Genomic DNA, 144,179 nt, shown 5'->3' on the forward strand with positions numbered 1-144,179 from the left:
AAGACATCTGGGACTTACACTGTTCAACACCTTACTAGAAGTACCAGATGTTAACTGGTCAAACCATTGTTATGAGGGAGCTATGGAAATGGTATTTTAGGAGGATTGTTCATCTTTCAAATATTAGAATTAGATAATACTACAGTGAAATCTACAGTTGGAGGCGGTAAAGAGCAGATTAAAAACACAGCTAAGTACGTACGACTGAACCACGTTCTCTGTTTTTGTCTTACAGCAAATGCAGAAACAAAAGTAAATATGGTAACACAAGTGATGCAGGTGAGCTGATTAAAATGTGGATCTTCTCCTTCAGTCTCATGACACAGTCACTGACACCATGAAGAGAATTAAGGAGTGCCAACCCTTACTATCTTTGTGTAAAAGATTTTGGGGGAACCAATTTCCTTGAACTTCAGACAAGCTGCCTAACTCTGAAAAGGCTGAAGCAGTCATTCAAGCACCTTTGACAGAGGATAAAAATGAGTATATTCAAAGGCAATTACCCATTTTCAAAACTAGGTATGCAATGCTGTTGTTTCACAATCAGTTTAAACCAGATTAAACTGATGGGGCTGCAGAAAGAATCAGCCCCATAGTTCTTCTGCAGTTCTATTTCTCCCTTGTGTCAGCACAAACATTTACCTTCCAGTTAAAACTAAACAGTTGGGGTTTTTTGCCATGTTAGTTCTAAGCAAGATAATTTCGCTGACCCATTTTGCTCTGCAGCAGTACGAAACTTCCCCAGGAGGGGGAAGATGGCAGGGAGGTGAAAGGGGAGTGATAGGAACAGTTCTCTTGGCATCCGTGCCAGATGTTGCCGCTGCGAACTGATTGTGAAATTACAGCATAAGATGCAATAGGTTGCCTGCCTCTATTGATTACAGATGGCACCTCACTGACTGGCCTGAGCTAGAGGGGAGTAGAAACCACCCTAAAGATGCCTGTATAGAGTAGCTGAAAAGACTTGCTTGAAAACATTACATTTTTTGTATAAAAAGAGATTTCTTAATAAAAAGGAGAGAATTTTTTTTTTTTTTTTTTTTTTTTTCCCATCTTAGAACACTTCTAAACATGCTCGATACACAAACCTAGAGAGGGTAGTATTTTAATAGACATCAATAGAACAAAAAGTATTCATTGTCAGAATACTAAATGGATACATACTGTACTTAGATTTTACTTTTAATTATGCACTAGGGAACTAAATACACAGTCTAAGTCATATAGAAATATGGGAGAACTAGACTCACAATATATCTTGTCTACAGTTTCTAACAAAGGCTTGAGTCCTTTGGGATTCATATGGATTGATAAAAAAAATTAAAAAGGAAAAAAGTAATAAACTGTAATGGAAACCATGTTTCTGTTCTGTTGCCAGAAGGGATTATAATATTCTGAGTACTATATACCTCTCAGAATGAAAAGCGGACACAAAAAAAGGGGGAAGAAGCAATATGGGGGAAGGGAGGAAAACAAACTTACATTTGTTTTTGTATCTTACAATGTTAATGATTTGAAGGGGATCATTTGTTATGACAAATAGATCTTTCATCTTTTAGCCCACCAAAGAGTGAAAACCTCAGAATACTGTCATAGTATTTTTAGAAAAGGAAGGGGTAGAGGGGAATCTCCTAACAGATTAAAAACTTCCACTTAGTTTGGAAATAAGACATTTAGATGCATTTTCCAGAGACAGAGGATGGTGTTTGGGAGACTGATTTGCTTCTCTGCCCTCTAAAGTCTTTGCAATAATTTTTTTCTGCCCATGACAAATACTCCTAAGCACAGTAGAGCTGATCCAGTTCCAGGGACAGAATTCCTCCACCGTTTAAGGGACCGATGACCAAGTTATGCAGGAGTCTCTGGCTTCAGCAGTCTGTTGTGTTGCTGCATTTTATTATTATTTGTGGTGGGTAATTTAGCTACAAGTTAAGGGCTGCATCTGCTATGAGAAAGATTGGTTCCATGGATGGAGTTATGGTTTCCATGGAAATTTACCTTCAACATGTCAGAACACTAGTGAAATTCAAAGTCTACCACACATGTAAAACTCAAAACTTTCTGAGGTTGACCTTCCCTCATATCTTAAATCAAATTTGTCTGGAAGTGATCGATAAAGCCAAGCAATGAGTTTGGCTAGCAGAAAGGTACTGAAAGATATAATAATACAGATAGCCCTGTTCTGTTTTAGATTAAAATTTAATTTTTAGATTATCCTAAATCATGAGCTTCAGGCAGTAGTCAAATATGAGTTGGTTGAACTATCTTGGATAAGATCTGAATTAATTTGTCTTTTTAGTCCGTTTGCTCAATGCTATCATAGGTCCGTTCTTGGTTGTAGGTATGAACATTACTCATGGCCTCTGAAACATACCACTTCCAACCAGTATCAGCAGCTAGGTCTAGTCAAATATTCAAGATTTTTTTCAGAGAAATATTTTCTTCAAAACATGTTTGGAAATTGTGATTCTCAGGGAATAATGGCCTTGGCTCAGCTTTTGGTCTTGTGGCTATGACTGGAGAAAGCCAAAATCCCAAATTTGAATGAGATTCTTCTAATTTGACCTCTCAGTGGAGAAAACAGACCTCATGTATCCAAATTCTAGTAATTTCAATGACTATAATCTGCTTGATTTCAACTATTTTTAAATCTAACTTGATTTAGATTTTGGTTTTCATCTTGCAATAGAAACACCTACCTTCTACTTTCATGAGATTTCTGATCGTATTTAAGCAAAGACTTCTCCAATTTACTTTTCCAATTAATGGGAAAATAGCTATTGTCTGAATAAGAAAATGATTCTTCTGCACTCCATGGGATTGTCTCATATCTTTCTTAATATTAAAGTCCACTTATTTTTGTCTCAAAGAGCTTATAAGTACACAGCTCAGAAGAAGTCACTCTACTTAGAGTCTTCTTATAACCCACTTACAGTCTACTTATATAGACTACAGTCTATATATGCATTCCATTCTCTTTTACCTAAATCAAAAATATTTTTCATCTAAGCCTTGATGAAAATAAACAAATATTTGGAATTTATTGCAACTGAAAACTGAATACCTCTTACATGATTATATCTAAAAACTATTATTCCTTAGTTTCACAAACTTTATAACATTGAGAATCTCAGCTTTTGCCCATAAATTTTTAATTGTTTTGTGCCATTCCTCAGCCTCTTCCAATATGACTGAAAAGATCATTTTTGCTACTTTCCACATCCCCCATGCCCTGGACAATTTTCATTAAACAGGATAGATACTAGCACTGTTTTCAACTGCAGTTGGACATCATGCTCTCTACATAATTACCAGAACATAAAGGATATCAAATCAGCGAAAAGTCATATTTGATGAGCTGTGATTATTATGATTATATAAATAAGAAATGGTGGAGAAATGCTGAGATATGCCCTTTTTTAAAAAGTAGCTGGAATAAAGACCAGAAAAAGAGACAACGTGCATATAACCTCTGAAGTGTGATACTTTGGTTAAAAGTATCTTATCCACAAGAGGAAGAAAACAACTATTATCATGGTAAGATAAGTTATTATTCAGTGGGAAATGATGTCATTTAATGTAATTTTTCATATCTAAACTGTACTGAACAACAGAAGCTTTGGGGGGAAAAAAAAACAACAAACCCTAAGAAAGATTTTGTGTGGTCTTTGGCATAAACCCAACACAAAATCTGGAGCAAATTATGGTTGATATAAACAGTAGAGTCTGAGGTTTGACTGACATCATTTATGGAATTTTAATTAATAGAGAGACTGGTGATGCTGTCCGACTACAGGACTGAAGTAGAAAATTAGGAGTTTGGAAATACATTGTATACAACTCCATTTTATGTAATCTATATTGAATGCTCTCTCTTTCCTTTATATGTCAAAATAAAACTATAAAAATAAGGTTTGGTTGCCTCTTGATAGTTTTCCTTCTCACAGAGATGCTTTGGCTTCCTGAACATTTATTTAGAATCCAACGTGTTTAACACACCAAAAAATTTAATGTCAATATTTTAAAAATGTTGAAATATCTAATCTTTATAGAAGAATTTTGATTATTATTCTAAATTGATCTAACAGCATTTCTTTTACCCTACAGACATCTTTAAACTTATAGGGATTTTCATTGTTTGGAAGACATTAAAATAGCCTCTGGCACTTTGAAAAGCAGGTGGAAAATAATTCAAAAAGCCAGATCCTACTCTCGTTTATGTTAATGTGAATTGAACTTACAATGAAACAACTGAGAAGGAAAAAAAAAAAAAAAACAAAACCAAAAACAAAACCCAAGGAATAAAATAAAATAACAGCATAAGATCAAGTAACTGATAAGATCAAATACCATTGATTTTTTTTCTTTTTTTCTTTCTAAACTGTGAATGTTCAGTCTGCAGCTACTCAGTCAGTAGCATCTGAGCCCCTCAAATAGAAATGGAGCCTGATACTGAAATGTATTTGTCCTGAAGAGCAGTGCTATCTCCTTTTCAAAGGCAGGAAACTACATGGTGTTGTGTCTTCTCAAGTTTAAACAGTAAATTTGAGGTTGAGGCTGCGCCTGGATACAAACTGAGGTCTTCTGAGCTCGTCCTTAGCAAGGTGTCAGCTCGACAGAAAAGATGGTCTGTCCTTCCATCAGTCAAGCTGGTTTCTGGCAACAGGGGATCTACCCTTACTTACACTTCTTCAGGAAATGCACACACTTATTCTTGAGAAGACTGTAAATTACATCCATCCACCTGTGAGTAAGCCAGAAATGTAGTTTATTTCTTGTCTTTCATTACAGTTAATCTGCTGCTATTTATGTTATAAAAACCTAGTGTGCCTTATTTGCTTTTCAGATAATTCTCCAATGCCAAATTAATGGCAGTGGAAAACAATAGACAAATTAACTTTCTGTTCTGTCTTGTAAATCTGTGAACTGTAGGGCAAAGAATTCAAGATCTATAATGGTGTATGCATTCCCTAAAGTAAAAGAAGATGGGGATGTAGTTTGGATCAAAATTAGTTAACTAGCTTGAATTAGTTAAGTAGCTTGATCTTAGTTTAGTAATTAGCCTGAATGGTTAGCTGGTGCAAGAAAATTAAGGACAAAATTAAGTGACAAAAGCCATAAAACAAAGTAGAAATTGGTGCAGAAAAAAATTCAGTACCCAGATCACAGGAACTGAGATGGGGAAGAAGGTCACGTCACATCTTTAAGATAAAAAATAAAGAAGAAAGAATTATAAATAAAAAGTATGTGGGAATTTCCTAGATGAAAATTGAAAGGCAGAAACATAAAATATACAATGAATGGATGCAATCAGGGAAAATAAACAAAAGGCTTGAGTCAAGTGGAAATAGCACCCTGAAATTAGAGCCATGTGTGACAAAATGATGGAATAAATATAAGTTAAAGAAAAACTGTTTTTAAGATATTACCTATATGGGAAACTGAGTCTTATTGCTAAGAAAAAAGGGCAGAGAAGAGTGAAGCAGAAGCACAAGGAAGGATGAATATAGAAATTAAAGGGCAAAAGTACTGCTTTTGGTCAGTTTGTATCAACATGCGGTGTTGAATTGCAATGGAATAAAACAGCATACTTGTCACTATCATATGCAACCCGTTTATCAGCATAAAAGAATAAAATATTCAAAGGCACACAGCCTGAATATAGACACAAATAGAGTCAAAACCCAGCAATAATAGAATTATGGACAGGAAAAAACACATTTACATCTTTTCAGTATCCATTCCGCCTCTTAGTGCCAATTACAAGGAAAATAAGTGGAGAAGAGGGGCTTCTTGAACTTAGGTGGCATGTAGTTTTTTGGAAATAGCATGTTTTCATCTACTCCTACCTAGTAAGCAGGACAGCTGAAGCATCATTTGAAATATGTAAGTGACCAAAAGATGGGTGAATGTGGCATTTGGTGAAGGGGAACTAAAATAAACAAATTTAATAATTATAAATAAGCATATAAGAAAGAACCTGGAGCAAATAAGCAAAAACTTGCAACTACAAGTAATGAAAACCATGGAACTTATCAGAGTTTCCCCACTGATTCTAGATGTCATCAGTATTTAGCTCGAAAAGTCCCCTTTTCCATAAGAGACAAAGTTAAATATGAAAAGATTTTTGGACAGCTGAGCTAGGTAAAAGTAATGGAAAATGCCACGCTAGAATAGAAATGGACAAGTACAAGATTAAGCGGCTTGATTAAACACAGCTATGATAACTTAAATACAGAACAAATAACAGCAAAGAGTACCCAGTTCTTTTAAAGCCAGATGAGGAAGGTACAGACTGTTACAAAATATGAAACAGTGCTATATTATGCACATAAACGGCATTCACAATCCACAGGACAGAGAGCAGAAGGAGATGCTAAAACAGGCAAAGGAGCATACTGAGAGTTCAGATAGACATCTTGAAATGAACTATGCTAGAAACAATGAAAATACGTCAAGTCTGGTTTGTTTTCCTTCTTCAACATGATGGCAAAATGAAAAGCTTACATTTTCAGAGAGTGGAAAGAGCAATAGAGATTATTAAGATGATAATGTCTCTTAAAAAATCTTTACTGCAACTTCCACTTCTAAAGATGCTCGCTTCTCTTTTATAGGTAGTACATATATTATGTAAATAAATGTTTGAAACTGGATGTTCAGAGGACACAAGTGCCTTAAAAGACAAGATGTCACTCACATTCGTATAATTGCTTTATCTCTGCCACAGATACTTAGCATCTGGTTTTGATAACACATGTGAAGCTATGTGGGAGCTTTGGCTCAGCTCATTAGCAGCCAAGAAATCAATGGACCACAGAGAAAACTATGTTTTCCAGAGGCAGAAGAGAATCAGGCACATGAAAATAAACTAATGCATAAGCTGCTAGGAAAACTCCCAGTGTCACCACTCTATGCTCATAGCTGCACTGCTTATCAATGTAATAATGATGTATCAGTGTGTTAATGGGAACAAAACGTAGGCAACAGGGACTCCTGTGCCTTGTCAGATTCCCTATATAAACTCAGCCTTTGGGCTGAACTAGGACAACAGTAATGACTATACAAGTTTTAACCTATCTCTGCATTTGATCCCAGCACATATTTATTGTGTCCGTTCTATGCAGTAGGAAGTACTGGCTGACACACAATAGGCATTTTCCAGTTTACAGGTAGAGAAACAAGACCTGATTTTAAAATTAGTTTAATGCATATACTTTTATTTCACGCAGAAAGAACTTGCAGCATTACAACCATGCTGTTCCTGGGCCAAAGCTGGAAGCACATTTGCAGATAATATCATGTGAGTGGCATTACAAGCTCGCAGAGGGAAAAGAGGTAGTAGATGAAAGTTACAGTATTACTTCCTGTCAGCCCTGGCTAGAGATCTACATCACATTAAGTGTCCTAATCAGGCTGAAGCAAATTTCAATGCAGTATGTTCCATGTATTCTTGGCCTTTTACAATAACAGGCAAAGTAGACACTTGTTGAAATACTGTTAGGTCTATACATATTTCTTGCTCAATTGTTCGTGACCTGTTGCAAATCCTCTCTTTTGTGTCTTGAAATGCATATTTTTAATGATGAATTTTTGTAATTTAAAATCACTGGACAGTCATTTTCACACTTGAAATGAACGTTAATACCATGGGAACAAAGATGTTTGTACAAAAGTATAATTTTCAATACTTAACTATTTATTTTTACAGTATTAAGCTAAAAGTATCATGCAACGATACTTTTTAATTTACACATGCCACCTCTTTCTTTTAGGCAAACTTTAAAATTACCTTGATTTTTTTTAGAGTACAATTTAGTGATTACCATCCATGCCACATTCAACCAATGTGGATAAAGCATTCTGTAGATTTTCTGCATCTAGAACCGTAACAAGTCCAGAGTGAATAAGAACATCTGCCTGGCAAAGCCACCCAGTGATGCAGAGGGAAGAACTAGATCCAGACTGTTTTTGAGGAGGTGATGTGTGTGCCTTCACACCGGCACCAGAAAACTTTTCAAGTTGGAGGTGAGCTAAGGAGCTCAAAAATGGATGCAGTAGATATGAAATAAGAAGAAATTGCTCTGGATTATTTTTTATGACCATAAATATGTTTCATCATTATGCAAGGCTAAATTCCCTCACCTCAGTATTGTACATTTTCAGCTCACATAATTCCACAAAGAATGACATGAAACTGAGGTGCTTAACTTAAACTACTTTGTGCCAAAATCTTCCAAGATTAACTTCTGTACAGAGCAATCAACACAGCTGTATTTTACCATTAACTGGCAAAAAGAGAGTACAGGCGTGGACATAGATGCAAAAATAGGAGTGCTCCTAGCTCTAATAGAAACAGTGTGGGCTATATAGAGGACAAACACATGGCCTGAGAAACAGGCAGGGCTGCTGAACACTTTCATGCTAGATAGCCGGTTTGTTTTTTCTTTCCTGACATATAGTTCTGTGATTAGTGCATAACCTTAGCAAGTGTACAGTTCTTCTACATAATCTTCCAGAACATTGCTATTTGGGCTATTTACTGTAGGTATGGAAAGCCATGTTTCATCACTTGGCTTCTACAAAACCCCACCAGGCCTGCATAATCCATGACCTACCATGTGACTAGAATTCATGGTGCACATTTTGATGGATATTATAAAATTTATCAAAAATTGTGGGATCTAATTACTTGTAGAAAATGTGCATCTTTCACAAGTGTACTGAAACCAGAAAAACAACAAACTCTTATATTACTTTATCTAAAGAGACCTTCTCTCATTTTATATAATTTCTGTATTCAGAGGTATTAGTATATTAACACATTATTCAATCCCACTTGGAGATTTTCAACATACCTAATAATATTCTGGGAATTTTTTTAATCTCAGTATAGTTAGTAGTGGAAATTTGATAACTGGAAAATTCTCTATTAGAGCTTTATGAGGTCTGAAGATTTTTCATAGCTTTTTGTAGTTATTTGCAGTTCTAATGACTTAAAGCCAGTTAAGACACTGCATTAAGCATCTAAGACCAATTCTTTCAACTGTTGAACCTCAAAGACATTTCAAATACACAATTTTGTATGCCTAAATGAAAACTTTTTTTCCTGAACTTTCTTCTTGACAATCGATGTATTTATCCTCGCAGGTTCCTCTGAGACTGGCAAATGCTACACTTTCCCATTTTACAGATGAGGAAATGCAGCATAAAGATCAAATGCCTTGTCCACGATCAGACAGACAGTCTATGGTGAAACTATGAACTCAAAATCCCAGGATACCACTGTAGTCATTGGACTACTCTTCAATTTTTACAGAACTACCCTCTCTGTCAAATATCAGCTTTAAACTTGTTGACTTTTGAAATTACTTGTCGCTTGAAAAATGACAACGATGTGTGAAATGCTTTACAATATTGGTAAAATTGGGTATTATTCAATTTTCATCAGAGTGAAATGAAAGCCCTGAAATATGAAAATGACAGCATTTCCCTCTAGTGGCTTTCCCAATATTTCATAATGTCAGTAAGACCAATTTTTTTTTTCTTTTAGCTTTTACTTTTGGCCTATTCTTTCCATACAGATTTTTTTTCTCTCATCGAGTAACTCAGTTTTTAAATTTCTTCCAAATAAATCTTACTTCTTTCACTGTTACTTTACACAAAAATATGAAGACAAAAAAGGAAGAAAAATTTTATAAATTCTTTTTTAACTCAAACACATTTGAGTAAATTCATTCCCATCCCATATACAGTTTAAAAAAACAAAAAAAAACAAACCAAAACAAAAAAAAACAAAAAACAAACCAAAACACTAGAACAACAACACGCTGAGGATAGAACTCTAGCAACATTTCTTTCTATTCCTCTATTTGTTTCTTCCTTCCTCAGTTCATTGCTAATCACTATACAAAGGCATGTGATCATTCTTAAAGCACCCTAACTTTGAGAGGAAAAAAAAAAAAATCATTGTAAGTAATTAAGAAAATCAGCCTTCTTCAGGTACCTAAAGTTGTAAAAACAAACCAAAAGAAATGAAGAATGTAAATCCATATGTGTTGATAATGTAGGTCTTCATCTTTTGCTTTATGAAATAAGAAATATAGTAGTGAAAATGTAAAGTTATTGTTTCTAAAACAGAGCAGTTTTGGTTTATAAGGTTAAAAGGGAAAAAAAGGCTTTACAATTACATTATACTGAAAGCTTGGTTGTTAGTTGTTAGTTGTTGCTGGGGGTTTTGTTGTTTTGTTTGGGGTTGTTTGAGTTTTTGGGGTGTGGTTTTTGTGTGTGTGTGTGTGTGTGCGTGCTTTGGTGTTTGGGGTTTGTTTGTTTGTTTGTTTGTTTGTTTGTTGGAATTTTTTTAGTGTTATTTAGATATTCCAAAAGAACTCAAAATGGATTGCTTCTCTAGTGTTATGAAATTGGTAAGCATCAACAGATAAAGATGATAACAACCAATTCTTCCAGGAACTTCCTCCACCTTTGTTACTGTTAAATCAACACATTCCAAACTGATGAGATTATTTCCCTCTGAATCCATAACACTGTTTTCTGATGCAGATCAACCACCTACCAATGCTTTTTCCCTCTTGTTTTTCAGTACAGAGAGGAGAGCTGGACTGAATTAACAATAACTTTATGCCTCAACGGATTCTGCATACCAGTCTATTGTAATGTAAGTATTTCTCCTTCATGCTATTTATTCCATATAGAGTGTGCTGTTAGAGATAAAGAGCTTTATTATGGCACTGAGCTTGGTTAGGTTTAGGGATCAGCCTGGACAGGGTTGACAGGAATATCAGCAGCTTCGGAAGCATAAGATAAACAGTCAAATTTTTTTCTAGAAAGCCTCTAAGCAATTATGGTTACTGTGTATAGCCTTTATTAATACCTTTTCTACAGAGACCACACATATATTTGGCACATTGCAGAGTGTGTAGGGGGAAGGGAGTCCAGCCTTTTTAGAATATATGTAGCTTTCTACTTTAGCTTTTTAGAGTTATAAAGTGCAGGAAGAAAGGAATCAATGACAAAAACAAAGATAGGAAATGATTCTACGGGAATCATCCACAGGAATCACCTGATAATGACCATCCGTATTCAAGTTTAGCTGACTGGTGGGATGAGAATCTGGTGGTATTTTAATGTTATTTCTTAACACTGGTATTGTCAGGAATATTAAAACATCTGTCACTGATTTCATGTAGCACTCAAGGTAACTCTGGGAAAAATCAGATACAGGGATCAAATGAATAATTGATATTGGTTTAGCACAGAGAACAATCCCAGCAGTTGACTGTTGAACAAGTTCAATTTATCTATAGCTCCCTGTACCTTGTAATACAAACTGGTAACCAAGATTTGTTCAAATCAGATCTCACTGAAAAAGACACCTGGCAAATGACTGAAATGAGCCATACTCATTACAAATCAAAGTTACATAGAATGTTTATGGAAAGCAGTGTTTTAAAGACAACAAGGTAGCTTTCTGTGCTTTGTCATCTAGATAAAACCCTTTCTAATATGTTATGGATAACGGCAACTAGATTATTTTAATGACCGTCTCTCTAGAGTTTACGTTCTTTTGCAAAACCAGCTCTAATTTTGATTAAGACAAAGCTATTATTCTAGATGGCCCAAAACATTTAAGGTGATATAAGAGAAAAAAACTTGGAACCATCATTAATTCTGACATCCGATTGCATTACAATTTATTCCTTACTTTCTAGCCTTGAATGATTTATAATTTTGTTCTCCTATCTAAAGAGGGAATACATAATTCTTTTTGAGGCTCTGTTCTTTCAATTAGCCTTTGGTGATAGTTTCAAATTTAAAAGGTGTTTGTTCATTTTCAGAGAAATTGCTCCTGCTGCTTAAAGAAAAACGGAGAAAGAAAGGATGCGATGAGGGTGCCTGCAGCTATTGCAGCCTCCTGTTGGCTTGTTTGACAAGATCTTACTGGTGCAGATGGGAAATAGGCTATTGCAGAGATGGATATTAGTACAAGAACCAGAGAAGAAATACATCTCATACTGAGCCTGATCAAAGATCAAGAGTATAGGTATGAAACAAGAATAGCCTTTAAAAATAATCATGCCAGTCTGGTTCTTACAAAACACACAGAAAAAAAGAAAGACATCTCACACTGGGCCTGATCTAAGATAAAGAATGTAAATATAAAGCAAGAATTGCCTTTAAAAAGCTATGTGTACCAAGACAGTCTGGTCCTTACAAAACCAAAAAACATTGGAAATTGATTTTTTTTTTTTAAATCCAAATGAAACTAAAACTTCAAGATATTAATGAAATAAGTCTGGAGAATCTTCAAGCTGCAGAAAGAACTGGCAAATTAAATTACAAGTAGAATAAAGTTTCATGGTTCATGCCACATGTCATTAAGAGGCTGGTGGTGCAATGCGTACTTAAACAACACTAAGAAGCTGTACAAGATGAAAATCACTGCCTGCATAACAATGGCCAACTCCTGCTAAAACTCCTTTGAGGGTAATTGACAATTATCTAAATAAAAAAAGTTGAAAGAATTTATAATAAATGAAGTCATGCTGTCAATATTTTAAAAAGTGAAAAGTATTCTGAAGATTCCTAGGGGCAGGATGACACTAACGGTTGGCTGTCATTTCTGCTAAACCCTGTTGGAGAACACAGGTAATGCTAAGCATCAAAGGAGTTTCTAACCAGAAGAGCTATCTTTTTTAATGACTCAGTTTCTTAGCAATTAAAATATATTTTCTGATATTCTATTTTCTGGGCAATGTGGTTGAACTTTGTGGGTAATTTTAGACAAGCTTCTGATAGACAAATATTATTGTTTCCATAGACAGCTGTTATATATATTGGATCCTTTTAGTGATCCTCACCACAGATACCAGCATCTGTACTTAAATGAGGAATAAATTCCTTCTTACATCTAGCCTTCTACAGAGACCTGTGTCTACTGAAGTCTTCTCAATGACCTATATTTTATAGTGGTATAACTTAGAAACAATTAGTTAACATCATTTGAACCTGCCATTTTTTATTCTCAGAGCTAGAGGACCTATTTGTAGAAGAGATGCAAATAATCACAAATCTCTGTAAAACATAGGAGTAAATATGTGTTTCCCATTCCTTTTGGGAGGGCTATCTTTATGGCATGAAATACAACTCCTTCTTCTATCTCATTTTGTCAAGTTGTTTTGGGTCAGGGCTTGTACTGCATCAGAAAACAGCATGATGGAGAAGAGGGAGAGAAACAGACATGAAATAAAGTTTTCATGTGGCGTCTCCTTGATGCATTTATGCAAGTGAATAAATGAAATATTTGCAAACTGGTGATTCATGAGCACTTTTGAAGTAAGAAAACTCTTTATAAAGTAATTTGTTGCACTGCACTTTCTTATTCCAGAAAGTCAACTTTCTTAAGATCTGTATCTTGGTCTTCATTTCCTTCTATACTAGTGTGGTAAAAATATTTTTTTTATCAGCTCTTAGAGAGAAAGAAAAAAGGAGATCTTAAAAATTTCAGTAGGTTCACAGAGAAAAGGAGAAGCTGAAAGTCTTTTTACACTAACGAAACTCAGGGAGTTCAGGTCAGTGCAGAAAGCAGTTTGGAATGGGAATTGAAATAGTTTTGAAGAAAGTCCTATCCTTCTTTCTTTTAAAGGTGTTATTGTTACTATATTTGGTCTGAAATACATTGATCAGATGCTTGTTAGTCTATGAGTTGTTTGGTGAGTGACAGCAAGCTCTTTTCAAAGTGCATTGTCTTTCCTGAGAGTACATAGATTATTTTTTAACCTCTCTCTTTCCTGTTTTCCTGTCATTTGCTTAATAAACGTTGAAGCAGTACTTATGATCTGTAGTCTGTACCACTAACTTCTTTACCAAAGTGAACAGTCTTTTCTTTTACTGAATTATTTTAGAATGGAGCAGTTTAGGCCTATGCGAGAATTTCTAAAGGGGACGGGCAGACCCATTATCTTCAGGAATTTCCAAAATTCTTTTCAACCAGCTGCTTTCTCAGTAGATGAGAGAAGCTGGGTTTTGGCAAGAATGTCAGGTATTTTCTATAACTGATATGAAGACCCTTTCTCTAGTAAATTTGTAAGATGTGTAAATCTGGAATTATTAAACAACCCTTCGTTTTGTCCTACAGATATTATTTCCATTCTTTCAATTCTTTCAATTTCTTTTAATTAAAATTTGAGAATTTCCCATGGACAATGCCAACTAGCAAGGCATTAAATATCCTTAGGAAACAGCGTGAAAAGAAAGACTCCAAGATTTACTTCTGTCTTTTAATAACAGTGGTGAGTAAGGATCTGGTTTTATTTCTGGAAACAGCACAGAAAGATACAGGGATAGCTAAGCAATGCTGAGAGCTATGCTAACTTGAATTGCCTTGCTTTTATCAGTGGATAAAAGTGTACATGAAAATGGTAATTTCAAATCAGAGAAATCTGCATTTCTGTTTCCCAGTGTTGATATTTGATTCTAGTTTTAATATTTAATTATTTCTTAATATTTAATAATTATGGTCACTGTTCAAGGACACTCTATTGTCCATAATTCACTTCATTTTGATGATTATTCCTCTAGTGGTCTTCAGAATTTGAAAATCACAGCAATTACCATACTAACAATTTAAAGATTTCAAATTTAAATAGAGTTATGAGAGAAGTATTTGAAACTTGTTGCTTAATGGTAATGGATTCAGAGCTAATATTAGATTAAGTAAGCATAGTGAACACTTTTCCATCTGGTAATGCAAAAAGTGTTAGTATTTTTTCAATAACAGGTAAAATAGCTTCTATAGCTATATTTATATGTACCAGAGTTCAAGGAAGTACGAATCTCTGTACACACTGTACCAGTAGTTCAGGGCAACTGACTATGGAAAGATGCATTAACTTCTGGAAGATTTTTTTGCCAGAAATGTTGAATATTAATTAAGAGAAAAATACAGTGCTAGAGGCAGTGAAAGGATAGCCATTTAGTTATTGTTCATCATGGTCTTTCTGAAAGTGAGGTGTGAAGATTTACTATCTGGCAGGAGAACTGCAGCTGCTAAGAAGCCACGCTGTGGAAGTTTGCAGAAAGAGACCGAAGCTCCAGCACTTTGCCTGCAATCAGAGAGCCCAGATCAAAGACCTTGAGAGAACAAGAAAAGAATTGGTTCTGTGCTGCCAATAAGGTGGGCCAGACAGGAACGACAGTAGGCAACTGACAGTGCCTGTCTGAAATGAAGTGGTAGGTTTATAACTACCTTAGTAAAAAATCTAAACAGAAATAAAGAAATGTAAATGTTCCCATAACAGGAGGAAGGTTACATTTACCCTTGTTGTTTGTTTACAAATAACTCTGACTCGTGCTTCATATGCTCCTTTTCTGTCTTCCTTTCAACACTGAATATTTACTGAGCCTCCCCATCTGCAAATCTGTATCATTTTGAAATACTTTCATTCAGTTTTTGTTTGTGTTAGAATTTGGTTAGAACCACTGAATGAACTCATTCAACTTTTGTCTTTCAAAAATTTGATGCAGTTCTAAAACAATACCAGAATCTGCAATGGTCTTGTCCTTGATTTTCCTAGTGTGGTGGGTTGACCCTGGCTGAGGGCCAGGTGCCCACCAGAGCCACTCTATCACTCCCCTCCTTCATTAGACAGGGGAGAAAAGGTACAATGAAAACAAAAAACTTGTGGGTCGAGATAAGGACAGGGAGAGATCATTCTCTAATTATCATCACGAGCAAAACAGACCGAACTTAGAGAGGGAATTCATCTTATTTATTACTAAGCAAAACAGAGTAGAGGAATGAGAAATAAAACCAAATCTTAAAACACCTCCCCCCACCCCTCCCATCTTCCCGGGCTCAACTTCACTCCCGGCTTCAACCTCCGCCCCCCGCAGCGGCACAGGGGGACGGGGAGTGGGGGTTACGGTCAGTTCCTCACGCGGTGTTTCTGCCGCTTCTTCCTCCTCAGGGGGAGGACTCATTGTTCCCCCGCTCCAGCGTGGGGTCCCTCTCACGGGAGACAGTCCTTCACGACCTTCTCCAACATGAGTCTCCTCCACGGGGTACAGACCTTCAGGAGCAAACTGCTCCAGCGTGGGTCCCCCGCGGGGTCACAAGTCCTGTCAGCAAACCTGCTCTGGCGTGGGCTCCTCTCTCCACGGATCCACAGGTCCTGCCAGGAGCTTGCTCCAGCGTGGGCTTCCCACGGGGCCACAGCCTCCTTCAGGTGTCTCCACCTGCTCCGGCGTGGGGTCCTCCACGGGCTGCAGGTGGAATCGCTACACCCCCTCATCCTCCCTCCATGGGCTGCAGGGGGACAGCCTGCTTCACCGTGGTCTTCACCACGGGCTGCAGGGGGATCTTGCTCCGGCGCCTGGAGCACCTCCTCCCCCTCCTTCTTCACTGACCTTGGTGTCTGCAGATGTTCTTACATCTTCTCACTCCTCTCTCTGGCTGCAAAAGCGCTCTCTAACTGTTTTTGTCTTTCTTAAATATGTTATCACAGAGGCGCTGATTGGCTTGGCCTTGGCCAGCGGCGGGTCCGTCTTGGAGCTGGCTGGCATTGGCTCTATCAGACACAGGGGAAGCTTCTAGCAGCTTCTCACAGAAGCCACCCCTGTAGCCCCCCGCTACCAAAACCTTGCCACGCAAAACCAACACCCCTAGTATCTAAGAAACGAAAATTTAGGCAAAACAAAATCACTTGGTGGGACCTAAACAATTCATCAATTTCTTTGTAATTCCAAAGAAGCACAGGAGGGAAACAATAACAAGGGAATAAAATGCAGCATCTAAGTGATGGGGGCCAGGGGAGGGGGCATGAGGAAATGGGGGAAACCAATTAAGAAAAAAGCTAGTGGTTTTCTCTTTAAGAATAAATTTATGCATGCCCAAACACACACTCACAAAACCACAAAATATTTGAGGAAAAGAGGACAAAAGTAATTTTTTAATTTTGCCTATTTCCAACAGAGAAGAGACAGAAATGTCAGGAATTAAAAAAACAACCAACCAAAAAAAACCAAAAACAACACTTAATTTGCCCCCAAATGAAGAAAACCAAATCAAACCAAACCAAACCAAACCAAAACAAAGAAATAAGAATCATAGAATCATAGAATGGGTTGGGTTGGAAGGGACCTCAAAGATCATCTAGTTCCAACCCACCTGCCATGGGCAGGGACACCCTCCACTAGACCAGGTTGCCCAAAGCCCTATCCAACCTGGTCTTAAACACTTCCAGGGAGGGGGCATCCACAACCTCCCTGGGCAACCTGTTCCAGTGCCTCACCTCTCTAACAGGAAAGCATTTCTTTCTAACATCTGATCTAAATCGACCATCCTTCAGCTTGAACCCATTACCCCTTGTCCTGTCACTACACTCCCTGATAAACAGTCCCTCACCATCTTTCCTGTAGGCCCCTTCAGGTACTGGTAAGCCGCAATTAGATCTCTCTGTAGCCTTCTTTTCTCCAGGCTGAACAATCCCAACTCTCTCAGCCTGTCCTCATAGGAGAGGTGCTCCAGCCCTCTGATCAGCTTTGTGGCCCTCCTCTGGACTCTCTCCAACAGCTCACTGTCTCTCCTGTACTGGGGCCCCCAGAGCTGGACGCAGTACTCCAGGTGGGGTCTCACAAGAGCGGAGTAGAGGGCCAGGATCACCTCCCTCGACCTGCTGGTCATGCTTCTTTTGATGCAGCCCAGGACACGGTTGGCTTTCTGGGCTGCAAGCGCACACTGCCGGCTCATGTTGAGCTTCTCATCAATCAATACCCCCAAGCCCTTCTCCTCGGGGCTGCTTTCAATCCATTCCTCACCCAGCCTATAGTCGTGCTTGGGATTGCGCCGACCCACGTGCAGGACCTTTCACTTGACCTTGTTGAACTAAATAAGAGCTTGTGCAACCTTTCGCTTTAGCCAGATGAACTATATTTAGCTAGTCCAAAAGAAAGTTTCTTTTTTTTTTTTTTTTTTCCTGGATAGAAGCAAATGTCAGACTGGTGTGTGTTGGTAGAGCAAAATGCAGCTGAGGCACGGTTAAGGGGCTTTATTGTCCTGCAATTGGTAAACCAAAACCAAAACCAAAACCAAAACCAAAAACAAAAAAGAAGGAGCTCTCAGTTTTCATTAGGATTTCCAATTGTTCAGCAGTCAAAAAGAAAAAGAGCTTGGTACTTGGCCTTCACACCTGTATTGCTGGGAGCTTCTGGTTCAGCATTCTCAGTGTAATGCCAGTGGCTGAAGAGCAACATAAGCACAGCTGTGTGTACGTGAATGTGAGAGCCAAGTTGATTCCACTGTTAGCTCATTGACATTAAATCATTTTAGACACTAGTACATTTTGAAATTATTCATTTAAATTGTGATAGATTGCTCAGTTTATATCCAGGGAAGCGATAAAGAGGAAGCCTACATTCACCTCTCGGTAATGCAGACGCTCCCAATATTGTGCCTCAATGATAATAGGAATACTATCTTTTATGGCTTTTTTGATACTTAAAGACCATTAGAGCTCGACAGCATGCTATGCACTGGTAAACATTGTTTGACTGATGAGTCCACTTTTTTGAGAGAGTGACTGTAGTACTATGAAATCAGGTAATAAGGAGTTCAGGCACTACAGGTTTGCACTTAACTGCAGTTTATTATATTCTAGGAGTGATTCAATAGAGTTGAAAAGATACCGTATAATTCAAGTGCTTCCCTTTCAGCACACAGTCACTGCTACAAACAGCATCTTTTTGCAGAGATAAAAAAATGAGAATTTGGAAGAGACCTTTGGAGGTCAGGTAGTCAGACCTCCTACTCAAACTAGTGCTAGCTTCAAATTTAGACCACCTTGCTCAGGTTCTCCAGCCAAATTTTGCGGATCTCCAAGGAGGAAGATTTCATAATTCCTCTGGACTACCCTTTCCAGTGCTTAACCACTCTCATTGTAAAGATTTTTATTCTTACGTTCAAAAGATTTTCATCTGACTAAAGGATAATCAAATTAAACAGAAATACTCAGTGAGAGTCAGAGGAACAATGACAGGGTGGGAATAACCCCTGGGTCTTACAGCCCACCAAAGCTGGCTTTAGCTGTCTGGGAATGAGAAATCCTCTGCCTCCAGATATCCACCAGATTCAGCTACATGTAAGTTTCCATTATTGTAACTGATGACAGTTTCCTCTTGTCCTTTCACTGTGCACCTCTCTTGTCCTGTCACTTCCCAGGAAAATGTTTCTTCCTTTCCTTCTTTACAACTTCTCTGTAGTATTGTTGTCTTCTCCTGCTTAAACAAATCCAGTACACTTAGCTCCTAAACATGGTAATGATCCTCCACTTGATTGTCTCTAGTTTGACAATATTTCTGTTGTACTTGGGGAAGGCCCTCTTGCATGCTGAATAGCGGGGAACAGGCACTTCCCTCAACTTAGTAAAATTCTGCAAACACAGTTCCGTGTGCCGTTAGCAAGTGTGTACTGCTGGCTTTTGCTCAGCTTGCTGTTCACCAGGACTCCTTGACCCTTTTCTGCAGAGCAGTTCCCTGTCCAACCGTTCTCCAGCCTGTACTCACGCTGGGAGCCATTCTGTCCCAGGTGTAGGGCTTTGCATCTGATTAACTTCATGCTCAATGGAAGACTAAGCAGAAGCACCAGTGTGGAAGGCAATCAGCAAGCCTTTTAGGACAGCAGCTGTCATTGTCAGATGACTGTCCCTAGCTTCTATAACAGAAGAGTGTACTTGACTACAATTACTTGTGGTTTCCTCTCCTGTGGCACCAGGGCTGATTCATGAGATAGGTGTGGCTCTCCCAGACACTTGCCCTGCCAGAACTTGATCTGTCACTCATGTTGCCAGAGCCCTATAATTTTCCCACATCTGTAGGTGGAGAAACAGTCTTCCAGTAGCCAGAAGCTACCATCTTTCAGCTTCCACCATTGAGGAAATCCACCTATCTTGACTGCAGCTTCTGGTAGTCCCTGTTCTTGTGGGTGGTGGAGCTTGGATTCCTCCTCTCCCTCTGCCGCTCCGAGTCTTTGCAAAAAAACTTTTGATCTTCCATTCATTCCCCTTATGCTATGCAGTGTGCTCACCACATCCCCCACCTGGTAACTCAGTGATTCAACTGCAGCACACACCTACCGCTGATGAGGCTGTCATCGCCACCAGCTACAGCCTCAGGGAAGAGCTGTGAAATCAAATTGCTACTGAGTAATCAAATAGTCACTGCTTAACTAGGGTCTCTTCCCACCAATGTAACCTTCCAACTCTTAAGTAGCTTTTGTGGGTTTTTTTCCCCAAGTATAGTGAGATGCACCACATATAGGACACTCTAGCATATAAATGCATCATTAAACTGAGTAGAGATATTCCTAGCTGTTTCCAAACACATACACAGAGAGTGAATATTTCCCTTCCACACATGCCGGCTTCTGGGGTTTGGATTTTAGTGTGTCTCTGTACAGTGTCTAGCCCTCTCATGCTTCTGTCTTAGATCTGAACTTCAAGGTGTGAAGCATGTGTTTCTGAGTGCTGCTAATTGCTGCCTTTTAACACTGATACATGACATCATCATCATTTAAAAATATGGTGGAGAATAAGTAACAGAATCTGTAGATGATAACAAGCCAGCTTTAACATTTAGCTGATGAGTCTTTGAGTATGTTTCCCATCAGGGTAAGTCTCTAAACGAAGATCTGCACGATGTCATTTCTGGTGAAGGAAAAGGCAGCAGCTGCATTTAATTAAAAATTCATAATAGCTTTGATTGTAAACATTCTCTATTTTACTTGGTTGTATCTTTTGCCCCCAGGGCACTTGACCAAATCTGAATTTGTTTGGAAAGACTGAATGCAAATTGTCCAACCATTTTTACACATGATGAGGATTAAAAATATATCATTTTTTGTTATAAAAATATTAGTCTATTATAAAAATATTTTCTTGAACAGCTATATAGCTGGGAAAGCTGTTAATAGAAAGTTGAGATTTTATTTGGCATCTGAGCAGTCTATGTTGAGGACACATGGCTGTCTCTGTTCCAATATTAATTACCCTGAATTAGGACTGAAAAAATGAGGTCTGCATGTAAACATCCATTCCTCACAAAAAATTTATTCCACATTTATAAAGTTTTACCTAAAGACTGGTTGTGTTTTATATCCAGGTATAAATTAGCTTGAAAAGTGGAAGTTATACAGAGAGTAGGCTGGGCTGAATAAATGCTAGTTGCTTGGGATAAGGAGACCCTGAGAAACAGGAAAGTTTGGTGGATATAAACTACGTGACATTCCATCCTTACAGTCACAAAAAGCTAAAAACAATCTTGTTGATAATTTAGTTATGTAAACAGATTGTAAAACTCAATATGCGGTTCAATTAAGTACTCAACAGTCAGAAATTGTCCTTGTTAACAATGTACATGCTATCTGTAAAGAAGTCTTCTATGCTCCTCTTGATCCCAAAGAGAGGACCCAGCACACGGTCTTTCCATCTTTTTTTATGGCTTATTCTATCACTAGGTGAAATATCATTATCTTTGCAAACACCCACCCTCTCCAATAAAATGAAGACGCTTCTCCGAAAAGAAGGATATTTGATATTCATCGTGATTTTTAATGTCCTTCTATCTAAAATTTACTTAATCCACCATAATAAGGCAGAAATAAACATGAGGAAAAAAAAAAAGAATTTTATGCCTCGTGTTATGAGTTTGTATTTTTCATCCATTTTATATCTTCTCTTCACCATCCTCCATCTTCTGAGTCCCCTCCTTCTTGGTCTTTGCTCAATAACGTTCCAGCCTATACGATGGAAGTCTCTCTTGAACAGAATGTGCAATAAAGGTGTAATAAATTTACATTAACAAAACCCAGTAAATCAGAGGCGACAAGTCAAGGTCCAGAACTTGGAGATGAGTGTTTACTGTACGTACCCTTGCACAGTGTGGATGTAACACTCAGCAACACTTAAAAGAAATCATTTCTCATTCAAAATTCATTATATTGTAACTGCAGATTTAGTAACATACTGGCAGTTTCTATTGATTAACCCAGGGATATTGTGGAAACTTGAAGCATACTGAAAGTGCTTTTAAAAGGAGATACTGATTTTATCTGGGAAGAATGGTACACAAGCCTGCTAAAATGAGGTGAGCAGTGTAATTCTTTTAGAGTAGTAAGAGATGACTAGCTGTAAGTTTTTGTATTGTACATGCTCTTCTATGAAAATTGTTTATATTTCAAAACCAACCATTTAACTCCCTTATGGCAGGTTAGGATAATAAAAATTGGTTTTTGCATTGATGGAGGCAAAAAAAGAGAAAGAGTAGACATACATGCTTTTGATTGAACAACTAGAACTTGAGGAGAGCCCCATAAATTCAGGAGAAAGACAACTTGTGATTATAGCACATTGTCAAGCATATACTGCTTATGATTCATCTTGAATTTGCCTCATACTTACTAATTTCTGAGTCTTTAAAATATATGGATTCAAGTAAATATGTGGTGACTTATTGCACTTCCAGGAACATGTATGTTGTTGCATTACTGCATTTGATAGCTTGCAAAATAATCTGATATTTGGAGAGAAATTCTGTTATGATTCTACCATAGGAATTCTCTAAAGAAATTTTTTATGATATGAGGGTGTTAAGACACTGGAACAAGTTGTCCAGAGAAGTTGTGGATGCCCCATCATTGGAAGTGTTCAAGGCCAGGTTGGATAGGGCTTTGAGGAACCTGATGTACTGAAAGATGTCCCTGCTTATGGCAGGGAGGTTGGCCTAGATGATCTTTGATGGTCTTTTCCAATGCAAACCATTCTAGGATTTTGATTCTATTTTGCAACTTGCTTTAGAAATTATTTTTTTCTATCTCATTATCTGGTTTGTTTCAGTAATAGATTTTTTCAGTAATAGATTTTCTTGAAACTACTTAAACCCAAGAAACTTGAGAATCATTTTATGGAATAAGGACTTGAGCCATCACGATGATGATTTATCTTCATGTAATATATTGCAATATCCATCTCTGCTTTTGTTATGAAGCTGAAGTTTCCATAAATTATGAGAAATGGTCTCATTTCAGTTACTGAGAATATGCTAATGAAATTCAGCAGGTGAAAATTTATACCAACATTGGGCATGTTCAAATGGACCACTGTCTTTAGCAATGTTATTTGTGTCACTAGTGAAATCACTATATGAGTAAAGTCTTTCCTATATATTTTTCATATATGCATATATAGAGATAGATTTATGTATATAAATATACCCACAAAGAAGAAAAAATCCCCCTTCAAATCAAGGTCAATCTCTATAGACAAATTACCTCATATCATAAAAGAATCTTCAGTTATTTGCATTTACAGTGTTTAAAAAATTTAACATGAATTTTCTTTTTTTAAATAAACATGTCCTTGAAAGTTAAAGATGAGGACTTAATTTTTTGGCCTGTCTGGTTTTCTTTAACTAGTTTCCTCCCTCCACCTATTGTCTTCTTAATGTCATTTCACAATTTCATGCCTCTGGAATGTCAGCAAGAGTAATAAAACAGCAATTTAAGAACATGTTAAAAGCCAGTCTAAATGGCACCAGTCTTCTGAAGCTATTAAATACAGAACTCACAGCAAGTCCTCATTTTAGACAGCTCTGAAACGTCCATGCTTAAGAAGAATTTTGTTTTGGCTCAGGGGATAATCTGTAAAATGAGGGGCCAATTCAGAGCTCACAGATTAATATCTTCTCATAGCAGATTACAGAGTTCATTTTTTTATGTTCTTTTAAAGAATGCTCTCCCCTTTACTACTCTTCCTCTCCACCCTGATATTTTATAGCACAGCTGTTGGATGTATTTTATAATTTAAAAGTAAATATTATTACTGAAGAAGGAGAAATCTCACATGGTTCAGAGTCCTGGCATAACATGCAAAGGTACATGTTCTGATTTCAGTTTTTGGATCTGCCTAACTGGTTTCCCAGCCTTGGAAGACTGATATTTTTTTATTTTATTTTATTTTTAGTATCTGGAAGGAGGAGTGAAATGATAAGAAGAAAAAAACAAGAGAAGGAAGGTTATAATTAGGAACTTTCATTACTGAGAATCAGGTGAGGCAAAAAATTAGTCAAGAAATAAAGTTGTTAATGTGTCTCACTCCTCCCTCCACTTTGAGGCTTTCAGCTGACTAAGATTACTAAAAAATCTTTCTTTTCTGAATAATTTGGTGAAATATTATTTCTCTGAATAAAGGAAAAGCCATCCCTGAAAATAGATAGTCTATCATAATTTTTTATTTTTTTTATTTTTTTTTTATTTTTTTTTTTTTGGTGGTTACATCTGTAAAATCATTGACATTTACACTAGAGTGTGCTGAAAGAAACCAGCTCCTGAGAAAGGATTGTAGCTTTAATTCGGGAAGCCTTTTGCATCATAGCCATATTGTACTCCAGGAGAAGAACATAACACTTTTTATCTCACCACATTAGGTCACCAGTCATACACAGCACCTGTTTTGTACACCCAGCCTAGCCTGTGTAACATTGTTTGTCCAAAGCTCGGTGTCTCTATCCTTGTTTCATAAACACATGGCTCTGGGTCAGCATCTGGATCAGTGGGGTAGAAGCCAAGGCATGGACGTGACATTAATGCAGCTGTAGTGTGGTCAGGTGAGGACTGAGAGAGAACCCCAGCTTAAACAAAGCTTCCAAGCAAAACAGAAGGGAGACCCATCTTCCAGCTCTTTCCTGACAATGGCTCTTCCCACCAGCTGTTCTTGTGCAGCCAGCTTTACTCCTAAAAAGGAGGAGGAAAGTGTGCTTCATGCCCTGACAGCTGTATTGAGCTAGATAAGCATTACACCCTCATCAGGTCCTCTTTCCAGCATGCCAGCAACTGTCAGTGGAAAGGAGAAACATGCTTCCTCATCTTTTGACTACCACTAGCTACCTAAGTCCTGTATCTGTCCTCTTCAAACGGGTAGCTCATCTCCCTTTTCTACACAGGAATAAGATATCACTAGTAAAATGATACCTATCATCAGCATTATGTCACCAAATGTCTCAGAACTATCCCCAGAAGTGAAAGAATAAGGATTTGCATGACACTTTTTGCGTAACCCATTGCTTCTCTCCCCTTACACTTGCCTCTCTTCTTCAACTGTCTCCCTTTCAGAGCTTGTCCTGTGATGCAAAATCCACTGCAAATGGCAGTCTCAAGTACCATCTCTCTATCAGAAGCTAAGTATATTGGCAAAAACCTATAGAAAATGTCTTGTACTAGTGGACATACTATAATCAGAGTGCCTATCAACACTAACTCCTCTTATCTGGAACTGAATGAGATTATCCATCTCCTCTCCTGAGCAGATTTAACAGTACCTATCTTGGCAGACAGGGAAGCTGTGAAAGGTGTCGGTGTAATGTTGTCCCACAGGGAAGCATCCAGCAGTCATGTGCTGTTTCGTTTTGTTTCCTTTCTTTCTCTTTCTTCCCTGGATGATCAACTGCTCAATACAATTATTTTTTCCCTCTGCCAAATCTTTTTGAAAGAGGACATTATATCAACAAGGAAACTTCCTAGAATAGAGTTGAAATGTTGAGTAGATTTTCAAGGGCTGAAAAGATGGAGCAATGCAGATGAAAAAGGAGGAAGAGCAGGAGCAGTAAAGCTATTTTGTGCATTGGCTTGCTTATACTTTTTAACCAAGTCTTTCACTGGAAAAGCTACCATTAAACTCCAAGGTCATATTGGGAAACCGAACGACAATTCCAACAGAGTAATTTTTTCCAAAAAGATCCATTGTGTTCCATTCACAGTATGTGTGACACTTGAAATTTCTGCTACAGCAGTTGGTCTAATTAAGCAGCAACTACTTTCATGGTTGGATATGGATACCTGGAAAGGCCTTCACTCCTCAACAGGTAAGTAGAAAGACCCATATTTTTTTTTCTGTGTTTGATGGTTATGCAGAGTCTACAGGTCTTTATTAAGTACAGCTGCAAGCCAGCTTGCGTTGCTGGCCATTGCTGCTTCCCAACAGCACAGGATCTTCCCTGTGTACAACTCTGACTTCAGAGGACAGGCTGTGCCACTTTTGAAATTTGTTCCTTGTCCCCAAATCTACATCTGATGATGTCATTCACAGCCAGAAATGTCTCCTGGCTCCCTGTATCAGCTCACAGTATTAGACAGCACACAGCACAACCATGAACAAACCACCTGGCACTCAGGTTTTTGCAGTCCCTTGAAGTCTGATCTGGTCCAATTTCTCTTTTCCTGTCTCAGTGGCCTAGATACTGAAAATTTGGCTATGACTGATAAATCTGGAATATTGGCACTGACCATAAAAGCTAGTAAAACAGCAAAGCTGGCTGATTGCTTTCCTTCTATATATTTTATACATGATATTATTTATAATTGTGATATGTATAACAAACAGCCCTTGAAGCCTGGTTTCTCTCGATGACATAGAAATGGGCAGCTTTTAGTCTAAGTTTAAACTGGCACTGACTGCTGCTATAACCTTTTTGGAACCCTATGAGCCCAGAAAGTTTCAACAGTACCTTATTAATCCTCTCTGAGCTCCTGCCAGGGTGGCACAGCAAAGTGCTAAAATTGTTTGGTATTTTCTCATATGAAGTTTTATGTACAGAGATGAAGATAGGTAAAGCGTGTATGTGTTGATTTGTAGCTGACAGAAAGTTCCAAAGGAAAGATACAGGAAAAGTCAGTGGGAACCAGACCTGGCAGAGTTCCATCTGTATTGCATGGAAGAGGATGATCCAAGCATGCAGTAGATTTCTGTTATATCACAGGATGGCAACACCAGATGAAGCTGAGGGCACACCAACATGTAGACATTATGGTGAGTGATGCAATAGTATTCCAGGGCACCATTATAATATTATTTTTGTCTTCAGAAAAGTCATGAAGTAAGAGAACATCTAATGACTTTTCAAAGCATGCTATTTCTGGAGAGCATTTCTAAAGTGGATTTCAATTTATAATCCTGATTTCTGAAGAGAGAAACCTTCAGAACTTAAGTTTGGTGAAGACTTACAACTGAGAAGCTGGTAGGATTCTCTTTGCAGGTACTTTCTACAGCATCTTGACTGAGTTGCAACATTGTATGTATATAGGGGGTTCAGCTTTCAATGATAGGAGAAAATTTGACTTAATTCTTTTTTCCCGAGGAAATTTAATTTCCTAACTTATTTACTAAGTTTCATTTAAAAAAAAAAAAAAACCTAAAACTGTAAATACTTATACTTCTGCATTACTTTCCGTTTATTGACTCATTTCATCCAGTAGTTTCAATACATTTTACATATTCAAAGCTTTGGACTTGCATATGCAGGAGACAACCAACTAGACTGATTGACAGGAGTGTTAAAATAAACAATAGACATGTTTGTAAGAATGTTTTTTTAAATAGATCCCCACTAATAAAGGCAATTTTTACTCTGTTGTATTAATTGTTTTTGTGACACTGAAATGTATGAGTTTGAATAAATCTTATTCTGCAAGTCATGAAATTTTAATGAAGCTAAATATAAAAGAAATTATATAAACCACATATAAATTCTTTTAGGACAACTATGAAAGGAAGGTCTTATTTGATTATGTAAAAAAAAAAAAAAAAAAAGATTCTTCATTTGAGTTTAATTTGCAATTGTATTTCCTTTTCCTCTTCTGTTTTTTACATTTCTGCTGTCCTTGTCTGTAGATGGACTTTTATAAGACTTTCAACTGACTGCCAAAGTCAATAAGCCACTCTTCATTTCAAATATAATTCTCCATTCTCCAGTCCAGGGGGTTAGAAATAAGTGACAATGTACGTTTTGACCTGTAACTGATAATTTTGTATAAAGGCTCAATGACATTAATAAACTATTTACCTTTCTCCTACAGTCTGTCTTATTTTCCTGAGTAGATCAATAGCCAAACCTACATATCTGTAGCAACACGAGTTTTGTCCTGTCCTAAACATATGACATGCTTTAATGTCATATCCTGTGAAATGCATGCAGTGGTAATGCCTATGGAGGGTGGAAAGGAAGCAGAAAAGGAAAATGTACTCAAGTATAGCTTAGTAGCTTATATGTTCGGCCAAGTTATCTTATAGCAAAGAAAGGATTAATCAATCGATTACAAATATCCTGTACCCTATGGTTTCTTCCTTCTAGCATTAGTTTCTCATCTCTCTCATTTTAGTGGGGACACCAGGAACACTGTATTTAGTATTACATTTAGCTTCTCCTTCAGGATAGTTTGCCGTACACAGCTTTGATAAAACGTTGCCCTCCATCATGTTAGTATTTTAAGTTCCTCTGTAGTTTATTTATTCAGTAGAAATACAGTGTCTGGATTTTTGTCATACATGGAGGTGGTATTTTTCTATTGATTGCCTCCTGCCTCCAATTCTATTCTTTGCAAGTTTTCTCACAGGGAACATGCAAATGTCACACATCTAATTTCTGAGCATAATACTAATTATGTTGCTCAGCTGATACATTCTTTTTAGCAAGACAACCTTTTAAAGACTCTTACATTACCTTTAGTCAGGTACACCAGGTTTTCACTCTATGTATCAGCCCTCCAATTTGCAGCATACATTCACCTATCTATGGGAATCATATCAGACCAACCTGTGACTGACTTGATGGACTCTTAAAATCTGCAGCTGTAAAGTGATAGCTGTGTATGAATTTCCCTTTAAAATGGAAAAAAAATAAATGTGGAAGAAGATATGTCTCTAAAGTAATTGTTAGCAAATGGTACATTGTTCCACAATCACTACTTTTTGCAGAAGAATATAAACATATTTTAGTAAACAAGGATAATTCCTTTAAATCAGTGTCTCTTACAGATCCAAGAGTTAAAAAGTCTGAAGCAAGTCCAAGTTCATGGAGAGGTTTCAACAAGTAAAGATTGCTAGACATGCACGACATGTAATCACCCCTTACACCCACAACTATAACCTCAAAAGAAAGCCTTGTCAGAAACCAGTAATAGTAACTGCCTATGTGAATATTTTCACTGCTTAAAGTCTGCCACTTATTCCGTTGTACCACACTGGTTGCATGCCTGACATCACATTAAACTCAGCTAAGCATAACATGCAAAGGAAAAGTGACCCTGAAGGGTCTTTTTCAAGCACCCCTTCCTTCCCTGCTCCATTTTAATGTGGCTGCCACATGGTTGAAGGGCCATTTTAAGCCCATGTGTTTGTCTACTCCCGCTGTAAATGTTTCACTTCTCCCAGGAAGATAAAAGGACTCTCCCCTTATATTAACTGCAAAATTACCCTTTTTTGTCCATAAATGTGAAGGGGGGATGGCAGTATAGACACAGCACTTGGACGGACTGCTGAACGCCAGTCTGCACTACAGGCGTGTAGCATTGGGCATGCTCACCAAAAACATCACAACAGAAGAAGAAAAAGAAAGAACAGCAGTGCAGCTAAAATGGGATAGATGCAAAAACTGGCAGTAAAATGGCTAAATTGTGAAAAAAAACAGCAGACCTAAGAAAGTTACAGATTCCGGGAAGGCATATATAAGATATGTCAGATGACTAAAAGCAATGGCAATACCCATCTTAGAGAATGAAGACAGCAACAATCCAAATGAGATAGAATCTTTTTTGTTGTTGTTGGTTTTTGGTGGCAGCATGGGGCAAAATCACACAGAAAAGTATTGTTCAATGAGTAATATCACTATTTCCTATCAGTCTGAAGTGGCATTGATAAAGTACTGAGGTTCCAAAATCAGTGGGGAAAAAGAAAACAAGTTTCAAAAAAATTTCTTCTTTCCATTGAGCTTGGATATATTTGAAGAAGAGTTTTTTATGAAGTAATAAAAGCATACAAGCTACGTATAAGATATCTGCAGAAATGTTATGCTGTATTGTAAGAATACATGGAAAACAAAATATTATCTCAAACAAAATATAAGAAAAGGGATTAAGGAATTGCCATCTTTTAATTATTTGCTTAAATTTGAATGCTTATGAACTATGTAATAGGATGGAAGAGTTTAATTACCTAGTTTATAAAAACAACATCATTGACATTTTAATTGCAATGACAGTTCTAGAAAATATTTTGTTAACTTACATTGACAAATACATGACAAAATGAAGTTGTTATACTGGCAAAAAGGACAACATAATGTGTTGAAATGTAGCAGTAGTGAATCAGACTATTACGTATCTAGGAAACAGATCAGAACCAACAGCACTATCAAGAATGGAGTTAAAAGATGTATCTTCAGGACAAACACAGATATTGTTAAAAGTATACAGTTTTTATGGATCACAAACCTTACACATCACTGCTAAGTGAAAATTCATGAAGGTAACATTACTATTGTGAATTAGAAACAGTAGTATTAAAGGCAAAAGATATAAGTGTGGAGGAACTAAAATAACTGTTTGAGACGTGTCAAGTATAAAGTCAAATAACTACAAGATAAACAAAAAGAATGAGAGCCATATAGGAAATTGCAGTACAGCATTGCCTACAACAGAAAGTATTACAGTCCTGGGCCACAGATGAAGGCCGGACTAAGAAAATATGAAAGTCAAACAGCAAGCTCAGTCAATCTCTTTCTGAACACAGGTATATGCTGAAAGACACTTGAGAAACAATTGGTATACGTTAAATATGTATGGCATTGAAAAAAAGTCACTTTTTGCTGAAATGTCTTGTGTAATAATTTGAAGTTTTTGTTTTATGGAAAAAGTGAATAAATGTTCTTTTTTTTTTTTTTTTTTTTCCCAGAAAATTCATGGTTTTAAGGCTTTGCTATGTTCCTCTGCCATTTCTTTGAGACTAAAAAGTCCTACCCATTTTGTTTATTCTTCAGTCATCCCATTGCTCTTTTTTGAAGTTATTCTAGTTTTGTTTTTCTAAAATGTTTTCAATACAACTGCACACAATATTCAATATAGATGTTATAGAGTCCTACAATAATACTCTATAGTTTGATTTCACTTCAGTTCTAATGTATCTCAACTTTTTATTTTACCTTCCTGTTTTGACTTATGCAAAAAATTGCCTACGATAATTTTAATATTATTTTTTCTGAATAAATAATTTAGATTTCTGTAAGAATATATTTTACTACATGTATATTATTTTGTGTTTATCAACATTGACTGTGATAAAATGAGTTCCACTTAAAAATGAGAGAACATTCTGGAACTGGTAGTCAACTACATTGTTAGCTATCCTGAATAATTTCTAATTTTTAATGAGTAGCAAACCTTGTCATTTCACTATGTATCTCTTATTTCATATAGTTTATAAGTTGAATAACACAGGTTATTACAGCCTACATTGACCACCTTCCCATGTTAAACCCAAGCACTTGTATCTACTGTTTGTTTAGATCTTTTAGGTAGGTAAGTCCAAGAAGACATATGTTCTATTTCATGACATCTCCATTTCTTGAAGAGCCTTTTAACACAGCCCTTTGCAATACATTTAAAGAAAAATTCACGAAAAAAACAACCAACCAACCAACCACAACAGCAACAACAGCCCCACAATTATGCCTACACTTTAGATTTCCTAATATGTCATCTGGAGTACTATGTCCAGTTTGGGATACCATGGTTAAAGGCTAAATGAAAAGACACTAAAACCACAAAATAATTATCAAAAAACCCCTTGAATTGCTCTTGCTAAATTAAAGAAGAAGGATTAAGAAGTGTAGTGACAGGACAAGGGGTAATGGGTTTAAGCTGAAGGAGGGTCGATTTAGATTAGATGTTAGAAAGAAATTCTTTACTGTTAGAGTGGTGAGGCACTGGAACAGGTTGCCCAGGGAGGTTGTGGATGCCCCCTCCCTGGAAGTGTTTAAGACCAGGTTGGATGAGGCTTTGGGCAATGTGGTCTAGTGGAGGGTGTCCCTGCCCGTGGCAGGGGGGTTGGAACTAGATGATCTTTAAGGTCCCTTCCAACCCAAACCATTCTATGATTCTATGATTCTATGAAGAAGGGAACTATAGCAGTCTTCAGTCGCTTGAGAAGGCTGACAGAAAAGATCTGTTACCCAAGCCCTGTCACACAGAATAAGCAGTAGAAGATTTAAAACTGAAAGTAGGAAGAAGTAGGTTCATGTATGTGATATAGGTGTCAAGGTATTGGCAGTGGTGCAGCTACAGGATGGCTTCCATGAGAAGAGTCCAAGGACTACCTCATGACAGACACTGCTGGTTCCAAATGGCTCCAATGACCCACCGTGGGACATCATCAGCCAAGCTGGCGGTGCCTCTGGGAAAGCATATTTAAGAAAAAGAGAAATGCTGGACAGGCAGAGGAAGAGGAGGTGGCAGAAAAGAGTGAGAAAAAGCAGAGGGAACACTAAGGTCAGAAGAAGTGCTACATAACAGGGAAGATATTTTCAAAGGGTCTGCAGCCCACGGAGGACCCATGCCACAGCAGAGAAGAGTGAGAAGGAAGGAGAGGCAGAGAGAAACCAGTGTCCTGACCCCAAGCCCCACACCATTTGTTGCCGCACTGAAGGGACTGAGAGAAAGCTGTGGTGATAAGAGGGCAGGAGGAGAGGTGACTGGAGTGAAGTTGAGCCTGGAAAAAGGGGAAGAAAGGTGTTTTCCATAAGTGTATAAATGTTTGTTTCTATTTTGGTTTTGTTTTCTAATACTCAATCAGTATATATATATTATATGTAATTTTTTATATATATATATATATATTTTAAAAAAAGTTAACTTCCCCAAGTCAAGTCTGTTTTGCCTGGGACAAGAATGTTAAGCAGTCTCCTTGTCTTTATCTTGACTTTAACTGTCTTTGTCTTTCACTCTTGCTTTTCTCTCCTCCACATCCTGTGGGGGTGTGGGGAAGAAGGAAGCGAGTGGCAGAGTGAGTGCTTGGGTCCCAGCCGGGACAAAACATCACAATTAGCTTTTCTAAAGATAGGGATGCTAAGACATAAGAAGAATATGAAATCTTCAGGAATACCATCATTTTCCATTTGGGTAGGCAAATCTTATTTCTCATGTAGCAAACAAATTGTGTCAGTCCAATTAAATAGAATATTTCATGGGAGATATTGTATGTCTTTGTTTTAAGAAGTCCTATGATTTTTGTTACTTGGGTTTCTTTAGCATTATTTGCCTTTGGAGCTGTCTGAGATCTCAGCTGATCAACAACAAAGGGAGTCAGGAATTTATAATTTTCCATATAAGTCGTCACTTGCTTTTCAACAGAGAACCTGTTAATGGAAAGTTTAGTAAAAAGGATGTTAGATATATTAGAAGTGGTAGCCCTGTGAGCCAATACACATCAGGCATCGCTGGGAAGGAAGGATGAGGTCAAATAAGGACAGCAGATCTTAAAAAGGAGATGATCAACATCGAATTGATCATCACTGTTACTCGAAGGCCATTTCCCTGTTATTTCTCTTACTGTTCAAGCATGCCTTCTCTCTCTTCTGTGTTCAGTTCAGTATCTTTTTCCTTAGACACTTTTTCTTCCATTCTCTCCTAAAAAAACCCTCCTTTTAGTGATGTAGAATGCCAAACTCAAAGTAAATAGCTCCAGTTTATACAGACTTGAGTCCTTCCATCCCCCGCAGCCTTGAGGAAGGTTAATGGGAGTTACCTGAATTCTCCATGTCCCAGTCAATTATCAAAACATGGAATTACCTGAACATGCAAATACAGTTTTTTTCCAGGGATGCCTGAACAAGAGAAATATGCAGACACAAATCAAAGGGCTATCTACCCCTTTTGGAGCACTACTCTCCTCAAAGCTGTTTTCCAATTTTTACTGAAATCTTTTAAATGCTGATGTGTATCTCAGAGAAAATTTCTATTTAAAAAAAAAAAAAATCTGAATGATAACACAATTTAACATTAGCATATCTACACTGAACAGCCTTCATAAGTATGAAATACTTGTCCTAAGAAAGCTCTACCAGAATTTTTGAATAAATCTAATTTTAAAAATGCTTTAAACCATTCAGGATGCATTACCTAGCAGTTTTAGTTAGTATATTAGCAAGGACTGAATAGTAAAATAAAATTGTATACTTTTGAAAAGTCAGAAATGCTTGGCATAGATTCTTTTGGGGAAAAAAAAAATCTGATTCTTTACTTTAGCTGCCCTGATTTTTTTTTAACAGAATTTCCTCAAATTCCAGCTCTTACCTTCTCTGCATAAAAAATATCTGGGGTTTTTTTCAGCTGGCAAAGCTACTATGCATCACAATGAGGAAATCCAGTATGAATCAGTACTGGAGAACCCAAAGCAAGACCTGATTCCTTTCAAACCTCTGTGAGCATATAGGAGAAGATGACTGCCAGATTTTAGGAGAAAGAAGGATGGACACTCAATCTAGTGTCCATTGATTGACAAGCCTTTCTTTCTTTTCCAATTTAGCAAGTAACTTGCATAAATTATTTGTTTTAATGATGAGAGTACTTCTTAATGAAATCAATGACCACTTGAAAGATAAACATATGTTTGAGCATCTTGCTACATTGAGGCTGAAGTGGGAATACACGCCTGTGTGAAGGCCCTCCAATTACAAGAGGAAAAAAAGTACAAATTGGAGTTACCAGTAGCCTTAATGCCTTCTGTCCCTAAGGATTTAGCCAGCCAAAGCAGTAATTTAGATATCTAAATCATAAAATGTAATCTAGTAATATATATCCAGCTTCTGTTCAAGCCTCAGAGCTCCTAAACTCCCCAGGAAACATCCTGGCTGACTGCTTCTGCACATTCTTAGCATCCGGCACAGCTCACTGGGTACTTCTCATATCATCAGTTTCAGCAGCTTGGTATACCTAAATCTAACCTGTATTTGGAAATTCCTTTTCTTCGTTTGTCTTCCCCAGTTAAGGTGCACTCACACGTGCCTATGATTCATAACAAAATACTGTTGCAGCTGTAGTCTGTGTGGCTGTGTATGTGTGTGTGGTGGCTGGGGGGGTGGGGGGTGAGGAGGAAGAGGAGAGCCTTCTCTTCACCTACCCAACCTGTTCAGAAAGATACACAAAAACTAACAAAACGCGAAAGGGGAAAAAAAGGGAATGTGGCCCTGTTCCACTGCTTTGGAAGAAAGTGAGCTTGGGTTGTGTCGTGGGAACATCACAACCTTGCCTTGATCGAGAGCTGAGTAGCTGCACGCCATGAGCCATGACTGACAGACAGGATGGTGCAAGTAACAGGTTTGATTGGCAGCCTGTGCAGAGATCCGGCTATAAACTGCCCAGTAACTGGGAGGAACACTGCTAGGCAGATATCTGCCACGGTGCAGGAACAGAGGATGTGTGCGTGCCAAGCTACTGCACAGACCTGGTCTGACTCTCACGTCTCCCAGGCTGGTCTGTGCCGATGCACTGGAGCAGTAACTGTGTGTGTGAGAGTGAGTGAGAGAGCGAGAGAGAGACACCCCTTGCTTGATCCACTTAATGGTGGATAAATGGTGGTGAGCAGTGCCGTGCCATTTGATGTTCCTTCCCTTTGATGACAAGCTCTAGTCCCTGCTCTTGGCACTCGTCTTTGCAGCGGGTCTTATCCACTGCTGAACAGAGGCACACATTTCCCTCCATGTGTGACCTTGCTGATTGTCAGCTGCTGCACCATCAGATGCTATTTAAAAAAAAAAAAATAGGAACCAGACCTTTTTCTTTCCCACCTGAGACATTTGTCTTTGAAGCCGATGATCTATTTTCTTAGCTATTGGCTCTAATTGCATGCTGTCTGATATGTCATCATCCGTTTTGCAATACTATGCATTCTAGATTGAAAACAAATCATCCTGTGTAATTTAATACACTGGTTTACATGTATATTGTTGGTCACTGCTCCAGAAATGTGTCCTTCTTATATCTTATTTGCTTTCTTCAAAGTAACTTCAATTTTGGCTGAATTCTTCAGAGACATTTTGAGGGCAATATTTCTTGAATGTGTTTTGGGGTCATTATGCTGCAGCACTTTCCTATTTAGCAGCAACTCATTTTATTACTTGATCTAGACAAGTTATTTTTCTTGAATCTTTACTGAGCTGCATTTAGCATCAACAAAACAAAAGCAGTAGTTCTGTGGCGGTGGTCCAGCACAGGCCCTCATGGCAAACCACTGTAGACCAATACGGACCATTTAAGGACTCCTGCTCTTAGATAATTGCAACAGGCACATGTCAGCTCTCCAGCAGTCCTTTAGTTTTTAATACTGTATGCACGTGCCTCAGCTGTTCAAATCTCCAGCCTTTATCTGAAAGCAGAGCCAGGAGGATCCCACTCTTCTGGATCTACACACTATATGACCAAATTTGAATAAACCCCCTTCTTTCATGTTTCATGTTGTCTGTTTCTGAATCTGATTTTTATTTTCCTCCAAACATTTAAAAATCCTCTTAATGACTGTATGTGACCTGCTTATCCTCCTATTTACTGGTTTCATGGTATATTACTGTAAAAGTACATTTATATTTCTCTCAGTAACAATCGTTAGCCTGAAAAAACTTCCAAAATTTAATTATTTTTTAAGTAGATATGTCTCACTTACTACTTACAGTGTTTTTAACCATATATATTTTAAGGTACCTTAAATTATTTAATCACTGCTCTTTCACAAAAGTATTTCCTTGTCCTGTTTATTATATGGTACCACTAACTGCTTACAGAAAATACTGTAAATTGGTAAGGGTAGAAAGGAGTAGAGGTATGCATAATATTTAAAGAATAAACAAAGTCTTTGACCAGAAGAAGTTATAGCCTAAGTTATATCGAATAACAGATATGCAATATGGAATATTCACATGTATGCATAGTTCTTAGCTCCTTTATTTTCTACTTGGTATAAAGATATCCGATGCAAATTCTTTCACTTTTTATTGTGCTAATTTCACTACTGTAGTTGAATTACTCCTCATTTATACTGTCATGTGGAAACATGATCAGTCACAAGAATTTTAATAGTTGAATTTTGGTTATTAAGAGGCAGGAGAGAAAATAAACAGAAGATGATTTATAAACAGAGAGAGTAAATAATAAACAAAAAAAATCCAAAGATGTTATTTGAAATTTGAAAAATGTAAGCAGGATGCTTATGTAACTTGTAATTAAGTGTTACTTGATCTTCTAATAATTTTTCAACTCAAGAATAAACCAATAATACATAATTTTATATTGGATCTTATTATTAATAAAAATCAGTCAGTTTGAGGCTAGAAACAGGAATCAATGATAAGTAAAGGACCAATTGTATTAAAAATAAAAAGCCCAGAGAGGTCCACAAATGTTTTAATATTTTTATACTGTTATTAAAAAATTATTACTTCAGGGTGCAAAATCTCAGAGCTAGATGGGATTATGAACAAAACTCATCATGCAGGAAAAATAAATAAAAATCAGAGAGAATTACTTATTAGATGCCATGATTTCTTTATCAGGAAAAATAACCATTTTTGGTTTAAAACTGATCCAGATTCAGAGATAGAAGTTCACTGAAATATTAGAACAAGAAAACAATTCAAGAAAAATGTTAAACATAAAATATGGAGGTTATACAGAAAATAAATAAGAGAAGATAACAGTATCCAATGGACAAAAATATGTGCGTTGGCCATTCAGAGGACAGCGAAGAATTAAAAACAAGAGGAAACTCAGCAACGGCGCAGCCCTTTATTGTATGTAGCAAAAAATGCTAACATTGTTAAGTATTAATATTTCAGGACAGAAAGACACATTCAACAGGTTATTTTTCTTGCATTTTTAGTCATGTAAAGATGAAGAAATGTTTTCCTGTCCTCTATTAATTGAAGCAGGTTCAAATACTTACCAGCAATACACATGCTTAACTCATTGCGCCTGTGCAGTTTGTAGTAGTTATTGATACACGGCAGAGTCCCTCCAGGACCTGTTGTACTTACCGTTTGTTTTGTGCAATCCTTCCAGACCGTGCAAAGTGACTGGGTCAAGCTGATCTCAGGAGCACCCTGAAGAAGACAACCGATGATAGTCAAAACCTGTTTGCAGAGTCTGAACAGATTGAGCACTCTCACAGGGCTGGCCAGAAATAAAATTGAGGCAAAATAATAAAAAAATACAATATAGGGAAATACAGTAATGTAGTTAATGAAAATCAGCATGTGCTTTTTAAGGAATTACTGTATTCAAACGGGTCTGATTTCATGTTGTGCTGGGGTTACAAGTTTACATTATAAAAATAATTGGTTGTACCAGAATTTTGGAACTTGATGCAGCATAGCATTTTTATTAAAAAGTTCTGATACAGTAGGACTAGAACATGTGGTCAACTGAATAAATAGTCTGTCTGAGGTGAAAAACAAGGACAGAAAGGAAGTTGTACTACATAGTCTATACGATGCAGTTATCTAAGTAAGTCAGACAAACTGTATTTTAACACAACTGAAGCATGATCATATAACTAAAAGATAAAAATCCAGTTAATCCCTTTATCATGGCCATCTCTATCCTAGGAAGAAGTCACCTTGAACAGATTTTGTGCTCTATTTGGCAAGGAACTGATATGTTAGTTGATCAGACAGTAAATTTACATTTGTGGGAAGAAGGTGTTAAAGATATTTCCCCACAGCTGGAAAATAGAGTCATATAAATTTGCATTGAAAAAAATGTAATTATGTTGCACACTAAGAGTTAAAAATGCTATACTACATTACCAAATGCAACACTGAATCCTTCTTCTTTTGTCCTCTAACACAATATGTTTTTTGATAAGAAAAATTAAGCTTTAAACAAAGGCAATTTCTTTCTCAATTCTTGTTTTATATACTATGAATCTTTCCTAAATTTTGCCTAAGTTTCACACAGTGCAGAATTCCTGGCACTAATCCTCTTCTCAGGAGTAAAATTGCTATAGAAAGGATAAGATACAACATGGTCCAGGATCTTCTGTGTCCCTGCAAGCTGATATCAGTTCTGAGTTGCAGTGTCTAGTGGAGCTGGAGTGCTCAGGACTGCAAAGAAACAAGCCTGTGGAGATCAGACACTAGTTTCATCAGACCTAAGGAGTTAAAAAGCACTTTTAAAGAATAAACAACAATAAACAATAAACCCTAGATAACCAGGAATGTGTGCAAATGAAGAAAAGTCTAAGAAGTCAGGACTAAATTTGCTCTCAGTTAAAGACTGAAGTAAGACATGTAGAGAAAGTTTGTTAAAACTGCATTGATTAACTATAAATAATAAAAAATATGCAAAATTACAGCAATTAACTTCTATGTGGCAGTTATAAAACTGAAAAACAAGAATACAGAAATACCGCCATATCATCCTTGTTTGTTTCAGAAGAAAAATAAAAAATAATGAAAAGGTGAGATACAGATTACAATATATTGGCAAAGTCTCATCCAATTCTTAATATCAGTAGATTTTCCATTTTAATTAGTTGGGGTTTTTTTAGAGCAATTTTTTGGCATTCACAATCTGATTGAGATGAAAGGATTACAGTAACCTTACATTATTCAGCTGACAAGAGCTAAAGAGAAATAGGTAAAATAGGATGCAGAAAATGTGATTTTCACCTTATAACACCTAATATAGATATTTAGAGAGACCTGGAGATCAAACAAGTTCTAATACAAAGTGGGGGGAGACTTTGAGCAGTATACCGTTAAATAACAACAAATACTGTTAGGCTATGAATATCATGGCTTTCCTGTCCTTATCATATCATCCCACTGCCTACTCCAGTAAAAAAGCAGGAATAAAAGTACTTCTCTGCAGATCAGAATTCCAGTGACAAGTTTGACAAACTGATTATTTTTTATGGACTGTCATTATTAAGTTGGATTCAATAATGGAATTATTAAAGTCTTAAAAAGATCATCAAAACAGAATAAAAATTGAAGATGAAAGAGGTATAAAATCCTTCTTTTGGCATTTCCTTCTCATTACTTAACCTGTCAGAGAAGGTAGACAGCATCTTCAGCAGGTTTCATGACAGTTATAAAAAATTCATTATTTTTGGCATCAAAAAGGCATGGGACAAACCTGAAAAGTTATATAACAAAAGGCAGAGGTATTTCAGAGAAACAAATTTAGCCAAAGGTTGGACAGACTGTCTGTATTTCCTTGATTTTTAATAAAGAACCTAAGAATTTATGAGACTTGACTGTTAGCAAAATAGATTCTTGATTCTATTTACATTTTATTAGTATAAAAATACTCATAGTGACATAAAGATCTACTTTTTGTCACAGCAGTGACCAAGACAAGAGAGAGGAAAAAAAATAAATCTATGTATCTAGTAATGAGGCAGAAAATTAAGTGAGAGTTTGTTTGAGGTCAAGTAATGGACAAAGAAGTAAACCAACTCTAATACCTGAGCTTCTTTGTCTATTCTTCAACTAAACACGAAAAAAAAAAAAAGTACTAAAAATGAAGGCAGGGATACTGACCCTTTCTATCATTTTTTCAGGCAGATGGAAAGCTCTATTTCATCTGTCATCTCAAAATGCAGGTTTTGTTACTGTTTTGAATAAATGACAAATCTAATTTGTTTTACATGCAAATGCAAAAACATCTAAATGTTTTCGTATGATGACATCAAATTACTGTGTTACATCAGAAAGTGTTGAAAAACAGAATTTTTTAAATAACATTGAAACATTAAAATCTACAATAAAATAGTATATTTGTGTATATTGTTTAAAATTCATATGCATATAGAATCAGAATCATAGAGAAGTTTGGGCTGGAAAGGACCTCAAAGATCACCTAGTTCCAACCCCCCTGCCATGGGCAGGGACACCCTCCACTAGACCAGGCTGTCCAAAGCCCCATCCAACCTGGTCTTCAACACTTCCAAGGAGGGGGCATATACAACCTCTCTGGGCAACCTCTTCAAGTGTCTCATCACCACCCTCACAGTAAAGAATTTCTTTCTAATATCTAATCTAAATCTACCTTCCTTCAGCTTAAAGACATTACTCCTTGTCCTGTCACTATATGCCCTTGTAAAAAGTCCTTCTCCAGTATGCTAGTAAATATTATAAAACAGAAGAATAATTTTACTAGTTTTTTCTCTAACAATGTCAATGGCATTGATCATGTTACCACAAATATACTTTAGTCTCAATCTCTTTATCTTCAAGTTTTCATTTTGACTACATTGATATTCATATTCATATTCTTACCTATCTTAATTGCAAAGATCCAATCAAAATCCCTCCTACAAAATTTTGATTAAATAGCTCCTTACCATCCTTGAAAGAAATTCAACAAGCAGAATAAAATTATACCAAAAATCCACACAATGTGTTTTTGTATTTTCTTAAATATGACAATATACTTTTATATTTTCTTAAACATGACAATGAATTAGTTAGTTAGTTAGTTAGTTAAATCTAGTTAGCTAGTTGGCAGAATCTAAAAGAACTTTATTTTTTCACTGTTGGAATGGCTATGATGAATTAAATTCATTTGAAAAGGGGGCAAGCAACAGCCCAAATCAAGCAAACACAAACAATCTCTTGGAGCTTTGATAAAGCAATTAATTCTATGAAAAAGAATAAAATAGCAACCTTCACTTCATTAGATAGCCACCCAAGAGCGTCAGTCACCAAAATATCAGAGGAATATCAGTCAGAGGAAGAATAATCAGAGGAAGATTTATTTCAGTGAAGATTTTTTTTCTAGGTTAAAGAAATTAATATGATACAAAGCTGGACAGCTCTTTTATTTTTCGTGAAATAAAATCAAAGCTCGGGACCTAAAAGTAAAATAGCTTTAGTTATATCAACAGAGACTTCTGAATATTTTATCTAAGGAAGGAGCATAAGACTTGAAAAATAGACCACTGGAAACCAGCGAGTTCCTGTCTGCACTTACAGATTATATTGGTGACTGGGAAAGTGTCCCTAAGTTCAGAGACTATTAAAACATGATTATCTCCATTACCTCTTTATTCTATTTCTCAATTTCTATGAAATCCATCCATACAAGGCAGATGACTGATTTTTTCCCTTCCAAGAGCAAGGGTGCTGGTGAGAGTGTAAAACATCTAGTTAATGCTTATTTGAGCTGACAAAGAAAACTTTTAGTTAATTAGATAAACTTGGAAAGAGGATCGCATGTGTAGTACTTGTCAGAAACCAAACATTTTATTTCACAACCACCACATTTTCTGACTAGATGGTGCTGACACGACACAACCCAGTAGCAGCAGTCAGGGCACCCTGCCTGGCTGTGGGGAGGTGGGATCCCAGTCCTTTTGCTAACTAGCTGACTGAGGGTTCCCACATCCTGGGACCATGCACCAGAATACTGACTATTAGAAAGTCTCTAATACTATCAGGAAAAAAGTCCTTCCTACTTCTAAGAACCTTCTCTTTGACTTAGTGAAAACTCGTACCTTTCCACAGACAAAGAAAAACCTATGGTTTGAAACATTTTTTTATCATAAATGAATAAGTTGAGAGAAGTATTCCCCAAAAGCTTTATCAGACATTCCTAGTTAGTGAGACAGCTATGAGGAAATGACAGTAGCTGTAGCCTGGGCGGTTGGTGCTCTAGAATGCAAGACTGAGATGCTGAAGACTGGCAACAGATTTGATCTTTGACTGGTAGAAACAGTGGCTACTTCACATACAGGAAACTGAAATCAGATGCCAGTGACACGCATAAAAGTCCAAACGTTAAGCCAGGTTTGCAGTGGACATGCATGTCTAAGAACATATATTCTACCTTTCACATAGTGTAACTTCTCCGTCGAACTGTTTAAAGACTGTTGAAGAAGGTCTTAAATAAAAGTCATTCAAACGCAAGTTGCCACTTTGAGTGGAAGGATGGGGCACATTCTCATTCTGCTGCCTGTGGAGGTGTCTTGTGGTAGGGGGAACAGCTTCTTGCTGATTTACTGCCCTTCTGAGCCACAGCTACCGAGTGGGGTCAGGACTGAAGCAGTCCACCAGCTCTGTTCTCCTGCATAGACACAGGGTGAAATACACTGAGTCTAGCAGCGCCTATTTCCCTTCGAAAATGAGGTAAATCCATATGAAAAAAAGCAGCAGGAGCATTTTTGTTGCAGTGGACAGAATACTTTAAATTGATGCCAATACCTACCAAAACCACATGGACATGGAGGTACAGGTAGACCTTCTTGGTTTTCTCCCACAGCTCCTTTTCTGACTTAGACCAAAGCAATATCAATGGATCAGGGTTAGGTGCAGAGACAAATGAGGGGACCTCATTAGACATGGGCTGTATGGGTATCCTGCTTTTCCTTCCGTGGTGGTGACCACCACTGTGTCTTGCACTATGGCATGCATATAAGAAAGACACAGTGAACTAGAGGGAATGTGTTGATGGTATGGATTTGTTCTATGGGCTGTCAACTGAGCCACTACTTTCGAGCTTCCTCCAGGGAAAACTTCAAAGGAACCTGAATGTTTTACCTTAAAGAGAATGAAATTAAACTGAGTGAAATGATCACAGTGCTGTTGAGAATAGAAATAATGAAGTAGGAAACCTATAGCTAGACTAATCTAATTTTCAGTGGGACTTGGAAGAGTGTGCTACAAAATAATTTCCTCATTATTAATCTTTTTTTATTGGTTAGTTTTCTTTAATCTTCAGATGGACTATCTGGCTGCAGGAGGTATTCCCCAGAACTGGATCTAATCGTTGTCTCAACTTAGCAGGTACGAATTCATAACTGCTCCACAGGAAATAAGAGTAGTTATTTAAGATTTACAGAGTGAGTGATGTGTAACTTACTAAGTCCCATTCATGTGACTGTATGCATGAACACAAATACAACTGCAAAAGAAAAAAAAAGGTGGACCTGCCGTGGGTGGCAGCAACATGACTTAGAAGATTTACAGTTGCAGTCCTTAATAATTTTTATTTTTAAATATTTGATACTTTCATTATAGGAATTGTGTAATGAGACAACTGAAGCAGTTTGGGAGAGATGGAAGAAAATTATCTCACTTTTAAGCTGAAATGCACATAGTAGAATTTGTCAGTCTGTCTAGGAATGACTTTCCCTGAAGAAAAAGACTCCCTCACAAAAAACAACACACAACTTCCCCCCCCCCCCAAAAAAAAACCCAAACCAACCAACCAAACAAAACTCAACCCCAAACCCAACAACAAAACAAAACAAAACAAAACAAAACAAAACAAAACAAACAAAAAAACCCACAAAAGAAGCAGCTTCGCAATGTCTTCAAACAATGTAGCAATGGGTATTGTAAGGAATAATGTGAGTTACGTCAGAATAATTAATTCTGATGTCCAGTTCTTTGTAACACAGATAACACAGCTTTGAAACACAGATAACATTTTAATTCTTCAGTTCTAAAAGTTGATTTATTTCATTAATTCATGACGTTGTCTAAGGTGGAATGGAAGCTGGAGACTTTCCCTTCACATGAAGTTGGTTGCCTAACTTCCTCAGCCATGTTTTAAGCATGACCTTCCACTGAACTAGTTTGAACTGCCTCTGTCTCTGTTCTTCCTTGATATCTCCTAAAAATTTGTCACAGATGCACATAAATCTTAGCTGGCTTGTATGATCAGAAGAAAGCAGAACAACCAGAGCAATCCACAAAATTATTTATTCTTCAATAATAATGAAAATTCTAAACTATTTCCCAGCAATACATCCAAACAGAGTACATTTTTCAAAGCAATTCTTCAGTGAAAATTGTTTCTCAGTGTGAGGTTTTTATGACAGGTAAAGAAGAAGAAGAAGAATAAAAGGGTGAAAAAGAAGGAAGGGTTGTGAAAAATGAGACAACTCAGAATATTCATGTAGTATATGTAGTACATATGAATTTGAGCATTAAATCGTTGCTTGTAGGAAAAGATAATTGCCATAGCTAGTAGATGGCATTTATACAGGAGAGAGATACAAGAGACTTTATAGATATATTTATGCATGCATGTGAGTACATGCAGAGGAACAGGATGCACGGTTTCCTCTTTGACCAGAATTTCTTTTCAACAGTCTTTTCCTCAGGAAAATATTGTGAAAATAGTTATATTTACATGAAAATTCTGAGCTATAATGGAGGAACAATTCCAACAGAAAACTTTTCATAAAAATACATCAGCACAATATCTTACAGAAACACTTCAGTGTATTATGTACATAAAAGCTTTGCTACTATAGGGCTGTTGAGATGATCAGGTTTATATATTGGGACAAGAATCTCTGCAGGGGTGCTGCAGGAGATTAATTTTAAATGTAAACTGTTCTGTACATAAATATAAAATCTATTTGTTATTTCACAGATGGAATTAAGCTGTTTATGTTCATAATATTTGAAAATACAATCAGAAATTAAACAGACTGTTTCCTTCCACATCAGGCAATCATTGAAAGCTTCACAGAAAAGCTTTCATTTGTAGTCTATCTCAGGATGTGTATTACCATTAATTAATTTTTAACTTCACATCAAATAAATGCCTAAGGCAAACCATTCCATGGAAGGTGATTTTCTAAGAAATGAAATTCCATGGAAAAATTTCACCAAACCAGATTTCTCAAAAAGGAAATAACCTCATAGTCAAGGAACATATTCTAATAATGCTAATTTCACAATTAAAATCTAGCAAAAGAACTGATTAAAACATATAAAGAGATTGGTTTACACTGGATTTTTATTCAAAAAAGCTAAACTTATTTTGTGTTATCTTGGTGTTCGTATAGAATTATTCCTCATGGCCACCAGTTGTCTTTCACTTACACAGGCCCTTTTTTAGGACGAAGATAGTGGCAGAGTTCCTGCTTCTTAAGAATCTAATTCCCAACACTATTTGTGATTTGCCAACTAGGTTTTACATTACATATTAACTTAACACAGACTGTCAAAGCAGTGTTTTCTCTAAAGCAAGGTTCCCACCTACTAGAAGCCCTACAGTCTTGGAGAAAATTGATTGGACAACACTCATAGTAAAAAGAGAAAGTAAACCACTTGCAACTTCATTCGTCAAGGACAGAAAAAAGACAATTTAGTTGCATCACCTCTGTGTAGTCAGAGAAGACAAACCCTTTGTACTCATGTGAGTTGTAATTTCCTGTGCGTTAAAAACAGTGAAAAAACTAAGTACCTTCATTTGAAGCAGAAAAGGCCATCACTTCAGTTCTTTCATATGAAGAGGAACTTTGAGCTCTCTTCTACAACAGTAGCTCTTTTAATTTCAAGCACTACACAATGTTTCCTCATGTGCAAAGTTATTTCCTTTTGAGGATGCCTCGGCTTTAATCTGTTCGCATGAGAAAACTCCCCACAGGAATAGCATCCCTTGAATCTAATAATTTTCGTTGCCCTTCGCTGAAGTGTTAATGTTGCTGGTGTGTTCATTCATCGTTAGGTGATCGCATTTCTATTATGTGATGCATTGTGCAAGTCTGCAATACTAAAGTGGCTTTACTGCAGCCACAAATAGACACAGGAGCTCATTGATCATTTCTCTCAGTTCTTTCTAGTTCAAATTACATTACATAAAACTGAAATATGTTTATGAGCATTTCAATAGAAGATGGTTAAATTTTGTGTTGTGAGTAAGTGGTGGAAGATCCCTTAAAAGGCTGAAATACGTAAAATGTACATTTTTACAATCCCAAAGGAAGATGTCGTAATGTGATAACATAATACTTAAACCACTTGCTGGGAAGTAAAACACATAAACTTTGAATCTAGGAGATTTTGTCATTGGATCACAGCTAGTTTTATGCACCCTTCATGAGTTCAACAAAGAATTTAAACTATTTTATTAATTTCTTTTTAGCTGATAATACAAGCCATTTTTTAATTTATTTGGTTGGTTGGTTGGTTGGTTGGTTGGTTGGGGTTTTTTTGTACAAAAAGAATAATCATAAAGATATACAATAAACAATAAGCCATGCAAACTGCATTTGTAAGAGTGCTTCCTTTATTGCTCCTATGCTGATCATTTCCAAGAAGAACTGAGCAATTAAATGGTCCTCATCAGTTGACCGGCAACTATTCAAGTACCATACCAGGAGAAGAGGCATGTTTGAAAAGTAATGCATTACTTCATATTTTCCATTTCACACTATTTCCATGTAAGGTTTTAATGAATCTGTCAAAAAAACTGGAAGAACATATGCAAAATTGAAAAGTTCTTAAGCCTTCACAAAAAGGTTGCTGTTTCCACATCTTACAGAACAAGGTTTCTTGATTCAGAGATAGTTTACTTTAAGCCTTTCTCAAAACGTCTGGAAGTTTTAAATTTTGAAAGACAAATCTGTGATGACATCCAGGGGAAGCTGTTACTTGCAGGTATGGGAGGCCAATCTTCCTCAAGACAGATGGTCACACACCAGGGCTTTCTTCTGTATCCCGACTTTTCCACTCTATTATAATTTCATAAGCATGAATAAATGGTTACCCTTTTCACTGGTAAAATCTGATGCAGGACTAGAAATAGATTTTATAAAGCGATGTCACCTTTATAAGGGACTAAAATGAAAAGTGAAGTACTATATGAGTATCTCTGATGTTCTGTAATATACACATGGACACAAAATGATGAGAATTTTCTTTCATTGGTTTTCTCCTGAAATTATTCCATCCCTCATTTCCTTCCCACTAAAAATAAAATACAGCTATTTCCCTCATATGAAAACAAATTCCTTTGTGAACTACTGTGACATTAGATTGACAAAGCCCAAGTGGGCTCAGTACAATAACACTGTTAGATGAGGAAAACTTTTTTTTATGAATTATGTTACCAAAAAATTGAGTAAAAATCCTGCTTATGAAGCATTGTCTATATCTGGGATGTCAACATTTGCTACAGTTTGCTGAGTAACCTACAGAAAACAGAATGAGTCTGACTAACAGTTTAAGTTTAATGGTAGAGCTATTTAAGCTATACTTTGGCAGGAGAGCTCTGCATTGATCATTATTCTTTTCACATCTGTTGCTGTTCTCAGCAGAGAGACCCAATGACCCAGCGGGCTGCCTCCTTCAGATGCCTGGAAAATTAGCCATTGCTTGAGAACTTGCCCTTTAAATTTACAGTGAGCAGACTTTATTCTACCACTAAGCCCACTGATTCAAAAAAGATGTTGTTATGGTACTGTAGAATACAAAAGTGCCAAAACAATTCTGTAATATTTGAGATCTACCTCTCGGGTTAGTCGGGATGTGAGATACTTAGTAGTCAGCTCTAGTTTCTTACAGAAATTCCTCAGAAACTGGCTTAACTGCCTATGATGTGGAGTCTTTTCTCCCTCTTTCTGGCACCTTTGTGTTGGAATTCTGCAGCAAAATGTATCCTCCACTCCAGTTCATTCACAACAGTTTTTACTCAGCCAGGTTGACAGAGTAACAGTCCCTTGTAGCATCACTTGTCACCCTTTCAATTCCCTTTCTCCCTTTGACTCACCTATCATTACAAAATGGGCGACTACAACTTCCTGCTAGAAAACAGCTGTAAAACGTGACGAACTTCATCCAGCTCACAAAAAGAGTATAATGAATCTTTTCACTAATGGCATCAGGGAGGATTCTTTTCTCTATTTTACTAGGCTAAACTAACCCAAATCTGCCCCTCAACTCCCACTGACTCTGGCTGACTCTGGATGGGCTTTGGTGTAACAGAGAACAGAATTTCACCTGGAGACATTTACATGTCAGACATCAGGAATGATTGAAAATCTGCAAAACTGAGGCTCAACTATTAGAAAATACATATTGAATTTCTGTATGCCTGCTCCTGCTACTTAATCTTGGCAATAACCATGGTGACCGTTGCAGAATAATGCCCACAGAGGTCAAATGCAATAAAGCCCATGTGTCAGAAAGCAATGACGAATTTAACTCTTCTCAAGGTGCTTTTTGCAGTTTCCCATAATTAAAGAAACTATATTTATTTTTTTATATAATGTAGTGTATTATGTCTACAGATAGTACACAAATGAGTTTGCAGTAGCCTATGAAAACCAAATATTGTGTTTTACGATATGATGCATCTCAGTGTCAAATATCCAGCCTGCATTACACTTGCTGTATCATCATATAGCAAGCATTACCAGCTAAGGGGCTTTGGTACTGTTTAATCTCCAATAAAATTATTTACCAATGTCTTCTGTCCCATTAATCCAAGCAATTCATATTCATTTCAGATTTCTTTATACAAAGCAGCAGTGTCTGCCTGTCTAAAGGGTTTAAGCTTATGTGCAATAAAATGATATTATATTTCACTCTGATTGAAAAGTTGTGCTATCTAGGGGATTATAGAAGTACTGCAAGTGGCACCAATCATCAAATAAACTCCAAGGGGGAAGAGGAGGATTTGTCCTTTTTTTTTTTTCCCCGTATGAAATACAAAATAAAAAAAGAATCCTTCAATTCCTTCCCTCCCCCAACTTTGTCTTTCACAAGCTCTAATCCTCTCTTGGGTTTTCTCCAAAGGTTTTATGGGCCACTGTATGAAACATGCTGTCATACTGATCACTGCAAGACGACACTTTAAAAATATAAATCCAGAGAGAGCATGATAACCTTCATTGTCAAATGGAAGGCAAAAAGGCGGCAAATGCACTCAAGTGAGTTTTTTAAAGCTAAGTAAGAAGGTGACAGAAAGACTGAAGAGCTTGTCAGCCTGGGCTATGTCTGGTGGTTGGAAGGAATAAAAGAAGTCTAACACAATTATTTTCAGAATTTTAAATATTGCAGACTATGATGTTGTGTCCAAAGGAAATCTTCAGTGAAGAACTTCCTTTATTTACCAAACAATAAACAAAGAAGAATTAATTAAACCGGTATAGGCTATTACTTGCCATCACCACCCTCAAACGGCAGTCTGGCTTAGAGCCGAAAACATCAGGATCTTCGGAATCCTTTTTAATCTGGGAAGTAACACAAAACTGTGTTAGTGGCAGAGGGGGTGGGGGGTGAAGGGAGGAAGACCAGAGAGCAAACGAAGCAAATGGATCGTCCTCTCCGTTAGAGTATATTGACCTGAAGCAAAAGTCACATTGCTGCAAGGCAAAGAGAATCAGCCTGTGACATGTGAACATCACAGCAGTGTTTATGTGAACTGGGAAAATGAACGCTAAAACAAAAGTAATGAAAAATATACACCAGTCTTTATGAAACTAATCAATTTACTTAATTTTCATTGAAGTTTCCTTTGTTTCCCTCTTCTGTTTCCTGATTTAGTCCCTCTAGGCGAGTAATATATAATATTTAATGGGATCTGTGTTAATGCTAATTGTTTTCAAAGTAACTGTGATCTTTAAACTGATTTGGTTTCTATTGCCTGCTATATTAGTTTAATATGAGTTAATTCTCTTTTTGGGTGTTTCTCTTAAACTATATAAACCTCAGATGAATGAAGTAATGTCTTTTGAAGTTGAAAATCTAGCCCCAAGAGAATGAGGGAACTAATTTTTAATCAGCAGCTTTATAGGTGATTTTTGTCCTGGCTGTAGTCACAATGGTGGATGTATAAGGGAGCAGTTCTTTCTCAGTCTGGCATCTCAGTGCTAAACTCCAAGGGGAAAAAAAAAAAAAAAAAAGGTACAAAAGATGGTGTAAAGCAGTTTCCATTCACCTACCTATAAGCATCCTTTTATCTGAGCTTACCTTTCCCAAGGCTGCACACAGCTGTCCAGGCAGCAGGCAGCTGCTTCCCTCTCTGGTGATTAACAGTGTACTTAGGGAAAGGGGAAGAGCCACCCCACATCACAATCCCAAATAAATCCACCTCAGCTCTTCCATACATTTATTCACAGTGTCATCTTTTTGTCCAGTTTTCAAAAAGCTAAGATTTTCTATTTGGTGGCCATATTTGTCTACCCCATAATGCATTTGTAAAGACAAATGCCAGGGCGTGTGTGTTCCAATAACTGGTACATATTTTGCTCTTTTTTTTTTTTCTTTCTGAACAGATAATTGACTCTGACAGAAGCCTGTCAAAGTAATGGATGATCCTACTCAAACTTCTTCTAGTCCCTCAGCCTGAATCAAACCAATGAGCCTTGGTAGTGACTACAGAAATAAATGAAAACCCCGTCAGATAGACAGAAATCTTCTGACCTTCTCTGAAACATGGCTCCCCGTGCAGTCAATGGGTTTAGCACATATCAGTCACTTTGTATCATCGAATGGACCTCAGACTCTAGATACATCAAAAGAATAACGTCTGAAAATGGGAATGATTTTTGCCAATGCCAATTATTTAGCTAAATAGAAGACTTAAAATATCATGGTTGCTGTAATTAAAAACAACAACAACAACAAAGTCATACCTGAGTTTTTGGTAGTCTTTTCTATCTTTAAACTTTAAGCAAGGATGAAATTGTAGAAAACTTCAGACTAAGAAAAAAGCAAATCCCACCTGACTCACGTGTTGCTTATCTAGGATCAAAAGTATATTTTGAAAACAAATTCCAGGGGATTAGAAGTCTGAACTGAATGTATGTTATAAAAATTGTGCTTTAACGGCATCTGCTTTTCTGGTTTGATTATCAGCATTGTAAATGCACACAGAAAGCATCAGCTTTCCTTCCTTTTCTGCTCTCCCAGAAGCTTTTCCAATTTGGTTCAAAAGCTGGAACAAGGAGAAAAAGTGGTATTTTAAGACACTCTTAAAAGCAAAAATAGAATTTAAATACCAATTCCTGAAATTGTTTTCATATATTTTGAAATAGAAGTAAGTTACAGCTACAATGTAAATGATGTCTTTGAAAACAACCATTCAGGATTTTACAGTGTAACAACTTTAACTAAAATCTACATGGATCAAGCTTCTGATAATTTCTTCCACCTCCATAAACCAAATTAGTTGTGTCCCACTGCAGGGTAAGCATTTGAAATTAAGCTTAAGTCTCTGTTTCCCAGTTTCTCTGTTCTTTATGAGGTTCAACCAGAAACAACAGAGGAAACGACATCTCCTAATCTGTAAAGCTGCAGGAGCAGATAGCTTTCCTTAGCATTACTAATTTAGCATTGCATTTACAAATTAGTGCTTCTGCTTCCTAGCAATACATCTCCATGCAATTCAGTTCTGCTCATCAAGAATGCTAGACATCAAGCAAGTAACGTACAAAAGCAGATCTTTTTCAGGTTAGAAACTACTACATCACACATCAATCTAAAAATAAAACAAAAATTAAATGTTAGAAGTCTTCCCTCCCTAAGCAGGAGATTGCAAGTGTCTCACACAAATGTCAGGACTTAAGACATTTGGATGTACTAGTGAAAAAATGTGAAACTCTATCATCTACTTTTTCCTAGTCCTTCAAAACAGGACAGAGGGAAAATTACATGTCCAGTCATCCTCTATTAGTGCCTATTCTTCCAAAAGGACTTTGTTGTTCTGTGAAACTTCACTATTTCTTTTCTTTTCTTAAGATAATGGAGAAGTCCTGTGAGAACAGTGTTCTTACTACAAACCAACCACAAGAAGAATGCCTGCAAGCAGCACAGTGCCTTGCTGCAGCATGCCCGTGGAGAGGAGAGGAGAGGAGAGGAGAGGAGGTTCCTTCCAGCTTCCAGGGGAGAGCTGTAAAATGTAAATTTCCCCTTTGGTGAGGGATGCGGTGATCCCATGGAGTCCTAATGATTCTTTCTGCTACAAGAAGGATTCTTTCCCTGCAGCCTGAGACGCGGTACAGTTGCTGAGAGGAGGAGGTAAGGGCTGGGGTAATAAAGACCATGAAGAACATACATGAAGAGCAACAGTATACCTGATGTTTTATTTAGATTTTTCGTTGACCAGGATTTTGCTATCTCTAAACTCCGCAAAGTCTAGATTTCTCTTAAAATCTGAAAAGTATTTCCTGTAATTAGAACAATATCACAGTATAAATCATACTGTCATATAAACACATTATTCTTTTATTTGGATATCCTTTATTTGTCTCATCTGGCATTGAACTATTGTTTTGCTGTATTTTGTTGAGGAAGCTACATGCTGGGTTCTCGTCTATGCATAAAATGAGTGAAGGTAAAGCAGAAAAGCATACAATATACTGTACTAATACACTGAAGCAAAAGGTAAAACTTGAAAGCACTATTACACAACACGGAAATGATTCTAAATGTCTCTTCATGGATGATGTATGTGAAACAGAATAATAGTTGATACCACTGCTTTCAAATCTCCCAGCTCAGCTAAGAAATGATCTGATAACACAATGACTGACAAACTTGCAGCAACAAACTTCTCACAGACTGAATACACAATAGACAGTTTAAGTGAGAAGAGGATTTAAACAACAAAATCCTATTGTTTCAAAAAGAAACCTTTAAGTACCTAATTAATTTTAATTTTATGGGTCTAGCAGATGTTGTATTTCCACAGATTAGCTCATCACTTAAGGTACTAGCATCACTGAAGTGATATTAAAAACAATCATTTTTTTAAAATTCCAAAACAGTGGTTTCCAAAACTGTAGCAGACCTCTGCTCTACATATAATTTTCTTGTAACTTTGCGGCACTACAGGGATCACACTAGTGGCGTTGAAACTAAGCCTATTCTCTACTTTTCAGTGTTTATTTTGTGGCTGTTCATTCTGCCTGATCACTTTTGAAACATCCTGATATTGAGATCATTTTCAAAGTATCTTCAGATTTTGACAAGGAGGTCAGGGAAGAAATAGAATATTCTTTATCTTATTAAAATCCACTCAGATTTTTACAGCCATCAGAACCGTCATTTAAAGTCCTTGTTTAGTGTGATTAGATATGCTGTTAAAATGACTCTCTGCTCAATATAAAGTGAGCATGTTGTTGAGAATTCACTTCTGTATGGCATGCAACTGAGTTACCAGAAAAGACACTGACAAGCTAACCTCATATTTAGCAACTGTCATCTTCCTGTTTCCTAACTCATTTTGGACTAGGAAGAATGCAGTAAACAGGAAAGCCATGTATTCAATATTTTATTAATATTAATAATATGCCCTTTGTGACAGTTTTGAGCATCACAGATTTATACCTTATCAAACCCCCCAATATAATCTCTGATTAGAACCCAGATATCTGACACGATGGGCACAGGCTGTGTTCTGTTAACTGCACTGCCCCTAAGAAAGCATCTTTGAAAGTTAATGCAACTGGTAACCTGACCTGTGATATGTATGCGTACGCAATCCACTTCTTCCATGCATTATGACTAGCAGTTGGTACACTGTGGCTAACAGCTTATAGCAAACTCTAATAATTAGTTCTCTAAAAGACGTACAAGAAAGCCAGGGAACTTTTGTGCACTGAAGATCAATGGTCCAAGCTTCAAATTTTATTTTTATTCCTACCAACTCTTCCTCAAATGCAGAGAATTTTGCAGGCAGCATGGAACTGAATTATTGTTTTCTGTGGCCATGTAGACAACTGGATCCTCTCCCCTTACACAGAGGACATAATCACATCTGGAGTTTCCCATCTAAATAAGATAAGAAGTGTATCAAGGAGTCTAAACTAGTGCAGCGAATCAGTAAAAGTTCTGTTTCTTCACAGAATATGAGCTATAGTCTCAAGCTTATCCTCAGTCCCAAGGTTTACCAGGTATATTTTTATATATTTCTACATACCAGTTCCAAATGACTAATTTCTGTAGAAATCTCAATGGGCAGGACTATGAGATAACTGCTGGAAGGAAAAGTTCTCTTTAAGATTTCCATTCCTTTTCCTGTTGTGGAAAGTTTTGCATGCCGTAATGAACTCTTTCCCCATCCCTTCCAGTCACCATGGGATGAGCAGGAGGCCTTTGCCTCCATGCTGCCTTCTGGAGTGTGGTACCTCTTGCTCCTCTTCCCCACTGTCATTTAGTAGCCTACCTTCTTGGGAGGAATTAACTTACTTTTTTAAAGATACAGATGTTGTTAACATCTGCACCTTATATACTATGACACGTTTAATTGAACTCTTTTAAAATTTGATGATCTGACTGTTGCAAAATTTCTGGTAAAAACATTTCTGTTCCAAACCCTTTGTAATATAATGCTTTACTGCTGATTTCCTACCCATTCTTGTTCACTGTGTGACATGAAGGATTCTTTTTTATGCCTTAGAGACCATACTTTATTGGATAGCAAAGTTACAGAACACAAATGAATCTCTCATGGGAACCTGTGTATACAACAATAGTGGCATTTTTTTCCTCCTCCGCTAAGATATTATAGTGTCCAATAATATCAAGACCAGAGATGTACTAAGAAAAAAAGAACAATGCAACTAGAGTCAGTAAGGTTCAAGTTTTTTAGTAAGGTGGCTAGAGCAGTAGGCAGAAAAGTATGAGTTAGGGAACGGTAAAACTATTAGCCTAAGGGCAAGGAATTGAAACTGAGAATGTGTTAACTAGAACCACAGTATTGCTCTATCCACGGCTCCAAAAATGGACCTGGAAGATTTTGTAGATAAATCTTTGAGTTGCATGTGTGGTTGGAGAAATCGGGACTGAAATTAATTCAAAATAGATGGCTCGTTGGGGTTTTTTCATCCAAACTGCACTGTTTGGTATTGCACATCTAGGAAACTAGTGAAGGAAATGTTTAAAGCAGGCTTCAGCATTCTCATCATCTCTGCGGCTGAAATGCTGTATTAATTTTAGAAGTCACTAACTCCATCATACATCTCAGTTTATCTATCTAACAACAAGTATATTAAAATATTCCCAGTCTTTTCCTGCTGAAGAGGAGTAAGGTGAAGAGGAAATGCCGTACATCCAAAACGTGATGCAGCTAGTGAGTACAGTGATCTTTCCAGTCCAGTAGTTATTCATATTAAAATGAATGCACCTTGTTTGCAAGTGAACCTTTGAAAAATGTATAGGTGACGTACTGCTAATTTCTTTTCTTTTCTTCTGTAGAGTGTCTCTGCCTTACAGCAGCAATATCAACATCTCCTTCACTTTTGCAAGACCCCGAAAATAATCAGTTTCTTTCACTAGTGAAAATGTTTACAATTATAGACTCTTTGTTCAAGATGTCCTGCTACACAAACTGGATTTTATTGTTTGTTTGCCAAGAACAAACAGTACAGAGGACTGAATGCTCAGTGCATGAACAGTCTGGAGTTTAGCATAGACATAATCAAAAGATCAAAGCTGCTGCTTTGCTAAAAGTGAATGTCTGTGACAGTGGCTCATTTGTTTCATGATAAAGTCATTCTGAACAGTAAGGCTCTGCAGAAATCCTGTGCTCTGACAAATTTCAATTAGGTTAATTATATTCTGCCTCTCTAAATTCTTCCTGCAGTTTCAGATGGAGACAGCTTTCTTAATTTCCTTTCCTAGCATGTTGTAGAGAGTTGCTGTGTTTTGGTAAATAGCTGCTACGTTCCACCCAACATGTGGCTGATCTAATCCCTTCTTCTTCAGTAGCTGCACAGTGTGCATTTTGCCTTATTACACTGGAAAGCCTTCTGTCTTAGGCAAGAGGAAGGGACAGCTTCCATTGGTGCTCTCCATTGCCAAAGTCATGTAAAAGGGTTTAAGCTAAAGTGAGAATCGGTCCCTGAACACTTTTTCCTGGAATAACTGAGTTGAAGAGAATAACTCTGTGTCTGTGTGCACACGTGTGTGTGCGTGTGTGTGGTAGCAGTGAAGGAACAACACAAGGTCAGTCAAAAATTTGACATGCATTTCCTTCAATTTTATCTTTCTTTGAGACACTTCTCTGTCTCTTCTTCACAAAGGGGAATTAATCTTGAATGTAGTTACAGAAAGTGCAGTCACATTTCTCTCCTTAGTTCTTCAGCTTACAGTCGTGTAACTTGACTTAGGCCTGACATCTCTCTATCTCTCCCTTCTTTTTCGTATATCTGTGCACGATGAGAGCTTGATCTTAACATAGAGTATATGCTTACCAACTCACTAAAAAGAGCTGCAAAACCCTATTTCAACTCTTCTGTGTTAGCAATGCTGTGTGTGTTGCGGCAATCCTCACTCTATGCACAGTTTCTTCCTTCTCTACCAGCACTTTTTGTAGGTGGTATGATATCATTAGGAACGAGGCTAAAGATATGTTGAAATAAAGGGGGATTCTACACCACAAGCTGATGTGCTTTCTAACAGGGTTAACTCAGGGGCTGAACCAGCTGTTCCTGATCTTGATCCTGAATGCTAAATGAAAAAGTCCTTTTTTTCTCAGACATAATTCTTAAAGCATTATATTTGGTGGACTTAAAGGTCTTTAAGGCACTAAACCCCCCTGAAAAATCTGATCTACTCCTTCAGTCCACTCTATCCTGAATTGGGAGGTCATACAATATTTTATGTTCTACCGGATTCTTTTAACATGTAAATAACCATATTAATTAAAAAATTACATCAAGTAAACTCTGACATTTCTTTTTTTAAAATTAGAAATTATGGATAGAAACCATAGTCTGAGGTATTTCATAATACATGGTAGATGAGATAAATAAGAAAGTTGTCTGAAAATGTTTGATTCAGATTCAGGATGCTGGAATACAGCTGGTTCAGATTACAGGTCAGACAGTTTGCTTTTAAAAAAATTGAGGCACATTTACACACCCATATGGACAAATATTAATGTCTCAATTCTCTTTTCTTTTTTTACACTTTAAATATACATAGATAATCAAACATCTGTACAGTATCTGTGTTTCCTTTGCGTTACAGATTACGACCACATCTAACAATTTCCCTAGTACTAAACCCTGCCGATTATTAATACAACTAAACTTGTTGAATAGTCACATTTGAGTTGTTGCACTTCAAGATCACTGAGAGTGAGAAAAGGGTCAGGAACATACACTAGAAATCTGAAACTTACAGTAAATGGAAACATTTCTGTGCAGGTAAATCTGTTAATTCCAGACATCAAATAAGTAAACTTTACAAGTATCTCCTTGATCTGAACTCTATCAGAAACTAGAATTTGCTTTTTACCTATTAACAAAAAAATATTAAATGATGTTATTATTTGAGGCATTGTTATGAATGGTGACAATGCATTTATTGTAACCAATCTCTCATATTTTGTTTGAAACATGAAAATTATCCATTAGCTCAATAATTGAGATTGGGTCAGAGATCTTACAGAGCAACAGAGACAATTAGCTGTCCTAGTATGAGTTCTGGATGGGAATTAAACCTAGAGTACACTGGCTGCTGTTAATGCACAAACTGTTCTACTTTTTCTTGGCTTCTTAATCTCATTGTACAAAATAACCCACCTAACCAGTAGTATTTGCCTTGTTAGGTAGGAAACTTGTGAAGAGTATCAGAAAATTATGGGTGGAAAATTATTTTTTTAAAGAAAAAGAAAGTGGTAAAAAAAAGGATTAAGATTTCTCATTCCATTTCTCTTTGTCTTCTCCAAAACAAAGCTATTAGCTTAACATCAATCATTCTTAGCAGTAGAGGCAGGAAATTATTGTGAAACTTTTTAATATAGGCAAAAAGTTCTAATATGAGTTTTTTTTCATATGATTATCACAGTCTTGTCTTGCAGCAACGAGAGTGAAAAGGACTAAATCCTGTGTAGAATGTCTCAATTCCAAAATATTCCTCTATGAATAATAGTGAAAGAAGAACAAACAATTAGCAATATGTCATAAATCTCCTTAATATTTCTACCATGGCAATTCACTAATACAGACTCTTCATTCCAAATCCTGAGTGTCCACACCTTGTTTCTAGTAGTTAAAATGTGTAATTAAGAAAATCACTCATAATTTTAAACAGTTAAGGATACTAGGGGGAAAAAAAATAAAAGAGCTATCTTAGAGGATATTTGACAGTAGAATTTGCTTTTCAGGCAAAGCTCATGAAATAAAGTATCTTTCGGGTGTTATTTTGCTGAAGCAGAAAGACTTTCTTGCACAATAGAAGAAAGCAGGAATATAAGTTTCTCTTAATTTCATATGGAAATGATGAAATGTTTCTTGCAAAATGCCACAGAAGATGTTACGTCTATATTTTTAATTTTAACAGAACAAAGAATGTCCTAAGAATAGTATGCCCTCCATATATCTCTATTACCTCTCTGTTATATTAATTAACTACATAAAAAAGCAAAAAAATAACAAGAGAAGAATTATCTAGTGCTTTCACCTCAAATCTTGATTGGTAGAACAGCAAACAGGCACTCTGTCTGGCACCCACATATGCTCAAGAGCAAATATGTTTTAAATAGTAGCAGTAGATAACCAAGTCAATAGATACAGAACTAAATTTCACGTGTGTACAGCTGAAGGTCAGAAAGCTGAGAGTTGAAAATCAGCTGAGAAGACTAAGAAAAAGAGTACATTGGGAAGAATAGGGGGGAAAAGTGTTTTGCTCCCCTCCCCCCCCCCCCTTTTATTTACACATACTTATGCTATATTTTTATATTGATTTTTTCCTGCTCTGCTATAAAAGTGTGTTCATCCAATGCCCTGGGCACTCTCAGCATAATTAAATATATACTAACAAACATTTCTGTCAATTATCCCTGTGTTCAAACCAACTCACCCCTCAGCAGTGTAAATACTACGAACAAGTTAATTAACCTCCTGAAAAAAATCCCCCTGAGGATCATAAACAAATGTCCTGTGGGGCTGGCTGACATACATCTCTTTATGATCTGAAGTGAAAGAGTGAGATGGGTTCTGTGGAAGATGTAGGGTAGGTAAGATGCGTTGCTGAGGGTTAAATGGCTTGGATTATTGCATGCTGCCAAATGAAACCCTGGCACAACTGATAATCTTTTAGGCATTGGTCCTGGGAAACTGAGAGACAACTTAGATGCTATCTGAAAGACCAGAGAAATACTGTAGCCTCAAATCTTTCTACAGATTTTTTTTTTGTGAAATGAGTAGGTACCAGCTTAAGACGAAATTAGCAGCACTGAAAAAAAAATCCCCAGTATTTACAAATTTTCCTTTTAAATGAAAAGTTTTCCTACTTTGAAAGGAAAGAAAAGCTAGTTTTCTTTACTCTGTGACTGGCTGATAGTAAGGCCATATTAATGGTTAGAGAAAATACATCTCTACTTCTCCTTCTTTAAAGTTTCTTTTCAGGCTTCTTCATAATTGCCATCAGCTTCATAAAGGAAATCATATTGTTATATTGATTAACAGTGGCTGCATTTTCCAATTATTTCTATAATGAGTTTAGTGGCAATGACCCAGAAAATGGACAAAGACCTCTCTTCAGATTAATGTTAATTTGATGTAAATTGTTATTTTTTTCCCCTTCTCACCAGCAAATGATGATGATAGATCCCCACTGTTAATTAATCAAAACTTCTCAAAATAGAGTTCACCAGGTGGAAATAATTAGCAGTTAATTGTCTCCTGTTTATTACTCTTCAGAGATGTAAACAACAGTCTGGATTCATTTGACAGTATTTACTAAAAGCCCTTTAATAAATAAATTAGAAGCACAAATGTTGTTGTTATGGTATGAATATTTGTGGCTGTGCATTTGTTTTATGAGACAATTCAATGGACAAAGAATCAGCAGTTTTCCTTCTAGAAAAAAACCAGCACTTCAGCAGGTGCAAACATTTGACTCTTTTTTTATATCTGTAAGATTTCTTTTTGCTTATTTTTTTGTGACTGAATAATTAACTGGCAGAAAAAGACAAACAAAGAGTGTTTCAATGTGAAATCACACAAAACCAGGAGGTTTTTGTCTCATTTGCACTTTGATAGCTACAGAAGTTTTGTGTTTTAGAAAAAAAAAAGTAAAATTTTTTACTCAGGCAGAGTAGGAGCTTTAGTAACAGATGTATCATCAGTATCTTGATGATAATGGTGATAGTGGTGATGACTATTTCTTGGACTTAGTGGTAAAATGTCCCTTAGGTGCCAAAATCCTGTTATGAATTTACATCCACAAATTAGGCACTTTTCCCAAGTCTGAGGAAATTTTAGAAACCTGTTTGCTATTATATTTACAGTAAAATAGATTTACCATCAGATTAATAAATGAGGTTGTTTATATGCCCTTTTTTCAAAAGACAGGAGAGAGGGAAATTAATCAAAAAATTACAGTCACATTAAGTTACTCAGCAATCATCAGTCTGCTGTTGAGTGTCACTCTGAAGCCACTGAGACTAGACTCTTTGTCCTTAGAGCTTGGTTTGATCCTCAGATGAAATGTGCTTCATGGTTTATGACCAGGCTAGAGCCAAGATTCAGATTCAATATCTGTGTTACCTAGAGCAGCAGGCTTTGTCCAAGGACTCCTTAATCTCTGGACTGTTTGACAGAAGCAATAGGAAGTTTTTCTTGCTGTTTCCACCATGTTACCATTCACAGAGAGCATTTTAGTTTTCCCAGTTTGGATGACAGTGATTTTTAAAATATGAGTGAGAAAACTCGCCAAGAATTAAACTTTGGTAGTTTTGTCAGCAAATATTATGGATCTGTTTGCTTCATTTCTGCTATTGCCAATATGATATGTATACCCAAATAACTGTGACCAACCAGGGTTTCAGTATTTTTAAAACCCCAGCAGCTTCTGTGAATTTTATAATTAAAAAAAAAAAAAAAAAAAAAAAATCAGTATTTACCTGTGTGTATGTGCAACTTAGAGGAGAAACTTTTGGTGCTGCAAACTTTCTCATATCCTAGCCATGAATGTGATCAGAGAAACATGATGAAACTTTCAAACATTTCTTAATTTTTGTTTTGAAACTATCACATTTAGTTCCAGACAACTTTATTGTTTTCTGCAAGACCTGATCTTGCAGTCAAATATCTGTCTGGTACTGGAATAATTTTCTCTCGGATGTCTACATCATGGAGTTATTTGATAATGTTCATTGATTTTTTTATTATTTTTTTTTTTCAGTGTGATGATTAATTTCATTTCTACCCATAAAGAAAATGCTGGATGTCTTGGAAAAAACCTCACACTTGTGCTGACTTTAATCAAATGTTACAGTAAAACCAAAAGAATAAACTTCAGCTACCACTTAAAGGACTTAACTGTCAGCTGGTGATAAGCTAGTGTCAGGACAAGGTCAGGACTCTGTAAGAGAGAGATTTACACTGTTTGGCCCCTCTAGATCAAGGTGATCAGCTTCAACTGCAAGATTAGGTTAGTAAATTAGAAACACTATGGCCTACCCTAGACATGTTCTTTTTAAAAATATTTCTGGTTTACTGTTCAGATTGGAGTTTTCTCGCCATTTTGTCTGTCAGAAAAAAATTCCACTGAACTTTCTTTCTCATCAATTATTTTGAAAAGACCTTTGGAAAAAAAATCTCTTTTCTTTAATAAAGAATATATTTCTCTACTAAAAAGTGCATAATTCTTCCATCTGACTGATGTTCTTGAAATAGGTCAGTCTGAATTCCCTAAAATTAATTTTTAATTTTTTTCCTCTACTGTGATATTTTGTGGGTTATTTTTAGCTTTAAGAATTCCAAAATGGCGATTTAGCACCATTTTCATTAGCATTTCTCTTTCTGACTTTAAAATGTCCTGATTATGATCATATATTAACACTACATGTAGCTACAAGACTGCTTTCTTAATGCTGTCTGTTAAACAGCAAGGGGTGACAGCTGATTGCTACGTTTATACATATATATATATGCTTATATATATACCTACAAACTCACATATACATGCACGTGCACACATACGTACATAAACTGCTAGATTAGTATAAAGGTTGTAATTTAATCTGTAGGTTTATGCTCAGAATTTATGACATCAGTCCCCTCTACTGAAATTAGAGTTTGAAGCTCACATGGTTGTAGGTTTTATTTGTCAGTCTAATTTTAATGTAGATAATACTGAAATATATACCAAAACTGTTTTAAGAAGCATTACTGATGTCTAAGTGATATAGGTATATGTAATTCCCTGTCATGGCATTCCATAGGAGAATTTAATAATAAGATTACTCCAGTTTTATTATTTTCTCCTTGATTTTTTCTTTCTCTTGTTTTATGCTTTCATCAATCTCAGCCAGAGAGTAGAAACAAAAAAAAAAACCCAGGTGGATTTGCAAGCTTTGCTTTTTGGACTAAACTGAAACATGTAATATTCGAACAGTCTTTTTCAGCCTTGGAATTAGAGACCCTGAAATTGGAACTGATTTTACACTTTCCTATAATAATATTTTTATGAGTGAAATTGGAAGAGCACCACTCAATGGGAGAAGAGGGAAAAATGCTGCTGCTACAGGGATATTTATGGGGAGTTTGATGTTTTGCTTGGAGAATAAAGGAGAGCTTTTACCGCAAATACCTACATAAGGGTCTTTTTGTTCTGCAGAGCACATTCTTCTGACCCTCCTTCTTGCCTGAGTTTCCCCCTCCCCTTCTACTAAACAGGAAAAAAGAGGTTTAATTTTTTCAGGTATACAGTTGACCAGTTTTAAATGTTGGCATTGGTTTTGGCCAAACAAATGGAAACCTTTTATTTTTATATTCACATTAACAATATAAAACATTTCATATGGAAATTTCTGCAACTTGTAGAGGTGATAGGTAACATATTCCATTCTTAACAGGTAAGGAAATGAAACAAAGGACCAAGGCTAGCCTATACACTGGTAATACAGCCTGTACCCAGATACTTCTTCCTAGCCTAGTGTCCCATCTACCAGTTAGTGTGCAACTCATTTCCCTTTGGACCTCCCTCTTACAGACAGCTGAAATGTGAGATCACAGATTACCCCAGAGTATTGGCCAGGGGTAAGGAAGAATTTTTATCAGCTATTGATTGCATGATATTTTGTTCCATGTAAAAAATATATTATACTATAAATAAATAATGCCGAAACAAGCATAAAATTGGCAGAATTGATGAAATTTCTTGTGAACATGAAGGGCTCAAAATTCTCTACCCACTTCTGTCAGCTTTGCATTTCAGATGACCAAAATTTCATTTTTATGTCCTTTTCGGACATTTGAAAAGAAATGTTGAGACTCTCTGAATGAAAAAATTTAAACAACAAAACCCCCACTGGCCTAGATATCAGACAGAGGACTCCCATTTTGCAAGTTTGAAGCTTCTTACAGGCATGTTGAGACCCTGCTAGACAAACAAAGAGCAGTGCTCACATACAAGGATTCTGAGGTCATACTGGGGTGGCTAAATGACAGTGCCAAATACGGGTGGTACAAGATGGCAGAAGTGATAGAAGACACAAGCTAGAAGGCCAAAAGGAAAAGGATGTAATTAGCCCCATGGGAATCATTTGTCCTATGCACTGGCATGAGTAGGGCTCACAAACGCACGAGAAGAAAACAGGAGCATCCCCAGGGTACTTACAACACCACCACTGAGAGAAATGTCTAGGTTAGGCCAATTTTCCCCTCTTCTGGAATTCCTGTTCCAAGTATTCTTTTAAAAAAAATATTACGAGTCAAATATTCCACTGCTTTATATAAAGTTATTTTCCCCAAGCTGAAATTTGTACCCTTTTGTCACAATTTGCGCATGCTAAATGAAAAGTTGTCTTTAAAAAAGCTGCATTTGGGATCTCATCAAGACAGTTCTTTGAAATGAAGAGAAGTATTTATGTTCCTGCTGATAGGTTTGGCAGCAAACTATGTGTAGAAAAACCAAAAATTCAGAAATGAGAACATTCATATTAGAAACCTGAACTGATGCAAACTCTGTGATGGTAACATCCAATGAAAATAACCAATCTCCCTCAGTAACTAAGCATCAGCTACGTTATATTTACTTGAACAGTAAGTACTTCAGACTAAGACCCTCTGCAGTACATACATACAATTGAATGTATGAATGAACAAATGAATGAATAAATACTGTTGCCACATTTGGCAGGCCAAAGAGGATTCACTAAACTTAAGCTGAGAATCATTTTGATTGTTCAAATGTAATAAAATGATAAGCTTTTGCCAAACTGTAAATAAATTCAGCAGATGACTTGGCTTTTTCTAATGCACTGGATGCACATCAAAATAAGAAGGAAAGAAGAAGTATTTTTCCTGTGCAGAGCAGGATTGGTAGCTGTGTGCCTATATGCTCCTCCATGGTTTTGGCTTGTCTCCTTCAAGCACCATTAACCTTCAGTAGATAACAAGAGGCCATGAGGTGAATTGACACGAAGGTTTATAGGTATAACTCATCAATAGCAAGTGAAGTGTATTTTGTGTGAGTTCTATAAATAGATCAAGAGAGGTGTTTTTAAAACTGTTTCTAGCCTTCTCTAAACGTCAGGAGGAAATAGTGCATGTACCGTGACTTTAAAAGCTGAAAGATGTTGGGGTAGGAAGGCAGGAAATCAAAGACACTTCATCATCAATGTGGTGTCAAAGCTAGGATAAGGAAACCTTATGTGATGAGTAAAACAGAAATTGTTTTTATCAGATGAAGTAAGAAAAGAATAGTGAGAAGACATCTGGTGCTACAACACATAGCTTTCTCATAGCACTGAGTAAATCCTTCAAAGTGCTAGCTAGACCTGTGCCCATATCTAACATTTCAGACTGCACTACCATGTATCCTGATTATTTCCTCCTTTTGGCCTGACAGTTTTGTGTGCGTAGTAAAGAGTGAATTTGGCTACGTTTTCTGGTATCTAACATTCCTGCAGAAACAGTACCAGCAGCTCCAATGAAAACAACAGATGTATGAAAGTCATGGGAAAACGACCACTCTCTGTGGGCATCTTGGACATGCTGACCTCACCACATGTGTGATGTAGAGTCCAGAGCCACCTACTCATCAACTGCAGTGTATCCAGAATACCCTTGCCATCTGTGCAGATCTGCGCCAAATCCTTGTACAGAATTGCTTGGAAAAAAATACAGACACTTTATGAAAGAAAAACAACTAAATAAGACAGGTGTTCCATAAAATTTGAGGTGAAAAGTTGGGGTGAGGGAGTAGAGAGCTGACCGGGATAAAAAGTTTTATCACTGTTAATTAATCAACTCTAGCCTGGGTTGTTAATGATTAAACATAATTTCTATCAACCTGACTGTGCAGTGGATTGTGTTGAATGAGACAGTGGCTTAGCTCGCAGATGCGAAGCTGTATCCTCAACCCACTGAAAAAAGGAGCCTGTCAAACAAGCAGGGTTTGATTGTCTCAGCAGAGAGATCATGGTAACCCTAAGGTGATCTCAAGCAGGTCACACTTGAACTGTTCTGGTAGGGGAGCTGCTGGAGAGACTCGCGTTACTCCTTCTGTGCTGTACATACTTTTACTTCTTCCCCAAAGGCTTATCAGTCTTGGATTTTTGCTGAATCATAAATCTGCTATAAAACAGAAAAGGGGAAAAAAATAATAAAGGAAAATAGCTGCTTCATAGGAGGATGAAAGCAGTTAAAAACTCAAAGCCCAGTTAAAGGTAGTTAAATCTCTAATGAAAATGCAGTCATGTTGTATTCTGAGTCCAATCCTATAAGCATAAGGACAGAAATTTTATTTGATGATATGGGTGTTAAAAACCATGAGGACATCACATTCAGTAATTTAATTAATGCATAAAGCAAATTCTAAAGAAAATTAAGGAAAGCAACAAGATACACGGACTCAAGCTTTCTTACACAGAAAGAAGTTGAATGTAGTTCCTTCTTTAAGTCACCTTCAACTTCAAATGTGGGGCCTTGAATAACATGTTTGACCTGAAAAATCTAGGAGTACCCCTTCTATTCATTTGCCTTCAGAGAGTGCTAGCTCCTTCATCACACAGCCTGGGCTGGGTAATGCGAGAGGAAAGGAGCCAAAGTCAACAGGATAAGGAGACAACAGCTCCAGTGTACAAAATAGAGTTGTCTGTTACCAGCACAATTTTAAAAAATAACTTAAATAGCCCAGTGTGTATCATAGACCAGTTCGCAAGTAGTTTTAACCCACACACTGACAGGTTATGTGGATTTTCACATGCTAATTTACCAGTTCAATACAAAAAAATAGCTGAATAAGCCCAGTGTTGATCCTTGTCTAGTTCCCAAGCAACTTAACTTACACACTGACAAGTTATGTGAGTTTTACCATGCTTATTTACCACTTTAAATCAAAATGTATCTACCATAGTAGCCTCTGTGTCATATTACACGCAGAATATGCTTCTTATAACATTCAATAAATGATCTCACATGTGTACAATAAACCTTCACTTTGTTTGCCAAAACAGAAGAAAAAAAGAGAAGCTATATAGAAACTGATCCTTAACATTAATATTAAACAAAAGGCATAGATAGGGAATGGCTAAAACAATTCTACCCACCTCAGAAGAGCAATACGCACCAGAATGACCTCATAACAACGACAGTTTGAGTCTCCTCGGGCTTCTCAATTAGGAACATCAGAGACTTCTTCAAAGGAGGGTGTGCAAATATAATGTCATTAATGTAAAATTGCTGGAGCAAGTCCAGAGGAAGGCTACAAAGATCATCAGAGGGCTGGAACACCTCTCCTATGAGGACAGGCTGAGAGAGTTGAGGTTGTTCAGCCTGGAGAAGAGCAGGCTCCAGGAAGGTCTAATTGTGGCCTTCCAGTACCTGAAGGAGGGCTACAGGAAAGCTGGAGAGGGACTGTGTACAAGGGCATGGAGTGATAGGACAAAGGGTAATGGCCTTAAACTGAAGGAGAGTAGATTTAGGCTGGATATTAGGAAAAAATTCTTTACTGTGAGGGTGGTGAGACACTGGAACAGGTTGTCCAGAGAAGATGCGGATGCCCTCTCCCTGGAATTGTTCAAGGCCAGGTTGGACGGGGCTTTGGGCAACCTGGTCTAGTGGAGGGTGTTCCTGCCCATGGCAGGGGGGTTGGAACTAGATGATCTTTAAGGTCCCTTCCAACCCAAACCATTCTGTGATTCTATGGCAAAATTCTTGAATCAAGGAAAAAGAAAGTCTAAAAGCAGGCTATTTAAAGGCAGCCTCTGGTTTGTAGTTTTGTATTTTTACAAGTTAAAATTGCATATCAAGCTAACCCACCAATTAATTACCTAAAAAATCCCAACAAAATCACAAAATTTAAAAAAAATCTTGCCCTAAGAGACTTTTTTAAATAAAGCTGTCCAGAATTATTTTGTAGGAAGGAATGCAGCCAGTAATGTTTTTTCACAACTACTAAGAAAGCCAGAACCCATAATGATAGTGAGATGATTAGTCAGTTCATTGGTCTGAATGGAAGGAACTGGATCTCCTTTGAGATGAAGGTTCTACTTAAAGAAAAAAGAAATAATTATCTCCATCGTCCTTCCCCTCCTCCCAAAAGAAGAAAAAGAAAAAAAGGAAAATAAGTCAACTGTTAATATTTGGCATAACCAGAGTCCCATCTCTTTTGAACATACACGTTTCTCAGCCACTTTTGGACAGTGAAAGGTAGCAGTAACACCCTGATTCACAACAACAATATGATGAAAGGTTGACATAGTCAAACATTCCTCTATTCTGATTTCAGTAGGCTTGGAAATACCAGAGATCTGTTTTGCTGATTAAATAATGAGATGCTCTTTCCCTCTGGATAAGGACATTTACTTATCCTACCGTTCCATGAGATACTGGTTACTTTGTAGATAGATAATTTTCTTAAGGAAGATTTTATCATTTCCATCCAGATTCCAGTTTCTTCAGTCAAGTGACTAATATATTTTAAGGTGCAGGATGGTTTTTATTCTCATCAAGACTACATGATGTGCCTGTGGCTGGAATACACATAAAAATAAACCTCCCTCTAAAAGCACTCTGCATTATTCTGGGAGATTTTGAAAATAGGACATATTATGCAATTAAAAAAGAAAGTGATCATAATTTGATAATAAATAGTAAGTAGTTTACAGTTGGTATTAGTTCTCACCTACAAATAAATTGGAAAGAAAACTAACAAGTCCAGGTTTACCTGCTAAACCAGCCAGCTTGTGAAAAAGGTGAACAGCACAGCTACAGAAACTAAATGCAAGATTTCGGTATCTTTTCCAAAAGTCCTCCATGAGCTGGAGCAAAAATTTCATCCTTCTGATTTTAAAAGAAGCTGGGCTTTCCTTTTCCTGCTGTTGTCTAAAATCACACTAAAACCAATTTAACTGTTTCTTCATTAGTGTAAAATTTTGGAAGAGGAGGCTATAGGCAGATGTTCATTCTGTAAACAGCTGTTCCGTTTGAAGATACTAACCTTCAGCTTGCTATCCATTCCTCTGTGAGAAGTTCTCTTTCTCCCACACTATTGCTGATGGAGAGATGTCTGTGAAAACTACTGCTTCAAGCCAAATCTGGAAAGTTTACTTAGTTCAGTAACGAGGCTTGAGTTAATGCATCTGATTCTAGTTACCCCAAACATACATCTTTCAAAGACACTGACTGCTTCCAGGAACAGGACTCTGAACTAGAACTGTGACAGTGGCTGTTACATTTCCCTGTTCCTTCCCAGTACGCTACTGCTGTTTCTGCCATGTCATTTTTATTTCAGGGTTGATACTATACATTTAAGTCAAACCTACACTCAACTCATTCTGAGAGTGTCAGTAAATATGCATGAAATTCAGTAGCTACAGTGATGTATTTAAGAATGTTTGTAATCTCTAACCTTTTTTCTGTTAAATATAATTCAGACAATCTGACTCAATGTCTCCTAATTCTTTATTATGCTACTGTAAGGAAAAAAAGGCTGCACTAAAATCAATAATATAATGTTACTGACTCATTCTATCCCACGCCATTTCATGTCATTCCAAAGTGACATTGAAATACCACTAATGGAACAGTGAACCTATTTTGCAATTATAGTAATAGTAACAGCTACTGGTTGGAACAATTTGTGAGAGAATTTGGAAGGCAGTACTGCAGTTATTAAGCACTGCCACATTCTTTCCAAGCAGTGATGATGGTATTAATTTAGTTTTATTCACCTCACAATAATAATTTCCAGATAAGCCATTTTCAAACCCAATGGTTCAGGCTCAGCATTTCTGGAAGTAACACTGAAGGGCAGGACTGGCTGATGGAGCTGGTCTTGAAACACGTGCATAGAGAACGAGCTTCACAGTTATTTGAAAAACAGTGTGCCCACATGCTAAACTGATTATCATCAGGAAATGTGCATGGGAAGAATGCAATTCAGCTGTCATCTTGACTCCACTTTGGGATAATGTTTTCTCCTTCTGGACTAATTTCTCCTTCTAGAAGTATCTGTAGTGCAATAAACATACATATCTCCTAGCTGAAAGGTCAGTCAAAACACAAGAAATGTGCAGAGTTCAGTGCTCTCTGCAGTGAGGACCAGGACTAAGTTCCAGTTGTGTCTTTGCAGTTGCTGTGTGGCCATGGCAAATAATTTTTCTAGTGTATTGGCTAGCACTTTTTTACCTGCAAAATAGATTAATGGCACTCATATCTTTTGCAAAGAACTTCAATATTTGTTCATAAAAATCAGTATTGGCAAGATGAATATCATTATTAATACATACAAGGAAATAACCTGTAGTCACTGGTGCCCTATTAGAAGATTGATTAGCTTGTCTAAGGACAGTTTTCTATCAAGGACTGACATTCCCTGTGCATTAAAACTATTTGAGTTTTTTTAGGCATTCTGGTCTTTTGGACATGAGAAATAAGAATCTTAAAACTAGGTCTTGAGATGAAAATTTATTGCATTCTCAGAAAACCCCATATCTATAAATAGATAACTCTAACATGCCATTTTTAGTGGCAATTTGTAGCTTTACCTTTGCAGTGATTCCTGGGATGCTATTGTCTGTAATCTGATTATATTGCTCTAGCAAGGGATAATTTTGTGATGAATTACATATTCAAGACGCGCATGAAGTAGGAATATTGTGCGGGATGTTACTGAGGTTAATGAGTATTATATAAGCATGCATATATAAGCATAAGAATTTCAGAATGAGCAAATTGGATATCTTAATACAGTCAAGTTGGTGGGAAAACTGCTGCACTCTATTGGCAGGATTCAGACCTGATCAGCTGAGTGCTGTAGTCCTCATATCCACAACCGAATTTATTACCTCACTTAGTGGATCAATACTCCTTAGGATTACTGTTCCAAAAGTAAAAAAATAAAATTTAAAAAAAAAAAAAAAAGAGAGAGACAGAGAGAGAAAGAAGAAATAAGAACATTTTCTCCAAAGATCCTTAAAGTTACTTCTTATAGGAGGTCCAGGTTCCAAAAGCAGCGGACTTTTTTGTGGTTTTAAATGGAGAGCTGTATGCAAAATCAGGTCAATGCTCTACAATGCCACCAAACTGTAAAGCTGGTAAACATTTTTACGCTTAGGAATCATTCACACCTTTACTCTTCACTAGCTTGATTTTACAGTGGATCATATTCACTAGAATATGTATGCATTATTGAAAAAATAATGATTCAGGTATCTCTATATATAACATAGCATTTTAGCATGCATATTGTCCTATGTATGCATAATAATTTTTTTAGCATAATAATGTCTTCAAGTGTGAATTTTTTCCTAAGAAAGATAAATTTTACTTGTCTGTTTTTCCTTTGCTATGCAGCTTAAAGACAAATATATTACTGTTATTGATACTGGAAGAAGGAACCAGAGAAATCTTATTCTTCTAGTATTTAAATCAGACAATATTTGAATAGTGTTAACTTCTCACTATAGGATTTAGGTACTTATAAAACTCCAAACATTTGAGTTTCACCCACTCCTATCAGAGTCCACATTTTTCATTAATTTAAGGCCATATGGTAATCTACTTATAAGGGCTGTGTAGCAACTCTCCGTGAAAAGGGTCAGTGTAAACAATAGGAGTATTTGAAGTGGAAGGCATTCCTTTCAATGTATTAAAGTAGCAAAATCCAGCTCTTATTTAAAAGCCTGTCTAGATGTGTTTTTAGCATACTCTACTTCCAAACCAATGAAACAGATAAAAGCATTGGCAGAATAGGTTTAACAAGCCATTTAATAAAATGAATTATTTCCTCTGTCCCTGAAGAAATTAGCACTTATTCCTTTATAAAATCTGCCTTCGTAGTTATTATGTCATCTGTCATGTGCATGGCATAATGTATTCTGTAAAAATGACTTCACATTCCTTCACGCTTATTTGAGAATGACCAGTGATTATGGAATACTACATACATAGGCAATTAATAACCAGCATTCATTTTAAGTGTTGATATCTATGATAGTCATAGCCAAATAAATCATGTGTGCTCGGCTTTTGTATACCCAGGAAATCCAAGGCACTGAGCTCACTTAATGTGCTACATGAAATTGTTCCCTACATATATATGCAAGTCAACTGTGTAGCCTCCATTTACCTCTTCATGCATGGCTGCCGTTTTTCCTACTGGTTGCTAAGCATTTTTAAAACAGGCAGTTGTCATGAATACAGAGGCATAGCTGTATCCTATCAGCCTTTCACATAGGATATGGTGCCAACCACACAGTTCAGGTTTGCACTGGCAAATAACTTGCCTCTTTGCTCCCTGATCTATTAATTTGCAGGCTCCATATCTATTAGCTCATGTCTAGGATTGTCCTTCCACAATGATGGCTAACCATGATCCAGAGGGTGATGAACTTTAGAGATTTGTCCAAGAGGCTACATAGATAAGGTCATATCAAGTCTAATTTTTTTTCTACTGTACAGAGACCTTCAGAACAACTCTAGCAAGCCATGAAACCTAAAAATACCCTGTGAGCCTACTACCATATTTGAGGTCACACAGCAAACATATCATAACATTACATCCTCTCTCCCTTGAGGAGACACTTTAGAAGTTTGAAGATAGCAACAGAAAAAGAAAACTCATGTTACCTGAGATACTCAGCAACCCTAGTTGTTACAGTTTTTCAGAGACCACTTTCAAAGTAAAGAACCTTTCTGGCTCTTCTATCTGATGCCAGGACACAGTCATTAGTAAAAAGCAGTCTCTGAGTAAATCTATACCGACTCCATCCTACCTGTCTTGGCAAGAGATCTATGAAGCTGACAGTATGGTTCCACAGAAACAGATTTCTGTAGCTAGCTTTGCAAGTTATTCATTATACAGTGTCATATTTATTTACATTTTTGTTATACCCTGTATGGCCAAAAGAAAGTCTTAAATAAAGCAAGCTTTTTCTTGACCCTAATGTAATTTAATTTAAGTCTTGCCATTCTCCCCCTCCATTATATGCGAGGAACTCCAGACATTTGATTTTATCATTTTGTTTGCTCTACTTCTACAGATACTATGTGTAATTAAATAAAAATTATTCTTGTTGAACTAACAATGATTCTATATCTCCAGGACCAAGTACAAAAAATGAATATTCCATAAACTGCAGTTTTTGGTATTACTTTAATAATTATAATCAGTTAAAAATAGTATAGTACAAAATTAGTGCCCATTTTAATAATAAAAGCTAAAGGGAAAAAAGAAAAGAGCTTTGTCTGGCTTAGAGATATAGGAAGTAAAATGCAATTATGAGCTAATCTGGGTTTGGGCAAATAAAAAAGTTAATGTAAGTGAAAGTAGCAACTGTGTGTGCATGGTCTTAACACTGTGATACCAGCAACCCTGAACCGAGAATAGATTACCGCAAGTTATGATTATTCTCTGGAGAATTCACTATAAGTAAATGAGTCATTAAAATTCACATCGATTTACTTAGCAGAAACTTGTTTGTCAGATAATACTGTAAATGAATCTTCAACCTAAAATAAGACATTTTAAACCTCTCTCCTTTAGATTACCAGTTCATTAAAGAGTTTTATGGCAGCATTATATTAACGGAAAGTGGACTGATCTCCTCCAGTGGAAGAATTGCAGACCTTTCACTGGTGATGCTGTAAGCTTTAATTTTTTGACAGATTATTTTTAACTGTGCACAAATAGCATTAGATATACTTCTGTTGTAAAGAGAAATCAGCAGAGATACTTTTTTCAGAGAAATATGCTCTAAAAATGTGTTGCTTGCTATTGCACTTTTGGAATGTTCTTACCCATCTGTTTGAATCCTGAAATACATTGAATCTGACTGAAAATACTTCATAGATGATATCTGCCTGTAATTTTATATTTTTAATTTATGAGCCCACTTGATACAGTTTGAAAATTACATAGTATCCATAAAATAGGTAAAATTTTCATCAACTCAAATTTAATGCTTGAACTAAAAAAATGTGCAAGTTAAATGCTTGGAAAAAAGAGCTGATAAATTAATAATAAAAACATAAGAATGAATAAAGCATGATTGTAGCAATTTAGCAATTCCTGGTACACAAAAACTATATACTTCCTTAACAAATGACATTTTAATGGTTTTTTTGGCCAGATATAAACACAGTGAGACTTATTTTACAAAAGAGATGACTAGAGTCTGCTTAGGCAAAGACTAACATACACATTAATGTAAAGTAATTATTAATGTATCTACTAATGAAATACTACTTTATTCTTGTGTTCAAGGGTTTAATGTGGCATAGTAGCAAAGCAGCATAAGAATGACACACCACAGTTATTATATTAACTTGTAAAAAATGAATGCATTTATCTGGTGTTTTACTAAAATATGGAAAGCAAGCAAGCAAGCAAGCAAGCAAATATATTGCTTTTACTAAAAAAAAAAAAAAAGTTAACTATATTAAAGTGTATCAGGCAATTACAAAAAGATATATGGATCTAAAATCAGCAACTCTTCTCCTCTCCCTTTCTTTATAGGGTACTAGCTATTACTTTCTGTTAGCTACAAAATAATCCTAGCAAGTTAGAATTAGTTTTCCTGGTCCTTCATAGGTGCCAAGACCTGATTAATACTCTGTTTCAGTCTGATTTGCTGTATGTAGACAATATAGAATTTCTTACAGAAAATACACAGCATGACTCTTCAGTATCTACTACTGCCACAGGTTCCTGACATGCCATGCCATAGTTTAAGACTGTTTTTCCAAGACTTGCATTTTAAGTGTGAAGTTGTACAGACAATGGATATACGTATACACACACACATATATATGTATGCTCCAAGGTTGTATTTTTTCCCAGATATTTTCATGACCTTTTAGTGAATTCTAGTATTTTCATATTCTTATAGAACTGGACTAGTTGCTGTCTTATCAAAGGCTACATACAGAAGAAAACTGATTTCCTGTTGCTACCCGATATGTTCCTTTCTCATACGTTCTGTGATCTCCTGTGATCTTAATTTACCTGTTATCTTAAAAGCTTATGATTAAATATTTACTGCCAGCCCCCATGTACCCCACTGGGCTTCCTGTTCCATACTGAAAAATTAACTCGTGGTCAGATTAACCTGTCATGTAAATGGAGAATCAAAGAGTGCAAATTTAGGTCTTGCTGAAACACGCGGGACTAAATCCCATCTGCTGGATTACCTTTGCCAGGAGTGCATGCACAGCCTATCTTCAGTCAGCACGCAATCAGTAGAGGCGTAAAGCAGGCATTAGGGGTAGGAAGATGTGCTTAAAAGAGCCCTTGAACCTCTTCTCTCAGCCCTGGATTTCTAGTACAGAGTGTCCCAAACTGTGCAGTAAGGTATTATTATTTTTTTATTATTCCAAGATGAGCTATTTTGACTATGGCTATATAAGTAGAGATGTTTGTTCAGCTGTGATCTTTTAGTTTTCCATCATTCAAGTTCTGTCCTCTTTGTGTACTCTACTTACGTATGCTCAGAGCAGCCTATCTTGTAAGCCCCCCCCCCCCCCCAAATCTTATACTCACACTTATATTACTGATAAAATATTGAATAGTATTGCCCAGCAACTGATTTTACAGAAGGTTTTTGTATTCCCAATCCCAAATGATCATTAATCACTACCTAAAAATCTCTCTATAGCTGATTTGAATCTCCTGCAAAATGTGCCTATAGTCCAAGTTTTAAATTCAGGATTTTGCAATTGATTGATTTTGATATTAAGTAAAATGGAATAGAGAAAAGTTATATTTTCACAGTACAATCATATCTCAACACCCTTTTTTGTATAATTAGACTATAATCTTGCCCAAGAAATCTGACAAGAATTATTATGAATGTTTTCATATAATTTCTTGCAAAGTGTTCTTTATAAATATCTATAAACTGAATATCCTTTTTTGTTGTTTTCTTTAGGGATTCACTTAAAAAAACCAGTTGAAATTGAGGCCACATGTACTTAGCTGCTGTTTAAATATATCTTATGATATTATAAAAAATCAGAATTTCAGCCTACAGAGCATAGAATTTTTCAAATTGGTCCTTCATTTTCTCATTATCCGTGTATGACATCTTCCACTGAGATGGGACATTTCAGCCTTATACTGGTATTGTTTGTAAATCATGTAAATGTTTGGTATTATGAGGCAGTATGGATGATGAATTTCTGGTAGAAAATATGACAGACAGTAGTCATTAAAACCTACAACGTAGTAGTAAGTCTTAAGATGAACAAAAAGTGGAGAATATTGGGAGATTATTGGGAGTCAAAAGATCAGCTCATGAGTTCTTAGTTAAAGTAGAGAACATGTAATGGGAAATGGGGTATTATTACACTTAATTCAAAGACCAAAATAATTTGCTTTTCCAAATTTCTTTATATACTGATTTTCTCCTCAACAAATCCCTGTGGATAAGATTCAGTACTTAAAAAGGAGAGAATTCAATGTTAATGTTGCATTTTATACATTATATTTCAGAAATATTTGGTATCCTTTTGTAATCATTTGGAACCTTATTCTGAATAAATTATTTAAATTGTCCTTTCCAGTTTACTTATTGACAATGGGTCTTCAGTCTTTGTGTAAACACTGTAAAACAAGGGCATAAGAAGAAAACAGTGTTTATTCTAACCTTAATAAGGAATATTACCGAGTGGCATGATAAAGAAAACCGCGTACAGGGTTAAGCTAAAGGTTATAAATGGAGACTCAATGCCTTCTCATCCCTAGCAGTTCCTCTCCTGTCAGTTTTAAAAGACAGAGTGAATAGTCAACAGTTTTAAAGTCTCAAGGACCATCACAATCATCTACTATGTCAACGATGGAGTTTCAGCAGTCTAAGAGAGCCTTTGGTGCTGCTGTGCCTGTGAAGCTGAATATATCTTCTCCAGCTGTATTTTGGAGATGTAGCCGTTCCCTAATTTTAATTTCTAAGCCAACTAGCCAACTAGCTAGTGAGCTTGAGAATGGACTGTGTGTTTCACTTTAATGCAAAATGTATCTAACTTCACTGCAATTCAAAAGGGAAAAATGAAGGAAAAATGAAGCCAAACAAAAGCCACCCAACACAGTGCTCACCTCAGTAGCTCCATTGTGACAGGCAGCTCTTTTTTTGTTGTTTTTTATTCCTTAGATTCCCATTGCTAAGTGGGAATTTATTCACTCTGTCTACATTTCTATTGTGTCTTTTTTAATATTTCTCTTTAAGAGTAAAGTATCAGCTACCTTATCATTATACCACTGTTTAACAGAAATTTATGGAGCTCTAGGAAGGAGGTGGCAGAAAGGACTATAAAGCACGCCTGTACAGATATGTGTTTTTCCTTTGCTTTGCATTTGTACCCAGATATCATCCATTCCGACTCAATATTGTGGATATACATCTATTTTTATAAAGTTATGTTTTGATGACTGTTTTACTTTCATTGTCAGTTAGAATGAAAAGGCATTTTTTCCACCTGTAGCAGAGAGAGCAGGATACTGTTTTGAAGTCAATAAATAACAAGTGGTATTTAAGAGCTCATAATTACTGTTATTAGGAACAGTATTCTTTTGGCTAGATACTTTTATACTAGGTCATTTACCAGTTCATTTAATGTCCATCTTTCATTTATTTTTCAGCTGTATTTACCTTCTTGAATATTCTAGATTTTACTTTTGTGACTAAGTAAAAAAAAAGGAACAAAAAAACCGCAAAACCAAAACCCAAACCCTGCATTTACTTACCTTTTGTTATTTCTAATAGTAAGAACTTTTAGAAATAGCTTTTCTATGTTCACTTAAAATAGGGTACATGGAAATTCAAAGAGAAACATGGGGTCAAAACAACAGATACTTGGGATACTCAAAATACAGCATCTGTTCAAAATTTTTCTGCTCAGTCTTTATAATTAACAAAGATTTATTTTCAGAACACTGCTTTTCCAAATTATTTAAAAGCTGTGTCTGAGTTTGTCTTCAAAAGTTTACACATAGTACAAAACTGTGAACATTCAAGGATAACGTTGAAAAATTGTCACAAGACTGGAAATGAGCGCAAATATCATCACTTGACCCCACTAGATAAAGCCCTTCTTAATAAAAACAAGTCTTCAGTATTCTTTCTACCAGGCCTGTCAGCTCTGAATTAGGAAAAGAGACATTGTGTGTTGGTTGATGCTAAAGTGGTTTTAGACACTGTTGTCTCATAATAGCAAGGGAATATACCAAAAGTGTACTAAAACAGCCCAAATCTTTGTTCGAAAAGAACTGAACTTGTTTTGGCAACACTTGTAAATATGTTTAGTCTAATGGAGAGTCTAATGGAGCCTAGAGAAAAGAAATGGGATGAAGGTAATGAAAGAGCTACATTCTCTGTATTTTAAATTTTCTCATTTCACGAAAATAATAATAATTAAAAACCAAACACACTGAAAATCAAGTGCATAGAGAAAGGAGACTGGGAGGTGAGGTGATTAATCACACCTTTCAGGCTTTTCAAGGAAGCCAGCTCTAAAACTGAGGCAGTATCTGCGAGGAAGTATTTTACATAATTGCATTTAATCTTGGGATAGATCCTACAAAATGTGCATTTCTTTTCTGCTATTGAATTAAGACATTGTGTCTTGAAACAAAGAGTCCAAATGAGTGTCTTTTAATCACTCGAGTAATTAAGCAGTATATTATTCCAGTTGTCTCCATTCATTGCTTCTTTCAACATTACCTTATCCATAAACATCCTTCTTCTAAAAATAGCTATATAAACTATCTAATAAGGAAGATTATATAAGCATCATTCATTAGATGACAATAAATCTGTCCAGATGAAAGACTACAATGTAATGCTCCTTTAATTTGGCCAGACTTCTTAAAGATGTTCATATCTGTTCTGTCTGTAGCACTATCTAAAACCTAAAGCACACCTTCCATCATTTTCCCTCCATTGTTTATCTCTACCAATCACCTTCTGCGATCCAGAAAATACAGAAGATAAAAACTTATTTAATAACATGCAGTTCATGAAGCCCTTTAGAAAGGTGGCATGGAGACAGTTCCTTGCTATTCTGGGGCCAAACATCAATGACATAAGATTCCTGTAAAACATCTGCGTTGTTGCAGAGCTCTGAGCCTGAACACTTATCTGCCAATGAACACTCAGGCTTATTGGGACTTTTGTCCTCAAACTGTGCTTGAACTCATTATTAAAAATGAAATGTAGACAGCTTCCATGTTCCTCATTCCATAAAATCATACATGAACTGCAACAAAAAGGGGCAATTTCATCACTCTTTTCACACAATGATGAAATTGCTCACTGACTGCCTTGAATATTTTGTGAAAAAATGGAAGCTTGAACTGGAACATGGGTCACCACACACCCAGTTCTACACATTATCTACAACATGTTTTCTTTGTCTGATTTATTTTTCGTGTTGAATCAAATCACCAGCACGCTTAGTGTATTGTACTTTATATTCATGCTTCTATGTTGAGAAATCTAAAAATGCACAGGCAGTTCTACAATACATGTGCCAAGGGAAAACAATAATTGCTCTTCTGCGAATGTCAATTAAAAAAGAGTTTAAGGCAAATATTTAAAATATTTTCATTTTGCTCAAAGCATTTAATAATTTCCTTAATTATTTTAGCTGGAGGTTCAAGAAATAGGAGCAAATAAACTGTAAGAACTAAGTCTGATTTTGTTTCCCCAATTTTTGTTTTAATAATTAATACTGGAAATGAGAGAAAATAAGAATGCAATTGGTATGCATAAAGGATTTACTTTTATTGCAAATCCAATATAACAAAATATTTCCTAGAGATTTTCTGTTGTGGTAAGTACTTATTTAGAACAAATTCTCTGCTATTAAGGTAGAGAGTCGTGCTTGAGGCCACAAGAAAACTAAAAGCTGTGAGTCAACAACAGTCATACCACTAATATACTCACACAAGTAATCCATTTGAATCAATGGGACAATTTGTTTATGTACTATACATTGTATTAAAACACTGCAGAAATTTATCTAAATGTAGTTTCCAAAGCTACCCTCTCTTCAGTTTGCTAGGCGACTTCTAATTAAGGATGGAGAAAATGCATACATCCCCATCATGAGGTGAATGTTATTTTCATAATAGTTTCACACAGTTGTAGGTAATGCAGGAAATGTACAGGAAATGCAGCAGTGGAATACAGCAAGATTGCTTGCCATACTTCCAGTGGCATAAGTAATGCATTCTGTTCTCTTTCCAACCGCCTTTTGCCATCTGTGAACTTAACAGCCTGTGACGTATCCTTTTACACAGATAGTATTAAGAGGCAGAAGACAGAAGAGACCCAGTCACTCTCACATTTCCTTGCTGTTGTGGTTTAACCCCAGCTGGTAACTAAGCACCATGCAGCTGCTCGTTCACCCCTCCACCCCAAGGGGATGGGAAGGACAATGGAAAAAACCTTGTGGATTGATATAAAGACACTTTAATAGGACAACAAAGGAAGAGGATAATCAAAACAATAATAATAGTAATAACAATAATATAAGTGATGCACACATGCAATTGCTCACTATATGTGGAAGGAAGAAAAAAATCCGATGCTTGGTCTGTTTTAGAGCAGCGATCCCACCTCCCAGCTAGCTTCCCCAGTTACATATGGAGCACGACGTTCTATGGCAGGGAATATCCCTTTGGCCAGTCTGGGCCAGCTGTCCTGGCTGTGCTCTCCCAGCTTCTTGTGCACCTGGCAGGGCGTGGGAAGCTGAAAAGTCCTTGACTTAGTGCAGACACTACAACTACCTAGCAACAACTAAAAACATCAGTGTGTTATCAACATTATTCTCATGCTAAATCCAAAACACAGCACTGTACCAGCTACTAGAAAGAAAAATAACTCTAACTCAGCCCTAAACAGGAAACTTGTGGAAGTTCATAAATTATAGCCTTAAAATAATGTGGAAGATGACTACTGTACGAATGACTTCTGCAATAGCTATGTTCTGAAATTAGTAGAGGTAAGTTGTATTTGTCTAGCTGGGAAATGACCTTTTGGGTGTGGATATAATTTCCAAGCAACTTAGGCAGAGAAGGACAGTGGTATGGATTATTTCCGCCACTCCCTGTTGTAAATTTAACCCAACAACTGATATTCACTGGGAATATGATTTCTATATTTTTCATCTCCTGAGCAAAATAAAGGTCACAGATTTCTGAATACTTCCACCATTCGTTCTGGTATGCAAGGCACTACACGTCATGTTCATTAGCATCTATGGCTTGCATTATTTCCTCCCAGAAATCTGTCCAAGGTGTCTACTTGCATAACAGGCTTCTGTTAAGCCTGATTTTCTGTGGAGAGGAAATAAAACAGAAAAGACAAAAAAAAGTTTTAAAATGTTACATTTTAAAAAGAACTTAAATCTGTTCTCCAGTCACAGAACAGAAGATCTGTATTAATTCAGTGAAAAGCTGTGAGTTTTGATCATCTGGATATTCAGGTCAAACTGATGAACATTTTGACAAGTTTTCCAGTGCTGGATTCAGAAGAGAAGAGAATTCCTTTCTATACCATATGTCAAACATTTGCCTAAATTCTTTCCTAAATCACCTGAAAACTTCTTCTACCTTAAGAAACTTGTACTCCCATGTCTAATCTTATAGAAGACTGTAACAGTCAGCAGTCCATAGGAAATTTAATAAGACATGGAAGGAAGATGGGTAAGGACAGAAATCAGGACAGGATTAAGGGAGAAAAAAAATCACCATCAATAATTGCATAAATATTGGAACAGGTTGCACAGAAAGCTGGTGCAGTCCTCATACTTGGGGTTTTCAATACACAGCTGGACATAGCCCTGAGCATCCTGGTATGGCTGAACCTGGTCTGGCTCAGTGCTGATGCTGCTGTGACCAGGAGGCTGAACTAGAGACCTCCTGATGTCCCTTCCAACCTGAAGGAGTCTCTCATCAGAGTTAGCTGTTCAGGTAATTCTAATCCATTGATTTTTTTTTTCCCCTCCACAATCCGCAATTTATAAATTGTCATTTGGTAGACAAAGAAAAATAATATTGTTCCCTTTATGGTTAAAATTCTCACTTGGGAGGACTTTATTTTAGTACCAACTTAATAATGTGTTTCTTCTAGGGAGACAGGTATAAAACATTGTAGCTCGGACACTTGTTCCAAACACACCCAACAACTTTGGGCTGTTCCTGAGAGGTGGAAGCCGTAGGTTTAAGTACTCTCATGCAGAGAAAATAAGTCTTCCATACTTCAAGAAAATGCAGATGTCTATCTAAAGGAGCTGTCAGACAAAATATTAGAAGTAGTCATACTTAGAAGAAATCCAAAATAAAACATGGAATTTATTAAGCAAGAATTTTTGTACACTTCTTTTTATCACAAAACTGAAAAACAGAATTCCATTTCATCTGAAGTGACTGCTGTCTTTTTTCCCCCAATTATGGCTTGAGATGCCTGAAAAATTAGCATTAGAAGGTGTTCACTTATGAAAGATGCAGTTTTTACAAGATCTTCCCCAGGGAAAACATTTTTTTCTTCGTTATTATTATTTATTTCCAGCACTAAAATCAAAATGAAATATTTTGTTTCACATTAGGAGACTTACAGTGGGTTGAATCGAGATCTTTTGTTAGGGATGGATCAGGCACTAACCTATATATCTGAGTTGTCTTGTTGCTTCAAAGAACTTTAAAAAGTGGATTTTTCATTGTCTCTGTTATTGTGCATCATCAGCTTCTTATTCTCCTATGGAAGAGCCAAATAAAAAAATAAAACCTATGATTTTTAAATATCTGTGTTGGTTTTGCGTGGCAAGGTTTTGGTAGCGGGAGGGCTACAGGGGTGGCTTCTGTGAGAAGCTGCTAGAAGCTTCCCCTGTGTCTGACAGAGCCAATGCCAGCTGGCTCCAAGACGGACCCGCCGCTGGCCAAGGCCAAGCCAATCAGCGCCTCTGTGATAACATATTTAAGAAAGACAAAAACAGTTAGAGAGCGCTTTTGCAGCCAGAGAGAAGAGTGAGAAGATGTAAGAAACTCTGCAGACACCAAGGTCAGTGCAGAAGGAGGGGGAGGAGGTGCTCCAGGCGCCGGAGCAGAGATCCCCCTGCAGCCCATGGTGAAGACCATGGTGAAGCAGGCTGTCCCCCTGCAGCCCATGGAGGGAGGATGAGGGGGTGTAGAGATTCCACCTGCAGCCCATGGAGGACCCCACGCCGGAGCAGGTGGAGACACCTGAAGGAGGCTGTGACCCCATGGGAAGCCCGCGCTGGAGCAAGCTCCTGGCAGGACCTGTGGATCCGTGGAGAGAGGAGCCCACGCCAGAGCAGGTTTGCTGGCAGCACTTGTGACCCCGTGGGGGAGTTTGCTCCTGAAGGTCTGCACCCCGTGGAGGAGACTCACGTTGGAGAAGGTCGTGAAGGACTGTCTCCTGTGAGAGGGACCCCACGCGGGGGAACGATGAGAGGAGTCCTCCCCCTGAGGAGGAAGAAGCGGCAGAAACACCGTGTGTTGAACTGACCGTAACCCCCACTCCCCATCCCCCTGTGCCGCTGAGGGGGGCGGAGGTTGAAGCCGGGAGTGAAGTTGAGCCCGGGAAGATGGGAGGGGTGGGGGGAGGTGTTTTTAAGATTTGGTTTTATTTCTCATTCCTCTACTCTGTTTTGCTCAGTAATAAATAAGATGAATTCCCTCTCTAAGTTCAGTCTGTTTTGCTCGTGATGATAATTAGAGAATGATCTCTCCCTGTCCTTATCTCGACCCATAACTTTTTTTTTTTCTTTTCGTTGTACTTTTTCTCCCCTGTCTAATGAAAGAGGGGAGTGATAGAGCGGCTCTGGTGGGCACCTGACCCTCAGCCAGGGTCAACCCACCACAATATCCTAGGAGATATAACAGTCTGAATGCTTATTCTGCATCAGAAATAAGGAGAGGAGGGACCATTATTCCAGATTCCAAAAAGCACTAGGTTAACATGAGGCAATACTTCAATCTTAAATCAACTGGAATAGGACATTTTAGTACCATTAAAATTGTCAAGATTTCTGAACAGTAACTTTCTACTTCTATTAAAAAAAATAAATTCATATACCAATCTTTTTTCTCCTCAGTTCAGCAGGGAAGCTTTGAAATATTAGAAATGTCTAAAAGAAATAAAATTTTAAAATTTCATTCATGGGAAGGTAAAAATGGAGCCCTGTCTCTAGAGAGTGATCTTTCTGGGAAAAGGTTTTACATGCAGAAGTAGGGAGCTGAGGAAAGAAACATAACTTTGCAACAGTTATAAGAACTAATCAGTAGTTTACAGGCCTGTAGCTTTATTAGTACTGATTTTAAAAATAAAAGCATTATTGCACTATGAATGTCCTTGAAGTAATCTTTATTTTGTAATAGTAGTGACTACCTTCTCTGTTCTCATAGTGGCCCCTTCCACTCTTACACCAAACATTTATCAGTTTCTATAAGACGAGTTTTGCAAATCAACAGTCAAGGCACTGACAACTCCTGGAAGCTCAAGCAAAGGGTAGATGTATCTTGTAAATCAAGGCATCAAAATCTGTTCAGATTACCTTCAGTAAATTGATGAGGGAAAGCTTTATAAAAAGCCAATTATGAAAGATTACTTTTTTCCTTCTCACTTCCAAACTCTGTACAGAACAACACAGCAGAAGTGGTCCTCAGCCAAAAGGTACTTAATTATATTGTGTATAACGGGAAGAAATAAAACCCAAAAACCATTAATAAATTCTCCCCAGTCATTCTCCAGATGAAGTTCAAGCCTATACTTAAAGCACAGAGGACCTGACACAAACTTTCAATAAATTGCCTTTTATGAGAGAAGGTAACAGCTTCTGTGGCATTCAGGTGTATCTCTGTCTCTTCAACCAGTGTTTCTTCCTCATACTAATTACAGAAAATTGATGCCCTGGCCCATATGTAGATAGTCTCTTCATCAGCAGTTAAATCTGTTTCCAAATCTTTTTTTATCAGCCTTGGAAAATCTGTAGGTGTAGTTTCTCCAAAACTAATATTATTTTCTCTTCAGTGAGAGACAGGGAGTTTGCTGAGACCAGGGGCAAAAGTGTTGTGGTGGGTTGACCCTGGCTGGACACCAGGTGCCCACCAAAGCTGCTCTATCACTCCCCTCCTCAGCTGGACAGGGAGGGGAGAAAATATAATGAAAGGCCCATGGGTTGAGATAAGGACAGGGAGAGATTATTCACTACTTACCATCATGGGCAAAACAGACTTGAATTGGGGAAATTAGTTTAATTTATTACCAATCAGAGTAGGACAATGGGAAATAAAACTAAATCTTAAAACACCTCCCCTCACCCTTCTCTTCTTCCCAGGCTTAACTTCATTCCTGATTTGTCTCCCTCCTCCCTGCCAGCAGCACAGGGGAACAGGGAATGGGGATTGTGGTCAGTTCATCACATGTTGTCTCTGCCGCTCCTTCCTCCTCAGGGGGGAGGACTCCTCACACTCTGCCTCTGCTCCAGTGTGGGGTCCCTCCCACAGAAGACAGTCCTCCACAAACTTCTCCAACATGAGTCCTTCCCATGTGCTGCAGATCTTCATGAACTGCTCCAGTGTGGGTCCCTTCTATGAGCTGCAGTCCTTTAGGAATAGACTACTCCAGCATGGTCTCAAGTCCTGCCAACAAACCTGCTCCAGCGTGGGCTTTTCTCTCCATGGGGCCACAGGTCCTGCCATGAGCATGCTCCAGCATGGGCTTCCCACAGTGTCACAGCCTTCTTCGGGGGCATCCAGCTGTTCTGGCATGGGGTCCTCCACGGGCTGGATATCTGCTCCACCATCAGCCTCCATGGGCTGCAGGGGGACAGCCTGCCTCACCATGGTCTTCTCCATGGGGCTGCAGGGGGATCTCTGCTCCAGCTCCTGGATCACCTCCTCTCTCTCCTTCTTCACTGAGCTTGTTGACCACTGCAGAGTTGTTCCTCTCACATATTCTCACTCCTTTTTCTGGCTACAATTGTGCAGGTTTTCCCTCCCGCCTTCTTAACTATGTTACTCCAGAGGCACTGCCACTGAGGCTGATGGCCTTGGCCTTGGCCAGCAGCGGGTCTGTCTTGGAGCCAGCTGGCATTGGCTCTGTCAGACATGGGGGAAGCTTCTGGCAGCTTCTCACATAAGCCACCCCTGTAGCCCTCCCACTAGCAAAAGCTTGCCACGCAAACCCAGTACAACTGTACAGTCAGCCGCTGAGATTTGAGGATAGGAACATCTTTTTCTGATGTGACGAGGAGAAGAATCACCAGAAATGGTCACACAGACCTTTCTTTGTAATCAGAAGGAAGACATTGGACAAGAGCCATCAGCACAGAATGAGAATCCTGTGACTGCTTTTTTTTCTTTTTTTTTTTTTTTTTTAAACAGCTTGTTAGACAAATTCTCAGTGATTGACCAAGTGGAAACATGGGATGCCTGTTCAGTTTAAAATCCATTCTGCTCTATTAATCCAGATAGAAGTCTAAAGGTACCTGGTGTTTAATTAATTTAGCTTTCTTTCTAGAGAGTAAGCCTGAAGAAACAAAGTTCCAAATAATTAGAGAGGCACACCAAAATAGAAACAAAATGGAGGGAGGGAGAAAAATCAATTAAATATTGCTCCTCTTCAGTGGATTCTTGGGACACACATAACATTGAAATGACAGGGTTTGTTATCTTCCAGTTCTTTCTTCTAAAGCATTCAGAAGCGGGAAATAGAAATAGGACACACGCTTGCAACTGTGATTCTCAAGTTGTTGGTTTTAACATATTCAGGAGAATATCTTTAATCATGACACACCTGTCATAGGTAAAAACGAAACAACCCATGAGAATATGGTTTAATGCTGAGTTGCAGATAGCTTCTTGTCTTCACAATTTTTCATCATTAAATAGATGATGACATGAAAACAACCTGTTGATCACAAAACAAACATGCTATATCAAGCTCTAAATGCAGTCATACAATGATATATTTTCTATCAATAAGCATAAAAGAGGTGTGGGGGGAGGAATTTATTGAGAAGCACATCTGGGGGGATCCTTCACTGCCATCAGAATCTGCAGTTTGAGCAGTCTGTGGTGCTTATGCAATGGGGAGATTCTGTGTTCATGTTAAGGAAAAACAAGTAAAAAAGAAAAAAAATTGTTTACCTAAACATTCATGTCTAGGATTTGCTGTGAAATCTCTGCAACTTACACATCACCAATTCAGTGACAGCTAACAACAGCAGAAGCACGTTAACAAGGCTGTATAAGCTGAGTGGATAATAGGAATGGTGTCTAGAATCCCAAGTGAGATAATAGAGCTATAGCACTGGGATAAATCAGGGATTCATGAGAGGAATGTCTTCCCCACTCTGGATTTGAACAACCATTGCTTCCATGTCATATGCTTGGCATGCTCAGTTACAGAAATATATGTTCATAGCCTTGCCACTATGAGCTCTGATCTTTTGAACATGCTGGCAGAGCAGAAGGATCCACTTTTATTGGAGTCAACAACACAACAAAAAAGGAAAAATGTTCTTTTTTTCTGAAAGACAACAAAGATATCCTGGTTCATATTTGCTGACACCTGTGAACTAAACAGTATACATACAACACATCTGGTTACCGTTTTGTCCACACAAATAAAAATAGTTCTATACCTTTTAAAATGCATGAGGCCTACAAGAGTTGGTCTAATGTGTGGCACATTTGGTGGATTAGGAAGAAAAAAACCAACTGCTTTGGACACTGTAAATAGATTTGCCTCAAGCCTCAGTGGTGGATTCATTTTAATGATTTGGACAGTGCGAGTCCAATGACAAAGGTCAAGCTAAATTTAAAATTAAATTAAGGATAGGAACAGGAAACAACATAGTTTTTAAATATTGTGTATATATGAATGCAGTTACTTTACATCAATGTATTTCATACATAGATTATATTTTCCTTTTTCCCCTCTCTGAAGGAAGATACCCATCTCCCCTCCAGGAGCACTTGGGAGTAGATAGCCAAGAGAGAAGAAAAATGTTTAAAGTTTACTCTATTTACTTCTCACCTTGGCAGAAGTGGAGTGTCAATGGGGAAAAAAAAAAAAAAAGCAACCCAGGACTTTGTATTATTTCCCTTTTATCAGTACAAGCTCCTGTGCTAACAGCAATAACAGCTGCCAAATTACAGATCTAAAAGACACCTCTTTCTCAAAAATCACCTTTTCCAAGGAAGAGTAAACCAGGTTCTGAGTGTCTTTAGCAAAGCATTCTGCCATTAATTTCTACATAAGAGTGGTCAGACAACACACGGGCAATCCCCAGACGAGAATTAGGAAAAAACACCAGAATGAAATTTGTGAAAGCAAGTTGCCTTAAGAATTTACACCAAACAGAAACCAAGATAAAGCAAAAAATCATCACCGGCTCACAGCTTCCTTTCTTCAAAATCTTCTTCAGGCAGGATATCACATAAAACTAAAAAAATAACAAGTTTTCCCAACACAAACACTTGTTTACACCCACACACTCATATTCTTTTTAATCCTCCACCATTTCCAAGGTGTTCTAGAAATGCCCCAGTCAATACCCATTTTATCCTCAAGTACATTACCTTCCTCTCAAGATTTTAATTTAACATCTCATATATCTTAAACATAGTTCCATCTGCAAAAACACCCCTTCTTCCTCTAGGAAGAGCTGGATCTGGTTTTCAGTGTTCTTCGATATGTCTCATGCCACAATCCTCTTCCAGTAATGAGGATTAATTGGAGCCACCTGCCTATATTTCCTTAGGTGCATGTGTTCACTCTCTCCCAGGCATCAAATAATGTTGTTATACTTGCAGATAAAAATATTTCAAGCTATTAATTTTGCAGTGCTTCAGCACATAGACAGAAAGTATGTATACCTAAAGAGCAAAAATCACTTAAAAAGCAAAATATTCCCTGTCCTTCTAAAATACAAGGCATAGAAAATCAGTGGTGAAGAAATTATGACATTAGATTATTTTTAAAAATATTTCTGTGAGCTTTTACCAAAGACTTCCCCCCTCTCTCTTTTTTTTTTACTTTTTTTTTTGGAAGAGACTAAAGGCATATTCATTAGATAATTTAATTTCTAGCTGTGAAATCACTTCCTCAAACCACTTTTATTACACTCCTGTAATTGTAAATACCTGGCAAAGGTAAGACTACCAGATTAGTCTTGTATAAGGAGGGAGATTTAGTTATTGTCACAATACTCTTTCGTAGCTTATCTACCCTTTCGTCGAATGGTTCTTACATATACAGTGTATAATTTGTACTCTTACAAATTACAGTAAAGGACTACTACAAGATATTAAATAAAATGCAAAAATCAATATAACTAATATTTATATGTACATTTTAACACATAGAATAAAAATAATACAGAATGCTGAAGGAAAAAAGTAGTTTGTAAGATATTTTTCAAGTTGAATATATATGCACTGAATGAATAAATATCTTTTTATGCTATCTTGTGTGATACTTTTGATACTTGAAAGAAACCAGGAACAGATATTTTCCAGAAACATTCAGCAGTGACTTCAATAATTAGAATAAACAATTAATGTACCAAAAGATCTCAGCTGTCACCAACAAAATGAAACTATAGCTATGTGAATATATTAACTAAACATAATGACATTTTAAATAATTATAAATATTTAATAAGGTTCAAGAAAAGGCATAATTATGGTTACACTAACAGAACCAATAAGTAATGACATTTCTATGAATAATGCTGTTTGCTCTATTTTTATTTTTTTTTAGCATTATCTGTTCTGATATCATTTGAGGAGGGTCTTAGTCATAATGCACATTGTCATATCTATCAGTTCACAAGAAAATCATGACTTAAACCTTCTCTGAGGTAACAAGTTGTTGGATTTTAACAAATATGAGATAACAGGCTGTCTAAAACTTCAAGAGCTGAATAAACAATAAAATGAGACTGAATAGAAAAGTATTATTAAAAATACAAAATTAATTGGTATATTTCTAACAGCAGTACCTAATAAACTCCCACAAACTGGGAGTAACTAATGCAGACCACTTTTCTTTTAAAGAGATAAAGCAATCAATAACCCCCTCATCAAAACTCAAATAAATAATTTTTAAAGCTAAAATAATATAAATAGAAATAAAATAACAATATTATATAAAACTAAAGTTATTTTTACTGTATGTCTTCAAGATTTATGGGGGGGTTTAACTGTGGATTTTAATTATAGATTATGCAATTCTGACAAAAAAAATCTTTTATTTTGTCTGGGTTTTTTTAAGTCAACATGGAAATAATATTAAAACTGTGAAAATAACACTAAAATATTTTTCATATGAAAGTGTATAAAGCTGAAAACCTTTCCTCTTTTTCCCCACAGTCATTTTTAATTAAGAAAAAAAAAATCAGTATAATAAAGTTTAATTCAGTTTTTCTTCATTCTGCAAAATAAAAGTCTGGCCTCTGTAAACTATCTCCCAAAACAGGTGATTTCTGTTACTGGTCACTTTTATTAAAAAAGCAGCATATTCCAAGTGTGGCCTTCAGACCAACTCTTCTTGAGTCGTGCTTTGACAGAAGTGCTGGCAGCTGACGTTCAGCTGGCTCCAAGGCAGGCTGACTACTGAATGCTGGATCTTTTTTAGGAAGCAACAGGAGGATTTACACCAGGAGTTTTATCCACAGTAGCTTTCTCCGTTTTCTAGCTTTATAAAGATGATGTGGCCCAACCCATTATGAATCCTTTGAATATATGAACAGAGCAGGGAATGGTGAATACCTGTTACATTATAATAGGTAGTTTTAATACAGAAATTTAGGCAAAAGGAGGCCTGAAACAACGTCCTTTTAATTTCAGAGGGCAGGGCAATTTCAAATAAAATCAGTCCGGAGTTCCTGATACACTAAAATCTTAGGATAAGGCTGAAAGATATACTTCTTGATGTTTCAGAAAGTTGTTTCTCTGAAGTTAGCAGAAAGCAGCAGATGCAGAAGTGAATGAATTGAACTAAGCAGGACTTTTTTTAATCCTCATGGATGGAAATGGTTTTGAACGTCAGCAAAGTTTCAGTTCAGGGATCTCAGTAAAGGACCTGTGTAGGTTTCATAAGGGCATCTCTTTAAAAACAAAGCAAATAAGCACTTTTTTCCTGTCTGCAATACATATTTGGTTTGTTGAACATGAAATCTGTTTGTTTTTTCCTCCTCATGACCTGTATGGAGAATAGAAATGTAATACTTTTATAAGAGGTTATTCAAACAATAAATTATCTTGTTTCACCACTAAATTACAATGCAGACTTTTCTTCCCATTGTCCTCTTAGTATACTCCTTTGGGACATAAGATTACCAAATGGAATAAACCTCAACTCTCTGAACAGACCCTTAGCAATGGTTCAGGAGCACTAAATTTTGACATCCCTTCATGAAAAGTCCGTACACTCATTTGCATCCATCTGCAGCTGCTGTCCTTCCTGAGCACTGTGACTAGTTTCACGGTTGTACTCCAGCCAGAATAGTACCCATGGATGGTTATTACAATTTACCCACAGACGTGTTACACCTCTGGAATGTTGCTAATCTTACTCTGAGTTTGCAAAAAATATTCCAGTGGTGCTGAGCATTAGGTTAAGGAAAAAAAACAAAAAACAAAAACCCAGACAAAAACCAAAACAACAAAAAACCAACCCACAATTTTCTGTACTTATCTATTTCCTATTTTACATACTTGGGAGCCAATCTTTCTGTGTTTATCAACACTAATCTTGTCAAATTTAAGACACCTTTGTGGGACCTAATACCCCTCAAAGCTGACAGCACTTTTCTTTCTTTTTTCCCTCTTAACATGATGCAGCAAAATTCATCACTGCATGTGTATGTAATAAATGTCTACACAGCAGTATACATTGTATCCAAGTATTTTCATTTACATGGGTCAACCTGCACTTGATCAGCTAATACCAGTGAAAATGCAACTCTCAAAAGGATTAGAGGGTTTCTTTTGCTTAATATAGGAGCAAGACTTCCAAGAAATCGGATTTGAACTGAATATTTCCAAAGACATTGTCCAGTCACTCTCTTTATAACTATATCCCAAAGTGTGGATCCATGTCTGTCTTAGACATTACAGCCAATTCCATTTGGAGGTTTTTTGCTCTAGATCCTTACTAGTTTGCCAGTTTATAGAAGATGACTAGATTTTCACAGTTTAAACACATATGCTATTTCTAACCAAAGAAAATCCTACACTTGATCAAATATAGTTAAATTCATTAAAAAAAAAAAAAATTAATGAAAATGCATGAGTTTCACTAAAACTTTCTGATGGCATTTTTCAGTCTCTGTAGTATTTTCTGTGGAAAACCAGCATGAGTGAGATTGAGGAAGCAGAAACAAAACAAACACATAGCCTAGGGTAGCTGATTGCCAAGGAATGATGATGTCCACCAATGGTGTCAGAAATTCAGATTCAAATTCTGTTCTGACTCAGTGAAAGATAAATTCCTTGTTCTCTCAACAAATGAGACCCATGTGTCTTCTGCAGTTGGAAGGAAACCATTTCTTTCTTATTGGAATTCAATCAAATACAACTATTTGATAAACCAGTAATGTTTCATTGAGCAGTCAACATTTTTTTTCTGCATATTTTTATTATGGGCAGTCAGACAGGTATGTCTAACTTTCCTCTCAACCCTGAATCCTTACATAGGGACAAAAAAGTGAGTTAAATTGAAAAACTACTAATAATCTTTTAAAAACCAAACCACTGGGTGATGAACAACAGGGAGCAACCAGAGACTCGTAAGTCAGACTATTTCTGGGCATGGTTTGAAGTTGAATTTCAGAAAGAAAAAAAAAAAAATCAAATCATGCTAGTTGCTTTGACAGACAATATTGGGCTGAGAGCCTACTCTGAAAAGCACTTTTACAGGATTTCTGGCGCTGTGGTACTGGCTAGTAATTTAATACACGTCAAAGTATTTATCACCTTCAAACTCATATGGATAATTTAAAGAAAAAGAATAAGAGTGAAGAGTATTACTAAAAGAGATATTTCCAAAGCCAAAAATACGTTTTGGCTCAAATAATTTTTCAGCTCAGATTTGATCTAATTTAGTCTTGCCACAACAAAATCAGAAAATAGGTATGAAATCATATTAGTTCCATCAGTTCTGTACAAGGCTGGCTAGCTCCTAAAGCTTTGACTTTAGCAATAGATAGAATGGACAAGATTTTTCCAACATTGTCTTTCTTTTCTACTATATATAATTCTTCACACCTTTGTTTAAATTTTAATTTTATTACATACTTTCTTGTCAGACTATATAGCTCATCATTTAAGAACTAAAAGGAGCCATGATTTTCTCCATAGATTAAGGATATGTGCCACTTCATTCAAAAAACATTTCTTCTTCGAATGGAGTAGTTGTTCCTGTGTCATGATTCAGACAAGTGGTTGTCTCTTCAGAACTAATTCAGGAAATTCTCTTTTTTTTTTTTTTTTTTTTTCGCCCTATCTGGAATGCAACAGGGATTTCAGACAAGTTTTGAAGTAGGTAGATGACTAATTAGGTACCTGACACTGAATACAAGATAAGTGATATAGAATGTCAGCAACAGAAATAGGAGGACATTAATCTAGCTCAAATCAAAATATCTAGAAGGGGAAGTCTGCCTGAAGGAATTACATACTGCATAGCAATTTGGGAAAAAAAAAAATAGTAAGAATTGTGACTTTGCATTCAGCATTTCTACTGCCTTTTAAATTGTGTGGGTAGCTTTGAGAATTTGAGATAGCAGTTTGAACTATAACCTCCTCACCACTATAATCGGTGTTCTGCCCTTAGATATAGTTTCAAATCTAGCAAATTAGATATTTTTGCAAACTAAATCACGTTTGAATCTAAAGAAGAAAAAGCTTTTTCAAAGGCAGATGTTTTTAAAAAATTTAATCTAGTTGAAAACCAGAAATCTTGTGATTTGTCTTTCCAGAATATTTTTGAAGGAAGCATTTTTCCATGGTTTACTTTCACTTATCATTGAGTCTCACTTCAGAATTACTCCACTAAGTGTATTCTACCATATTAAAGTTTATTTATTACTCTAGTGTAAATCAGGGTCATAATGTAATTTTTAAACATACTTTCTCTTTTAGAAAAGATTATCTGTTTGTCTCTGTCTATCTCCATATATGTACACAATTCTGCAATGGCATACAAAGGGATTTTAGGAAAAAAAAAAAATCAGGGTTTAGTTGTGTCCTGGTTTTGGCTGAGATAGAGTTAATTGTCTTTCTTGTAGCTAGTATAGTGCTGTGGTTTGTATTTAGCATGAGAATAATGTTGATAACACACTGATGGTTTCAGTTGTTGCTAGGTAGTTGTAGTGTCTGCACTAAGTCAAGGACTTTTCAGCTTCTCATGCCCTGCCAGGTGCACAAGAAGCTGGGAGAGCACAGCCAGGACAGCTGGCCCAGGCTGGCCAGAGGGATATTCCATATCATATAATGTCACTAGATATACATGGGGAAGATAGTGGGGAGGTGGGATTGATACTCGAAAACAGATTGGCCATCTGGTTTTGGCTTTATTTCCTGCATGTGGTAAGCAATTGAATTTGTGCATGACTATTATTATTATTATTACTACTACTACTACTATTGCATTATTATTATTACTACTGTCGTTGTTATTATTATTCTCTTCCTTTGTTACCTTATTGAACTGTTTTCATCTCAACCCACAAGGTATTTTTTCCATTCTCCCCATCCCCTTGTGGAGCAGGGGTGAGCAAGCGACTGGGCGGTGCTTAGTTACCCACTGGGGTTGAACCATGATAAGTTTTTTACCACAAAGCAAGACACAAGTTCTCTCCCTTGGCTAATATTAATTAGAATGTGATCAAATCTTTGATATATTTTCAAAATACTTATTTAATCATGGTTAGTCTGGGACTCGAATAAAACTTGAAGCTAATTTAAAATAGATAGAAAAAAATGGCTTGGAAATGCTGTAGCTGACAATGAAAAATTTTATGAAGAACTTGAAGCAATATCTTCATTTGAGCAGAAAGATGATGAACCACTAACCATCGACAAAAAATCTAATTTCCTCTTATTTTAAACTAGCTAAGTAAAATTTTGAGAAGCAAGAGTTATGCACACGCTGAATGCTTTTGAAAGTCATCTTGATATATGATTGGTTGCCATTGGGAAAATTACATAAATACTAGACAAAGTCAGGTGTCTATATCTCATTGACTTTATATGTGGTGGAAGATTTTGGAATATAGTTTCTACCTGAGATAGTTAATCATATTAACCAAATGTAGGATGACTAGAAATATCTACTTACCCACATCTCATATTCTTCAAAAACTCTTTGAAGATGAAGTGACAATCTTACAAATCATTCTTTATTTTTCCCCAATATGATTTATGTTTTTCTCAGAAGTGAAACAAACCAACATGAACAGCACAACTCCTAGCACATAATGATGGATATACTACTTGTAGATCTACAGTTAGTACTGAATTGAGTTGTACATTAAAGTTCAGACCAGAATGATGGCTAGCAGTCATTTCTGTTTCCAAGTTTCATTAATTTTTACAGCATAATGCAAGTCAAAGTATTTTGAATCTTAAATGAGGTTGCTAGTGTTGATTATTCTCTAGGAATACAAAATTAAACAGTGAGAGAATTTTAGATAAGAAAGAAAATCATGAGAATGCTTACTAAATCCCTATTGTATTCAAATGTACTGCTCACATGAGTATGCAAAAGATGTCAATTTAAAATATAGACTGCAGCTTGAGATGAATCTAATTAGAAATATTTCATTTTCAGAAGAGTCTTCTGGGATCCAAAATTTTTTATTCATCTTAATTCACTATGATTCAAGGGAAAGGTTCATCGCAAGTAATTTTCTGATATGTGAATCACTTTCTGATCTGTGAATCATGAGGAATAAAAATACAATGTTCTATGGAAATCAAGAAGCAATCAAAGTTATCATGTTAAAATCCATCTTAAAAGCTATTTGAGAACAGCTAAGTGTTGAGAATGAGGCAGTGCTTATACATGTAGAAACAAAGCAGAAATACTACAACGCTTGCACACTTCAGTAGTTTTACAAAGGTAAAGTCAAATGTGACAACATGCAAGTCTTCATCCACTGTCTGACACTTCTGATGATTGAAAGACAGGATTTCATGTAAAATGCTAGCACTTGTGTAGGTCTCCTTCTTAAAGACTGTGCCAAATACAACCATGGCACATTTTCAGTTTCTAGTAATAATTTTAAGTGCATTTGGTGCTAGCAAACATTGTCAGTGTCATGACTCAGGAATTTATAATTCTCTGGGTAGCTGCAGTGTGGGTACAGCCCTCGGGGTCTTGTTGTTTCTTCTTCCATTCAAAAATAATTTTGATGCCAGAAATATATACATGTGAGAGTGAGCCAGAGAGAGAGAGAGTGCATAGGTGTGTATGTGCATGTGAAAGACAGGGAAACAGAAAAAGCAGATTATAGAAAGAAAAGGAAAACAAAGGTGTCATATGCAAGGAAGTGGGGCACAGTGGGTTTATTTATATCATATAATACATAAATATACATTACTAGAAGCATATCCAAATAGAATCTGAATATCTTCTATGTGAAGTATGACCAAAGACTTGCTTTACTAAATTATTATTATTATTTTTTAATTTGACAAAAAACAAGGATGTATGTCTGAACCAGATTCTTGGAATAAATTTTCTTCTGTGGCAATACACTGATTTACATTAAATGAGAATATAATCAACTACGCTATCATTCTCATATTTCCATTCAAATGACTGTATGATTTTCAAGCCTTTTGCTATCACACTTTCCATGGATATGATTCATATCTGGCTTTCTGCTGAGATAAAAAATTTGTATTTCAGCATTCAAGAATTGACTAAGACTGTCTTAGAATGTCTGATTTTGATACAAACCAAATTATACTCTTCCAGCAGAGAAATTAGAATTTTAATCTTCTACTGTCCAGCTTTAATGGACCAAATATTGCCAACCCCGGCCCCCCCCCCCCCCCCCCCCCCAATCAACAAACAAACCAAAAAACCCACATTATAAAGTGATCTGTTTTCCAGATGCAGGAAAAGATGGGAGGTTATCCCTGATGTAAATCAATAAAATCAATTTATCAGTTTTATTCTCTAATCCTGAAGTGATTAGGGTTAAACAATCTAGTGAGAAAAATTGTCCCCAAACTTAAATGTTAAAAAAATTCTTTAATGTCTTACCATGTAATACCTAAATGATTAACTAACATCTATCTGAATCTTCCCATCACGAATTAAGCAGGTCACTTTTTAGTCTACCCTTTGTAGACACGAAAAGGAACTCATCACACATCCTTTTTTAGATAAAACTTATGCACTTGAAGATTTAACTACTCTTTACCAGATTTCTTTCTGGAACAATTCAACTTCTTTCAGCAGTTCTTCATAAGTCTAACTTGTAAGCCATTCATCACTCTTGCTTTTTCTCCTCTGTGCTTTTTCCAGTTTATCTGCTTGTTGTTATAAAAACACATCCCAGTTGTAGAATAAGTCCTTCTGATTTGCAGTCTGCTTCCTCTCTTTAGAAATCCTCTTTATGGAAGACCATCTTGCTGACTGGAGTTTGCATTTTTAATCTATTGCTATGATTCTGCATCATTTTTACATTAATTTGCAGACAATTATTAACTTGACACTATTTGAGAGTTTCAACCATATACCTATTTACAAATGTTTCCTTCCTTTTACTCAGATCCATCTTTCACATAGGACAGACTAAGTTCTCTTAGTGTTTATTAAAAAAAAAAAAAAGCTTTTCAGCATTGTCCTCAATAATTTATTAGTAGGCTGTGCCTGTTTATAATGCTCCTTCAGCAGGCATTTTCCTTTTATCAGAAGGCCATGGCCTTCAGGTATTCGACACCTGAAATAAGGTGCATCAGTCTTATTCTCTCTTACAATGATATTACTTTGTTCTATTCCCCTTTTCATCCTTATTTGAAGGCTTTTAACAGGCCTGGTTCTCACTTCCTTCTGAGCTTCAGAGAAAACATAAATATTTTCGTCATACAGTAAAAAGCTTTCTTTTCTCCCTACCTTTCTTTCTGTATCTCTGATTTAGGCCATCAAATCTCTAAGAGGCCAATTAAGCTTTGTTTGTGCACTAAGATTTCTAGATGTTCTTGTTTACTCTCGATACACTTTGCACTATAGGTATCTAATATATCTGGCATGTTTGCTCATTACTCTTTTTCCTATGAGCTATCTAATAATGTAAAAAATATTATCTTACAATATGAAAGAATTTGTAGTTGCTTACCCATCAACCACTGGTCTGATGCAGCTAAAATTCCTCGCATATGGCTCTATCTTTTGGTCTTTGCATCATTGTATTGTGACTTTTCATCATAAATCAGTTTATTTGGTTTATGTTACAGCAATCCCTTACATACTAGTCTCCTTTAAACAGGTCAAACCCCTAAATGCTATTTTGTTAGGACAGCAAAATGTACGTGTGGTTAAGCATGCGTGCATTTCTATGTATATAGCTTACAGAGATATTACTTAATAGCTTACAGAAATATTAATTGTGCTAGTGATATTTCCTAATTACCTTTCACTCACACTGGTTCCTTTAAGAAGCACTTACCTATTAAAGTAGGCATATAGTCTTTAGTCAGCCCTAAAGATACATATGACATTCATAAATTTGATTTGATATATTTGAATAACTGAAGTATCATAACCATGTCATATCTCAATATAATGTCTTTTGAATGTTCTGTGTTTGAAAGTATCACATTTGTCTGAACTTCTGTTCATTTACCTTAAAACTTAGAATATATATCTTGTCTTTATCATCTTTCATCTCCACATTCTGTTCTATCCTTTTGTGTAGGCTCTGTGCAATTCTGTTTCTGCAGTAAATTAACTCTGGAAAAAATGGTTTTGCTTTTATTAGGACAGGGTGAATGCTGAAAAACATTTTCTACAGATACTTACTCAATTTTACATAGAAGTTTTATTTGACTGTACTTCTGCTTGTTCCCCACAAGCATTCCTGGAAAAAAGCTTGCCAGCCATAAAATAATCAACCATAAAACCCAAACATTGAGTATGGGATTCAAAGCTTTTATAAAGCAGTAAGAGTGCAGAAATAGAGTGAAGAGATATTTCAGAGAGCCCAGCACAACTGGCGTTCCCTCGCCAGGGCCCTGAGGGCACTGATGGCTCTGGCTGAGGGCACTGATGGCTGCCCCTGCCAGCCTCCTCAGCATCTCCCCCAGCCTGCCCATGGCCAGGACTCCATGTCAGCCCCTCGGGGCCATCAGCCACTGCCCCAGCAATGCCTGGTCTCCAGCTCCCCACAGCTCTGCCCTGCCTGGCCATGGGCCCGCCTGAGCTGGGCCCTCAGCCTGTCCAGGCCTAGTCCATCCCTGTCCCCAGGGAGGTGCCCGATGTCCGGGGCTGGGGCTGCACCCAGTGACCCCAGCAGCCCAGCTCCTGGCTGGGGTGCTTGGATGGGCCCTGGTTGCCGGGCCCTGCCCTGCCCCCTCCTGGGGATCCCTACGGAGGCCAACAGGGAGCCCTGACACCCTCCCCTCGGGTGCTGCCTAAGGCGTCTGGACTGGGGCTATGGAGAGCAGGGACTAGGTGGCTTCCCATCACAGAGGCACAGCGTCAAAGTGACAAGGATGCTTTGAACTTCAGGAAACTTTCCCTTGTTTGTGTTACTCCAGCCACGGTGCTGATGCTTTTCTCTGTGCATATACACTGTTCCTTAGTGTGATGAACAGAGCAATCTCTTTTCCTAAGGCTAGAGACAAAATGTGTCTATGGGAAGGAAATTGTTTCAGTCCTCAGGCTCCAAGCATGTTGATTTTGAAAAAAGTCTTTTCTTATTTCATGGATTTTCTAAACCACAATAAGGAGACTGTGCAAAGGATCTGCCATCTGGATGAGAGGTTGATGCTGACATATTTCTGGGCACGCACAAAAGTACTTCAAGACCACTTCAATTCTTCAGTACAGTCCTGAAGAGCAGTCTGGTCTGTGGCATTTTAATGTGACTGTTCCTGTAATTCCAAACATAAGCTGTGAACTGCATATCTAATGTTAGCTTACACAAACCTAATAAAACAGACCATGAAGAGTTTTTGAGCAATGCAGCCAACTTCTGCAGCAGGTCCCTAGTTTCACTGGCTTTAGCACTCTTACAGGTGGTCCTATTTTTGCAGGAATAGACTGATCTGAAACAATTTCTCTGTTTCATTAGCCTTTTGAAAGCTTCCTTTCATGTGCAGATATGAGACTGAATTACGTTTTCCACCTATCTTTCAAAAAAACCCCATGAAAAAGTCCATGCAAACAAAACCTGTAAGGGATAAAAGGAGAGAATGAAAACTCCTGTTTGAGTTTTCTTTCATTTCAAATGATAACTTTATAGTGGTGGGCTTTTCTGTCTTGTCTCTGACTCACTGAGAAGAAGTAGAGGCTGGAGAGAAAACAAACGTGAAAGAGGAACTGCACTGACTGCTTTCTTCTAACACCGAGCAGTTTGGAGGAGAGAGTCAGGAGCGCATGCAGACATCCCTAATATGCTCCTTTGCCTTTCCAAGAATTCAGGAGAGGGTGTAGATGGAGAGCTGTGGAGATCCCAGTACAAAGAGCAATTTGCATGGCCAAAGGCAGATTTAGACAGAAGGCAACAGATAGTTAAGCCCACTTGTCGAATAAACAATCTGTCTCTAGTTGTCAGAAGAAAAACACCATTGTACAGGAAGGCTAAATTTGAGCTGGCAAATGATCACATCAGCCTGTATTAGAGGAATGGATATATTTTTTCAGGAGGAGCAATCAACCCAAATTGTAGTTTAAAGATAAGCAATTAAGCAGTGACATAAGTTGGGGTTTTTTTTGTTTGTTTTTTTTTTTTTTTCCCCTATTATAATTTAATAGTAACCAGGGTTTTCCTACTCTCTCAAGTGCTATTAAGCAAAGCATACACTATTAGCCATTCTGTTCCACTTAACAATCACAATGGCCCAAAGGAAAAACTGTATGTTCTCTATTCTTTCCTTCTGTGTGGTAGCCAATTGCTAACCAAACACTCCTAGCCCACGGTTCTTACTCTCACATATGCATCCTGTTCCACTTGTGCATTCCTGCAATTTCTCTTCCATCATCTTTCCATTGCAAACTGACAGCCTTTCCTTGGGATTTAACCCTTTATCCACTAATATGTCACTGTCATCTGTCACCTTTATATTATTCTCCTTCTTTACAATAAGCTTTCACTATGAGGGAATAAATGTTTCCTTAATGAAGCAGTTGCAATATTGGCACAGGTTGTATTTGGAAATTCTGTATACTCTGGAGGAAGTGCTACATTTTTCAGAATTTTAGATGAAATAACTTGTTTCCCAGAGGTCAGTTAGGCTCATACTTGTCTTGTGATTGTTTCCAAGCCTTCCTGCATTCCAACTGTCGGGTCCTGGCGCACATCCCCTACTAGGAATTGAGTTGGAGACATTACAGAGTTCAGCTGGCTGACTCCAAGGTCAACTGTTTTGCTTAGAAGAGCTGTTGTGAAGAAAGCTAGAGGTGTGGGTCTGCACCTCCTTTCCCTTGGGAGCTGCTTGTAAACCGAGAATTTAGTGCTGCCCCAACCCGAGCTATATTGCAGCTGTGGAGCAGCTTATGTCTGTGACCGGTCTCATACCCCAGTGAATCTGACCCAGACTTGATGGTTTTTCTTTATGGCTTGGCCTTGGACCTGCCACACCACTGTAGATTTTCTGATCAGTCTCTGGACTTGATCCTGACCCAGACCTGTGTCTCTGCAACCTGCATCTTTGTTGGTGAGGTCACTGCTCCTGCCGGCACTATGTCACGCTCAGCTCAGAGCTCACCTTCCCTTCCAGAGCAGAACCATGCTTCCTATTTTCCAAAGCAGAACTAGGACAAGGATTTTTCCCTGTGACTTCTACACATATTTAAAAATATTTCTGAAAGTGATACATTATTAGTTTATCAAGCAAAATGTCCACTGCCTTCTTTTCTGTAAAAGAGGGATTTAATTAAGAGGGAATAGATCTATCAAAACTTAGTGAAAACAAACTCTCCATCTCAGTCTGGTTATGTCCACAGAAGTAATTAATGGCAGTTTAGTAGTTTAAAAAGGAGTAAGGCAGTGAAAAGAAATGAAATTTTCTTTCTTACCAGACTGATAGGCAGTATGGCTAAAGACAAAATAAGATTTTTAAGTCCAAGGAAGTTTTTTACTTTGTTTTCAGTGTCCAGTTTCCCTATGCATGAAGGTCTTTGGCCTACAATAGCAAGAAATCATATCAAATGCCTTCCTGAAGTCCAAAAAGATTAGATCTACTTCATTTCACTTGTTTAGAAAATCAGTTATCAAGTTACCTTATCTGAGAAAGCATCTTATCAGATATTAGTCCTCCAGAGCACAGTTCTGCTTGTTCATGAGTTATTAAAAAGACAGTAATGTTCTTGCACCTCATCTGGTCACATTTAAGAAATTTTAGCTACTTTATTAATTTCTGGGAAACACTATGAAAAAACAAAAGATACAGAGATGGAATGAAGAGAACTTATGTAGGGGCTTGAAAACCAGAAGACTTACAGTCTTGGCAAAGTCAATACCATTATTCTATTGTAGCGTTATACCATTAAATAACTTATTCTAGTCCTGATGTACTTCAAATTCAGTTATCAAGAAAGCAAATTTTAGTGTCAGGTTTGGATTTTTTACTACTTGGGAGTGACATGTATTTGGAAAGCCTTTATGCCTTTTACCTTAAAAATCAGTGATCCTTGAGAGGTACAAACTGCTTCTTTAATTTTTTCCACATGTTCTTCAAAATCTTGCAATGCTGAATATGTTTTCTGAAAAGCACAAGGTTGGAATTGGACCAGTGGCTCTAAGGACAGCATTGGAGAAAACATCTCTCACCATTGCTCATTTTGGCCTAAATTGTCCACAATCAAAGTGTTAAACCTATCTATCTGCCCCATCACTATATTTTCTGAAAGTCAGTTACGAGTTTAGCTTTCTCTCCGTCATTCTGCTTAGTACTTATTAGAATCTCGTCTGCACCTATCTCATTAGCCTTATTGATCTCTGGAGTTCCTTGAAAAAGTCGTTCATAATTCTTGCTCCAGAGAAACCATGTTTGAGTTAATACAAAATAATTAATTATGTATGCTGGAAGAAGAGTAATATACCTAAACAGAGGCATACAATCATACAAGTATCTGAATGGTGTTCCAAGACATGAGAGTTCCAGTTATGGTTCCTGGTTAAGCAGCAGATTTCATATCTGATTTTGCTGGAGTTTCTCGTTCGCAAGGTGAAGGTAACAATAGTTCTTCAACTCACAGAGGCAGGGAGTTTAGATGCATTAGAGCACTCATTATAGTGGTAAGGGTATTATAAGCAACAGAGATACTTGCAGCTTGTAACTTATTTCACATGTAGAAACAACCTCAACTGATCTGAGCAATAAAGCTGATTATTGCAATCACACCAGATATGTCTTTTTTTTTTTTTTTTGTTTTTGCTTGTCCATATTTTTTACAATGCCTACTTTCCCCAGAGATATTTTTGTGAGGGGACTAAGAGCAGAGGGCAATAGCATCTACACAGATGTGCAAAATAATAAATTAGTCATGGTTGAAACCACCTATGGATAAATGAAATTATTGACCAGCAGTGATTGCCTGACCTGTATCCATCAAAATGTCAAACCATGTATAGGTAGACAGCAGGGACGCACCCTAGAAAGAATAAGGCATGCATAAATCTCTGATGCTGCTCCATGCTGCTTCAGGTAATTGTGACATAGTATGCCTTACAATACTGTACATGTCACCCAAAGTTGATTAAAAGCAGCACTAACTCACTGCTTATTTGTTTTTAAAGCAGATATCCTATTAGCTACTAAATAATATACCCTCACATTCAATCAAAAATAGTTTGGAGTAAATGAGTGGTTTGTGACAGACTTTCTGCTCTGAAATCTTATCATTCAATCGTTCTGTAGAATTTAAACACCACAAATAGTACTGAATAAATTTTTAGCAAACCTAAAAAATTAATGTAAAAGTGACAGCCCTACTCCAAAATTATAGAATGGTTCAAAAATTCAATTTAAATGGTCTTATTTTTTCTGTAAATGCATTCTATAAATGATTCTTGCAATATTTTATTAACATTTGTAATGTTATGTTGGTTTAATCTATATTATATTCTCTACGACTTTTCCCTACATGAGAGTTATTAAGAGGAAATATCAATATCTCTAGGTCATCAAGGTTAGTTTTCTACCTTCACCAGAAAGAGTATTAAAAACACACTATATAACCCAAACTTAACTATTTCATTGTTGTCTTTATTGGTAACTCAAATTACAATTGCCAGAGATTAAATAAAGTCCAGCTCTTTTCCAGCCTTCTCTCTGCAATATTAATAGCAGATTTTTTTTCCTATCTGCTCTGTAAATAGCAAACTTTCACAAAGTTCTTTCATCTGCAGTTGTAGCATACAAAATCTTAATTTTATGCATTTTCATGCTGTTGCTAGGCTTCCAGCACCTTACTGTCAGAGACTGCAAGTAAACAGAAAATTTTCCATTTACTTCAGTGAAGCAGGGCTCAAAGTCCTTATCTTGTTATGTATCATCCCTGCCATGTACTAAGATAAATTTGTGTAGAAAGGAAGGGACTTTTCATATTTATGAGGTTCTTCATTTGGTTAAGCCTGGAATAAGGGAGTTGAACTATAAGAGATCCTTAAGCATTTCTGAGATACGGAAAGGAGAATACCATTACAATCTTAGTTCTGCCTACTTTTAGAGCAGGTCCACCCTCTTGAATTTAGAAATCTGAGTTCATTGCATTAACTTTCCTTTAAAAGGAATTTTTTAAAATTTCCAATTCTAAAAGCTTTGTGCATAGCACATTGATTTAATTTTCTGCTTTTATATTTTTAATTTGATTTTCTGATTTTACATTTTATATTTTCTGGTTTTATGATTTAGTATTATGTTCTTGTATTGTATGTAAAAGACTATGAATAGATGGATGGACAGACGTTTAAGAAATAAAACTAATATTAGCTCAATCTGGCCTTTTATAGCTATTTAAAACCAAAACTCCATTAAAATAAATATTAAACGTTGATCAGTAGAGGTACCATACACTAGGTAAATTATAAAACTAACTTTACTTCCCAGTGCCTTTGCTATATTTTAGAACGGTGTTCCTTTAATATCAGGAGTTAGGGACTGGAATTAACTGACACAATTTCAGCTACTTAAAAGCCATTTTGATAATAAAACACAGTGTGATTTGGGGAGGTTGTGCATATACATCCGACTGTGTATCTATATAGGTCTCTCTCATTCCTTCATGAGTAACTGGACATCTATCTTATATTCATGGATAATGTATTGAAATTTTCTTGAATTTTCGCTTGATTTATCTTGATATGAAAATCTCATTATATAGCCTTGGTTAGTCTTCTTATAAATTTGCAGTCACCTAGTCAGGGTGCAGAAACAACACCATTAGGCCTAGATGATCTGTTGCATGCTGTGAATAGCAAATAAGAAAAAGTGAATAAACAAAGCCAGCAGTTTACAAATAAGCTCCAGTGAAAATTATTCTTTCATACCTCTCAGTGAGTACCTCTGAATGTCAAAGATAATACAAAAAAATCCCTCCAAATCAGCTCATGAATGATTCACTAATAATGGCATAACATAAATTAATAATGGATAATACTGATAATAAACACTTCAAAAATTCCTAGTTACCTTTTGCAGTCCTACAAATCAAAGCTGCTTTCAGTCTGTTATCCCCATTCTCTCTGACTGTAGTCCTCTATTTCCTCCACTCTGAAATAAGACTGAGTGATTGTCCTGCTTTCAGTGGTACAGGGATACATGGGGGAATTTAGTGAATCCCACAGGGTTCATACATTTACAGAACTTTTTTCCCAGGACCTATGATCTAATAAGCCTTACACTTCATTACAAGGGAGGGGGGAAAACAAAGAGAATAATGTTGTGGGGAAAAAACCCAAACCCTTCTCTACTGGTTGCAAGTAATGGATGAACCTAAGAAGGTAGGGAAGGAGGAACAGAAGCAATAGTAGCCATTGATTAGTTATGTGGCCGAGTCAGGAACAGACAGTAGGACAGATGTCCATAGAAATGAGATGATAAAGAAACAAGGTGTCTTATATCTGATATAAAGCATGAACAGTGATAGCAAATGTAGTAAGCTAATTTTTTTTTAATAAGGTATTATCTGAGCTCACTTTTAGCAAAACAGTAAAAATAAAAAGGGTGTGTGTGTTCTTTCTAATTTTGTATAAAAACTACATGAATATTTACAAAGCTCTGACTTCTCCAAGGACCACACAGATTTGTGTTCAGTTCATTCCTTAAGAGTCTGCTTATCTATCTTCTATCCTTCAGCTGCTTCTTCTTGAGATTTTCTAGTTTCTCTTTCCTGTCTATAACATGTCTTCAATTTATAAACCAGATTACTAAATGTGGAGTAGTTACAGGTAAATCTCATGCTTTGTAGAACCTGCGCTGCCTCTTTAAGTTTGGAAATAAACTCTGTTACCCACCTTCTGAAAGGACTCTTTGCTTGAATTAACCACCTTGTAATCTGTAGGAAAAACACAACTATCATAATCAGGGAAACAAATAGACCATATAATACTAATAAACTATTACAGGCATCTCCCACATTCTTCACACTTGGCTGTCTAAACAAATCAATACAAAGGGAAAGATCTAGTTAAGACTGGGATGAAAATCTAGTGCTTTATCTTTAGAACAAGTCAAAACATAACAATTCAACTTTATTATGTATAGTGTAGTTCATATAAATTGCATCCCAAAGGCTTTACAGAGGTAGATAATACTCTTCCAGAGTAAGATAATAATAATAATAATGGAAAGAGAGAAATAATGTCCACAGTCACAACTCTCAGTGGTGTAAATTGAAAGTAATGCTACTCAAATCAATATGTTTTACATTGATATAGAATTACTCAGAGATTAGAATCAGACCCTGCTTAGGTAGCAGAGAAACTATGTATTTTCAGTTGAGAATTGCAATGAAATGGTAGGTCAATGAGGCGGAGAGACAAAGGAACGCGGCTTTTAGATAGCATGAAACTTAAGTGAAGAAAGAAAGCATAAAGAAGCAGCAAAGCAATACAGAAAAAGTATATCAGTGGTTTTAAATTCAAGAGGAACAAATTGAAGCTCTACATAAAACAATTGTTGGAAGGATATATGTGATGTTCTCACCATCACAATGTGGAACTCAATGGGAGTTTTTCATCAGCTTGAGAATTTCACTCTCTGTATCACAAACCAGGGGCCTGTTGTTGGGATTCAGAGAGTGCTCAAGGCAGCAGAAAAATAGACAAGTGGTAAAGAAATGGTAAAGAAGGATTTTAGCTGAGATAATATATAATATTTCTTCAATACACAAGAGCAACAGTAGGCTTCTCAGTTCCATGTGTCTTCTTTATCCAAAAAAGAAGAAAAGAAAAAAAAAAAAAACAAACCAACAAAAAAGTAATAATTTTAGTCATCTCTGAAATAGTAGAGTGGTTTTAAAAGATTGGAGGTTGAAGTAGCAGTAACTTCTCCTACCACCTGGTAGACTTCCTGCTAACAGCCACATATTCCATTATGCGGCCCTTGATTCTGATGTGGCCACCAGAATGTGTCCATCAGGCCTGATGCCTGATTCTTCTTCACCACACCCTATTTACACATACAGAAAAAATGTATTCTGTAGTTACCTACAGAATAATATGAACATTTATAGTGAGTCCTCTTTCTGGAGACATGAGACAAGTAAAATAAATCTGTCTGACAAGTCCAGGAAGCATCCTCTTAAACAGGAGAGAGAAATTTCAGCACTTCTGTATATTTAAGGATAATCCCTTTTTTTTTTTTTTCAATGTTAACTTCTCCTGTCTTTGGGTAGTAGCTGTTTCTTAAATTCAAGTCAGCTGATTCCTCCTATAGCCATTGCGTGAGGAAAAAAACATTATCAAATAACAATGAAGTTTTTTGTAATTTATTTACAGAAGTTCATGTTGCTTTAGACAAACTTTTTTCTTGTGAGCTTAAAAGTACTCTCTTTTCCTTGTTCAAGGTGGAAAGGACACTCTAAAGGAGTCTTAAAAGTTAACGACTACCGATCATGCTTCTTGCATGGTATCTGCCATTCTGTCAGTGTGATGAGCCTGTCTCTGATGAGCTTATGATTCTAAAAATTCTCAGCAGCATTCTTTTAAGAAAGAATGCATTTGGGAGATCAATACTTTTGCCTGTTGACCTTGTTGAACAGAAACCAATGCATATACAAAACCAGCTCAGCAGACGTGATTGTGAAGACTACCAGGCCACTACACAGACAGAGGAATGCCTAATTGGGGTGGCTATCTGTACAGCTCTAAGGTGTGCCAGTAAGAATTGCACTTCACTTTGCTCACATGGGCTGTGATACCTCAGGCCGTGCAGTGATAATCTGTGTTATGTTTTAGTCCATTTATGCTGCTCATGAGAAGTTAGAGGTAATTTAGCTATTAGAACTTTTACTTCTTGTCCACAACAGGGCATTAATCAAGTGAAGATGATAGCTATGTCCTGCTCAGAGAATTCTCCTGGCAGCCCCCAGGCATTCTTCAGAGAAAGCACTAATGTATGACAAACCTTTGCCAACATTTGGCACCTCGATGTTGTTGCCTGGCCTGTTTTCTTACGTAGATGGTATTGTCAGCTTTCCTGATGGAGCTGGAGACGCTATTTAATTTCACTGCATAAGGGAGAGAGAAATCCATTAGCGTTCAGAGCCTGTCAATGAAGATTGTGTCACTAGCTAGTACAAACTGCAAATGTGCCAGATTGCTCAGCAGAAACTGAAGTGACAGGAAACTGCAGGTAATAGGGTTGCATGAAATTTATCCTCTTTATTCCCCACAGAAAGCTGCTTCCTTTCAGGAAAAATCACAAAATGCACACACTTCTCCACAGCAATTATTGCAAACATAAGAAAAGCTTATGCTGAAATAGAGTAAAAGTACAATGCTTGGGCTAGATGCTCAAAGGGAACTTAGGCACCAAACTATCTCTCTAAAAGCTAAATGCCCAGTACATCACAATGTCAAAAAGGGGCTACTTCCCTCAGCACCTGCATTTCTGCTGCTGGCTATGTGCAGAACCGTGTAACAGCTAAGAGCTGTGTTACATCAAGTCCTAGCAAAATTTGCAAGGCAGGTATTTCCCTGCTAGACCTTAGCTAGTAGACATATTGAGAGAACACCTGATAATAGGTGAATAATAGTTGGTTTTGCCCAGCTTGTTTTGTTCATACAGGATCAAAATTCTCCAGATATGATATGAAGGAAGGATTTCAGCTGGGATCTTCCATTTTTTCAATAAAGTTCTTCAATAATTGAGCAGCTGGGATCCTGGAATAAGTGTCTTTCTTTCTTCCCCAATTTCTGCTTTGCACAATTTTTTTTTAGTATCCAATAGTCAGTGGTAGAAAAAAAAGACCAGCTGCATAGCTTGGCAGTAAAGGCATTCATGTGGGAGGGTCAGGCTCAAATCCTTTCTCTGGTTCTCATTCAGTCAGTTACAGAAAGCAAAAAGCAGCTTCAGTGGGACCAACTGACAGAGACCCACCTGAGAGCATTTAATAGTCCTGCTGTGAAAACTTTTGCCTGAGTGATGGGAGAGCACAAATCCCTACTGCGTACCTGCAAAGAGGAAACCAATACCAATTTCCTGTATTCCAGATGACTGTGCTGGCCACTGAAATGCTTGGTAAAAGGCTGCCAGGACCCTTTGATATTTCGAGAAAGAAATGACCTCACATAGGTTGCTAATTCTGTGATGCTGTTCATCACTGTGAAGCCTAAATGTGAGAGGCATTTCTCTACCCTCTGCTAGGTGATAATTCCCTTTGGGGATAATCTCACAGTACTTCCTTCAACTTCCTCAGCATTTCTCAGAGAACATGCTTCTATCTGCTCCACGTGCTGTCAGTCAATACCTAACCATGTTTACGCATCTACAGAAAGCACAGACCATGCAGTCAGACCAATCACTACGTGCAATTTATTTCCTTCCACTGTGACCAACACCACTTTAGCACCTCTGGATTGCAGCCATTCTGAGCTGCACGTGAGTTTGAGTGTCATACAAGACTTTATAAATACAAAGCGCCTAACCTGGCGTTGGCAATTCCACTCTCCATTAGGAAATCTAAAAGTTTGTCATTGTAGTGCTGAACATTCGTTCTTTCAATTCTTCTTGCAAACTGAAGTCTTAATATCCCATAAGAAAATTCTTGGCTTTGCAAGATATACCTCACTGGGTTCTTTCATAAATTATACCTCTTTGTCCATGAGACAAATATTTAGACTCCATAAAATATAATTATAGATGGGATTGTGATACAGTTGTTATCTCACAGTGAGCATTTTAGTAAGATGCCTCAGTGTGGAAAGCTGAATCTGACCCTTTTAGTGTAGGATATATCTGATTACTACAGCTCTTACACTTCTCTGCCACTACAGATTTCCAAACTGTGATTGGAGAAGACCTATGACAGTAGATTAAAGTCAGTCCACTTATGAAAATGTGAATATATTTGTTCATTTAGTACTCTTTTACATATGTAAAATGACATTAGGATGATGACATATTACTAGGCATTTTGGCTAAGTCTGAGTAAGGGCTTAGAAAGTATTGGTGGCAGCAACCTACAGTGGTAAATCAGAATACCTTTAAGATGTAGTAAACTTGCTGCATTTTGCATTGGCCCAAAGGTCACCATTCTTTTTTCCTGATGTTAATACATTATCTTTAGTGTTTTAGCTGACACTTTCCAAATCATAGTCCTGCCAAGCCTAATGCTAATCATAGCATAGTTTATCTACCTGTTCATATGCACATAAACACTTTCCCCCTCTGGTTTTCTCTCTTACAGACACACACAAAAATGAATACATACACAAGCTTTACACATGGAATTTCACTTCCAGTGGATAGAAACATAATTCTATACTAATGGCAAGCAGCCAATGCAAGTCACTGTCTACACGATGCACCTTACTAGAAACTCTGGCGTGCTGTATATTCTTCCTGATAGACCACTCCTGAATTCTGTCTGAGATGTGGTCAGGGCCAGCCTGTCCTCAGCAAACATTGCACAGAACACCTTTGTTCTGCTGGAGAAGTCCAATGTGATGATCCAAAACCTGCTTAATAGCTGGTGTTTCAACTTACACTATCAATACGTAGCTTAATGCGCAAAAGACTCCCTTTCAATGTTTTCTTTTACTCACATTTCTTTTTCAGCTACTCATTTTCATACTATTTAGACGAGTTCTCTACCATCTCCTAAATTTGAGTCCTAGTTTTATTGAGGTTAATCTCCTCAGTCTTCTCTGAGGGTTCAGAAATGTTCTTTTCAGGCACAACAAAGTTTCCCTTTTCCAACAAAAACAAAACTAGCCTTTTCCCCCTCTTTCTGTATATAATTTTTAATTATCTTCTTGCTCCTAATTCTGAAACTAGGATTACTAGTCCTTTTTTGTTGTGAGCTGACCAATGATTGGTACATTGGAAAGTAAATTAATATGATAGCCTTCTCAAGCTAAATCTAATGAAGTATGTGGAATCCAAAGTACAGCTTCAGTGCTGATTTAAATACCTAAGTCCAAATGTAAGATTTCTGAAACCTTTTCATCTGATGCAAACTCTAGAGACAGCTACATTTTTCCTGTAGATAAACCAAGTGTCATGGTCGCTTGAGTCTTCACAGTGCTTCTCAGCATGGTGACTATCTTAAATTATTTCCCATTGCAATCAACAAATTAGGGGCTTTTCTGTTGTCTCAGAGGTAGCTCAGAGTGGTAAACATTCTCACACCAATCCATCTGTGCCCTGCACAAAAGATCTGTGTAATCCTTCCAATCTAGTTACGGTATTTACCAATTCAGTGGTTAAAGAAACCACCCTGAGATTAGTGACATCAAACAAAGAAAGGTATTGTACTTCCTCTCTTACACTCAGCAAATGGAATAGAGGAGAAGAAGCTGTTCTAATCATTAGGACGTTATATTAACCAGCAATGAAAACATTAATACTCTAGAGGAGGCTGCAGCAGCCATAATACATGTATTGGAAGCCTTAATCTGGAGATATGTCATGTGTTCTCAGGGTTTTGTCTTTTCAATGTCATTCTCTATACTGTTCTTGCTAAGAAAGTTTTACTCTACCAGACCTCACAGTTTTATCTGCTCAACTAACAATAGTCCTCCACCATCCACATCTTCATTGTTCTGGCAGCCCTTTGCTTTTGTGACTGGAACTTTTCTTTCCATGTCATTGATTGTCTCATTATTTAAAACATCATAATAAAGAATCACCTAAGCTGGGACTTAGACATTCGAAGTTAGCTTAAGACCAAGACAATGACTTCATCCATCTATACTAGACAATGACTCCATCCATCTCTGTAGGTGTCTCCATTCAACTGGTGCCCCTTTATTTAATTTGGGTTCTTCAGTTGCTTGTCCATGTACAAAAATATGTATTCGGGTGACATGAGTGGAAGTCTTCCCCTGCTGTAATCCTGTTCAGCTGAATAGTCACCCAAATTTTCCTTAAATCATGTGAAAAAATCATGATATAAAAGGCTGGGCCTACATCAAACTACATCTGATGATGTCATGATGATGACATACATTTTTTTGCATAAAGTTTTGGAGTTAGAAACTCCAGAAAGTTAACAACACAGTTTCTAGTTATAATTCTGTCTGAGAGAAACCTTTAGGGCTTCTGTATTAGCTATTATCAGATCAAGATGATTAGATGAACCCCTTTAAAAAAATGCAACCACTGTACAGTCAGAAATTCAAGAGTCATGAGACCATGCAGAAGAAAGGAAAACTTGGTTCTGCCCTAGGAATTAGGACATTATTTGGGAATGTCGTGTATATGTGGAATTTGTAGCAATGCTTCCGAGATGGTTCATGGAATCTTTTTTCTTTTAACCCATCACTGGATAAAAGAAAAACAATCTTGAAAAAGGATATGAAATATCCCCTAGAAGAACCAACATGAAGAAAGCAAAAGTTATAACAAACATGTTGTATAAAAGAATTAGGAGAACATAATACAGCTGTTTATATACAGCTCACTGTTGCATGGTTGGAATTCCTGTGTTAAAGAAGAAAGGGAGAAACCTGTTTTAATAGATTTAATTCTGCTTACACAGGATAATGGGATAAGTTAAAAAGGAATGAACAGAAATATTGGCATATTGTGTGTATTAGGAACAACAATAATCTCTGTCAGCCAAATTACAATACAGTCCTCTTTTAGTTTCTTTTTGTTAGGGGGGAGAAGGTCTGGAATGAAAGTGTTGTGGGGAATGAATAAGAATGCAGGAGACTCTTAACCTTGAAACTTCTGAATAATTTGCTTTTCACTCTTGGCTGCTCGACATTAGTGCAGTACAATTATGAAGATGTAAACATCACAAGGGCACATGGCACACAGCCTGTCACAATGAGTTAAACTTGAGTACTGGATTCCCTGAGCAGCCGTGGAGAGAGAATGAGCCGCCTCATCAGGAATTCAACTGTGTCAGTTTAGGGGGAAGTGAGGATGGGAGGAGTTGATCCATCAAGCTCAGACATAACCCTAACCAACCTTCTGTTTTCTACTTTCATTCAGGCAGTAGAAGCAGATCATAAATGGACCTGTCAAGTCCACAGTGAGATGACCTCGGCTAAAACAGCACCTGGAAGATATTTCAACCTGTTCGTAAATACTCTTGAAATACTTTTTTTTTTTTTCTTCCCTAGTGCAAATGCTGCAATTTGCTTGTTCCAAATGGCTATCAATCACACAGAGAAGCAAATTGGCTGGAGAATGGAGCATTTAATTATTTTGTTTGCACACCATTAGCAAATTTGAGTTGAGGTATACTGCATGTTTGATGGACCACTAAGCTGTGGGCATTCTGGGTCCTTCATTATCATGTTAGCCTTGCTTCTCCCTTCTCCCTGACATAAGACTTCATTTTTAACTGGGAGAATAGGTGCTGCTGATTAGTAAATTAAATCTGGAATTTTAGGGATATTTCCATATTATTATCACTTAAAAATCCATGAAGTAAGCACTTTGCTGAATATATAAAAATACTTAGAACCAGTACTAGAGATTTTTGGGCAATTCTTTCAGTCTAGTTCTTTATTAATTAGCAAATACCTTATGCTTTCAAATACCTATGAGAAATGGGGCCTTTCTTACCACATTTGGAAAAAACTAATTCTCATCTCATTTAATGGTGGTGCCATGTCAAGGTAACTTCATTGACCTCATTAAGTGCTCATTAAATACAATGTCATGAAAATAACACATTAGTAAAAAAAGAAAACCTGCTGGGGGGATTATATAAGTTTTTCATTGCTGCTTTTCCAATGTTTTTTCCCATCCAGGTTGTTTCAGCCTAGCATACATGCCCTCCTCCTTTCTCTCTCTGTCTCTTTCTCTCTGTACATGCCCCTACATATATCGTCATCCTCTACATATATTGTCAGCATATACATATTCTGGCTAGCTATAGCTTAGAATTACTATATTGCCTGAGCTATCCAACCCACAAAAACAACAATAAATCCTCTAAAAACATGCCATTCAAATATGCAGTCACATGGTAAGCATCTTTGTAAAGTAAGCTGAAATTTTATGTTGCATCTATCGTTACAGTTGCTCTGCTATTTATCTGGACTTATAATGTAAAGCAACATTTTATACTATAACAAAAATTCAGCCATATTTCTGAATAAAAGGGTACTTAGTTTAATAATTTTCAAGATAATCAAACTGCTGTTTGGAAATATTTAAGAGGTGACAAAATGTCACATGAAAGCTTCTCAAAATAGCAAGTAATCATACTTAAGGACTGTGTTTCTCCATAAATTAACAGGAGTTGGGTATATTGCATTTTGTAGTACTCTCTGAAACTGAACTCTACATCTTTTCCAAAAATGAAAAACAAATGGTGCTAGTGAGGGTGAATATATAACAATACATTCACACAGTATAAGTAGGAAAAGGAGAGAAAAAAGAGGAGAAAGAGGAGAGGAGAGGAGAGGAGAGGAGAGGAGAGGAGAGGAGAGGAGAGGAGAGGAGAGGAGAGGAGAGGAGAGGAGAGGAGAGGAGAGGAGAGGAGATGAGATTTTTCAATGATTAACTGCATTACTGTAAGAAAATAATAAACAGCAGAGAAACAGAAATGAACCGTCTGAGTAGTTCTACTTGGGTTTTGCTTGACTGACCTACTCATAGATGTTTTCTGAAGAAAAAAAAAATTATTATTATGGGTTACCTTGTTACCTTGGCATCATTACTGTAATTAGAATGTGTGGCATATTTTCTGTCAAAATAAAGTTCCATCACAAAAAAAGACTGAGTTTTTTAAGTGAAAAGTTATATGCTCAGACATCTTGGGTCCATGAAGTTTATGTTCACTGCCAGGTAGATTTCCAAAGAAATGCTCTTTTCCATCCTGGTAGTCCAGGCCAAGTGGTTTGATATCTGTGCCAGGGCACAGTCTTTCTAAGGTCACCGGATCTGGAATGGAGCCCACAGACAGAGAGAGAAGGAAGCCAAGAGTCCTCTATAGAGCAGATACACAGAACAAGTTGCCAGATGGGTCTGCAGTAAATCTAGGTATCATGGAAGGGCTGAAAATCCAAATCTGAGCAGTTCCTGTGGCAGTCTTTTCATTGCATACAGGGTGATAGAGGAGAGGAGCAGGGAAGAAGGGAATGCTAATGCACAGTGAAATTGGCCTGTCACTTTCAAAGCACATCAGCCATGAGACTGAAGAGAAAAACAGCTTTGCCAAAAAGCTACAGAGCTTGGCGGGCCCATTACCCGCTGGAAACTGACAGTTCTGGCAGGTTTATTCACAGTTTTTTAATCTTTCTATTCATGAGGAACTATAATTTTGGAGTTTTCATCCTGTGGGCACTAATGTGACTAATGTATTGAAAACCAATAAAAAAACCCCTTTCCTTTATCTTTAACGAACTGGAAGATCCACTTTTCAGCCAGCTATAGTTATGGTTGTGTTGTGGTTTAACCCCAGCCAGCAACTAAGTACCACACAGCTGCTTGCTCACTCTCCCCATGGTGAGATGGGGGAGACAATTGGAAGGGTAAAAGTGAGAAAACTTGTGGGTTGAGATAAAGACAGTTTAATAGGCAAAGCAAAAGCCGCACACACAAGCAAAGCGAAACAAGGAATTCATTCACCACTTCCCATGGGCAGGCAGGTGTTCAGCCATCTCCAGGACAGCAGGGCACCATCATGTCTAACAGTTACTTGGGAAGACAAACACCATCACTCCAAACATCCCCCTTTCCTCCTTCTTCCTCCAGCTCTATATGCTGAGCATGACATCATATGGTATGGAATATCCCTTTGGTCAGTTGGGGTCAGCTGTCCCGGCTCTGTCCCCTCCCAACTCCTTGTGCACCCTCCCAACTCCTTGTGCACCCCCAGCCTACTCGCTGCTGGGGTGGGGTGAGGAGCAGAAAAGGCCTTGGCTCTGTGTAAGCTCTGCTCAGCAGTAATGAAAACATCCCTGTGTTATCAACACTGTTTCCAGCACAAATCTCAAACATAACCCCATACTAGCTAGTATGAAGAAAATCAACTCTATCCCAGCCCAAACCAGCACAGGTTGTTATATGGCAATGACGATTCTGCTGAATTTTATCTTCCCCAACAATCTTCCCTATAGATACAGGCAAGTGGAGACAGAAAAAAATGGTTATTTTCCAGAAAATTGCTGCAGTTCAGTGACAGAAAAAAAAAGCTTCAATACAATGGTCAAAAAAAAAAGCATGTGAATTTTATCATTACAGATAAATTAATTTTTAACCATGATACTTGGCATAGATGGATTTCTTGCAGCACATTGAATCATATATTTACATGCAACAAAATTAAACTTTAGCTTCTGAATTCTGTGATAATTTTCTAAATGGCCTCTCGTCCAGATCTGATATACTAACAACTAACCTGCCCTTCTTTGTGCACTGCTGCTATGCTTATAATTTTTTAACACTTCCTTTAGTATTGCTACCTCCAGCACTGGCCTACCTTGGTGAGGAACAGACGAGCACAGTGGAATTATGACACAGACATTACTAATGTACCATTTTACTGAGCTTATGGAGTCTCAATCATGATTTACAAGTACCTAGTGAAAGCAAAATTAATTGTATTTTTAGGAAGAGTTTTCCTCATCCCAAACATCAAGTGTTTCAGGTGTTAATGGAAAGAATCTCATTCATTGTTTTTCTAATGTGGAAGGATAGTAAGGACACTCACTGTTTTCTGTCTTGATGTGTGCAATCACTTGCATTTAATATTTACTTATGCTTAATTAACTTTTTTATTCACAGCTCATAACATGTAATGGGATGCTGGACAGTATCAGAATGCACTTTTACTCTTATTTTTGGCTTGTCATCATTTTCTGGAATGGTGTGCTTTGATGTCTCTCAGCCAAAACATCCTCTATTTAAATTGCATTAAAATTCTTACAAAATCAATCAATAAATTACATAAATAGATTTCATAATAACAGTTGCAAAAGTTTATGAAAATATTAGTGAAAGAAACATAAGCAAACTACACGTCGTCTACTAATCTCAAAATAATTTCATCCAAATCTCTCCCTCTTTCTAGATGACTCATCACTGCTCAGCTAAACATTTTGGCCAGGAATTTGATATACTCCACATCTCACATTCAAGAGAAAGAACAAGCTGGACTATAAATCAGCTTTTATATCCCATCACATCGTTATCATCGCTCCACTTCCTTGGAGTTTAACATATTTTAAAATTCTCCCTTCCCTGCCAGCTTTATCAACCTTCAACTTATTTGCAGCACCTTGGACTTATCTTGTTTGTTTTTTTTTTCTATAACTTTCATCACTTGTGTGTGCAACTATATTCATCTTTGTGTCCTTTGTGGTCACATTGTTTACATGCGTATGTGTGTTGGTAAAATGCTTACACACTATGCCTAACTATGCCATCACCGTGTTACAAAATAGAGAAAGGGACAACCTCACTGATAACTTGTTTTGGAAAATGAAGACATTGAAGTAGTGATAGTTGTAAAAAGAGCATCTCAGTACAACATAGACTATAGCGTATAACTAGAACAGAAGAGAATGAAATCTTTGTTTTTGTTAAATTTTTAGGGAAATAAATTGCATTGCCTTTAATAACAGTGACCAGCTTATGCATGGCACTATATGTAGTTAACATAAAATCAGCAACTATCAAACAATCTGAAAAAGTAAGTTATGTTGTTCACAGTGAGTATTTGATCTGGTAATTGACAGATATTTCAAAGTAATTTACAATTAGTCACTCAAATCACTTATTCTAATGATTTATTCAATAACAATATGGAACTTTTGAGAAAAATAATATATTCAGTTTTAAGTTGAAGACATTTCACAAATAAATTAATGGTTTAGTCTTCCAGAGTGAATGTTCCAGTGAAAGGGAGAGGATGTTTTCTGCTTAAAAAAAATAAAATAAAATAAAATAAAATTATTTTTTTAACTCAGAAATCTACTTGAGGACTAAATTGATGTACCCAGACTGCTTTAACTATGTCCTGGTTTCAGCTGAGATAGAGTTAATTTTCTTTCTAGTAGCCGGCATAATAGCTGTGTTTTGGATTTAGCATGAGAACAAAGTTGATAACACACTGAAGGTTTTAGTTGTTGCTAGGTAGTTTTAGTGTCTGCACTAAGTCAAGGACTTTTCAGCTTCCCACGCCCTGCCAGGTGCACAAGAAGCTGGGAGAGCACAGCCAGGACAGCTGGCCCAGACTGGCCAGAGGGATATTCCCTGCCATAGAACGTCGTGCTCCGTATGTAACTGGGGAAGCTAGCTGGGAGGTGGGATCGCTGCTTGGAAACAGGCTGGGCAATGGGTTGTTTTGGTTTTTTTTCCTTCTGCATGTGGTGAGCATTTGTGCATTATTATTATTATTATTATCATTATTATTATTATTATCTCCCTTTTTTATCCTAGTAAACTGTCTTTATCTCAACCCACAAGGGTTTTTTTCCATTCTTCTCCCCATCCCCTTGTGGTGGAGGGTTGAGTGAGTGGCTGGGTGGTGCTTAGTTACTGGTTGGGGTTAAACCACGACAAAATGCAACTTTTTTAGTTTGAATTTTACCATAATAAATAAACTTGGTTAATATTGTCATTTGGAAAACAGGAAGACAAACTGTAATTCTCAGAGCATTCCATCTCCCTTTTTAAAAAACACGATATTTTTTGTGTTCAATGTGAGAAAAGAGGGTATAGAGCACAGACAAAATACCGTTTATAATGTATTAAATTCAAATGATAAGCTGGTTTAAGTGGCTCAGATTTGCACCATTCTAGAAGACCAGAAGCAAACAATGCATTTCTAATATCTTGTGCTCTTTGATGCTATCCTCTATATTTCAACTTTTAAGCTTTATTTTTACGCTTCTCACCTCCTTCCCCCATGCCAAATGGAGCAAAAAGTGCCCTTAAGTTATCTAAGAAACCACAGTAACATATTCACTCTTGGTGTAATCTAAAAAAAAATCTATACATGCTTCCAACAGAGCAGTTCCCAGGCAAAAAGTAGACTGGTATATATTTAACTTACCTAATGAAATATACTGTGGTCATATTATTTTTACTGAAATAACTGCACTGCTCAATTCCACTGCCTCTCTGGGAAATACATTCCACTTCTTGTATGAAAGATGTTGATATAAAGTCTTCTAATGTCTATTTATTCCTAATTTACCAATTTTAACACCTCCCTTCTAGTTCTAACATACAAGAGACCATACAGTCTAATTTTAAAATAAACTCTAACCAGCTTAGATGATTCAGTCATACAATCTTTTAATCATCAGGACCCTATTCCTGGCAAGGTGGTTTGGTTAAAGGTCAAAACCCTAACGCCAGTTAGAATAAAAATATGTAATCAGAGTGAAAGTATAATTTTGAGGTTCAGACCATTTTGGGATGGTCTCATGGCTATGATATCTTGCTTGCACCCTCAGTGAAAAAAATCAAAGGGAAGAACCTTTGTATTTCATATGACATAGCACTTGGACTGGATACTGTCACAGTGGAGTGACAGCTCTTGCTCTGCAGCTATCAGGATCTAATTGTATTAAGTTGCACAGTTGTGTGGAATTAGGAGGACTCGAAATGTACCCCATGCATACCTGAAGACTCATGTGGATATCAAGGAGCGATAATTTAAATTTTCTAATGGTATTGGAGCAGGGATAAGGTAAGGAGAATGTCTCTGAGTGCAGTTATTATTATCACCACTGACTTCAGAAGTGCCAAATCATAATGTGCCTAAACTATCATGGTACAAGCTGACCAGATCCAGGTTAGACCAATGGTCAAAGGACCTTGCAGTGCTCTCAAGTCACGTTCCTAAAGGGAAGTATTTTGTATGGTGACATTGTAATGGCGAGTACATGAAGAGTGTGTAAAGGCAAGACGAAGCTCAGAGCCAGAGAATCCCCACTTTTCAGAGGAATCACTGAGCTGCAGTATGTAGTAAGGTTCATTTTTCTTTATTTTCTCTCTGTCCCTCCTACACTGCACAGGTTGAAATAGAGAAATCATAAGGCCCTTTGTACTTTAGCTTTTAATCATGTAGGCAGAGCACATTTTTCTTTAAAACACAAATCGTGAATCTAAGCTCTAGAGGTTAAGGACTTTTTCTCATTTGTTGGATCAATAAACATATGCTAACCAGCAAGAAGCAAAAGATCACCTCCTTTCAGAAGGACTCATCAGCTTAGACATCACTGTGTATTAATGTTGCTATATGGCTTTGAGATTGAAACTGTTGTCATGTCTAATCAGCTTGAAATGAAGTCAGGGGAGTTTGCATCAATATACTTGCATATCCTAATATTAAACAGAAGAATCTCAATCCAGACAGCCATCTCTTGTGTAAGGAGGAGGAAAAAAGAATGGTATTCTTTGCTTTTCTTTGAAGCAAACTTATGCAAATAAAAGGTGCTAAGTCTTTTCTGTGGACAATTTCTTACATAGAGATAAGAATTTTGCTCAGTAGTCCTGATGGACTTACAGGTAGAGTTATTATTTTTGAGTTTAACCTTTATTCATTCGGGGTTCTATCATAATTTCTAAACAATCATCTTCAAGCTGAATTGGGTATTTAAATTTTCTTCTACAGTTGGCTGTAGATTTCTCACTGAGAAAGGTTTGCTATGTATATTATTTTAATAGTCCCTATTATTTGACCAAATGCTTTCTTTGAAAGGGTTGTGTGGTTTTAGACATCATGAAATCTAAGAGTAAATGGCCTTTATACAATATCTGGATTGATTATAAAAATATTTTGGTTTTGAAGGGTCCTTCACCTTTTTGCCAGGAATCTCTTGCTTTCTGCTTATCTTTATCTGAGTCTTAAAAAAAAACCCCATAGACGTGAATACTTTACAAAATTAGATTCCTGCTCTTAGGCTTTGAAAGATAAGTACCAGCGTTCCCAGGGAGAAAACATATGAGAACTCTAAGTTGTCACAAAAGCATTATAAATGCTACTGATTATTGCCCAATCTCTCTCTAGTCTGGTTATTTCATGCAATGAAGGTTGTCTTGTTCTGTAAATATAGTCAGACAGAAATAAAATTGCCAAACTATCTATGGTTTATATCAGTGCTTTGAATTTGCTTCTGTCACTGTTCACTAACAATGTAACAGTAGCTGAGACCAGATGCTCAAATAAACAAGTGGCAAAGAAAAGCTCATATGTTATTTCAGACTTGATTAGTTTACATTTATCTTCTTGCTAAAATCCTTTGGGCTTCATCTATTTATATCTAATTAAAGAAAAAGGAATTGACTGAGAGAATGAGGCTTTGGGAGGTGATTTGGTTTAAAATCATAATTACTGCCAATACTGGCTTCATATTACTTAGCAAAGATTAATTCACTTTTCCTGAGGCCATTTACATTACAGGCTTAATTCTGATGCTAAGCTTCTCAAAACTTGTCTCTAAAAAAACTTGTTTGCAGAAATGACCCAGTATGTTATTCAAATTCAGCATGTTTCTTCGTTTCTATGGTTATCTCACTATCAAATTTCATCTAGCTAAAGATGCCAGTTTCAAATCACAAATAACTTTCCTCTAGTGTTTGAAACAGTCTATCAATTTACGAAAATGCTAGGGTAATATTGAAAACATGCTGATAAACTTATTTTCCAGATAAAAGTTTCCGAATTGTAATACAGTTCATCACAGCTTAATTTACAAAAGAAAGCATTACTTACCGTGAGACCTAAGTAACTTAATTTTCAGATTTTAAAAATACTAATATTGCGTATTTAATTAGAATAGTATACAATTAACCAATAACTCAAGATATAATGCTTTATAGGGTAACAAGATTCTGTCTAAAATTCCACAGTACATGAAAAAGCTCTTGAAATTACATAGCTATTTTACCTGAAGATGTCTCAATTTAGCATGTTGCTTTTCAGATCGGTGAGTTTCAATTTTCATTATGATTTTCAATATTTTACTTAGGATTAAGGAGCCAGGTTCAAAATAGCCAGTGGCATCTGGTGGGGCCACTTCACTGATTTGATGCCAGGAATTAATCTAAGCATAGGAGGTTCATCAGCATTTAAATCAGATTTTGGTCTTCATAATTAGAAATTTGTAAGTATTTAAAAGGTAGCCTATTGTCTTTCATTGTTATCACTCCTTCAATACTGTAATGATTGAAGGTTAGAGCATTTCCAATACATTTTTTCTGTATAATGTCTTTAATTTGCATATTATTTTAGAAGAGGGACTATCACTGCTTTTGGGATCCATGCATTATTTAATACCTGCTTATTTTAAATTGTTTCTAGCTAGAATTTGTTTTGCTTTTGGTCACACATATCTTTATCTTGAACCCAGGAATTAGATACATACATTATCCTTTTGCTGTAGCCTAAGTTTTCGTGGTTTGATACAATGTGAAGTGAGGAATATGTCAGCAAGCAGTCATTCCTGACATATATTTCCCTTTATTATGAGGAAGATTTTGTATTCATTTTATTTTCCATCTATAAGCACCTTCTTTTCTTTTGTTGATAATTCCTACTTTTTTTATCTATTAATATTTCTCCACTCAAAATTATTTTTACATGATTTATAAAGGTTTTCGTGGTCATATTAACAAAGTTTACTTTGGTCTGTAAAAAAAGTATATGCTACCAGTTTAGTGACAGTTAAGCATAACTAAAAAGAGCAAATAGTTTCTTCTTACTTTTGAGATTCTTTGGAAAACGCAGAAGAATAAGCAATTTCAAACTCCATTCTCAGCTTGTTTACTGAGGCAGCAATATGAATTCTTGTTGTAATAACATTTTTGTAAGACATATGTTTCCTTTTTGAGTACACTGAGTTCAAAAAGGAAGCTTTAGTGAAAGAAATTCTGTGCAGTAAATTACAGTTTCTGCATATAGAAATTACTTTATAAACATTGCTGAGTAATAGTAATAGGTGACAGGACTATGTTTTTATTCCCTTCTACTATGAATTATAATAGAAATAACTTCTTAAGATGTAATATCTGGGTGTAATTATGATGTTTTCAACATCAAATATACCATTAGTGTACTGGGTTTTGTCGATTTAGCATTTTCAGCCATGGAAAACCATGCTAATAGTATATATGAGACAGAATCTAAATGATACATTGAATTTTATTTACCTTAATGTTCCACATTATCTACAGTAACATTTTTCTCTAGTCAAATTCTCATAGATTGAGTATAATTTTAAATTTATTTTATTTATACTGAACAGTCCTAGATCAGGAATAACATAGGACACTCTTAAAGGAATTGGAACCAAGGATTAGACTGGAAGACAAAAGGAATAAAATTTAAACAACAAACTATAAAATCAGAAGGGGTCTGAATAGAAGAATGGTGTAAGAGCATAGGGCATACACCCTCAGGGCTAAAGAGTAATGACTAAGATGTGTAAGGAAAGCAGCTTTAGAAAAGAGATACCATACTTCCACAGGCATTAAACTTCACTATCTTGCCAAAGCACGTAAGGCAAAAAGAACTGTTAGGAAATGGCAGTAAATTTTCTCATATTCTTTCTAGACAAATGTTTACCTAAAATCAAATACTTTGATGTCCTTCTCCTAATTGTTTCCACATTCTTTCTGTTTTTCAAAGAGATAGAATAATAATAATAAAAACCCCTCCTTCTTTCTCTATAACCTCCCAGCAAGTCATCCTAATGTATTTGGCAAAATTTCCATGACAAAAAACATGTATCATTTCAGCGTTGAATGCTTGGGAAAGATATATTTAATTTTTTTTCTTAGTTAGTATGCTTTGTTTTAAATAAAACCACTTTCCTCATCATGAACCCTTTCCTCTTTTTCCCATTTGAAGGTGTCTCAGTGAGGATAATCAGGGGATGGCAAAGTAATATCAAATCCTAACTGTGCAGAAATTTGGAAAAAAGAAAATACTTTTGCCTATATGATTTAATAAAAAAAATCCTTTAGACCCTTCAATTGTTTTCTTATCATAAATGAAAAGGCTTGTGCTCAGCAAAGTTCATCTGGCTTACATCTCTACATCAGGGAAAGTCTGTCTGAAATGCAATATCAGGTTTCTGGGGTCACTTGAGTTGCCTTAGGACAAAAAGTTTCTGCAATCCAAACAATCTTTAAAAAGGTAGTGTTATACGTATGCCTAATAATGGATTACTTCAGATTTGACAGCAATATGACAAACCATTATTTGGAGTGCTCTGAGGTGTGCCAAAGTCGTCTTTGTTTTCCTTTCGTTTTCTTAATGTAACACAGCTATTTGCAGAATTAACATTTCTAAAGTCATAGTTTTAAACCATCTTGTCAGGTAGCCTGAGAAAGGACATGAGTCCTGCAGAAAAGGACAGTTCTCTTTTTATGAGTGCATTACCCATGCACTTGGATCAGTATCCTGCTTCCTTCTAGCTCAGTTACATCAGCTGCGTTTACATCATCTCCTTGCGTATCAGTTATTTAATTATTATTGTTGACATTCTCTGCCATCCCCTAATTTAGTATTTAAATTCCTAACTTTAAATGTGGTAGTTTCAGTAGTATCAGCAGACCCTAAGCTAAGCCAAAACAACACAAGCAAAAAGAACCCTGCAAGATTCAATTAGTTTTCTCCCAGAGACTGCAGTTCCTCGCACACAGTTAAAAATCTGCTCAGCTCATTGAGGATAACTGGCACTGTCTTGTCAAAGGCGAAGGTAAGGTGCAGTTATGCAGAAACTATGTGCTCTGCTACATAGGATTGCATGGGTTATTTCTTACCCATGTGTATTCTTTCAGCACCTGGGGAAAAAGTGAAAGAATGGACTGCATAGGATACAGCCTAGGATGACAGAATGTTAAAACCAGAGATTTTTATTTTTTTTTAAAGAAAGAGAAGGGAAAAATGAAGATCTAGTTTCAATCTGTGGGAGCCAGGAACTATAAGCACCTCCCTTAAATAAAAGAAAGAGGCTGAAGAGATTATAATTTCATTGATTGGAAACACAGCTAAAACACATTGCTGGCTTGTATTGATTTCTTTAGGAAGTGCCACTCAAAGATGTCTATAGGTGGTATGATGTTTGCTTTTCCACTGACTATGGAACTGCTGGAGAGATCTGCAAAGTTACGCAGCTTTCTTTAGAAAATGACAAAATGAATGAGTTGGTTTTAGGTAAAAATCCAGGATTTTAATTTGTGTGTGTGCACACGTGCGCACACATATGTGCTCCAGTGAGATATCCACCAGAAACTGGGCAGTTAACTCTAAAATTAAGGAGGGCCAGGGTCTAAGGACCATTTGAAATTCCCAACTGATGTCTTCAATAGTATTAAAGGAATCTTTTTAAATGGCCTTTCAAATCTGGGTCATAATTCATTGACTTTTGAAATATTTCCAGTTATTACCTTTCTTTAAAAAGGGTTGGGGATCTTTTGTTCGTCTGGTGAGTCTGTTGAGTTGAAAAATGTATCACATGGTTTTATCACTTAGCTCATGTCCCGGTCAGATGATGTTGCTTAAGGTAAAATGAAGTTTATTTAAAATAAAATAAAAAATGTTTAAATTCCAGCTGACTGCTAGAAGGTATGACCATTGACCTGAAAAACCAGCAACCGTATTAAAAAAAAAAAGAGTTTTTAAAAAAATGTTAAATGCCCAGATTATGACCTTATGGGTAAGAAGTTTATCTTCAAAATATTATTTCACTGAGTTTATATATTTGAATAAAAGCAAGCATTGACATTCTGGCTACTCATGAGCACAGGGGAGACAAGAAGGCTTCCAAACTCCTCCACAGCTAGGATGCCTATGGCTACTGAGAAGCTTGATGAAGAGAATATATCCTCCTGAATATATCTTCATAATCTCACTTTGATGGTATCAAGTATGACTGGTTTGGATTGCTTAAAATAAGTCTCTGCCAACATTCTGTTTACCAATATCTCAAATCTAAGGAAGATTAAAGATGTGTGGGCATAAGTTTGTTCTGCAGCCTGAAATCAGAGCCAGAATCCAAATGCCATGAGTTAGGGGTCTTTTTTACCTAGCTCCAATTTATCACAGGCAGCTGCTTATGTCCTGCTGGAATCTATATTCATGCCACCCTTAAAGAGGACCAGTAAGAAAGCTGCCTCCCACTTACCTTCCATCTGCAGAACCATAATGCAGATACTGAAAGCTGTTTCCCATGAGATCAGTTGACATCACTTGCAGCCACAGCACATTAAAAATTCAGTAATAACTTTGGCTATTACTGTTTGGCCTGACATGAGGGCAAAGTATGATGCTGTTTTCAGCATCAATACTCATGAATTAGTTGAGGGAAAAGAGTCTTAAGTCTATAAACCATGATGACACCAGCTAAAACTCTGCAAGCAGAAGAAGTCTGGGTGTTGGGGAGATCATAAGACCAGAAACAGAGATTTTCCAGAAGACTACTAAGATCTGAGAATTCAAAGAAAGAACAGAACCTATGTTTCAGGTGGAGAGACTGCTACTCACTTCTCACTACCTTGCCTAGGAAGAGAGAAATTGCTACTGGATAGCAACTGGGAACCATCACTGCTTGTATTTTTTTAATAATAGCCAGATAATAGCCAGCCAAAATCTTTTTTCAAACTGCCTAAATTGATAAAACATGATTCTAACTCTTAACTATTAGACTGCAGGCCACTGTGCTTGCTAAATCTCAATATTTGGCAATGTCATGAGTAAGAAGCTCTAAAAAAAAAAAAAAAAACAAACCAAAAAACCCCACAACCTTCTAAATTAATATAAGTTCTTAAAGATTTCTGTAAATAGTGACCAGGGATGTACTGATGAATACTTTATTTTGATCCACAGTTCATATGGAAAACAGGTTTTTTAATCATTGTATATTGTCTGTGTAAGATCATATGTTGACATATTTCAGTTGTGCTATTTCTCATCTGATTCTCTGTTTAAAGTAAACGTCCGCATATGCTCTTGTCTTTAGTGCTAGTTTGGGCTAACAATTTTTTCCCCTTGCTCTGAAAACAGATTTTTCTTATAAACAATTTTGTTTGTTTGCTTGAAGGAAGTCCTAGACTTCCCAGACATGCGTAAAGTTGACCTTTTCACAGTAAGGCAGGAAGTCGGTTTGATGATTTTTAGTGATTAATTTTCAACCTAGCAAATTCAATTTCCTGCTTTCAGCAGTTTGCATTTATTGAATGTTAATAGCTGAAATATTGTAAACAAAGTAGAATTGGTTCAGGATTTTTTTTTTTTTTCTTTTTTTGGTCAACTAGCTGTGGTGGAAATTTTTGCTTTTTAGGCTTGAACAAAGTCACTAATCTCTTGCCCAGTTCCTGCCTAAATTCCTGCCACTAAATTCCTGCCTGAATCTACCCAATTTTATAGTAAGATCATACCCAATGTAAAGTTTATTCATATTTTTGTTTTATAATAGTGCTTAGGATCACTGTTAATAGCATAACACCTCATTGCAGTTGTGTCTAGACAAACAGAAAAAAGGTAGGTTTTTCTGTCTCCTAGGAAGGTTACACTTCTACGTGTGTGCCCTTATATTGAACACTGACTGAATTTCTGGTCCTCCCTAGTTTAAAAAAAGAACTGTTCAGCCTGGAAAAGGACAGTTAAGCAAAGGACAGTTAAGCAGGGGATAGATGTCTATAAAATCATGAATAGTTTAACAAGTACAGATCAACACTTTATTACCTCTTTGAATGAAAGAACTGAGGAGTAATGAAAGTAAAAATTGACAGAGTGAAAGTGGGAAAATGAGGTTGTGTGATGTGAGTAGTTAGTCTTTGAGTGACACGAGAATTTGTGGATGATAACTTCAAAATCATCTTGACATATTTCAAAGGAAAAAAAAAATCATCTAGGTTTATTAAACACAATGGTGATTAACTGTGAGGGCTGTGGCACCCCACCTATCTCATGGAATTCCCAATTCACCAGCTACTGTGGGGGCATTGAAGAAAATACTGCTACAGCCTACCTACTGTATTATCATTCATTCTCCTGTTGGAAACAGGAGAGTTGGCTAGATGGACCTTTTTGTTCTGACCTGGAATAGCTGTTCTTTTATCTTATATTACATTTATTTTATGCTATATCATCACATACTTACAGTGAAAAACAACGCAATATTTGTTAGCATCATGCATAGATGATCTATCTCTAGAAATATATAAGTAGATGTGCCACAGTCTATTGTTGATGTAGAATTATGGGCACTCCAAGAAAGCTGTAGTTTTGAACTGTCCAGAAGACCATGAGAAAAAAGGAATATCTGCTCTCCTGTGCATTTCCCACATCTATATTGCAACTATATCCAAACGGTACAGCATCTCACTTCAGCTACAGTACTGAAGGGTTTATTTTCCTTCTTGATAATAATCTCACTGAAATTCAATCATATTCATATGAAAATTAGACTAGCCTTTAAGAGGTGCAGTATCTCTCTGATAGTACCATGGTTATCCTAGGTTTCTCTTATAGATCTAGAGGAGAAATAACTTAGGAGGAAGACATGTCTACAGTGCCAGTTGTCCTCTCAGCGTGTATAGTCTATTGTAGCCAACTGGGAAATATTTATGCATGTGTTAGTGATAAACAGCTTTGGTTGCCTGCATGTGTATATGCTGAAGACCTCTGAAGTTTATGAAGTGTTGTTAGCATAAGGATAACTACAATACTTTATTTTCTTTTACAGGCCTGTTTCAAATGGTAATAATTCACAATACATTCCATAGTGGAAGTAAAAGATAAGTCTCATTCAATTAGATAAAAAGGAGCCTTGTTCTAAAGCAAATCTTTTCAAATTTATCTCCACAAAGAGTGCACGTAAGCTTCTGTGTAGAGGACCTTAGTACTCAACTGTTTTGCATAGTCAATACAATATATACCTATAAATGCATTATATCACAGGAAATATTTAGAATAATGAACTATTCTGGGTATTTGATTTATGAAATTAGAATAGTTTGCTCTGGTACTAAGAGACTGTATTTTATTGAAATCAAGCCATGTGTTTTGAATAACCTTATTACAGTAACTAGGCTGTTTGTCATGGCACCTATCTAGCCATGGATATTTGTAATTGTCATAAGTCTTTTCCCACAGCTGGACTGAAGTAATTTAAATCAGAGTGCTTTGTCCCTTCTGCAATCTAAAATGCTGTATTATGGAGGAAGAGAAAAATCAGGGAGTAGTGATTCTAATATCCTGACAAAATTCTATATTTCCACATGCAATTAATATATATTTTCTCAAAAAGAAAAGTTAAATTGGCACAGGACTTATTGGCAACCCTTATAAATTAATGCACAACAATGTCAGTAAGCTTATTGTGGCTTGCTGGTTTGCAGAAATGTACGGATTTTCCCAATATGACTGCATTTGTTCCATCTATTTGCAGTAATATTGCCTCATAGCATAACAAAGATAATTAATCACATGGGAAAAGTAAAGCCAAAAGGAAAAGTGTCTGTGTGTTTGCCTGCATGTTATCCTCTGAAGACGAGTTCAGTTGCATGTACATCAATATATCCAACCATGTGCAGCAAAATAGTCATAAATACTCAGCCAAGAATAATAATGTTCCAAGCAGGAAGGAAATATGAAATTCCAGGAGAAAGATTTTTATTCCCTTAAACCTGTATCCATTTTTGGCACTGAATAAATTTATTCACGGCCCTTTGGGCCATGCTATTCCTGCCTTAGGATCTTATTAAATCCTTGCCATTTATGTCATGTTATCTCAGCATTTGATGTGGCTAATATGATATTAAAAACCCTGTAATGATTTACTGCTTTGGAAGATTCTGTCCACCCAAAATATGAAGCAAAGATAGCGAGACAGACAAGAGATGAATATAAACTCTCCCTTCGTGCCTTCAATGCTGTCCTATTTCGAAAGCTATTTTAACTTTTCCCATATTTGAAGAAAGTCTTTCTGAAATTCTTGTTACAGTCCAAATAAGGAGAAATCCCTAATGATATTATGTAATTTTTGGCAGAATCTTCTACTTTTACGTTATAGATTTGGGTCTTTAAAAAAAAAAAAAACCCAAAAACAAAACCAAAACAACATAAAACCCACTTTGGAGTTTTGAGAAGGAGCTAGTTTATTTAAGAGCAAAGGATAGAAATTTGAACTCTCAAAAAACCCATGAAAAATCTCAGTCTAGATCTCATTTTATCTCTTACTTCTGCTCTACAAATATATCGGAGTAAAAGTAGGGACTGCATAGGGGTACAAGAAAAAGTGTGAACTATACTGCTGATTCTCTGAACAACTCAGGCAAAGTATTGTTTGATGCTGGCTGGGAAATAAGTATCAGCTTATCTTTGAATTTTGAAGCTAAATCTACCAATCCAACTTAGAGTCCTCCTATTATTCTGATGATATTCTGGCCATAAGACTCTTTCAAAATTAGTCTGGTAGTACAGAAATTTTATTCTGGCATAAACCTTGGCAGAACTAGCTCTGGCACCATCAGAAAATCTTCCCCCTGATCATGCTGGAGGAAAACTGACATATAGGCAATATAAGCTCAGAACTGATTAACTGCAAGTTAAATGCATGTGTCAGCTAGTGACATCTCTTCACTTGAAAAGTTGTGCAGTTGGCACTACAAACCCTATATATGAGCTAAATTTTATTAATGCTAATGACATTCTTCTATAGATATGGTTAAGAATTATAAAATACAGAATACTTGTGCTTTAACCAAAACCAGTAATACCATGGATATTAGCCAGATATTCTATCTATTCTGAAGAATAGCTTGCAGATGGAAATTCATATATATGGGTATAAATGTATGTATGCATGCATGCGTGCATACATTTATAGAAACACAAAAATTAATATTTAGCATGGGAAAAGGAAATGGAACTACATAATGAATTACCAAATGTGTAATGAAATGTACTGTAATATATATTGCACAGGAGAGAATTGCAGCTAACAGCTTGGTTTAAATTAAAGCTGTTGGTTAACTAGACTTCACTATACTGATGTCTTAACAACTGTGTACCTAGCACTTTCCTGTTTGTTGTATTATCTGAATAAATGAAATCAACATTATGATTTTGGCGTGAGGTATGGCTACTGGCTTCAGGGTCTAGGTTGCCTGTATTAAAAAGCAGACTTTTGCAAAATATCTGATGAAAGGTACAGGAATATTCACTAAGAGGACGGAAAATAGTAGAGTATTGTTATGATGATCCCTCCCAACATACCTTATTCTCTAATGTAAAGTCTGTGCAGTTAGCATGCATAATTCACTCCAGGACTTATAGAATTATGCAATATGGAAGGAACCTCCAGAGTCCATACGGTTGGTCCAACTTCCTACTCAAAGCAGAGTCAGTTAAAAGAGGCTGCTCAGAGAAGTTGTCTAGTTGAGTTCTGAATATCTCCAAAGATGGAATTTGACTTCTTCCAAAGGGTGACTACCTTTTGGGGGAGAGAGGACAAATCCTGATATCTACTCAGAATTTCCCTTCTTGCAACTTCTGTTTGTTGCTTCTCATGTTATCATTGTTTACCTCTGAAAAAAGTTTGGCCTTACCTTCTCCACACTATTCCATTGCATAGCTGTAGACAGCAGTAAGATTTCCCCTGAACCTTCTCAGTTTTGAATAAAGACGATTCCCTTGGCTTTCCCTTGTATGTCATGAGCTTCAGGCCCTTGATGATCCTTATGGTCCTGTTGTAGTAGTGTATACTATCTGCTTTGCAACACTCTGTATATCTTGTAGGGCTTGGGAATATTTTCTAGATGGATATGTGCCCTGCCACTGTTATTATAAAACACGAAGCATAACCTCATCTCTCCCTTCCTCCTTCTGCAGTATAGAACCTGGATGTACAGGTCAGGAGGAAATTACTGTGTGTTTCGGCAACATGGTATTTCTGGTCTCATGATGGAGAACAGTTGCATCACAGCCTAGAAGTACTTGGCTTGTTTATTTTGTCAAGGCGACCTGTGAAGTTTAACTTTCTTTCTATTAACTATATTATTTGAATACTACTTATGCCCAAAGAACACATTTACTTTAAGAATGTGAAATGTTTTTTTGGCATCAACATTGTGGACATCTATGGTATTTTTTCTTGACTGGCACAAAGAACTTGAAGGACTACTGATTAATCATAGAATCATATCATAGAATGGTTTGGGTTGGAAGGGATCTTAAAGATCATCTAGTTCCAACCCCCCTGCCATGGGCAGGGACACCCTCCACTAGACCACGTTGCCCAAAGCCCTATCCAACCTGCCTTGAACACTTCCAGGGATGGGGCCTCCACAACCTCTCTGGGCAACCTGTTCCAGTGTCTCACCACTCTCACAGTGAAGAATTTTTTCCTAATATCTAATTTATATCTACCCTCCTTCAGCTTAAAGCCATTACTCCTTGTCCTATCGCTACATGCCCTTGTAAACAGTCCCTCTTCAGATTTCTTGTAGGCCCCCTTGAGGTACTACAAAGCTGCTAGAAGGTCTCCCTGGAGCCTTCTCTTCTCCAGGCTGAACAGCCCAAACTCTCTCAGCCTGTCTTCTCAGGAGAGGTGCTCCAGCTCTCTGATCAACTTCATGGCCCTCCTCCAGACTCGATCCAACACGTCCATGTCATTCTTGTCCTGGGGACCCCAGAGCTGGGATGCAGTACCGCAGGTGGGGTCTCACAAGAGCGGAGTAGAGGGGCAGAACCACCTCCCTTGGCCTGCTGGTCGTGCCTCTTTTGATACAGCCCATGATACGGTTGGCTTTCTGGGCTGCAAGCACACACTGCTGGGTTATGTTGAGCTTCTCATCCACCAACACCCCCAAGTCCTTCTCCTCAGGGCTGCTCTCTATCCATTCTTTGCCCAGCCTGCACTTGGCCTTGTTGAACATCATGAGGTTTGTATAGGCCCACCTCTCAAGCCTGTCAAGGTCCCTCTGGATGGCATCCCTTCCCTCCAGCGTGTCAACCACACCACACAGCTTGGTGTCGTCGGCAAACTTGCTGAGGGTGCACTTGATCCCACTGTCCATGTCGCCGACAAAGATGTAAACAGTGCCGGTCCCAGTACCGACCCCTGAGGAACACCACTCATCACTGTTCTCCACTTGGACATTGAGCCATTGACCACAACTCTTTGAGTGCGACCATCCAGCCAGTTCCTTACCCACTGAGCGGTCCATCCGTGAAATCCACCTCTCGCCAAATTAGAGACAAGGATGTCACGTGGGACAGTGTCAAATGCTTTGCACAAGTCCAAGTAGATCACGTCAGTTGCTCTTCCCTTATCCACCAATGCTGCAACCCCATTATAGAAGGCCACCAAATTTTTCAGGCATGATTTGTCATGTTGGCTGTCACTAATAAATGACTTCAAGATTTATGCAAAGCATGCTACACTACAATTTACCCACGAATAGCTCGTAATTCAGTACCTGATGAAATCACATTGAAGATTTTTGCATATCTCTGATTTTAGATACTTTGCTGTGTAGTACTCAGATATTTTGCAGAACAGATACTGAACTGTCAGGTGTAATTTACGTTTTGTCATTTAGCTCCATATCATGCTCATTTGGTTTAAAAAAATTAATCAATCTGCATGGAATTCTTTTGAAAGCAAATTTCTCTGCTCTAGAAAAAATGATGGGAGGTATCATCTGTCAGGGAGAGGTTTTAAAATGCTTTCCAGTGGTTTTCAAAAATATGTCCTTTTTCAGTGAGGGTTGTTTCTTTTTTATTAAAGAAAAACTACTCCATGTGCCTCAGTAGGAGTTAACATAGAGCCAATATGCACAGCTCCTTAGGAGCTATCTTTACTATTCCGAGTACTATAGATATAAAAATGGTATATATGTAAGTTATATATATATGCATATATATATGCACTAGAATTGAAATACTAATCTGTGGCTATGGAAGCTTCCTACATATTTTTGGCAAAGAATACATAGTCATGGTCTTCAGAGGATTCTCTTGGTCTTCATGTGCAAGCAGGTGGTAGTAACTACTTCCTAGATTTATGATTTCTATCATCAGGTATCTTACTTCAGGTCCAACCCAGATCCCATGGTAGCATTGCTAGTTCTGGCAGCCTGGGGCAATAAAAATCATAATCTGAAGGCTTTAGGAACTTTCTAACAATCTCTAAGACACTCCGCAGTTTTAAAGAAGCAAGGGCCATAGTTAGTTCTGCTATTTCTATAAAGCTTTGTACCACTTGCTCAATTTTGATGAGAAAAAGCCACAGGACAATTCAGCAGTGTGAAACATGTACTGATGACAGGTAAAATCAGAGTAATTAATTTATTCTAGGTGAGATTCAGCTGGATACAAAAATTATGAGCAACCCACTCAAACAGAATAAAGGGTTTCCAAAACCACTACAGGATTATGTCTATAACACTGTTGTGGGTTTCTTTGGTTGTTTTTTTAATAGAATTCAAGACTTCTTGGGAGTCTATTGGGGGAATACTATAAATGTAGAGTACATATTTATACATAGGGTATCATTCAGTGTAGACATTTAAGTTACCAGTTAAGATCACATCCAAGAGTATTTCCTGGGTCTACAGAGCACAGAGCAGGGCTACTGATCTAAGAGTTTGTGATCTGGGCAGAACCAGAAGGTATATCTTCTGCTCCTGCCTGTGTCTAATAGACAGTCAACAGTCGCTACCTTCTCTTTTACCTGTGTTCTCTCCCTAAAAGAAGCTATATTGTTGCCATCTTCTGGCCAAAGCACAAGATACTCTTGAGATGTGAAGAGATTAGTCCTATCTGGACAGAAGATTGTTATGTCATGACATAAGCCCTTCAGAGACAGGTGCTAAATCAAGCATATTGGAACCGTGCCATGGGATAGTCCTCAATTTTTTTAAAAAGAAAGATCTTTAAGAGAAGTCCTAATTGCAAGGAAGCCTTTGGAGCTCATGAGTAATCTAGCTGAATCTCAGGCTGCTTTATAGGCAGAGCTTATATCAATGAGAGTGTACGTGCATTCACGAATAGGAATTTTTACAGTTATAAAACATACTGTATGAAAAGGGTTGATGTGGAAAAATTCTCTTTGTGTGTCTGTTCTGCCAAATAATATGTATATTTATGTGTGTATGTTTGTTTGTGCATGGGCTACTCCCATTCTCTTTCTTCCACATGCATAAAACTTAAGTTTTACCATTTTGGCATATTTCCCAGAGAAGCTGGACCCATCACCCACTAAGCATCCAGGAAATCATGAAGAATTGGCACCAACTGAATCACAGCATTCCTTTTCCTCATATAACTGCCAATAAAACCATTGGCAAGTTAACAAACATCTGAAGGTGAGCTCAAGATTCATAAAAATACCAATGACATTCAGATGAAGTAAATTAATAAAATTTCTTGGAAAAAATTCCAGACATATTTTATATCATACTGCCATACAAAGGAAGCAATGGATAGGAGCCTCGTGATACAATATGGAATGAAGCAGAAATTCCTTTGTACAACTAACAATGTAATCACATAGGTGAATCTAATTGTCCACATCTTTAAAGAATTATCTCAATATCACTTCCTGTAAAAAAAAAAAAAAAAAAAAAATTTTGGCACCATTCTGTCAAATGGGAAACTGATCTGCTTCCAGGTTTACCTTCACATGCAGTTTGATTTACCACTTTATAGCAATGGCTCATACTTTATTTTCTTTCACTGTAACTTCTTCCCTGGCATATTTGCTTTAAATTTCCTCATTTCTAGTTATGTGCTGCATAATATCACTGAAAATGGGCAGCTCATACATGGGCAACGAGGTGAAGAACATCCACCAACTAGTTAAGAAAAAATGCTGTGCCATGTGCCATACAAACAAAATTAATTCTTCAAATTCCTACAATATTCAAATGCCTGCTTTAGGATCTTTGCAGCAACACAGAAACCAGAATTGTTCATGTGATGACTCCTATATAGTAAGATGTATATCACAGTGAAGCTATCCAGAAAAACCTCCTTATCCTCAGAGTACGATACATAAAGTTATGTGTATATTTGAAATTCCAAATTATGTCACTTGTCATATCTCTTCTTTTTTCCTAACACATAGAAGATATGATATGATATAATACAGTTTTATATTTCCTCCAGGGGACATCAGGCATATATTTTTTAAATTATTTATGGCTATTCATTCCCACTTGGTTTATTTTCTCTTCCATTTAACCTAGAATCTTGCTGTCAAGTTCCAGAGGTCTGACTGTGCTTCTGTCAGGTGGCTGATTCCTATGTCCTGTCTAAATAACATGCAGTAACTTTGGGCCAAGGTCTTCCCACCATAAAATACATAACACGCCTAATATCTCAACATTAAATACCTAGTTCTAAATTGGACACCTTGTTGCCACAGGTTCTGTTCAATGGGGAGAAAGAGGCACATTCAGAGCGTGATTCAGATCTCATACCCTACCCAGTAAACTGCCATCTGAAATTGCTCATTTCTCTCCATTAACAATGCAGACAACCTACAGCAATCGTGCTGTTAATTTAGTCATGTAGATTAAAGCAGCTAAGTAGAATGAATCTGGGCCGTGCTGTCTATGTGCATGTAGCCCTGGAGTCACTGTCATTTGTACATAGTTCCCTACATACTTCATTAATTTTGTTCTACTCACTGGGGGACATTTGCATTTTCACCCTTTAAATAAGGAATCCATGTTAAAAAAGAGAGACAGTATCGCTCATTTATGAACATGGGACTTGTCAGCACACATATTCAGAGCAAATAGCTCTAATATAAATAAAGAACAAACATATCACTGTATGATTACACTTGTGGGTACAACAAAAGAAAACTAATGTAACTACATTATGTTGTGCTCAAAGGACATTCACACTTGTATGGAATTTTTTTATCTTATTTTATCTTATTAGAGAATAACATATACCACTATACTAGCTAACATGAGCTCTATTTCTTTTACAGCTGATTAAGTGAAAGCAAACCCCAAACCCCAGTATTTATATATTATGTACTTGACAGCTTCATAGTCTGTGGACTAAAACATTTACTGTTGGTTTAAAACATACATAAGCCATGGAAAGAAGATGCAAGGTCAAAGTAGCACAAAATATAGGTTACATGCCTCTCGGTTTATCACAATATGTCATAACAGGAGTTGGTTATTAGTAACGCTTGTTTTGAGTTTGTATTGCTTGATCCATATGTCAATGAGACGTATAAACCTATCATCAATGTGTTTATAAGGCTGTATAAATGCATGCAAAAAGAATACCTGCTGCTGCTTGTCTGGTGTCTCTCCTAATGCACCAATGGATTAATCAGTCAGTTCTGCATATAACAACAGCCTTATTGCAATTATCCTGTATCCTTTTAGGGTAAGATGAAAAATCTCGTAGGATCTATGACTTGTGCCATATCAGTAAGCAACTATTAAAACACTTCTTTTTTCAATTCAGGTAATGCAAATGCATATATGATAACATATATCACAGTCATCATCATCTCTCAAAATTAATAGGGGTTTAACTATACAGATGAATATTTGAAATTCTCTTTTGGGAGACAGGTAATTACAGAGTCTCTTCTTGGTCAGTCTGGCCTGATTTAGTAGCCCCTTAAGTTTATGTTAACCTAGGTAGTGAGAGTGTTTTCAAACCTGATCAAAAAGAGAGAAAGTGAGAGATCCAAGTCCTAAAACCCCTCTGTGGACACAACTGACAACTGTGATAATTTGGTTTCCCTATAGACACGTGCTCCTTCCCACCTCTCCCTCCACCCCAAGCACAAACGCATCACAACTCCCTTTCATTCCCAAATCCCTGCAATCCAGGTTCCAGCTACCTTGAGTATAACAGTATGCTTGACTGATTTGTCCCTTCTCTTCCAACATATGCACCTCAAATCCTTACACCTCAAGATCCTCACACTCCAGCTGTACTCTCATTGTCTTCTGTTCATTTTTTCAATGAGGTTCCTGTATATATAGCCAGTGATCCCTAAACCCTCTACAGTCCATGTGCCTTTATGTCGCCAACATCTTCACATAGATTAACTGAGGACACTGAGGTCTGTGCAGCAAACCTGAGCTTCTTGAAGTGCATCCACAGCAACTTATTCCACATAAATTAACTTGGCTTATTACCGTATCTAGAGAAAGGATAGTCAAAAGGAGGAGAACCTTACGTAGCTGACAACCACAATATGCGGACTATGAACTGCAAGTTCATTCACCTCCTGTCCCCCCACTCCTTTTCTTTGGCTCATAATAAATGTTACATCATTGATGTTGTTGACCAGGAGGGGAATGGAGGCTGGTTAGAGTTCTTATACTGCTTTCCTCACTTTCTCCCACTCAGAGGTAGATTCCTGATCCTCTCCAAGTCTTCTGTTTTCTCATGCTATTTATAGAATTAGTTTGAACTGAGCATTGGACTACTATAATATCCTGCAGTCTTAGGAAAGACATAACACACAGCTTTGTGTCTGTTCTCCTTCCCCATGTTTTAGACTGTTAGCCCTTTAGACAGATGATATCCTTTAGAAAGACTTGTTTTATTCTATGTTTTTAGAACAAGTGGGCTCTGGTCCCATACCAGGAGTTAAGTGAAACACAAATAATAATTGATGATATTGTCACACTATGTTTGAATGATCTAATGATCTCACAGATGAACAAGAAAAGGGTTGGTTGCTGCTTTCTCTCTTTATTCTTAGGGCTTATATGAACCCTAAAAAAATTGCTCTGCTTTAACCAGGATAATCAGGGTAAAAGATCCTCCAGAAGCTTTCAGCAAATCCATTTTCCTTCTTTTCTATGGATGCCTTGGTCCCTCACTTCCTTTTGTTCACTACTAGAAAACTGTGATGGTCAGCTTCTTACTTATGGAAGATGAGAAAGGGAAGTGTCTCTTTCATACTTGTAAAAACACTTAAGAGGTGAGTAGATACTAGCAGCATTTGTGGCTACTGTAGGTTGGAAATTCCTAGGGAGACATATCAAGAGGACAAAGGCAGTAAGAGTGCTATCAGCAGCAGGTCCAAAAAGCAGCAGGAGGTTTCCTATGCACCAGAGCTCACATTGATAACTAGCTATCTAATGAAGCAGCTGAGTTATTTTTTGTCCTCCCAGGAATTTTCTACTTTCTAATTCCATTCAGGTGTCAAGCTAAGATGAGGGAGAGTTTCCAGTGTCTGAATTGATGTAGGGTTGGAAAAGACATCAAAAGAAAACAAAATTGTATTTCAACAGAGTACAAATTCTGATTTTGCTCACACTTACTGAATGTAATATATACACAGAGATAATTTTTCTTTCATTAACTGGAATATTACAGACATTACAGGATCTTGCCTTTATTTCTTAGGATCTGTTATCTTGAATGTTGTACTCAACATCCTCCACAGTCAATAAAAACATTATTTCTGCCGGCATGCTGGAAACCAGTATTCATCTTATTGCTGACTTCTGATAACAGAAATAGGATGCTGTACTATTTATTAATGAAGTGCTTATGTACCTACATACTACAACTGGGGGGGGGGGAATGTGCATGCACACATAGGAAGAAAAAAAGCACATCTGAAGTACATATGTTTGAATGATCTTGTAGGAACTGTAAAGCTGTATTTTTTTTTTTCAGGTTACAGCATGGGAATGGATAATTCCTATGGCATTATCCACTTCCTGCACTGTGTGCATTGAATCAGAAGACAATGATGCTCATTCTTCTCAGCCAAAATGCATCAGAGCAACCTACAATGTTCCATTCCCATTTATACCTTGATGTGCAATAGACCTTTGTAGTTTCTCTTCCACCAAGATGAACCAATACCTTGTATGAAATCCTCTCAGTGTATCTGGAGCAAGCCTGCACTATCATACAGATAAATGTCACATGTTCAGTTTGATTGATTGCCGAAAGGATCATAGAACCATAGAATCATTTAGGTTGGAAAAGACCTTTAAGATCATCGAGTCCAACCATAAACCTAGCACTGCCAAGTCCACCCCTAAACCATGTCCCTAAGTACCACATATACGTGTCTTTTAAATACCCTCAGGGATGGTGACTCAACCACTTCCCTGGGCAGCCTGTTCCAATGCTTGACAACCCTTTCAGTGAAGACAATTTTCCTTATATCCGATCTAAACCTCCCCTGGCACAACTTGAGGCCATTTCCCCTTGTCCTATCACTTGTTACTTGGGAAAAGGTCGTTCTAGAGAGGGATAAGGTCTCCCCTCAGCCTCCTTTTCTCCAAGCTAAACAATCCCAGTTCCCTCTGCCACTCTTCATAAGACACGTGCTCTAGACCCTTCACCAACTTTGTTGCCCTTCTTTGGACACACATCAGCGCACCTCAATGTCTTTCTTGTAGCGAGGGGCCCAAACCCAAACCCAGTATTCAAGGTGCAGCCTCACCAGTGCCAAGTACTGGGGGACAATCACTTCCCTAGTCCTGCTGGCCACACTGTTTCTGATCCAAGCCAGCATGCTGTTGGCTTTCTTGGCCACCTGGGCACACTTCTGGCTCATGTTCAGCCAGCTATCGACCAATACCCCCAGGTCTTTTTTTGCCAGGCAGCTTTCCAGCCATTCTCCCCCAAGTCTGTAGCGTTGCATGGGGTTGTTGTGACCGAACTGCGGGACCCAGCACTTGGCCTTGTTAAACCTCATACATTTGGCATCAGCCGATGGATCCAGCCCATCCAGATCCCTCTGTAGAGCCTTCCTAGCCTCAAGCAGATCAACACTCCCACCCAACTTGGTGTCATCTGTAAACTTGCTGAGGGTGCACTTGATCCCCTCATCCAAATCAGTGATAAAGATATTAAACAGAACTGAGCCCTGGGGAACACCACTTTTGACTGGCCACCAACTGGATTTAACTCCATTCACCACAAGTCTTTGGGCCCAGCCATCCAGACAGATTTTACCCAGTGAAGTGTATGCCATGAACAGCCAGTTTCTCCAGGAGAATGCTGTGGAAAACAGTGTCATAGGCTTTATTAAAGTCCAAGTAGACAACATCCACAGCCTTTCCCTCATCTAGTAAGTGGGTCACATTGTCATAGAAGGAGATCAGGTTAATCAAACAGGACCTGCCTTTGGTAAACCCATGTTGACTGGGCCTGATCATCTACTTATCCTGTACATGCCATGTGATAGCACTCAAGATGATCTGCTCCATAACATTCCCCAGCACCGAGAGGCCAGACTGACAGTCCTGTAGCTCCCCAGATCCTCCTTCTGGCCCTTTTTGTAGATGGGCATCACATTTGCTAACCTCCAGATGGAAAGTGGCTTGGTGAGCACTTCTACCAGCTCCCTCAGTATCCTTGGGTGGATCCTATCCATCCCCATAGACTTGTGTGAGTCTAAGTGGTGTAGCAGGTCACTAACCATTTCCCCTTGGATTATGAGGGCTTCATTCTCCTCCCGGCCCCTGTCTTCCAGCTCAGGGGGCTGGGGACCCAGAGGACAACCGGTCTTACTGCTAAAGACTGAGGCAAAGAAGGCATTACGTACCTCAGCCTTTTCCTCATCCTTTGTCACTATGTTTCCCCCCCGCATCCAATAAAGGACAGAGATTCTCCTTAGCCCTCCTTTTGTTGCTAATGCATTTATAGAAACATTATTATCTTTTACGGCAGTAGCCAGATTAAGTTCTAGTTGAGCTTTGGCCCTTCTAATTTTGTCCCTACATAGCCTAACAACATCTTTGTAGTCCTCTTGAGTTGCCTGCCCCTTCTTCCGAAGGTCACAAACTCTCCTTTTTTTCCTGAGTTCCAGCCAAAGCTCTCTGTTCAGCCAAACCAGTCATCTTCACCACCAGCACATCTTCTGGTACATGGGGCCAGCCTGCTCCTGTACCTTTAAGATTTCCTTCCTGAAGAATGTCCAGCCTTCCTGGACTCCTTTGACTTTTAGGACTGCCTCCCAAGGGACTCTGTCAACCAGGCTCCTAAACAGGCCAATGTCTGCTGTCCGGAAGTCCAAGGTGGCAGTTCTGCTGACCCCACTCATTACTTCTCCAAGAATCAACACCTCTATCATTTCATGATTGTTATGCACAAGATGGCCTCCAACTGTCACATTACCCACAAGTCTTTATCTGTTTGCAAACAACAGGTCCAGCTGGGCACCTTCCTCATTCACCAGCCAAGCTGTCCTCCACACACTCCAGGAACCTCCTGGACTGTTTCCTCTCTGCTGTACTGTATTTCCAGCAGATGTTTGGTAAGTTGAATTCCCCCATGAGAACAAAGGCTAGTGATTATGAGACTTATCCCAGCTGCTTATAGAATATTTCATCTGTCCAGTCATCTTGGTTGGGTGGTCTAAAGCAGACACTCACCATGATATCTGCCTTGTTGGCCTACCTTCCCCCTGATTCTTACCCATAAACACTCAACTCTATTGTCACCATCATCAACCTCTAGACAATCAAAACACTCCCTAACATACAGAGCTACCCCACCACCTCTCCTTCCTTGCCCATCCCTTCTGAAGAGTTTGTAGGCATCCATTGGAGCATTCCAGTTGTGCAAGTCATCCCACCACGTTTCCCTGGTGGCAACTATCTCATAGTTTTCTCGCTGCACAATGGCTTCCAGCTCCTCCTGTTTGTTGCCCATGCTGCGTGCACTGGTGTTGACGCACTTCAGTTGGGCTATTGATCCATATTGTATCAGCTTTCCCAGGTGAAAAGAGCAAAGAAGAAGAAATGAATCCTGATAAATACCTACCTGTAACACTGTAGTGACAATGAAGAAGAAAAAAGATATTATGATGCCTTGATTCTGCATTACTATATAGCTCAAGCAGGTTTTTGACCAGCAAGGATAAAAAGCCTGGAAAGGGGAATGTAGCATCTGACTGCCTTTAGAGACTGTCTCCTTACAAAGGCAGAAGTTTTGTAATCAAGTAAATCCAAACTCCGAAGTTTCATATAACTGGGGGAAAATGTATCTAATTTACTTGTAGGAAAGTTGGTGCATAGAAATCTTGTTATCTTAATAATCATTTCACCTTATTCTTTGCTTCCAGTGTTAAAAGGAAAGCAGTACCTTCCTTAACAAATGCTATTTGAGTTGATTACATTTTCTGTCTATATGTGAACTGCTGATAGGGAAAAGAGCAGCTGCAGTACCTCCAGTCCAGATCTCGGTATACTAATACTACTGCACCACATGTATTAACCAGTCTCATCTACAAGACAACTCCGTTCCAGACTAGATGTGGTCTCTAAATATAACTGTGATGGTACAGTGGCTCAAAAGAAAGGTCTAG

General features: G+C 37.1%; 1 long non-coding RNA gene across 3 annotated transcripts; it reads left to right on the forward strand.

Moving 5' to 3' along the window:
- Nucleotides 1-10,570: 10,570 nt before the first annotated feature.
- LOC142601906 (uncharacterized) lies at nt 10,571-118,830 on the forward strand. Of its 3 annotated transcripts, none has more exons than XR_012835479.1 (4): nt 10,571-10,672; nt 24,027-24,111; nt 52,366-52,644; nt 117,950-118,830. It is a non-coding gene; the product is annotated as an uncharacterized LOC142601906 (long non-coding RNA). The 3 variants fall into 3 exon arrangements; XR_012835478.1 differs by lacking the exon at nt 117,950-118,830 and adding an exon at nt 113,914-114,269; XR_012835477.1 differs by lacking the exons at nt 52,366-52,644; nt 117,950-118,830 and adding an exon at nt 25,175-25,528.
- Nucleotides 118,831-144,179: the final 25,349 nt, after the last annotated feature.

This window comes from Balearica regulorum, chromosome 5 (assembly GCF_011004875.1).
Source record: "Balearica regulorum gibbericeps isolate bBalReg1 chromosome 5, bBalReg1.pri, whole genome shotgun sequence".
NCBI lineage: Eukaryota > Metazoa > Chordata > Aves > Gruiformes > Gruidae > Balearica > Balearica regulorum.